This window comes from Phascolarctos cinereus, unplaced genomic scaffold (genome assembly GCF_003287225.1).
Source record: "Phascolarctos cinereus isolate Bilbo 61053 unplaced genomic scaffold, phaCin_HiC Scaffold_1;HRSCAF=81, whole genome shotgun sequence".
NCBI lineage: Eukaryota > Metazoa > Chordata > Mammalia > Diprotodontia > Phascolarctidae > Phascolarctos > Phascolarctos cinereus.
This window is the reverse complement of record NW_027555514.1, coordinates 200,368,677-200,512,855: the sequence shown is the minus strand read 5'-3', so window position 1 is coordinate 200,512,855 and position 144,179 is coordinate 200,368,677. Positions and strand designations below refer to the sequence as shown.

The 144,179-nt window shown below is 36.9% G+C and overlaps 1 protein-coding gene and 2 long non-coding RNA genes across 3 annotated transcripts; 1 reads left to right on the top strand and 2 right to left on the bottom strand.

Annotated features, from left to right (window-relative positions):
• Positions 1-25,584: 25,584 nt before the first annotated feature.
• SLC38A1 (solute carrier family 38 member 1) lies at positions 25,585-110,058 on the bottom strand. The gene is made up of 14 exons (XM_078150127.1): positions 109,918-110,058; positions 81,018-81,133; positions 61,960-62,033; positions 60,425-60,517; positions 59,977-60,051; positions 59,007-59,093; positions 47,080-47,138; positions 46,851-46,967; positions 45,002-45,081; positions 43,325-43,425; positions 37,968-38,083; positions 28,146-28,287; positions 27,951-28,048; positions 25,585-25,773 (listed from the first exon to the last, which is right to left on the bottom strand). The coding sequence occupies exons 1-14, from the start codon at positions 110,056-110,058 to the stop codon at positions 25,675-25,677; spliced, it is 1,398 nt and encodes a 465-aa protein (XP_078006253.1). The 3' UTR covers positions 25,585-25,674.
• Positions 110,059-112,188: 2,130 nt separating this feature from the next.
• Positions 112,189-120,662, bottom strand: LOC144457819 (uncharacterized). The gene is made up of 2 exons (XR_013487343.1): positions 119,899-120,662; positions 112,189-117,914 (listed from the first exon to the last, which is right to left on the bottom strand). It is a non-coding gene; the product is annotated as an uncharacterized LOC144457819 (long non-coding RNA).
• A 124-nt stretch (positions 120,663-120,786) lies between these two features.
• On the top strand, positions 120,787-121,473 carry LOC144457820 (uncharacterized). The gene is made up of 2 exons (XR_013487344.1): positions 120,787-121,153; positions 121,274-121,473. It is a non-coding gene; the product is annotated as an uncharacterized LOC144457820 (long non-coding RNA).
• The last annotated feature ends 22,706 nt before the right edge of the window (positions 121,474-144,179 follow it).

Genomic DNA, 144,179 nt, shown 5'->3' with positions numbered 1-144,179 from the left:
AGCCAAACCCAGGATCTATATGAACACAATTACAAAACATTTTTCACACAAATAAAGTCAGATCTAAATAATTGGGAAAATATCAATTCTCATGGGTAGGCCCAGCTAATATAATTAAAATGATAGTTCTACCCAAATTAATTAACTTATTCAGTGCCATACCAAAAAATCATTTTAGGGGCACCCAGGTGGTACAGTGGATAGAGCACCACCCTAGAGTCAGGAGGACTTGAGTTCAAATCTGGCCTCAGACTCATAACACTCACTACCTGTGTGACTCTGGGCAAGTCACTTAACCCCAACTGCCTCACCAGAAAAAAAAAATTGTTTTATAGACCTAGAAAAAACAATAACAAAGTTCATCTAGAAAAACAAAAGGTCCAGAATAGCAAGTTAATTAATGAAATGAAATGCAAAGGAAGGGGGCCTAACCATACCAGATCTTAAATTGTATTATAAAGCATCAATCGTCAAAACTACTTGGCACTGGCTAAGAAATAGAGCAGTGGATCAGTGAAATAGTTTAGGTACACAAGGCACAATAGTCAATAACTATAGTTATCTACTGTTTGATAAACCCAAAGACTCCAAGTTGTGGTATAAGAACTCATTTAACAAAAACGGCTGGGAAAACTGGAAAATAGTTTGCAGAAACTAGGCATAGAATAGCTTACACCATATACCAAGATAAAGTCAAAATGGGTACACTATTTAGATATAAAGGCTGATACTATAAGCAAACTAGGAGAGCAAGGAATAGTCTACCTGTCAGACTTACGGAGAAGGGAAGAATTTATGACCAAATAAAAGACAGAGAACATTATGAAATGCAAATGGATAATTTTGATCACATTAAATTGAAAATATTTTGCACAAACTAAGCCAATGCAACCAAGATTAGAAAAGAAGCAGAAAGCTGACAAACAATTTTTACAGCCAATATCTCTGATAAAGGTTTAGTTTCTAAAATATATAGAGAATTGAGTCAAATTTATAAGAATACAAGTCATTCTCCAATTGATAAATGGTAAAAGGATATGAACAGTTTTCAGATACAGAAATTAAAGCTGTCTATAGTCATATGAAAAGATGTTCTAAATCACTATTGATTAGAGAAATGTTTATTAAAAACAACTCTGAGTTACCACATCACACATATTAGATTGGTTAACATGAGAAAACAAGAAAATGATAAGTGTTGGAGAAAATGTGGGAAAACTGGAAAACTAATGCATTGTTAGTGAACTTGTGAATTGATCCAACCATTCTGGAGAGCAATTTGGAACTATATCCTAAGGGCTATAAAACTGTGCATACCCTTTCACCCAGCAATGCCACTTCTAGATCTGTATCCCAAAGAGATTATAAAAATGGGGAAATGACCCACGTGTATAAAAATATTTATAGCAGCTCTTTTTGTGGTGGCCAAGAATTGGAAATTGAGGGGATGGATACACATCAACTAAGGAATGGCTGTACAAGTTTTGATATATGAATGTAATGGAATACTATTGTGCTATAAGAAATGATGAACAGGTGGACTTCAGAAAAACCTGGAAAGACTTATATGAACTGGTGTTGACTGAAGTGAGCAGAACCAGGAGAACATTGTACACAGAAACAGCAATATTGTGCAATGACTAACTTTCATAGACTTGGCTGTTCTCAGCAACACAACGATCTTAGAGAACTCCAAAAGACTCATGATGGAAAATGCGATCCACATCCAGAAAAAGAACTATGGAGTCAATGCATATGGAAGCATACTATTTGCTCTCTCTCTCACTCTTTTTTTTTGTTGTTTCATCTTTCTTGTGGTTTCTCCCATTTGTTCTACTTCTTCTTTACAACATGACTAATGTGAAAATATGTTTAATAAGAATGTATATGTATAGCCTATATCAGATTGCACACCGTCTTGGGAAGAGGGAAGGGGAGGAAGAGGGAAAAAGTTAAGAACTCAAAATCTTATGAAAGTGAATGTTGAAAGCTAAAAATAAATAAATAAATTTTAAAAAGAAAAAAAAAAGGGTAGCTACCATGTCTTCCCTTCACGTTCTGTTCTTCAGGCTCAACATCTTCAGCTCTTTTTACTGTTCCTTGTAAGATAGAGTTTCTAAACCATTTCAAGATTCTTGTCGGGAGAGATAACATATTCCCTCTAAGGGAACAAGTACAGGATTCAATTCAATCTAAGGAAGACTAGTATAATAAAAGAACATTGGACCTGATTTTGAGTGCCCACTAAAATCAGCATAGATTAATTAGCACCTAGCAAGACCCAGAAAGAATAGGAAACAGAACAGATTAGTTTTGATAATAGTAGAGGGAAAAGAAAGAGATTAACAAAAGCCTAGAATATAAAACATCCTCTGGAATGGAAGGCCTGGGCATCAGTGAAAGGCCTTAGTCAACTAAGGGACAATGTGAAGACACCTGAAAGAAGGCAGAGGGTAATAATACTAACTTTGCCTTCTTCTTAGTTTTGTTCTGAACTATTTTTAACTGTTATAGAATGTTGTAGAAACTGAGGGAAATGTGGTGATTTATCTGTGCACTATTTTCTGTTCATTTAAACTGTTGACTTTCCTTTAAACCTTTAAGTCGTTGTGCCAAACATAAAAAGAGCTTCATGTACTTTGTAATGATATTTTGTGACCTTTTAGTATTATTAATATTTTATTAGAAATTTATATATTTCCTTAAAAGATGTTAAAAAAAAAAGAGAAAGTGACTTTACTAAAGCACAGTCTGACCATGTCACTCCCTACTTAATAAACTCCAGTGGTTCCCTATTCTCCTCCAAGATCAAACATAAAGATGTTCTCTTTGGTTTTCAAGGTCCTTCATAACCTCTCCCCTTCCTACTTTTCCAGTCTTCTTGCACCTTACTCTCCCACCACATACTCTTTGATCCAGTGACACTGGTCTCCTAGCTGTTGTATGAACAGGATACTCCATCTCTCAGCTCTGGGTATTTTCTATGGCTGTCTCCCATGCCTGGAATGCTCTCCCTCCACATCTTCACCTATTGACTTCCCTGGTTCCCTTTAACTCCCAATTAAAAACCCATCTTTTATAGGAAGTCTTTTCCAGCCACTCTTAATTCTAATGCCTTCCCTCTATTGATTATTTCCAATTTATCATACATATATGTATATATATATATATATATATATATATATATATATATATACACCCACACACACATATACGCACATACATAGACACACACATACCAACAGAGAGAAAGACACAGAGAGAGAGAGAGAGAGAGAGAGAAAGAGTGCTTGCTTTGTATTTGTTTTTGTATGTTGTTTCTCCCATTAGATTATGAGATCCTTGAGGGCAGAAACTTTCTTTTGCTTCTTTTTGTATCCCTAGAATTTAGAACAGAACCTGGCACATATTAGGCACTTAATAAATTTGTATTAGTTAATTGAAGTCAATAAACTATATACATTTGACTCAGAAACACTACTATTAGATACATAATCCCAAAGAGATCAAAGAAAGAAGGAAAGGGCAATCCTGCATAAAACTATTTGTAAATCCCCCCCACACCCAACACACACACACTATGCCACTGATACACACTGCACTGTTAGATTGTGTTCCCAGCAGCTATTGCTGTTAAGTTTCGGAGTTTTAGACATAACCCAATTACATAGACTATGCTTCCAGCAATGGAGCTCATGAGTCTTCAACAGTATGTTTCCCAACAAAAAAAATCAGTATTCTCAGTTAACTTTTAGAAAAGATTATTTGCTAAGAAGGTTTAGCAAGAACAGTCCTTGGAAATATTTTTACCAAAAGTCTAGGGTACATTCTAATGTAAATATTCACATAGCCCATGGGAAGAATGGGTTCAAACTTAGCTACAGTGATAGTGAGACTCCCATCTAGAAAACACTGTGGCAAAAGGGGTAGCTCACAGCATCTGGCACATAATAAAGATTTGAGAGGTCACCTCTACTCCTTTTTTTTTCTTTGTATAAGGAAGTATTTACATTTACTGATGTTTATCTAGTTCATAATAACAAAAACAAAACATTTAAAAAATGAATGTTATGGAGAAAAAAAATTGACAGGTGTCCAGAAGAGAAATTATTTTTCCATTGCACATATCCATCTAAGAGCATGTGTCCATCCTAAGTCCTAATCACATCTCAAAAAGAAATGCCATCATATCTAAATCCATTGAAATCTCTTGATTATTTTTCTAGGCCAAAGCCTAGGTTTTGGATCTACTCCTGGAATGTAGTAATCAATCAGCAATCATTTATTAAACACTGACTGTATGAGGGACAATGTGCTAGGCACTAGTGATAAAGTCTTCTGACTTACATTGTGCAGGGGTTTGGAGGAGAAGAAATCAGCATGGTCATGAATAAGCACATATAAGATATATGCAGGTAACAATACAACCACTCATCCTAAAGGGCTGGTATTCTTACTGTTCTGGACTCATTCAGATTCAGGTTCAGTCCCTGAGAAACCTGGTCCTTAAAGAAAGAAGTCAGGTTCTGACTCTTTTTTCTCTTATATCAAAATCTTAGAGAAAAGAACTTAAAACCTAGGTCTGGCCCTTGTCTAGGGTCTCTCCAAATGGTAATCAGAGAGGTATTCAATGTATGACAATGATCAGATATAGAAAAGCTATTTCCTCCACACAAAAGAAATGCTTGAAATACATTCATAAGTATGAATTGACAAAGATTTGAAACGTAAAATAGCAATCCATATCTCATACTATAATCTTCAAGGAGACTAATACTTAATACATAAAAACAGGGAACACTTAATGGGATTTCTGAAAATATACTGCATCTTTATCTTAGCTTTTTACTATCTAAATAACTACCTCAAGGTCCATATCTCCTAACGAGCCAAAGCATGGTTTGGATTCATCCAGTGAGTGGTAATCTCCAGGAAGGATGCAATTGCAGCACACCCTTCTTATTGCCAATGAACTCTAGTTGAGGGACCCAAGAGCTCCCAATCTCCTGAATTTACCATGTTACTTCAAAGGCTAGAAACATCCACCTTAAGATTACTACTTAATCACCTATACTTAAAAGAAATACAAAACAGCCAACAGCTTCTCAAGTCTGAGCTTAGGTTTGCCAAGGCAACACGTGCTTGCTGCCATAAGTAACTAGCCACCAGCAGTAATAAGGAAAGGAGTGGGAACTAGAAGAGAGACTAGAAGGGTTCCCACATGGGGCTCATGGGACAGTAAGAGAAAGGGAACAAGAGGACAGAATCACTCTTTTCAAAGCATAATAAGAATGGATCATTTTTTCTGGTTTGGTCTAATCCTCTTTGACACAGTACCTTCTCTATGTTGGCCCCAGAAGTTCCAAGGGATTACTACATCATCACAGTTCCTTCAGTGCTGAGCACGTATATCTTAAGAAGTATTCAGGAAAGCTTAACTCTGCTCCACAAATGTTCCATGGGGTGTGATCTAGCCGGAGAAGACAAAGAGGAGAAGTGATTATGCCTATTATGCCTAACATAAAGTGAGGGGGGAGCACTCACAACTAGTGGGATGAAGAAAGGCAGGATTTTAAATGTTGCATACCAGGAAGAGAAGCTAGATTGTGCAGTGAATCGTATGTTGCACCTGGAATAAAAAAGACTTCTTTCAATTTAAAACTTCCGATATTTATTAGTTGTGTAATTCTGGAGAAGTCACTTAATTCCTTTCAGCCTTGGTTTCCTTATCATCTGTAAAATGAGAATAATAGTAATTGCTTCACAAGATTTTTGTAAGGATCAAATGAGATAACATGTGTAAAGTGCTTTGTAAATTGTTTAAGCAGGCCAGGTTAATGGGAGCAAAGTGTATAAGAGGAAGTCGTGTAATCAGCCTGGGGAGGTAAACTAGAGCCAAATTGTAAAGTCTTTAAAGAGGAGTTTGTATTTTATTCCAAGCAAAAGGAGCTAATAAGAGGGGAAATTCTATTGTCAGACCTGTGCTTTAATATCAATTTGACAGTTATGTGGAGGAGGGATTGATGAAGGGAGAATATAAATACAGAGAGACCAATTAGGAGAAACATTATTCTTTACCACCAGTCTCTTACTTTCTGCTGAAAGAGAAAAAATGCCATTTCCTCATTCCAAGTCTCCTCCTTACACACCAGACTGCTGCCTTTGAGATAAGGGGAGAAAAGTCATTCCTTTATCTCCTCAACCACCACTGGTCAACTCACCTGTGATGCTGAAGACCCTAAGAGGCTAAACCTTTAGGGATGTTGTTAGCATACCTGAACTCATACCCCAGTGATTAACAAACTCTCTATCCCAGTGATTCTGAATCTCTGGCTATCATCTTTCAAACCCAGTTCCCTAATCTTCACAGTATGATCTTTTATTCTCATTCCCCTCAACTCCAACCTCTTTAATGTCTTACTCTAAAGCTATTTACCTCTTCCACTGTGCTTTCTAGAATGTCTGCTCCATTATCTTAAGTCTTTTCCTTTTGTACTCCAGGTTCTCATTGAAACCTGGCTTCCTCTTGATGAAGAAGATTCCTTTGGCCTTCCTTTCTAGCACTGATCTATTTTCACTCTTTACCCACACCCTTTCCTTGATTCAGTGGTCAAAGTGGAGGAATTGAATTACCCCTTGTTCACCCTAGCCATTCCAGGCCCTCTCTCTGCCACCATCCTTTGCAATTAAATCAATCAATCAACAAACATTTCTTAAGAGTCTACTATGTGCTAAGCACTGGAGATGCAACAAAACAAAACAAAACATAAAAACAAAAGACAGTCCCTCAAGGAGCTTGCAATCTAAAGGGAAAGGCAATATGCAAAAAATATATGCTACATATAGGATAAATTGGAAATAGTTAACAAAGGGAAGGCAGTGGAATTAAGAGGGATTGGGGAACATTCCATAATGTTTTAGAAGTCTATTGATCTTCTAGTTGGAGATGTCTGAAAGGCAGTTGGAGATAGGAGAAACTCAGCAGAGACTTTGGGGTAGGATAGGTAGATCTGAGAATCATCAACATAGAAATGGTAATTAAATTCATGGGAGCTGGTGGCATCACAAAGTGAAAGAACTTTCTTCCCTCCCCTTTTCCATTGTTGAAATTTAAGAGAAAGCACTCAGAATTACCAAAACGAATTTACTAAGTAAATTACTAGTCCTGCTATTCAAATCACGGCTAGTCATAGTGGTACTTTTACTTCTTCTTACTCTGAAAAAAATTTTTTGCAACAGATACTAGTAAGATCCCTTTACTAATATGGTTACCCTTGTCTATAACATGCTGCTCCTTTTTTCTGCTTATCTAAATTCCACCCATTCTTCGATACTCAACTTAAGCCTTCCCTCTTCTATTCCTTACTGAACTCCTATAGAACATATATTATATACTTTGATAGATGATAGATAGATATACACACATATGTACGTGCACACACACACACACACACACACATATATACTATCTACTACTACACAATTTAGTGATTAATTGTGCACTATAATTTCATTTCACTTCAATAAACATTTATTAAATTCCCTATGATGTACAAGTTGCTAAATTGTTTGTTATTTCATGTGTAAACTCCTTGAAGGCAGCAGAGTTGTAATTAGTGTGAGGTGACAAAAACTTTGTCCCAAGGGGATGAAATCTGATATCACTTGTATTCCTTTTTGCTGTTGGGCGCAGTGGTTCCACCATGTTCCTTTCCCTCTTTATTGGCCTCCTGGCCTTTCTCTCCCCATTGGGACAGTGTCTTTAAGGCTCTCCCCATGAGGTTTTGTGCCCTGAAGTTCAACATTCTACTCCCCTCCATCACTTCAACTTATAGGAATGAGGGGTGTGTGTGTGTGTGTGTGTGTGTGTGTGTGTGTGTGTGACTTATCATAGGCTTGTTTTATGGTGAGCCCTTCAACATACCAGAATTGCTAGTTATTGCTCTTAAAAAAGGTATAGTACATTCTCTGGGCTCCCTTTCCCAACTCTATCAGCACTGGCAAGTCAGGTCCTCAGAGTGCAGCTGTTTACATATCCCCTCAGGATTCTGGGGTAGTCCTGATGGGTTGGAGGTATCTTTCTAATGCTCTTGTTCACAAGCCCCATCTCAATATCAATTGCCAGTAATCAATTTGACTATTTGATCCTTCCTCAGTATAAATGAACCACATTTATATCAATTAGCTTTTACAAAGGTGTATTTAATAAGGAAACATAGCAAGAAAAGAAATACACAAATATTCCCCTAAAATGAGGGAAAGATGTGTTGAGCCATACAGGGAGGGCCACATTTGTAGAATTAGTAAGCCTCCACATGAATTGCTACGAGGCAGAGGATATTGGGAATACCCCTGTTTAAAAAACTGCCATCCCTAGAAAATTATCTGAGGAATACATTGGCCTTATAACCTTAATTCAGAACAGTTTTTTGGGTGGCCAAGGGATTCCTGGGATATGTGGAATGCAACTGGAGGTCTGGATAATATCTGCAGTGTCTTTTGCCATATGAGACAAACCAGACGGGCAGAGCCAAGATCCAGAATAAAGACAGGTACTCACCTGAGCTCTCCCCCAAATCCCTCCAAATACCTTTACATCAGAGGTTCTCAAACTTATTTGGCCTACCATCCCCTTTTAAAAAAAATTATTCAGCGCTCCCTTAGGAATCTACTTTCTTTAACCCTTTAATGTTTTTTTTAATTTGTGTCATTTCAAAAAAAATAAAGTATTTTTTAAAAAATGATGCATCTTAAATTTAATAATTTATTGTAAATTTGTGGAAGTTTTTCCCTGCATTGAAATTTTGATGACACAATATTGCATCATGTAATGTAGTATTGTATTGTAAACAAGTCATTACATGCACATATTCCTGCTGATGCATGCTAAACTTCCCAACAATGCCTGACATGTTCACCAACCAACACTTGCTTGTTAAGACCTGTCAGCAGACTTGATTGGTTATAATTTGCATTTTGTGTATTTATTGAGAAAATAATGTAATCACTATAAATACAATAGAAGAAACATGCACAAATTTTTTTTTAAATTTTCTTTACTTCTCTTCTTTCCTTATGTTTCCACCACACTCTTATTTTTATTCAACACCCCCCCATTTGCACCCTAGGCTACTACTGACCCCTAGGGCATTCCAGCACCCACAGGGGGTGGTATCACCCACTTTGGGAACCTCTACTTTAGACAACTCTACTCTAAACACTAAACAAATTCTACAGTGGCAGAACCCATAAAAAGATGAAGTGAAACTGTTTTCTAGCCCAAGACAACTTAGAAGGTTGGCAGGAAAGATCTATGTACCAGGGTGAGAGAGGAGTGCAGTCTAGTGCAGGCCATTGCAGTGCAGACTGGCCCCCAGTAAACCAGGAGGAAACCTCAGGGTGATTGACTCAGTGGCAGCAGTGGTGGTTTCCAGACTTCTCAGCCCACAGATGCCAAAGACAACTTAGAAGGTCAGCAGGAAAGGTCTAATGCACCTGAGTGAGAGTGGAGCACAGTCCAGTGCAGGTCATACCAGCAAAGCCCCTGCTCCAGCAAACCTGGAGCAGGCCTTGGCAGTGACTGAATCAGGAGCAGCAGCAGCAGTGGCTGCACCTGGAGCTCTCAGCCCACAGACAGTAAGGGGATCAAACAACTGATCAGAAGATTTCAGGGGTCTCTTTGCTAGCACTGAGGCAGGACTCTGTTGCTTTGCCTATATTCACATCTGGGTCACAGTCCTGGCTGGCAGTTCCAGGGCAAGGAGGAGCAATAGCATAGTACAGCTTGTGGCCACAGTGGAGTTGGGACCCTCCTGACAGTTCCAGGGCAGAAAAGAGTACTTGAGGTCACTCACAGACCAGAGCACAGGCCAGGAGAGTAGTAAACACCTCTCCTTAGGTCATACCACATTGGAAGAACTGAACACTTACAATTCCCTAGAAGTAACTGAAAACAGCTGAACAAAACCCCTGAAGCTTGGGACAGTGCATTGCCCCTCTCACCCTGCTACCCTAGAAGCAGAGCCCTACTTTAACAAAGAGTTAAAAGTCAAGTAATATGCTGGGAAAATGGGAAAACAACAAAAACAACAAAAAATTCTGACCGTAGAAAGATACTATAGTGACAAGGAAGATCAAAACACACATTCAGAAGAAGATAACAAAGTAAAGGTCCTATAATCCAAAGCCTCCAAGAAAAATATGAATTAGTCTGAGGCCATGGAAGAACTCAAAAAGGATTCTGAAAATCAAGTAAGAGAGGTAGAGGAAAAATTAGGAAGAGAAATGAGAGTGATACAAAAAAATCATGAAAAAAGAGTCAACAGCTTAATAAAGGAGACATAAAAAATACTGAAGGAAATAACACCTTAAAAAACAAAATAGGCCAAATGGTAAAAGAGATACAAAAAGCCAATGAAGAGAAGAATGCTTTAAAAACCAGAATAGGCCCAATGGAAAAAGATGCACAAAAATTCAATGAAGATAAAAAAAACTCCTTAAGAAGTAGAATTGGTCAAATGGAAAAGGAGATACAAAAGCTCACTGAAGAAAACAATTCCTTACAAATTAGAATGGAGCAAATGGAAGCTAATGACTTTATGAGAAATCAAGAAACAATAAAACGAAACCAAAAGAATGAAAAAAAATAGAAGACAATGTGAAATATCTCATTGGAAAGACAATAGACATGGAAAATAAATCCAGGAAAGGTAGTTTAAAAATGATTGGACTGCCTGAAAGCAATGATCAAAAAAAGAGCCTAGACATCATCTTTCATGAAATTATCAAGGAAAACTGTCTTGATATTCCTACATGGGAACGTGATACTTGTTACTCATAAGAACTTTCTTATTATTAGGGCAGTTAGAAAGAGTATATATAGACAGAGGATACTGTCTAATATGAAAGGATGATACCTAAAAATGAAATTAAAGGGTAAAAAAAAGGAATGTGCTGAGAGAAAGGGAAAGGGAGAGGTAGAATAGGGTAAATTAACTAATTTAAAAGAAGCAAGAAAAAGCTTTAACAGTAGAGGGGAAGAGGGAGGAAGTAAGGAGAAGTGAGTGAACCTTATTCTCAGAAGAATTGGCTCAAAGAGGGAATAGCATACACATTCAACTGGGTATAGAAATCTATCTTACTGTACTGGAAAACAGAAGAGGAAGGGAGAAGAGAAGTAGGGGGGTGTTGATAGAAGGAAGAGAAGATTGTGGGATAGTCAAAAGCAAAGCATTTTTGAAGAGGGACAGGATGAAAAGAGAGAGAGAACAGAATAAATGCGGGAAGTACAGTTAGCAATATTACCTGTAAAAAAATTTCAAGGAAGTTTCTCTGATAAAGGCCTCATTTCTCAAACATATAGAAAACTGAATCAAATTTATAAAAATAAAAGCAATTTCCCAATTGATAAATTATTAAGAGATATGAATAGTTTTTAGATGAAGCAATCAAAACTATAGCCATATGAAAAAATGCTCTAAATCACTATTGATTGGAGAAATGCAAATTAAAACAATTCTATGGTACTACCTCATACCTATTAGATTGGCTAATAGGACAGAAAAGGGAAATCACAAATGTAGGGGATGTGGAAAAAATGAGACATTAATGCAGTGTTAGTGGAGTTGTGAACTCATTCAACCATTCCATAGAGCAATTTGGAACTATGCCTAAAGGACTATAAAACTGTAAAATCCTTTGACTTAGCAATACCACTATTCCAAAAGATTAAAAAAAAAACCCAACAGGAAAAGCACCTATAAGTACAAAAATGTAGCAGCTCTTTTCTGGGGGCAAAGAATAGTAAATTGAGGGGATACCCATCAGTTGGGGAATGGTTGAACAAATGGTGTTATGTGATTATGTTGGAATACTATTGTGCTACAAGAAATGATGAGCAGAATGCTTTCAGAAAAACCTGGAAAGGCTTACATGAGCTGATACAAAGGGAAATGTATTGTGTACAAAGTAACAGCAATACTGGAGGTTGATCAGCTGTGAATGACTTAGCTATTCTCAGCAATACAATGATCCAAGACAACTCTGAAGGACTTATGATGAAAAATGCTAACCATCCCCAGACAAAGAACTGATGATTTCTGAATACAGATTGAAGCATACTTTTTTTACTGTCTTTATTTTTATTGACTTTTTTTCTTGGTCTATGTTTTTTTTTTCACAATATGACTATTATGGAAATATTTTTCATGAGTATACATGTATAACCTGTATCAAATTTCTTGCCTTCTCAATGTGGGGAGTAGGGAAGGATGAAGGGAGAGAATTTAGAACTCAAAATTTTAAAAATGAATGTTAATTTTTTCTTTTACATGTAACTGGGGAAAAACAAAATACTAAGTAAATTTTGAAAAAGAAAAAATAGACATACCAAAATGTTCTGGGTTCCTAAAGGCACCCAAAATTTTCTCCAGGGATCTCTGAAATCTCTCTCTCTCTCTCTCTCTCTCTCTCTGTATGTATATGTATATATATATGTGTATTATATGTGTGTATATATTATATATGTAGGTATATGTGTGTGTATATACATATTTATATATATATATATATTATATATGTATATTATAATCCATATGAAGGAGGGATGGAGCCAAGATAGTGGAGAAAAGGCAAGGGACACACTTGAATTCTCCCAAATTCTCCTTCAAACAACTTTAAATGGCACTTCAAAACAAATTCTGGACCAGCAGAACCTACAAAAGGATGGGTGAAACTATTTTCAAGCCCAAGACAACTTAGAAGGTTGGCAAAAAGAGTCTATCACACTGGGGTAAGAGTGTAGTGCACATTACACCAGCACAGGTGGTGCCCCAGTAAACCAGAAGCAGGTCTTTGGGGTGACTGAATCAGCAGCAGAGGCTGCTTCCAGAGCTCTCAATTCACAGAAGGTAAAGGGGGCTTGGACAACTGGTCAGGAGCTTACAGGGTTCCCTTTGTTGGCACTAGGTGCAGGACTCTGTTACATTGCCCATATCCAATCTGGGTTGTAATCCCAGGGTGAGGAGGAGCACTAGCACAGCAGAGCTTGTGCCTACAGGGGAGTGGAGACTCTGGTCACAGTTCTAAGGCATAAAAGTGTGCTAGTGGTCATTGGAAGACCAAAGCACAGGCCAGGAGAGTGGTAACTCATCTCTCCTTAGATTATACCACCTCAGAAGAACTGAAAGCTCATGGAGCTCCCAGAACTAGCTCTGAAAGCAGCAGCACAAAAAATCCTGAAGCATGGGACAATGCCCCCTCCACCCTGGTTGCAGAGACCATCTTTAACATGAAGTTAAAAGTCAAGATATAGGCTGGAAAAATGAGCAAACAATAAAAAAAGACCCTGATCATAGAAAGTAACTATAGTGACAGGGAAGATCAGAATACAAACTCAGAAGAAGACAACAAAGTAAAAAATTGTACCTTCATAAGCCTCAAAGAAAAATATGGCCCTAGGGCCTGCTCCTGGTTTGCTGGGGCACCACCTTCACTGATGTAGTACGTGCTCCACTCTCAGTGGTAGGCACTGGGGCAGGCAGTAGTCAAAAGCAAAATGCTTTTGAGGATGGACAGGGTAAAAGGAGAGAAACACACACACACACACACACACACAGAGTGAGAGAATAGGATGTAGGAAAATATAGTTACTAATCATATGTGTGAAAAAAATTACAGCAAGTGTCTCAAGGCCTCATTTCTCAAATATATAGAGAACTGAGTCAAATTTGTAAGAATACAAGTCATTCCCCAATGATAAATGGGCAAAAGTTATGAACAGGCAGTTTTCAGACAAAGTAATCAAAGCTATCTATAGCCATATGAAAAAAGCTCTAAATCGCTATTGATTAGAGAAATGCAAATTCAAGTACCAATTCAGGGGTATCATCTCACACCTATCAGATTGGCTAGTATGACAGAAAAAGAAAATGACAAATGTTAGAGAGGATACGGGAAAATTGAGACACTGATGTATTGTTGGTGTAGTTGTAAATTGATTCAACCTTTCTGTAGAATAATTTGGAACTATTTTCAAAGGACTATAAAACTATGCATACCTTTTGACCCAGCAGTACCTGTACTAGGTCTGTATTCCAAAGAGATAAAAAATGAAAAGGAAAAGGACCTATATATACAAAAATATTTGTAGTCTATCTTTTAGTGGTGGCAAAGAACTGGAAATTGAGGGGTTACCCATCAACCAAGGAGTGGCTGAATAAACTGGAGAATATTATTTTATTGTGCTATAAGAAATGATTAGCAGGATTCTCTCAGAAAAACCTGTGAAGTGAGCAGAACCAGGAGAACACAATAACAGTAATCTCATATGAAGATTAACTCAGGAATGCAATGCAATGCAATGATACAAGACAATTCAGAAGGATGTATGATGAAAAATGCTATCCATCTCCAGAGAAAGAACTGATGGAGTTTTAATGCAAATTGGAGCATTTATTTTTTACTTTTTTTGTCTCTATTTTCTTTTATAACGTGACTAATATAAAACTATGTTTTGCATGACTGCACATGTATAACCTATATCAAATTGCTTGCCTTCTCAATGAGGGGGACATGGAGGGAGGGACAGAATTGGGAAATCAGAATTAAAAAAAAACATGTTAAAATTGTTTTTATTTGTAATTGGGAAAAAAATGAAATACTAAAAAAGAAAAAGACTCCAATTGGAGGTCCACACAAAATCAACAGGTACCTGTTTCTACAGAAGGCACAGTTGTCTCAAATTTCTCCAATTGATACCTCTCACTGCAAGGCTAATCAAATAAAGTTTCAAACTCACCTAAAAATATAATAGATTCAGTTAAAGAGGCAAGAAAAGAGGATCAAGTAAGCTCAGAAAACATGTGAATCTCCCAAAAAGGGATTTTGCATGTAGGGTTTATTCAGGGTTTCTAGGCCAGCAAGCAAACTTTATCCTATGGACCTGCAGTCTATAAGGATCTCATAGTTAGGTCAAAAGTCTAAGTATTTTTAAAAGTTTACAAAGGTATGTAAAGGTATGGTAACAGCTAGAAGCAGTCAGCTGATAGAAAGCTTCAACCAAGTTTTTCCTGATTGCTTGGAGAGAACTGATTTCATTGCCTGAGTTCCAACAGTGTCTATTGTACTTCAGGGCTTAAATTGTAGCTTTTCTCTTTGACTTTGGATGTCAATTCTGGATTGAAAAATAAAAGCAAAAGGTTTTGAAACTGCTATGGTTTACTGGTTTCTGGCTTATAGAAAGAACCTGAAATCTGTCCACATATTTCTATGCTTTTACGTAAGGGGTTGAAACTTCTATTCTGATTGATTGGACGGTGTATCTTCTAGGTAAGTGAATAACTGGTTGGACTAGTCTTTATAGCCCAGAGAGAGCCAGTTCAATGACTTTTTGTGGTTCTCTAAGATAAAGACAACTACCATTCACATTAAGAGCTAACAATTTCTGGGGGCAGCTAGATGGCGCAGTGGGTAAAGCTTCAGCCTTGGAGTTAAGAGGACCTAAGTTCAAATGTGACCTCAGACACTTGACACTTACTAGCTGTGTGACCCTGGGCAAGTCACTTAACCCCAATTGCCTCACCAAAAACAAAAACAAAAAAGAGCTAATAATTTCTAATATGCTCTTAAGGATGATAATTAATTGATACTACACAAGATTTTCTCTCCAAAATCCCTAAATTTCTGTCTAAATCCTAACTAAAAGCCGTTTCTTCATACACGTATATATTATACACACACATATATATTAGCAATGTATAATAAAACAAAGTTCTTTTTATGTTTGTATTGGGTATCAAAATGTCTATCCATAACAATGATAACACCCCACATTATTAGAAAATTAATATCAATTTCTTCTACTATACAAAGACACTTTTTCTACCCTTTTCATCATTTACATCAGAAAAAAGGCCTTAAAGAAACAGTATTTTATACCTCTCTGCTTTTAATCATCTTTGGCCTTTCACTCTTAACTGATGTGTTGCATTAATATAAGTTTCCCTTCCTTTGCTTCTGTTGACCACATTGGAGGAGAGGATTCTGGGCCAGTAGAGGTTGATAATTTTTTATCAGGAGGAATTTTTTTTCTATGTTTATATGCTCCAGCAGTAGTTGCTCTATATGCAAAGCAGAGATAATTTTGGGCAGACCAGAGTTGTGCATCATATTTCTTCATAATTACTGTAGCCCAACCAAGTCAGTTTTCTTGGGCCCCGGTACACCTCTATGCTGCAATCTTGGTAAATGAATGCTTACTGCTGTGGAAATTTTTTATTGCAGTAAGACAAGAGATATCTTCAGTCTCTTCAGGTTCTCCCATCTCTTTGCATTCTTCTAGTCTCTAGCTTTGAGAGAAAAGATGGACAGTGTCAACCCTATTTCAGTTTGCTGAAGGGAAAGAGACTCTAGAAAGAAGCTGACACTTGAGGAACTAAAAGTCTCCTTTGTTTCTCTATACCCAACTTACTACACTAGAGACTTCAGAGAATTTCTGCTTTGTTTTCAATCTGAGACTCTCTCTTTCTTAGGTGAGCTGAACAACTTGCTTTCATTGAGAAAGTTCTTTTATTTTATATTGTTTGGTATATGTTCTCCTCTATGTACTTTCTCTGATTTCTATTTTGCTATCTACTTGGCTAAATGGGTTTCCTTGCCATCTGCTATGCGTGCTCATCGTGGAACTGGTATGTGGTGAGAAAGGGGTCAAGTCTTGGATATAATGCCTGGTGCTCTCCTTCTTTACGAAGAAATAGAGATCAGGAGTAGATCTTGAATACGAAAACGACAATCCCATGACTAACATTTAAGTGAGCAGAGAATTTTAGCCTGGTACCATTCCTTCTGAGGAGAGCAGAATGATTGATCAGCTTCTGCCCTCCACTTCCTGCTTCCTCTATGGCAGGAATTAATCTCCCTTGTGAGAGAAGGTGGTGGATGGAGATACTAAAGATATATCTATACTTGCCTCCCTGTGAGCCAAATCAAGACAGCTTTGCTACATGTATCTTCATTATATTAGGAGTTTTCTTCTGTTTACATAAGAGTAAAGAGCCTCACTTCCAGCATTAGAACTTTGTGCCAGGACTAAACTCTTACCTCCTCCCTCTCTCTTGGTCCCATGTCCTACCTGGTCTTATGCCTTTTGTGGTCGGTTTTAGATGGTGTGGCTAGGTCCAGATCCTGCTTTACCTCTCTCTCTCCTGGTAGCCCACTATGGATTCTGGCCGTGGCTCACTCTTTGTATCCTTTACTGTGGGCAATCATTAACTGGAGGTTGGCTTTGTGCCTTGGTGAAGATCTAATGAGGTATCAGAGATAACACTGGTTTCAGGCCTTCTGGAACCCCCCCACTCTTAGAGTTGTTGGGTTTTTTTTATTCCTTTTTTTTTTCTGGCTAGGCAATGGGGTTAAGTTTCTTGCCCAGGGTCACACAGCTAGTAAGTGTTATGTGTCTGAGATCGGATTTGAACTCAGGTCCTCCTGAATTCAGGGCTGGTGCTCTATCCACTGCGCCACCTAGCTGTGCCACTCTTAGAGTTGTACAGACTGCCTGGAAGTGTTAGCTCTTCTTTTCTGGGGGAATTTCCCTTGGGCTTTGTCACCAGTTGCAGAGAGTTTGTTGACATCAGGCATTGACTTCAGGAGGTCCCTGAGATACGCTGCCTCGAGTAAAGCCATCTTTGTCTTCATGGGAAATCCCTTCATATTCTAGCTTTATTCTCTGCTCTGGCTCTAACAGGTCAAAGTTGAGGTCCTTTTGGCTTCAAGTTCCATTTACCAGAGATCATACTAGATTCAGCCTTCCTCCTCAACTCCTCTCACCTTCACCCACACATCTCCTTCCAGAGCAGTAGCAGGAATTTTGTCCATCTTCTTGAGGAACTTACCAGTGTTCCTTTCGGTTTTGTTGATCTTTGCTTCATCTGGCAATTGTGTGGCAAGGGAAGTTCATGTCACTATCTTAATCAGAACTTCCTCACTTGAAATATTGCAGAGCCTCCTAAGAAGTCTCCCTGCTTCAAGTCTTTCACTTTTCTTCTGCTAACATATCAATGTAATAATTCTAAAAAGCAGGACTGGCTATATTACTTCTCTATTCAATAAACTCTAGTGATTCCATTTTACTTCTAGAATCTAAAGCAAATACTGGGAAGGGAATATGACAGTTAGAGAGCTCAGGAGAGTTGAAGATTCAGGAGCTAGCAAGCAGGGTGGAATCTAGTTCTTCATTTCTTGTGGAGTAGGAGGAGCTTTTTCTTTCTTCCATGCCACTGGCTAGGACATCTAAAAATAGAAATCTAAAGGTGGAAATCTCATTTAGCAGTAGAGAGTCGACTCAGTAGAGTTTGAGGTGAAATTGAGGGAACAGAGACATACATTGCAGACACACACAGATACAAAGGCAGAAGCAGCATCAAGGACCATAACCCCTGGCAGAAGAAAAGGGAGCTGGCTGTAGGTTTGAGAGGGCTAGCCTGAACAATTGAGAGTTGAGCTTTGTGAGTATTGCATGAAGAAAGATTTGGGGACTAGAAATACCAGAAGAGTGAGGAGCCTTGACTACATGTGTTTTCTACATGTGTGCCTCACTACCATGGTATTCTAAGTTTGTATCCACTCTTTCCACAGATACTGTGTTTATTTGTAGGAGAGCGGGCCCATGTTTTATGAAGGTAATGTCCTTCAGCTACTATTTTTACAATGCCACCTCAGTAAATGCCTTTGTTAAAAGCTCATTGTGGCTACTGTCTGATTTTTAATGGGAAACACATTGATGGGGGCTTATATGTTAAGATTGAGTATCTGAAAGTACATCTTCCCAGTCCCCAAATCCAGGGTAACAACTTCTTTCTGAGGATACAAGTTGGGAGACACAATACAGAGGCAGTACTATACAAATATCTATGTTAAGTATTTAAAGCTCTTCACAGCTTGACTTCAGTCTACTTTAGTAGCATTATACATTACTGACCTTCATGTACTCAATGTTCCAGCCAAATCAGTACATGGACTGTTCTCCATGACTGGCATATACTCTCTCTTCACTTCTACCCTGAAGAAGTCCTAGTTTCCTTCAAAGCTCAGTCAAGAAGCCACCTCCTACATGAATTCTTTCCTGATCTCCGCAGCCTTTAGTGCTTCTCCCACCTAATTACCTTTTATTGTACTTACACGTATTTAGTGGACATATGCTCCTCCTACAGGATGGAAACTCCTTGAGGGGTGGGATCATTTCCTGTTTGTATTTATATCCCTGGTACCCAGCACAGTACCTGGTATGTTATTAAATGCCGATCATTTGATTTTCTTTCTTTACAGAGTTAATGTATCTTTCCTCTATAATTTCCATTATGCTTTCCAAAGTTGAAAATCAAAAAAGTGCTAATTTTCCTGCTTGAAAAAATGACTTAATGCTTATTTATTTACAGAAATTGTATATGTAAGTACTCATCAAAAATTAACTTCTTTTCATGTTATTTTTTTCTAATCTGATTTTAGTTGTAGTGGTCAGTAGATGGCAGTACATCATTACTTGATTACAACAGAGAAAAATAATTAATCTATTTTGAAATGTAATGTGAACCAGAGCATTTAAAAATGTTCCATGATTGTCTCATTTATATCACAAATGTAATGATTTAGTTCTACCAACTTGTAATCCTAGATTTGATACCTTGAATTACATTGAAAATCTCACCTCACATTCAGATCTGTGAATCATCAGTGTTTACAGTATATACCAACTTAATTGTAGATAGGTCTTGACCAATCTAATCTGATCATCTTTTATAAATTAAAATCCAATTAGGATATTATAGCCTAGGTTGTTTCAGTGTGTATAGCTGGACTTAGCATTGGGTTCAAGTCACCACATATTAGATTTTCAGTTTACTGGCTTTATGGTTTGGGGAAAGTCCTTTATTCTCACTGGACCAGAGTATCCTAATCTTCAAAATGAGGCAGTGGACTAGCCTCGCTTTTAGAAAGAAATGTCAGAAGAATGGACTTCCAGGAGCGAAGATGGCAGAGTAAGCAGGAAATCACCTGAATGCTCTGCTTCCAACTAACTATAAAAAACACCCCAAAATGAATTCTGGAATGGCAGAACCAGCAAAAACAAAAACAAAACCATATCCTTTGTAATCCTATGTATTTTATGTTTTGATTTAAAAATATTATTCTGAGAAGGGGTAAGGCTTCATTAGACTGCTGAGTCCATGACACCAAAAGTTAAGAATCCCTGCCCAATACATCTTTGAAGGTCTCTCAAGAATACTGAAATACTAGCTATTTGGTCCTTGGCAATACTACTGTGTTATGGTAGTAAACAAAGAAAAACTGAGAAATAGAGTTTCCAGCACTATTAGTTTATTAATAAACTGTGAATTTATTAATAAAGAGGGTTAATGGATACCTCAATTACACCAGAGACAAAAATGAGGAGAGGCACCTCTTTTTATTAATACAGAACAAAGAAAAGGATTGGAAGAACAATGTGATTGGTGGTAGGGCTGACATCATCATGGGGGCAGGAATGTTATGATTGGATTTCCTGAAGAATGTGGTCTAGTACCTGTTGGGCTAGTGACCACTTCACTCTGTCATTAACAAATGCTGACTGATTTATGAGATCCATCTGTATCCTATAATTTTTGCTAGTGGATCAAAGTTAGCCAACTCCTTGGCACCAAGAAAGGTTTGTTAGGAAGATACCAGCTTTCCTTAATGTTCAGCAACAACATATTTTTCTTTCTTTGTTTCTTTCTTTTTTTCAAGATTGATGTCAGGTGTTTCATTAAACACGAACATCTTATACAACCTAACAAGACAGGTTGATTAAGAATTTACAATGCAGTAAAAATACACTCATGAAAATTTAGCACTATGGACAGATGCATGCAGAAGGTGAACAAAGGCAAACAAGTTGTATACATTTATTAACTATAGTGCCAAGGTGCAGTAATATTACTTTTCTCCATTACAGTAAATTACTTTCACTAACAGGACAACATATTTCTTAGAGCTAGCTAACAGCATAGAGATAACAATGGATGTCTTGGTACAGAAGATGATAATCCTTTCCTTTTAATTATAATGACTTAGGGTCAGGCTGATGATAATCCTTTCCTTTTAATTATAATGACTTAGGGTCAGGCTGATCTTTAAACTATCTCTGAGGGGAAAGCTAAATTCCTGCACTTAATTAAAGGACATAGAGAGGGGACCTAAGTAGATACAGAAGCAATACAATATGAAGTCAATACAATATAGAATCAATTACAAAGTAGAATCAGTTTGAATTTCTTAGCTGATTAGGTTGTGTGATCAGTTAGTGTGAAGAAACTGCTTCTATGAATCTACAAATTAAATGGGGCAACATAACATCGCTGGCCCTACTCAAAGGTGTTGTGATAGTAAATTGGACCTCAAGACTGGTGAAATAAATAGTTTTTTTTTCATGTTTTGGACCTCCAAGAAGTAATACACATTGAAATCAGAGATGACAAAAACCCCATCTGTATTAAAAACTTTTAATATAAATGGTACTGACTACCAAAGCAGGAAAATTATGAGAATAAAACATTTGAACATTTTTATTATGTGTCAGTAGTGCATCACAATAAAATTGGAAACAGGTCTTACTACTATAGCAAAAATTTGAATAGCTATTCAGGAGGACATACACTAGCTCCCCAGGAAACTTCAAGGACATTAGCATTTGGCTTATCAGAAATGATGAATTTCCTATCTGCCTTCAATAATGTGATGGCTTAGTGCTAAAGGACATGAGTGCTTTCTTTTTTTCCTTTTTCATTAATTAATTGATTGATTGATTGATTAATTTTAAGTTTGCAACATTCACTTTCACAAGATTTTGAGTTCCAAATTTTCTCCCCATCTCATCCCTCCCTCCACCCCAAGATGGCATTCATTCTTCCCCTAATCTCCCCTCCTTTCTATCTCTTCTCCCCTTCTCTTATCCCTTTTCCCTTCAATTTCCCTGTAGGGCAGGATAGATTTCTATACCCATTTCCTATATATATTATTTCCCAGTTGCATGTGAAAATACTTTTTTAAACATTTGGTTTTAAAACTTTGGGTTCCAAATTTTCTCCCTTCTTCCCTCCCCATCCACCCTCATTGAGAAGGCAAGCAACTCGATATAGGTTATACATGTGTAGTCATGCAAAACACTTCAATAGTAGTCATGTTGTGAAAAACTAAGCATATTTCCTTTAATCCTATCCTGCCCCCCATTTATTCTATTCTCTCTTTTGACCCTGTCCCTCCTTAGAAGTGTTTGCTTCTGATTTCCCCCTCCCCCAATCTGCCCTCCCCTCTATCATCCCCCTGTTCTCTTGTCCCTTTCCCCCCCCACTTTCCTGTAGGGTAAGATAGATTGCCATACGCAATTGAGTGTGCATGTTATTCTCTCCTTAAGCCAAATCCAATGAGAATAAGATTCACTCGACATGAATGCTTTCAAATAACAAAGTGACTCCCCACACTGTCCACTCAGCCAGAGAAGCAGATGACTCCATGGATTTTTTTAAAAAGCAGAGTTAGCTTCTGGCTATATTTCCTGTCTTGCTTCAATTTTCTCCCACTCCCACCCCATTTGCAAAAAGTGTATCCTCTGAACTCCCTGTGAGGTGGTGAGGTAGGTAGCTATGCTCCTTCATTCTATTGCACCTCTGTACCAATGGACTCAACTAAGTGATCTTGTGTTTAGGATCCTAGCTGCCTTTTCTGTTTGTGTGGTAATGTCTAGGCTCGGAGGTGACCTCATGAGTTTGAAAGGTTCAGAGATTCTGGGCCCAGTGAGTAGAACAGCCTGGTAGTAAGGGAAGTTTATTTGCATTAGAAAGGAAGCCTGAGGATTGGTCAAGTCTGGCTGTTTTACCAGTAGATATGTACTAGGACTTAATTGGACAAGGAAGAGTAAAGTGACATCTAAAATACCTAATGAGTAATCCCAGAAACTACTCTATGTTTTGCTAAGGTTTAAGTATTAACTTCCCAAGGGATATAACTGTAGTTACAAGATGTTACTGAATCTTGTTTTAAATTTTATTATCAATGAGCACTTATATTTTTTTCTGTTCTTCACTGGTGTGCAGGAAATTAAAAAACAAAACAAAACAAAACACTGTCTCATGCTTGATTCATATTGTACTTTGACAACCTTTTCCTATTCCTTTAGGAAAACCGTAGGGATAAAACTAAATTTAAGCTGTAATCAAATCATCTCCAAGGCACTAAGATAGGGGTTTAATAAACTGGGGGCTATGAAAAAAGGGAGCATACTTTTGTTAGTGGCCAGGCTTCTCAAGACTGAACCTGGTCAGACTGCATACCCAGATCCAGAGCAGAGGGGCCCTTTACAAAAGGCCCAGCATCCTGGCCCCTATGGGCCCAGCAGCACACTTGAAACAGAAAGATATATGCATACAGAGTTAAAATAAAGTGCCGGAGTAGAATCTATTATGCTTCATTGAAAGTAAAAATTGCAAGGACAGCAATCATGATCTCAGACGAAGCAAAAGCAAAAATAGACCTTTAATTAGATTTAATTTAATTAGATTTAATTTTAAGAGATTAATGAGAGAAACTACATTTTGCTAAAAAGTACCATAGACAAAAATGTTTACATCAAATGTCTCCGATAAAGGCCCCATTCCTCACATATTTAGGGAACTGAGTCAAATTTATAAAAATAAGAACCATTCCCCAAGTGATAAATGGTCAAAGAATAGGAACAAGTGGTTTTTAGAAGAACGAATCAAAGCTATCTATAGCCATATGAAAAAAAATGCTCTAAATCACTAATGGTTGTTATTCAGCTGTTTTTGTCATAGCCAACTCTTCATCATTCTATTTGGGTTTCTTGACAAAGATACTAGAGTGGCTTGCCATTTCCTTCCCCAACTCATTTTACAGATGAGGAAATGAGGCAAACAGGGTTAAGTGACTTTTCTAGGGTCATATAGCTAGTAAGGGCCTGAGGCCAGATTTGAACTCAGAAAGATGAGTCTTCCTGACTTGGCCCATCAGTCTATCCACTCTGCCATCTAACTGCCCCCACTAATGATTAGAGAAAGACGAATTGATTAGAGAAAAGCAACTCTGAGAAACCATCTCAAACCTATCAGAAATGACACATTAAGGAGGGATGAGGGAAAATAGGTACACTAATGAACAGGGAACCAGTCCAACCATTTTGGTGAACAATTTGGAACTATGCCCAAAGGGCAATAAAAATGTGCATACCCTTTGACCCAGCAATACTACCAAAGAGATCTGCACTTCAAAGTAATTGAAGAAAAGGGACCTATATGTACAAAAATATTTATAGCAGCCCTTTTTTTTAGTGGCAAATTGAGAGAATGCTTTTCTATTGGAAAATGGCTGAACAAACTGTGGCATATGATTGTGCCCTAAGAAATGACAAAGGGGATGGTTTCAGAAAAATATGGGAAGACCTAATGTGAACTGATGCAAAGTGAAGAAAGCAGAACCAGGAGAGTGCTGTACACAGTAATAACAATATTTTAATGATGGACAACTGTGGGAGACTTAGTAACTTTGATCAAGACAATGATCTAATACAATTCCAAAGGATTGGTGATGAAAAAATATTACCCACCTCCAGAGAAAAAACTGATGAACTCTGAGTACAATTGAAGGATAATTTCCTCACTTTCTTCTTCTCTCCTTTTTGTGATATGGCTATATGTTTTACATAATTCATATATGTAATTAATATATTGCTTGCCTTCTCAGTAAGCTGGATTAGGGGTAAGAAAGAGATAGAATTTGGAACTCAAAAAAAATTTTTTTAAGGTGTTAAAAATAATTTTAAAAAGGAAAATAAAACATATGCTAATATCTTGGATTTTCATGATTTTTTTTTGCATACGTAATGATAAAACTACCACTATGTAGAAAAAAAGAAACTATTCAGGACAGCTGGGTCAAGGCTTTACTATAATCTTTGTGAAACTTAGAACATAGAATTATTATTTATACGGGCTATGTATTTTCTTAGGGAGTCTAAGTGAAAAAGGAAAGGTAGAAGGGAAAGCATAGGAAGAGAAAGCATAGTACACCCATAAAAAAAAATTCTTAGGAAACCTGAGATGTGTGTGTGTGTGTGTGTGTGTGTGTGTGTGTGTGTGTGTGCGCGTGTGTGTGCTTCATAGACCAGAGGACAGGGTCAAAACCGTATTTTGTCCTTATGGAAAAGGAGGGGGAAAAAAGCAGCAGGAAGCCAATTTTGCTTTGAGTCTAAGGAAGAAAAGAAAGGGGATTCACTAGAAAGTCAGCCTGTTATAAGAAATGCCCTTAAGGCATCAAAAGCCCACTGAAGACTATTGCTCTTGCCTTGCACATACAAATACTAGGAACCCCCAGAAATCCTTTCTCTTCTTTTCAATTTCTATAAAATTTTCTATAAAAACTAACGACAAAATCCTTAAAGTGATTCCAAACAACTGAGGGATATAGCTGTATTTTAAATGAGTATTTGATTATACATTTTCAACTGTTTACAATTTCCTTTTCACTGTGTAAACTGGTAAACAAAGCAATGGAGAAGATGATTTGATTGAAGGCAAGTTGGATAAGCAGCAAACAAAAATATACTATTTTTCCAAATGTAGAGTGCTCTCATTATGTTTCAGGTTTATCTTCAGAATTTGCCCGATTATAGATGACCAAAGGAATGCTGACGGTGGAGAATATGACTCCTAATACTAAGAGAGAAATAGCCTGGGAGGAAAATAAAGCACATGTTTTTAGGTGATTTTATTTTTTAAATTAAATTAAATTTATTTTATTTTTTAAATTTTAGGTATTTTCTTAAAATAAATATTTTGGCTAAAGTAAGAATACTTTCCCTGTTCCCTGATCTTGCTTTTTCCTTGTTAAAATGAAAAACTGGAAAAGGATGAGAGCAATTCTGGTCAGGGAAGAAGGAAGGGTGAATAAAGTTAAGAAATACAAGCAGTCAGTTTTTATTGGAAAAGTTGTTTATTGATAAACAAGATTTATGGATAACACACCTACACCATTTAAAAATTTAATCTCCACTCAATTTGATGCTAAATCAATCTATCAATCAGAAAGCATTTATAAATGTGCTGGGTACTGTTCTAGGCACTGGGATACAAATACGAAAAGATGAAACAATTCTTACTCTGAAGAAGCTTACATCCTATAGAGGAGACACCATTTATATAGCTAAATATACACAGAATAAACAAAATAAGTACAAGGGAGATGAGGAGGGAGGTCACTAATAGTTGAAGAAGATCAGTGATGGATTCTATTAGAACTCTTACATTTTCCTCACTAACTACTACTTAGTAAGTCCTAAGTCCTTAGCAGCCAGGGGCAGCTAGATAGCACAGTGGATAGAGCACTGGGTGGGAGTAAGGATGATCTTAATTCAAACTGGGGCTTAGACACTTACTAGTTCTGTGACTTTGTGACTCTGGGCTAGTCACTTAACCCTTATTTGCCCCATCTGTAAAATGGAGACACATTAGAAAAAGAGATGGCAGGGTATACTGGCCCTGAAGTCAGGAGGACCTGAGTTCAAATCCGGCCTCAGACCAAACACTTGATACTTACTAGCTATGTGACCCTGGGCAAGTCATTGAACCACAAATGCCTAAAAAAAAGAAAAAAAAAGGGAAAAAGAAGAGATGGCAAATCACTTCATTATCTTTGCCAAGAAAAATCCCATTATCTATGGGGTCACAAAGAGTGGGACATGACTGAAAGACCCAATGACAAGAAGTAGCTAGGGATCTAGCTACAAGTGTCATATTTTATCAAGTGCAGATAATGTTTCTCAAATACATGTGGAAATGTGTACTATTAATTTATTTTGAATAGCAGTGTAGATTCATTCAAAGAAGCTAGCTCTGCGTTCATTTTGTGATAACTGTCATCTCAGGTAACACATGTAGTCACCATGTTTACACTAGTTGGAAAAGAACCTGAGAAGCCTTTCTCAGGATAACAAAAATGGTGCTCCAAAAGATATTCATTGTAGCAGCCACAGCACACTTGCTTTCTTTACTGTCTAGTATCCAAGTATAAGAAATTAAAGATGCCGTTGAACTTGATCAGATTTGGAAACAAGCTTCCCAAATATAGAAAAGTAGTTTCTGAATCCAGGCCTGTTATACCAAAGCACTTTTGTCAATCTACTTCCTTAAATTTTTAAGGACCTATGGTCTTATCAGTGTGGATATTTCTTCTACCAATGAAGATCATATCTTTGCACTTTAGCAGACAGTTTCTATAAGCTGCCATGGTTAGAATAAAAACCTATTTAATGGTCAATGTTTTGAATTTAGCAAGCTTGTCCTTAGACAGCAATCATTCACTCCTTTCCTTGTCTATATTTATATTCTTTCCAAATTGGCAGCACCTGCCTGTCAGAACTTGGGCTCTCCTAGCAGAGCCTTTTAATAGCCAGTGTCATCTTCATGCCACAATAAGGCATCAAAGAATGGGTTTACTGACAGTTATCTTATTTATTTATTTAACATAGGAAGATTGCTTTAACTAATTCATATATTTTGTTTAAGTCATATAACTTCATGTTCTTTTGGCTATATGAGGTATCCTCATGGAGATGGCTTGTCCTAAAGTTGTTTAGAACTAGGTATTGCCCTATAGATACATAAAGAGGTGTGACTAACGTGGATGATTTCCCTATAATGTAAGTTAAATCTAATAAACATTTTCTTAGGGAACTGAGAAGAATGATGTTCTATTTTAACTTGACTAATCAGTGCTGTGCATCCCATCAAGGCAATAGTAATTTACAACGTATTTTCAGTATGACTATGTATTTTCCAAACTAGTTGTTTGGTAAGTTTTAATGATGCACAAAATGAAAAATATAAATAAATAGCAGCCATAAAACATACCCCAATTCTTTCTTTTTTTTTGGCACTATCCTGGCTTGTGATTTTTAAAAACAGAATTGTAGGAATAATGAAGATCAACATATTGGCAGTTGTTGTCCCTATAAAGTGATCAAAAAAACAGTTTTCTGTTATTATGGAATTTAAACTCCCTAAAAGTTGTTATTGAACAATTGGTATAAAATTGCCATATTGTACCCAGGACTCCAAAAATGTCTTTCATAGTAGGTACACAGATTACCAAAAGGTTGATACAACCTAAGATTATCACAGCAATCACAATACGTTCGCTTAAATTGAAATATGCTTTCTTAAGTAGTTCAGCCAGAGATTCACGAGACTGTAGGAAAAGAAAGCAAAGAATTCTGTCAGTAGATAGCATATAACATTCAAATATTTTCTACAATGAATAAACTGTTACATTTGGGGAATCTCAGAACTATGGAATATCAGAGTTGGAAGGGACCTCAGAAGTCATCTGAGCTTCTGTCTGAACAGATCTCTCCTTTACAGCATCTTTTACAAGTGATCATTTGGCCTTTTTATTTTTTCCTTTTTCATTAATTAATTTTAGTTTTCAGTATTCACTTTTATAAGATTTTGAGTTCTAAATTTTTCCCATCTTTCCAAGACAGCATATATAGCCTATACATGTACAATCATATTAAGCATATTTCCACATTAGTCATGTTGTGAAAGAAGAATCAGGACAGAAGGGAAAAACCACAAGAAAGGAAAAACAAAAAACAAAAAAAGAGAAAATGGTATGTTTCAATCTGCATTTAGACTCCATAGTTCTTTCTCTGGATGTGGACAGCATTTTCTAACATGAGTCTTTTGGAATTGTCTTAGATCATTGCATTGCTCAGAAGAGCTATCTATGAACGTAGGTCATCACACAATATTGCTGTTACTGTGTACAATGTTCTTCTGGTTCTGCTCACTTCACTCAGCATCAGTTCATGCAAGTCTTTCCAGGTTTTTCTGAAGTCCATCTATTCATCATTTCTTATGGAACGATAGTATTCCATTACATTCATATACTACAACTTGTTCAGCCATTCTCCAAGTGATGGGCATCCCCTCAATTTGCAATTCTTTGTCACCACAAAAAGAGCTGCTATAAATATTTTTATACATGTGGGTCCTTTCCCCTTTTTTATTATCTCTTTGGGATATAGATCCAGTAGCAGTATTGCTGCATCAAAGAGTAGTCACAGTTTTACAGCCCTTTAGGCATAGTTTTTTCCTGTTTTCTCATGTTAGCCAATCTAATGAGTGTGATGTAATACCTCAGAGTTGTTTTAATTTGCACTTCTCTAATCAAAAATGATTTGATTTGACTTCATATGACTCTAGATAGCTTTAATGTCTTCAACTGAAAATTGCTTGTTCATATCCTTTGACCATTTATCAATTGAGGAATGACTTATATTCTTACAAATTTGACTCAATTTTCTGTATATTTTAGAAATGAAGCCTTTATCAGAGACACTGGATATAAAAATTGTTTTTCATCTTTCTGCTTCCCTTCTAATCTTGGGTGCATTGGTTCTGTTTGTGCAAAACCTTTTTAAGTTAATGTAATCAACATTATCCATTTTGTATTTCATAATGTTCTCTGTCTCTTGTTTGGTCATAAATTCTTCCCTTATCAATAGATCTGACAGGTAAACTATTCCTTGCTCTCCTTATTTGCTAATAGTATCACCCTTTTTGTGTAAATCATGTACCCTTTTTGATCTTATCTTGCTATATGGTGTGAGATGTTGGGCTGTGTCTACTTTCTGCCATACTATTTTCCATTTTCCCCAGCATTTTCACATAATAGTGAGTTCTTATCCCAGAAGCTGGAGTCTGTGGGTTTATCAAACTGTAGATCACTATAGTCATTGACTACTATATCTTGTGTACCTAACCTATTCCTGACCTGTAACCTGATTACTGCTCTATTTCTTAGCCAGTACCAATTAGTTTTGATGACTGCTGCTTTATAATACAGTTTTAGATCTGGTACATGTAAGCATTTGGCCTTTTCTTGATAACTTCCAGTGATAGAGAAGGGGAGTCCATTTCATTTTGGATTCTACTTGTTAGGAAGTTTTAATAGACATTGAACCAAAATTTATCTCTTTTTCTATCTTTTCCACATGATAATCATTTAAATTCATGAAGAATAGCTGTTATGTTTCCCCTAAGTTTTGTATTCGCTAGGCAACATATCCTTAGATACTTCAATCAGTCCTCACATGGCATAGTGTCTAGTCTTGCCACCCTAGCTGATAGGACAGATTTCACTTTTCAGGATAACACCCTGACTTGTCTGACTTGTCCTCCTAAAACATGGTATTCAAAATTGAACACTAAAATTTAGATTTGGTTTGACTAGATCAGAATATAATAAAACTATCACCTCTTTAGAAATAATATTGCTCTGTAACTTACAATCATTTTCACTTTCTTTTGGCTGCCCTTAATTCTGCTGATTTGCATTGAGTTTGCAGTACACTAAAACACCTATATATCTTATTAACTATGCTATTATTCTTATGAATTTGAGTTTTTGAATCTAAGTCTGGAACTTTGCTTGTATCTCTATTGAATTTCATCTTATTGGTGAATAGGATTCTGCCTATCAGTATAGCCAAAAATATCCTTTTGGGTCCTGATTGCCATTCAATATGTTAATTATCCCTGCATCTTTTTATCACCATTAAATAAATGAACATGGTATCTTTTCTTTCATCCAAACTTTTGGTAAAAATATTGACCAGCATCACACCAGATGACAGATGGACAGACTCACTAGAAGAGTGAAACAGAGAATTTCTCCTCTAGATTTAAAGCAAGCAATTAACCATTTGTTTTGTTAATTTCAATCTAATCTTATTTCATGTTAGTTGTGAAGGTTGCTAAAAATTTCACATTAGTTGTTATGTCTTTTAAGATAATCTTATAAGTTATTTTTTAAGTCCATGGACACTCAAAGAAAGTAGGAAATGTACATTTATTTTCAAGATCTTTCCGTTATTTTGAAGGTCATAGCCTAGTTTTTCTATCTGTGAAATAATAGTGATAACAACCATAATAACAATTTCAACAGATTTTAGAGACCTATAGCAAGTTGAGTCTCTAGAACAAAAGATATCTAATAAACTATGAATCAAACCATTCTTGAGTTGTATATAAAAAAATTTAGTATGTTTTGTTCTAAGTTATTACTATTTTACCATTTATAAAGTTAACAAGTCTACAAGCATTATTAAGCACTTATTAATTATTTCAATTAAGTGATGGGGGTACAAATACAAAAAAGATAGTCCCTCATGCCTTTAAAATATTTTTATTATTTATTTCTTAAATTTAATTTTTTAATCAATGAAGTTCTGTTTTTTCTCCACTCTATCTCCTTCTTTCCTCACCATTGAAAAAAGCAAGAAAAACAAAACACTGATAATAAACATGTATAGTGAAGGAGAACAAATTATTGCATTGGTGATTTCCAAAAGAAAGTATGTCTCATTCTGCACTCTGAGTCCATCATCTCTGTATTTGGAGATGGGTAGCATATTTCATCATGAATCTTCTGGAATAGTAGTTGGTTATCGCATTGATCAGAGACCCTGAGTCTTTCAAGGTTGCTTGTCTTTACAATATTGTTTTTTTTAAATTATTTTTACTTCATTAAATATTTCCTAATTATATGTAATTTTTTTTAAGGAATTTCCAGGAATGGACCTAAGATGGTAGAGTAGACAATGTGCTCAGCTGATCTGAACTCTCTCTACATTCCCCTCCAAACAACTTTAATAATGCCTCAAATTGAATTCTGGAGTGGCCGAGTCAACAAAAGGTCAGAGTGAGACAGTCTTCCAGCCCAAGACAACATAGGAGATTAGAAAGAAAGATCTGTGACATGGAGGAGGAGATTGACCTGGAGTCCAAGTGGATGAAACACCGGTGGTGGGACTAGGTGTTGGCAACAGAAGCAGCAGCATATTCAGGTGTTCTCAAGCCAGAGATGGTAAGGAGACCTGGCAACTGCTCAGAGAGGACAGAGATGTCCCCTGGACGTAGACCAGATGTTGTTTGGCAACTCCATTGTCTATATCCACTTCTAGGTCATTGTTGAAGGATAGAGAGGAGCATTTTCTGTCAAGAGGGAGCAGGAATCCTGAAAGGCAATTGTTTGGCAACTCCATTGCTTATTTCTGAGTCATAACTTGAGGATAGGGATGAGCATTTTTGGTCAAGAAGGAATGGAAGTCCCTAGGGACCCTAAAGAACAGCATCATTTCCAGTCCCAGTGGAGGGGAGATCTGGAGTAGTAGTATTGATTGCAATCCTGACATAATAGGGACCCTTTGTGGGTAAGGTCCACAGTGCATACCAGTTGAGCAGGACTACATTTCTCCCTAGATCACATCACCTTGGAAGCACCAAAAACTTTCAACCTCCCAAAACTAGCTCTGAAAACAGCAGTGCAAAAAAGCCTAGAGCTTGGCGTAGTGCTCCTACTCCCGCCCATATGCAGAGAACTGAGTTAAACTTTAAGATAAAGTTTAAAGTCAAGAAATAGGCTGGAAAAATGCACAAACAACAACAAGAACTTGACTTCACTGTAAAAAACTACCGTGGTGACAGGGAAGATCAAGATACAAATTCAGAAGACAATGAAGTCAAAACAGCTACAAGCTAAGTCTCAAAAAATGTGAATTGGACACAAGCCCAAAAAGAATTCTTTCTTTTTTTTTGGCTTGGCAATGGGGTTAAGTGACTTGCCCAGAGTCACATGGCTAGTGTTATGTGTCTGAGGCCGGATTTGAATGAAGGTCCTTCTTAATCCAGGGCCGGTGCTCTATCCATTGCACCACCTAGCTGCCCCAAAATTCCAAAAAGAATTCTTGGAAGGGCTTAAAAATTTTGATTTTCAAAAGGAAATAAGAGTGGTAGAGGTAAAAAATTAAAGCAAAGGAACAAAATTATGAAAAGATAATTAACAGTTTGATAAAGGGGACACAAAAATACTGAAGAAAATAACACCTTAAAAACAGAACTGGCCAAATAGAAAAAGAAATCCAAAAATTCACTGAAGATGAGACCTCTTTAAAAAGCAGAATTGGTCAAGTGGAAAAAAAAAGATATACAAAAGCTCATAGAAGAAAATAATTAGAATTGGGCAATTGAAAGCTAACGAATCTGTGAGATACCTAGCAAGAATAAAGCAAAGCCAGAAGAATGAAAAAAAAATAGAAGAAAATGTGAAATATCTCATAGGAAAACATCTGAACTATAAAATAGACCAAGGAGAGAGAATTTAAGAATTATTGGATCAACTGAAAGCCATGATCGAAGAAAGATGCTAGACATCATATTTCAAGAAATTGTTAAGGAAAATTGCCCTGATATCCTCAAACTAAGAGGTTAAAAAATCAAGGAATCTGCTGATCACCCCCTGAAAGAGATCCCAAAATGAAAACCCCTGGCAATATTATAGCCAAATTTCAGAGCTCCCAAGTCAAAGAGAAAATACTTCAAGCAGCCAGGAAAATAAAACTTTCTAACATTGTGGAGCCATAGTTAGGCTTACACAAGATTTAGCAGCTACCACATTAAAGAAGTGGAGGGCTTGGAATCTGATGTTCTGGAAGGCAAAAGTGCTGGGATTACAACCAAGAATAATCTACCCAACAAAACCGAGTATAATCCTTCAAGGGAAAAATGAATATTTGATGATGAAAAGACCAGAGCTATATAGAAATTTGACTTTGAAATACAAGACTCAAGAGAAGCATAAAAAGAGAAATATGAAAGAGAAATCATAAAGGACTCAAAAGATTAAACTTTACCTTTATATAAGGGAGTATGAAACTTGTATCTTCTAAGAACTTTACTATTATTAGGGCAATTAGGAGGATTCTACGTAGAAAGATGATGCAAGAATGAGTAAATTATGTTTGGATGATGTAAAAAAATGGATGGGTGAGAAAGAAGGATACCCTGGGAGAAGGAGGAAGGGAGAGAAAAAAATGGGGGAAAAATTACCTCATATACAAGAGGTGCACAAGGAAGAGTTTTTACAGTGGACAGGAAAATAGGATGGGGGAGGGCAACACTCAAACCTCATTTGCATTTAAATTGGTTCAAAAAGGGAAAATATATATATACATTCTCAATTCATAATAGAAATTTATCTTACCCATCAGGGAAATAGAAAGGGAAGGGAAGGAGATGAGAAAAAAGAGGGGAGGGGATTGATAAAAGGGAGGGTAGGTAAAAGAAAGTAGTGGTCAGAATCAAAACAGATTTGAGAGAAGGGAGAAGATAAAAAGAGGAAGATAAACAGAAGAAAACAGGATGGAGGGAAATGCACAACTAGTAATCATAACTGTAGAAGTGAATAGTATGAACTCACCCATAAAATGGAAGCAGAGAGCAGAATGGATTAAGAAACAAGAATCCAACAATATGTTGTTTACAAGAAACACTTGAAAACAGAGAGATATATAAAGAGTTAAAATAAGGGGCTGGTGCAGAATCTATTATCCATCACCTGAAGTTAAAAAAAGTAAGGGAGTAATCATGGTCTCAGATAAAGCAAAAGCAAAAATACACCTAATTAAAAAGAGATAATTGGGGAAACTATATTTTGCTAAAAGGAAACAGGTAAGTTATCAATTCTGAACATATACACACCAACTTAAAAATTAAATGAACTACAGGAGGAAATAAACAATAAAACTGCATCAGTGGGGAACCTCAACCTTCCCCTATCACAGCTAGATAAATCTAAAACCATAAAATAAATAAGAAAAGTCAAATAGATGAGTAGAATTTTATTCTAGGATAGGCCTGTTTTCCAGATCAGTAGTTCTTCTGACGAGATATTTCATATTTTCTTCCTTTTTTGTTCTTTTGACTTTGTTTTATTGTTTCTTGATGTCTCATGGACTCATTAGCTTCCACTTGCCTGATTCTAATTTTTAAGGAATTTTTTTGTTCATTGAGGTTTTTTACCTGTTTTTCTTTGGCCAATTCTACTTCTTATGGAATTATTTTCTTCAGTGAATTTTTGTATTATCTTTTCCATTTTGCCAATTCTGCTTTTTAAGGCATTCTTCTCTTCAGTGGATTTTTGTACGTCTTTTACCATTTAGCAAATTCTGGTTTTTTACTGTGTTATTTTTTTTTAGTTTTTCTTGTGCCTCTTTTTATCAAGCTATTGACTCTCTTTTCATAATTTTGTTGAACCATTCTCATTTCTTTTCCCAATTTTTCCTCTACCTCTTTCATTTGATTTTTAAATCCATTTTGAGCTCTTCTGGGAATTTTTGTTGGGGTTGTATCCAATTTAGATTTTTCTTTGAGGCTTTGCATGTAGCTACTTTGATACAGTTGTTTTCTTTTGGGTTTGTGTCTTGATCTTCACTGTCATCTTTAATAACTTGCTATGGTCAGTTCTTTTTTTGTTGTTTGCTTGCTCATTTCCCCAGACTATTTCTTGACTTTTAACTCTGTGTTCAAGTTAAAGTCTGCTCCCAGGGTAAAGGGGGCATTGTACCAAAGTTCAGATCTTTCTTGCTGCTGTTTTCAGTGTTAACTCAGAGTGTCTATAGCTTTTCAGTGCTTCCAAGATGGTATGATCTAAGGAGAGATGTGGTTAGTTATCTCCTGGCTTGTGCTCTGGACTTTACCCAGGAAGGGATCTTGTTGCCCTATATCCACCGGCACTAGCACTCCTCCTGACCCTAAGTCTGTGACCTGCTTTCCTGCAACCACAATAGCTGGTGCTCCCCTCTATCTTGCATTGAGACCAGAGCTCCTATGCCGCTGTGAGTGACCACAAGCACTCCTCTCTCACCTGGAACTATATCTGGATTCCCTTCTCCCTTATGGTCACAAGTGCTATCACTCCTTTTGGAACTGGGACTAGAATGGGAACTGTGTATGGGCAAATGCAACAAGTCTTGAAACCAGTGCCAGCAAAAAGTCCCCTGCAATTTCCTTCCAATCACTTGTCTAATCCCACCCCCTTCCATGTCCATGGGCTGAGAGCTCCCAAAGCTGCTGTTGCTGTTTAGTATTTCTTATTGTTTCATGGAGTCAATAGCTTGTATTTGGTCCATTATAATCTTTAGGGAGTTTGTTTCTTGGATAAAATTTTTGTGAAGCTATTAATTCTTTTTCCAAATCTTTTTTCCACAAAATTTTCCCTTCTTTTTCAATTTTTTTCCCCCTCTAGCACTCTCATTTTATTTTGAAAATTATTTTTAACACCTATTTTAAACCCTTGTTTCATTTCCTCTGAGAATGCCAGTTAAACTTGTAACAAAGCTATATTTTTATTTGAGGTTTTATTTGCAGATATTTTGGGATCCTTCTCTTCTTCTGGGTTTATGGTTGTCATAATCACTCTTTAGGTTTATGGTTGTCATAATCACTCTTTAAGGTAGAATTCTCCCCCCCCCCCGCCCCCAATTTGGTAATTCTTTCCATCAGTCTGATTTCTGACTTCAGATTTTATGTTAGGGCTAAGTGCTTCAACCAGGGTTGGGGAATCTGTGGCCTTGAGGCCCCATGTGGCCACTTCTGTGAAGTCTGGATTCAGTCAAAGGGCCACATTTGAAGAGCCAGAGAGCCACATGTGGCCTTGATGCTGTAGGTTCCCCACCCCTGCACACAGTTCTGGAGGGAATATCTAGGCTAAGTTTTTATCCTCTCGGATCCTTGCTGCTTTCTTAGAGTATTAAGTGTTACATTATTCTAGGATCTCAAGGACAGCTGGGGACCTACAAGCTTTCAGTCTTCCCAAAGTAGTCTAATCCTGGACATAGTATAATCACCGCTCTCATAGTTGGACCTCTGTAAGCCTCCTACCTAGTTTTGGGTCTGAGGAGCATGATTGTGGGCTTGTCTTTCATTGGATTTCCATTAGACTATTGCTGGAATAAGACAGTATCAGCCAGCTGGAAAATTCTGCTGGTCCTGAGTTGCAGAACTGAAGGCTTTTGTGATTCCTTTCCTGGTTATTCCTTTGGGCTTCAGACTTTACTGGAAGGTGGAACTGAGACCTCTCTCCACTCCTGGGATCAGAGTTAAACAATTGTTGCTTGTTTTTGAACCTCCTTTTTTCTCAGTACTCAACCTAAAGCCTATAACCAATCCTGTTCTTGGAACTACACCCCCTAGGAGTATATCTATTCTTTAATCTGCTCTTCATAAATAACCAAAATGAGTAGCGATCAATCAAGTTGCCAATTGCCGCCCCTTCTTCATCTCACACAGAGCTGTGTCTCTTCGTGTTGATTTGGAACCTCTTTTTGCCCTAGCATTCTGCATGATGTGCTCCTGGTTAGTCCCCTGGCCTCAGTGTCTGCAGCCCTTTCTATCTGTCTCCACGTGCCAGCCTGGGCTGGAAAAATTACAATGATTTTTTTTTCTTTGATTTCCTGGTCAGAACTTAGTCTGGAGTATTTTCTAAATCTTTGTGGAATTGTGTTGAAGTTGACTATACTTTTTCTAGCTACTCCATTGTCTTGGCTCTGCTCCTATTAATTATTGCTATATGTAGCTCAAAATTAGTGATTTGAGAGTGGATTTTCTTAAGACTAAAGACATCTTTGTTTATAAACATGTGTGTGTATGTGTGTGTGTGTGTGTGTGTGTGTGTAAATAGATATTTATTTTCCCTGAATACCAAACTTAGAACTTATTTCTCTTTTATTCTTTCCATTTTTGTCTTATTATTTGTGACATTGGTTCCAATTACTTTATGTAATAAAGTTGCTATTAAATAGAGAATAGACAGAATATTAGAAATATCATCTATTACAGAGCAAACTTATTATCTGCCAATTTTGTTTTCCCAAATAGACTTAAACACCCTTGGGAACCTTTATCTCTTACAACTTCAATAGCCTAGGAATCTTACCCAATGTGGCTTCCTCTTGGCAGTTTCCCAAATATAGATGAAAAGGTAATACCTTTGCTTTTCCCAGATTGCACATGACTTTAACTTACTGTGAGAAATAATACTGGAATTGTGAGGATGACTGCCATCATTACTGACAGTCGTACTATTAGGATGAGAAGATCGTCATCTGGGTATTTATGAAGTAGACTTGAATGTACCTTACCTAAAAAAGGGAAAAAATGAGACAAATATTTTTAAAAGACACAAGTCATTCATATCACTTTACAACTTTTCCTGAACAACTAGTGATTTAGAAGCAAACAACAGGGCAGGGAATTAAACAATTTGAACTTAGAAGACAATTTTTAGCCCTATGTAGACTAATTCTCAATGCAAGAGACTCTACTATTTAACCAAATAAAATTTTAAGAGGTATTTGGAAATTTTCTTCCATTTAAAATAATCTCTGAAAGAAATCACATAGAGGTGGGAATATATGAACTGGGGATTGTAAAGAAAAGTTCTACTAAAAAACAATAAACTGGTATTTTTAAGTGGATACTTCCTCTTGTCCATGGGTTTTTCTTGGAAAAGATACTAGAGTGGTTTGCCATTTCCTTCTCCAGTGTGCCCCTATTTCAGAGTTGAGGAACTGAGGCAAAGAGGGTTAAGTTATTTGCCCAGGGTCACACAGATAGTGAGTGTCTGAGGCTAGATTTGAATTCAGAAAGATGAGTCTTTCTGACTTCAGGCCCAGCATTCTATCTGCTGTGCCACCCAATTGCCCAATGACTACTTCAGTTTAGGACAAAAGACTCCAAGATGGAGTCCCATCTTAGCCCATCTTTGCCCAATTAAAAGTGGTCTTATCTCTTTTCCAGGAGCTAGTAAATCTATTCTCCCTGGTGCACTATCAATAGCTTCAGGAAGCAGTCAAGTCCCATAAATCAATAAAGCATTCCTTTAAGACAGAGAGGGGTGATCTTTTCTTCACGTGTGTGTTTGCCCATTTTCCTTAATATAACCAATCATGTCATCCTTATCTCCTTGATACTGCCAAACCTGTAATCAATTATATTATTTCTTTTCCTATCCTGCTCTGTTCTTTGTTCTATGGGTAGAGATGGTAAGAGTGTTGAACAGCTGGTCAGAAGGAGATTATAGGGGTGTCTTTGCTAGCACTGTGGCAGGACTCTGTTGCTTTGCCCATACTTGAATCTGGGTCACAGTCTTGGGTGGCAGTCCCAGGGTGAGAAGGAGCACTACCATATCAGAGCTTGCAACTGCAATGGAGTGGAGACAATCTTCACAGTTTTAGGTCAAAAAAGAGTGCTTGTGGTCACTTATAGACCAGTGCATAGTATAGGACAGTAGCAAACACACCTGTACCTAGATCACACCACCTTGGAAGAACTGAAAACTTACAAGTCCCTAGGAATATTTCTGAAAATAGCTGCAGAAAAAAACCTAAAGCTTGGGACAGTGTGCTCTCCATCCTGGAAACAGAGCTCTATTTTAACAAAGAGTTAAAAGTCAAGTAATAGCTGGGAAAATAAGAAAACAACAAAAAAAAAACTTCCACAGAAAGTTACTATGGTAGCAAGGAAGATCAAAACACACACTCAGAAGAAGACAACAATGTTAAACCTCCTAGATCCAAAACCTCCAAGAAAAATATAAATTGGTCTTCCAATTGGCCATGGAAGAGCTCAAAAAGAGCTTGAAAATCAAGTAAAAGAAGTAGTGGAAAAATTGGGAAGAGAAATGAGAGTGATGCAAGAAAATCATGAAAAAAGAGTTAATAGCTTGGTAAAGGAGACACAAAAAATACTGAAGAAAATAACACCTTAAAAAAAAACACTAGGCTAAATGGTAAAAAGAGGTACAAAAAGCCAATGAGGAGAATGCCTTGAAAATCAGAATAGGTTAAATGGGAATATAGGCACAAAAATTCACTGAAGAACAAAACCTCCTTAAAAAGTAGAATTAACCAAATGGAAAAGTAGGTCCAAAAGCTCACTGAAGAAAATAATTCCTTAAAAATTAGAATGGAGGAAAGGAAAGCTAACGACTTTATAAGAAATCAAGAAACAATAAAACAAAATCAAAAGAATGGAAAAAATAGAAGACAATGTGAAATATCTAATTGGAAAAGCAACAGACATGGAAAATAAATCCAGGAAAGATAGCTAAAAAAGTATTGGACTGCCTGAAAGCCATGATCAAAAAATGAGCCTAGATAACTTCAAGAAATTATCAAGGAAAGAAACTTCCCAGATATTCTATAACCAGTGGATAAAATAGAAATGGAAAGAATCACTTCCTGATAGAGATCCCAAAAGGACAAGTTCCAGGAATATTATAGCCAAATCCCTGAGCTCCCAGGTCAAAGAGAAAATGTTGTAAGCAGCCAGAAAGAAACAATTCAAGTATGGTGAAGCCACAGTCAGGGTAACATAAGATTTAGCAGCTTCTACATTAAAGGATTAGAGGGTTTGGGATATCATATTCTGGAAGGCAAAGGAGCTAGGATTAAAACCAAGAATCACCTCCCCAGCAAAACTGAGGATAATCCTTCAGGGGAAAAAATGGAATTCAATGAGATAAGGACTTTCAAGCATTCCTGATGAAAAGACCAGAGCTGAATAGAAAATTTGACTTTCAAATACAAGATTCAAGAGAGGTATAAAAAGATAAACAGGAAAGGGAAACCATAAGGAACTTAATAAGGTTAAACTGCTTATGTTTCTACATGGGAAGGCGATACTTGTAACTCATAAGAACTTTCTCATTATTAGGGCAGTTAGAAAGAGTATCTATAGACAGAGGGCACAGGTGTGAGTTGAATATGAAGGGATAATGTCTAAATATTAAAATTAAAGGGTGAGAGAGGAATGTACCAGGAGGAAGGGAAAGGGAGAGGTAGAATAAGGTAAATTATCTCACCTAAAAGAAAAAAAAGCTTTTACAGTGGAGGGGAATTGGAAGGGGGAGGTGGGGGGAAGTGAGTGAACCTTACTCTAAGGAGAATTGGCTCAAAGAAGGAATAATATACATACTCAACCGGGGACAGAAATCTATCCTACAGAAAAGTAGGAGGGGAAAGGGATAAGAGAAGAGGAGGTAGAAGAAGGGAAGGGAGATTGAGGGAGGAGTAGTCAGAAGCAAAATCCTTTTGAAGAGAAACAGGGTGAAAGGAGAGAGAGAATAGAATAAATGGGTGAGGGGAGGAACAGAATAGAGGGAAATACAATTAGCAATAGTAACTCTGAAAAAAATTTTGAAGCAAGTTACTTTGATAAAGACTTCATTTCTCAAACATACAGAGAACTGAGTTAAATTTATAGAAACATAAGAGCCATTCCCCAATTGATAAATGATGAAAAGATATGAACAATTTTCAGATAAGGCAATCAAAGCTATCTATAAGCATGTGAAAACGTGGTCTAACTCACTATTGATTGAAAAAATGCAAATTAAAATGGTTCTGCGGTACTACCTCATACCTCTTATATTGGCTAACAGGACAGAAAAGGAAAATGACAAACGTTGGAGAGGATATGGGAAAAATGAGACATCAGTGCACTATTGGTGGAGTTGTGAACTCATTCAGCCATTCTGTAGAGCAATTTGGAAATATGCCTAAAGGGCTACAAAACCTTATGTAAAACCCTTTGACCTGGCAATACACTAGGTCTGTAACCCAAAAGAAATTTTACAAAAAGGAAAAGCACCTATATGTACAAAAATATTTAAAACACCTCTTTTCTGGTGGCAAAGAATTGGAAATTGAGAGGATGCTCACCAATTGGGGAACTGCTGAACAAATTTTGGTATGTGATTATGATGAAATATTATTGTGCTATAAGAAATGATGTGCAAGATTCAGAAAAACCTGGAAAGACTTACATAAGCTGATGGAAAGTGAATGTACTGTGTACAAAATAACAGCAATACTTGAGGATATCAGCTGTGAATGACTTAGCAATACAACGATCCAAGATAACTCTAAAGGACTTGTGATGAAAAATGCTATCCATCCCCAGAGAAAGAATTGATGGTGTCTGAATACAGATCGAAACATATTTTTTACTTTATTTTTCTTGAAGTTTTTTTTGTTCTATTTTTTTTCACAACTAATATGGAAATATTTTGTATGATTAAATATGTATAAAATATATAGAATTGCTTGCCTTCTTAAGAAGGGGGGAATGGGGAAGGAGGAAGGGAGAGTATTTGGAACTCAAAGTTTCAAAAATGGATGTTAAGAATTGTTTTTGCATGTAACTAGTGAACAATAAAATACTAAATAAAATTGTAAAAACCCAAATTCCTTTTGTGAAAGGAATTGAATTTATAGTAAAACCTTAATGATATTAAATTGGTATTGACCTGTGTTCAGAATTCATCATCACTTAGAAGTTCATGCAGATGTATTAAGGAAATAAATCATGTAAACAAGAATAAATATTTAAACAATTTATAAGCTCTCATACCAAACTTTACAAGCAATTTTGAAGGAACACCACAGTAAAATAAAACAAATGTGTTAATTACCAACCAATCTTGTTATGCTATGTGATTAAAAATAATATGCTTAAAATATAATGTGCTTAAAAGCATTTTTCTTAAAACATTCTAAAATTCAGGCTATTGAGTAGTCCATGCAGGCCTGCTTTCATCTTTATTGATGGAAGCTTTATTCTATAATAGTGAGGAATATTCAAGTTTTACTGAAAAATTATAATCTCTTTGACCTAATAAAAAAAGTAAGTTTTCAACACTAAATAAGCCAAAGAGTAGAAGGCACTAATGATTGCCTGAATAGCTAGAGTAGTGAGAAGAGAAGTAAGACAAGTGGGCCTTGGTTCAATGGAGCCAATAAAAAGAAAATATTTTCTTTTCTTTTCCAAAAAACATTTCTTTTAACTTCCTATTTCCTCATTCAAACCATTGTGATGTTTTAATTTCCAGTGAACAATTAGGAATTTTATTTTTAATTGAAGAATAGTATCTTAAGTATTGTCACTGGTCTTTCTAGCTTTCAACACATATCTCAGCACTGCTTTTCTATTAAGGTGGTTTGTTCTAATTTATAAGTATCAATTAAGGGAGTCTTCCTTTATATTTTTCAATATATTAGCAAGTTTTCTCAGTAAAGACATCTATTAAAAAACCCAATTTGTGTCTATGGAAATTCCTAAGAAAAAATAGTGGAGCATATAAATATTCAGCTTAATGTATATATGAAAATTGTTACCTCTTTTCTTTAAGAAGAAGAAAAATCACAATCATGTGACATTTAATTACTTTCTTTGACTTAAATGGTGCTGATTCTTTTGTTTACTATTCCTTACTAAATTAAATACATAGAAATTTATATAATTTAAATAAAAATGAATGTATTTATTTAAATACATAGGTAATATACATATCTAAATGTTGACAAAAGTTACTTGCTTACCATAGAATGTCAGGTAGCCAAAAAATGCAGTCATGAGATACAGAAAACACATGGACAAAATGGAAACATTGGTAACAATCTTCATATTTTTCAATGAACGTCTGTTAAAAAATTTTTGGAGCATTAAAAAAGTATGTGCATGGTATTTGTTCAATAGTATTAACACTGTAGAATATGTACTTAAGTTCCAGAAAAAGTAATTAATGTTTTTCCATAAAATTAGAGTAAAGATTCACAGATGGAATCACCTAGTTAATTCAGGTAAATGCAAAAACTTATCTCTGACTTGCCATAGTGTATCTATATTGATTAGATATTTTAAAATGTCCAGTGTGGTTATTGTGAGAAAAAGAACCTATGATACCAGCAAGCTCCTGTGTAAACTTTTACTTTTTTTAAAAGGGCTTTATTTGGGGATCTGAAAATACTGTTTTAATATTTATATTTGATAGTAATTTTTTCCATTATCAATTGTGTGTAAGAAACTGGCATAATATATTCAAAATATTCTTCTCTAATTCCCAGAAGAGATCAATGAGGATTGAAACTCCCTTTGTTTTTTTTGAAGATTCTTGTAAAAAGATGTTCCTGGTACTCCAGATAGTCTCCACAACAACGGCTAGAAAGCTTTATAGTTTCCCTAATGATTCAGGGCAGTTTCTACTGCAAATATGACTCTGTTGTTGTTATGTGCCCTAAAATTTACTAGACTGTCCAAATACATATTTCTGTCTTTTGAGAGAATGGCAAACTTAGCAAATTGGTGAGTCACAAATATTTGGAGGACAATTACAAACGATGTGCCAAAATCAAAGTCCACGTTGAAGAAAAACAGAAGAAACTGAGATTTTTAGTTTGAGCATTTTTAAAAAAATTCAAAGACACACTTGAATTTAAATCACAGAAAAAAAGTAGAGTTGTCACATATATATTTCAAAAGTTGAAAGAAAAATTTTCACCAAATTTATGGCAACTTATTTTATTTTCTTGAGAACTTACAGTGAAGAAAATATTTATGTGTAATATTGCTGCCACAACACTGTAATACCTAGGTGCTTTTACATATCAAACTAGAAAAAGAATATATGAGAACTTTTAATTCTCAAATGGAAAGGCAATTGGTGATAGTAGCATGGCAGAATCTGTTATACAGTTCAAGGTTGGAAATATTATTTTTTCTATTGCTGTGCCTTATGGTTATTGTTTGGTTGGTAAAGTACTGGCAAATAGTTCTAATTATATTAGCATGTTTAGACACTAAGTTTAATAAATACCTCTGCAGATTTATGAAACAAACATGAGTAACTTATAGAATCACAATCCCTTAGCATTGGAAGGGACCTTAAAGGCTATTTAATCAGTCTCCTAACCAACTATATCAATGTTTAAAATAACATCCTTGACAATGACCACTTAGTATCTGTTAGAACTCCTTGATGTCTAGCAATACAAGGAGCTTAATGGTCCAAAATCAATATAATTAAAACAAAACCCAAAAAACTATGACCTACACACTTCAAATTTTTCCAATAGCATCAACTCATGGATCCTACAGATTTTTTTATTGTTTTCATTTTCACATTTCACTGAAACAGTAGTAAGGGGAAGTAGCTCTGCAAAGAAATTGTATTTCCTAGGAAAACTATTTAGCCACAAAAATTAAATTGCAAGTCTTACTCTTTAAGATCTTTGTAAACTGGCAGGACTGCTTGATGGCACACGTATGCAAAGGCAATAGTGGGTAAAGCATAAACACTCTGAGAGAAAAGAAGTTAATATATTAGGAAAAGTCATTTTTTTCCCACACAAATTATGTAGCTTTGATTTTTCTGGAGTTCTCATTTTATTTCTTAACCTTTCCAAGGCTCTTAAATTACTATTAGGAAGTATTTGATCTACTTAACAGCAGTATCTCTTTCAAAAAAGTTAATCTATCATGAAATTTTTTTCCCATAGCCTTTGATGTCAAAATAGAGCAAGGTAATTTCTGTGCATGTGTATGTTTGTGTATAAATACATACATAGATTTTACCTTGCACTATTTTAACACTAAAATCTACATGAAAAAAAATATGTACTAACTAAAGGAAATTTTTAGAATAAAGCATTTCAAGATATTATGACATTCTTTCATTCCTTTTATGTCTTATAGCTCTTTTCCTATTCTTATCTTTTTTTCAATTTTTGACCATGTCACATTTCACTGAATAAAAACTCAAGATTTCTCAGTCTACCTTTCTATTTTTTAAAAAAAGGGACATTCAGCATTTAACAAAAGATATTACTAAGAATTCACTTTGGAACCCACTTTCTGATTACATAAAAGGAAATTAAAGCTGTGTCTATACACTAACAAAACTATTTGTAGATTTGGCTAATTCATGGAAGCAACAAATCAATTCAATGAAAAAATTAGTCAAATTGAACTTCATCATGAATTGCTGATTGATTGATGAAATTCAGACACCTCAAATGGTCATATCTTGAATGATAAATAGAACCCAAATCATGGATAATTTAAAATAAGGCTGTAGAGACACCAGCTCTGAGGGTTTAGAAAAACAAAAACGGCACACATAAGAAACAAAAACATGAAGAATTAATTCAGAAAAGTACATGAAGACTCACATGAACTAATGCCAGATGACTCAAATTCAGTATACAAAATAATTACAACAATGCAAATGAAAATAACACAAAAGGAAGGAAAAGAAAGAGAGAGGAAAGAAGAAAGTAAACACTGCACAATTTTAATGGCTGCGGGACATTGCATACACTGTTTGACTCAGTTGATTTGTTGATTACACTTACTGAACTGCCTTTTTTCTCTATCTTTTTTATTCTTTATTGCAAGGGATAGCTAGATTTAGATTAAGAAATGCTGGGTAGGGGAACAGAGAGATATATATGGAAACAAAAGATAAAAAAATTTCTAAATAAAACAATGGCACAGCATAGACGCTGGTCATCTGTCATTCTCGTGGGATTTATCTTCAAAATGTTGCCGCTCAGGTTCCTTACCACACAACACCACAATACTTCATCTCTGTTAGCTCTGATGATTTCATTGAGCACCATCTGAGTGCCACACATACTCATTCAATTCTTCATTCTGATATAATTGAGTTTACAGTTTTTAGGTTGAAAATCCTTTAGTAATAATCACTCATTGTTAGATGGTACTCAAAGTTTGTACAACACTTTCCTTACAGCAGCTCTGTGAGATGGGTAATTCAAATGCTGTTATCCCCATTTTATAGATGATGAAACAACTTCAGAGAGATCAAGCAACTTGCCCATCCACCAACGTCACCATTTAGATTTAAGAATAAATCTTTTTACACTAGGACAATTGTGCTCACCACCACACCCTGCATCTTTCCTTTCTTCTTTCTCCATCAACCTAGGTGCTTGGCATAAAGAGAGGAAAAGGGAATTGCCCACACCTCTACACAATTTTACAAGGAGTTGATTAATAATGTTAATAATAATTAATACAAAATAAATTTTATATTAAAAAACATACCTTAAAGTTGAACACAATGTATCTTGGTGTACACATATCCTTAACTGTTGCATTAGAAAGTGTTGATTTATTTATTTCTGACATGGGGCAACTTAAATGAAATTTCTCGTAGATAATCTTTAATTACATAAAACAAGAAATGTGGTAGATTATATTTTATAAAGCAAGAACAGTTGTTAAATGGAACTGTCATGGAAAGTTCAATCCAATTCTTTCAACAAAAACTTACCACTATGAGAAAGAAAAGCATGCAAGTTAAAGAAAGTCCACTGGTATATCCAAGGATCCCTAAATGAAACAATAATTAAAAAATTACTATTATATCATTTCTCACCTTTCTTCATGCACTTTTTAGTTCAGAATTCCAAAATGTAGCTCAAGTTCTAACATTACACATGTCTGCCAAATAATCACAGGAACTATCAAATATATCATTTCATAATACTACCTTATTTAGCAGAAATTAAGACACTAATCTCAAACATTGAAATATGGGTTTATAATGAATCCAGTTCTTCCTCTACATGGAGGAGCATGGATTTCCAAACCTATAAGAGAAAGAAAATCCTCAAAGATTGGGCCAAAGATCTCAGTTGTTTGTCCTGTAGTTAAAGATCTATGTTCAGATCAATCTGTCTAAAATTTTTTTGTTTAATACTTCTTTGCCAATCCGGGTTACATTCAAAGGGAAAGAACAAATTGTTAGGAACCAACCTGATCCCAGTAGACTACCTGTTTATTTCTAGACATTTTTTATCTTTTGAGAGTACTTTTAGCTATCAAGAAACATTATCAGTTATCATTCAGAAGTCACTCCATTCTCTCAGACTTCAGGAAGAAAAATCCCCTCTGCTGGTCCCCCAACCCCAACACATAAATTCATAAAAAAGAAACCTGAGGATTGGAGACCTAGGCAGCATTAATTTTTATCTTCTTGAAGATATTTTGATGTAATAGATATGGGAAACATTTCTCACTAAAAGAAGTAATAAAAATTTTTAGCAACTTTGGACAGATAGTCAAGAATTAAAAAAAATTAAAAGCTATCTATAGTCATATGAAAAAATGCTCTAAATCACTATTGATTAGAGAAATGCAAATCAAAACAACTCTGAGGTACTACATCACACCTATCAGATTGGCCAATATGACAAAATAGGAAAATGATAAATGTTGGAGAAGATGTGGGAAAATTGAAACACTAATGCATTGTTGGTGGAGTTGTGAAATGATCCATCCGTTTTGGAGAGCAATTTGGAACTATGCCCAACAAGGGCTATAAAAATGTGCCTACCTTTTGATCCAGCAATAGCACTTCTAGGGCTGTATCTCAAAGAGATCATAGAAATGGGAAAAGGACCCACATGTACAAAAATATTTATAACTGCTCTTTTTGTGGTGACAAAGAATTGGAAATTGAGGGAATGTCCATAAATTGCGGAATGGCTGAACAAGTTGTGGTATATGAATACAATGGAATACTATTGTTCTATAATATAAGAAATGATGAGCAGGGAGACTTCAGAAAAACCTGGAAAGACTTGTATGGACTGATGCTGAGTGAAGTGAACAGAACCAGAAGAATGTTGTACACAGTAACAACAACACTGTGCGATGACTAACTTTCATAGACTTGTCTGTTCTCAGCAATACAAGGATCTAAGACATCTACAAAAGTCTCACATTGGAAAATGCTATTCACGTGCAAAGAAAGAACAAAGGAGTTTGAATGCAGACCAAAGCATACTATTTGCTCTTTTCTTTTCTTTCTTTCTTGTTTTGTTTCCTCTTACTTGTGGTTCCTCCTACTGGTTCTAATTCTTCTTTACAACATGACTAATGTGAAAATATGGTTAATAGGAATGTATAAGGGGGCAGCTAGGTGGCACAGTGAGTAGAGCACCAGCCCTGAAGTCAGGAGGACCTGAATTCAAAACCGGTCTCAGACCAAACACTTAACACTAGCTGTATGACTCTGGGCAAGTCACTTAACCCCAATTGCCTAAAAACAAAAACAAAACAAAACAAAAAAAAGGAAGGTATATGTATAGCCTATATCAGATTGTGTGCTGTCTTGCAGATGGAGAGGGGGAGGGAAGGGGAGAAAAATTTAAAACTCAAAAGCTTATGGAAGTGATTGTTGATAACTCAAAATAAATTAATAAAAAATAAAACAAACAAAAAATAATTTGAGAAGATGAATCTTGAATACTATAACTCAGACATCTATTGTACAGCTTTTATGGTATCTGACTTTGCCTGCAAGGCTCTGAGTGATATGTGAAATCAAAATATAATAGAGAGGATTTCTGGGAAGATGGCAGATTAGGTCAGAAAATTGCAAGTGCTCAAGATTTTTCCCCAAAGAAGAGATGAAATGTAGAGTGGTAAAAATAAATAAGAGTAAGGGCAGAACAAAGGTCCTCCTGGGACAATTGGAGAAAAGATCTGAAGAAAAGTCTGAGGATGAGGTTTGGTTCCAGTGAAGAGTGAATACCTCCAGGCTAGGTCATAAATCCACTTAAACAACAAGCAGCAAGCCCTGGGGTTAGCTGGGTTGGAAGGCTATCTCATCCCCAGCCACAGGAACTTTCACCCCTGGGACAGTGAAGGGAGTTGGGCATCTGAGCTGGGGAAGATTGAGGGAATCTTTGCTGACAAGCAACACCAGACTCAGCTGTGCTGTGGAGATGCAGACTGGGGTGAGAAGGAACCAGATCACACCTGGTGAGTGCAGAAGCATTGGGGCAGGGGGCCACTTGCTGTGGGCACTTACAGAAGGCTGGAGGTCTTGATTTGGGTTCAAGGTCAGAGGGGAGAACTGAAGGAGAATCTTAGGCCAGAGGCATCATCCCTCATATCCCAGAACTAGAGGTTATTACAAAAACTAAGCTATTACCAAAAAAAATGTACAGTCAAAAGAGAAAGAATCCAACTACAGAGAGTTACAATGGGAACAGAGAAAATCAGGGTTCATCTTCAGAGGAGGATACTGAAACAAAGAAACCCTCTGATACCCCAAAGAGTACTGTCAAATGGTCATGTGCCCAAAAAGAATTTATAGAACTAAAAAAAGACTTTAAAAATCAAATGACAGAGATTGAGGAAAAACTAAAAAAAAAAATCCAAGAAAAACAAGAAGATGGTGAAAAGAAAGTCAACCAATTAGAAAAGGAGATCTGGGATCTTAAGGAAGAAAATGACTCCTTGAAAATTAGAATTGGGCAAGGGGAAGCCAGTGAAGTTATAAGAGATCAAGAAATAATAAAACAAAACACAAAGAATGAAAATAGAAGAGAATGTGAAACATCTCATAAGGGGACTCAAGAAGGACAGACCATTTACCTTTTACATATGTAAAATATAAAATGTATATCTAAGATTGTTACTGGTAACTGGGTAGTTCATAAGACATATTGGGGTAGACCTGGGCATGATATAACTTCAAAAAGTAAAACTGTTAAGGAAGAGCTAAAAGAGTCACTACCTTATACAAATGAGGTGTGAGAGGAAGACTGGATACAGAGGAATTAGATGGAGGAGGAAGGCTGTTAGTTCTGGAAACCTATTTTCATTGGGAATAGATTCAAGAGGGAGCAATACATATACATCTAGAAGAGTATAAAAGTCTTCTAAATTTAGAAAGAGGATAGGGAGAGGATAAAGGAGGGATCTTTAGAGAAGAGATCGAAGGAATTGGTCAAAGTGCCATATAAAAGGGTGCTTAGATTTATGGGAATGGTTGGATAAGGGAGGGATCCTTGGAGGTGGGGTAAGTTAAGTAATAGGAGGGCAAGGTATGGGTAGAAGTAAAGTAGAGGAGTCAGGAAGGACAGGAAATAAGAGATACACAAAAACATAAAAAATAAAGATTAGGAGTAGAATCTGTCAGGGACAGTATATGTTTATGTATGTATGTATGTATGTATATATATGTATATGTATATATGTATACATTTATATGTATTTCTGTATTTATATATAAACATATCCATGCTTAATGCCTGGGGAGAGGAAGGAGGGAAAAGAACAAAGTAAAAAGTGTACAGCAGAGAACAAAAGAATACCTACAAGGAAACAAAGAAAAGATGAACAGTTCTCAACACAATGTGTAGTATTTATTATATAGGCTTTATTGGAATGGAAATTTATTGCTATATATTTTGAATACTCTCTTATGTTCTACTGTGTACATGATGTTTTTTCTTTTCTTTATTTTATATTTGTTTTAATACTTAAGTTTATAATATGTTTCTTTTTTCTCATTATGTATTTAAGTTTTAATATTTAAATCTAAAATAAAAAAAAGATAAAAAAGAAATCAGAATAGAATTCCGCAGCCCCCCTAAGAGGCCTCAGACCACAACTGCTCATTACCTGGTGCTCTTTTCACTGCCTCTGAGAGCAATGACTAGCACTTAGTCTCTCTTCTGGACAAAGTTCTACCCCTCTGCCAGTTATTCCACTGAGCAATTGTTATCAAACTTAGGATGGGCTTAAGGTCCTTCATTCCATACTCTAATGGAGGCAGCAAGGAGAGGGAGGAAGGTAGAGTGGGGAGAGTGCCAAGTGTCTACCTGTCTTTGTCTTTGTTGAGTTTGGTCAATGACAGTTGATTAATATTGATCACTTTTTTTAAAGAATGCTACTTCTCTCCTCTAAAATCCCTCTCAATAAACAGTGCATTTACAACTGGAAAAAAATGGGGAAAAATAAAATAAATTAACGCTTTAAAGGTAAGTCATAGAAGGAGAATTAATAGAATAGCATAAGAGATACAAAACCTTACCCAAGTAAGAGAGTATTTGAATATTTGAATGGGCCTAAGAGAAGCTCATGATGCCATAATAAAACAAGTCAGTGAGTCAGTCAAGTGAGAAATATTAAAAACAAAGTCAAAAGACTGAAAAAGGAGAATATGAAAGGCATCTCATATAAGAAACATCTGACCTGGAAATAAAAAAAGACTAACTAAAGATAATTTAAGAATCATTGGACTACCTGAAAGTCAGGATCAAAAAGAACTTGGACATCATATTTCAAGAAAACATGAAAGAAAACTGCCAAGAGCTATTAGAACTAGAAGAAAAAGTAAAAACAGAAAAAATACATTGGTCACTTCCTGAAAGAAAATCCAAAATGAAAACTCCCAGAAACTTTGCAGTCACAATCCAGACCTTCCAGGTCAAAGAAGAAACATTATAATCAGATAAAAAGAATCCAAGCTCTGAGGAGATATTGAGTATCACACAAGATTTAATAAAAAAAAGGAGTGAAGAGCTTGGAATATCATATTCCAAAAGGCAAAAGATATGGGTTCACAACAAAGAAAATCTTACCTAGTGAAACTAAATATAATCCTACAAGGGGAAATGGATTTTTAATGAAATAGAAGTCCAAGCATTCCTGATGAAAAGACCATAGCTGAGTAAGAACCTTCAAATACAAACAATTGCAGAAGCAAAGAGAAATACAAAAAGGTAAATACAAGTAAGCAGTTAGAAAAAACTAAACAAGGAATTAGGGATTACATTCTAATAATTACATTACATATTTAGTGCTTACCTTCTAATATAATGAAGTATTTGTCCACTCAGAATCCTAATGCCATCATGAGTCATAGAGAGTTAATTAAGACAGAAGGCCCAAGAATGGTTTTGGTATGTTTCAATGATCTTTAAATAAGAGGAAAGAGGAATACAATAAAGAAGAAATGGGGAGGAAGGGTGGAGAAAAATATCTAAGATGATCAGGTTACTTAAACCTATGCAAGTAAGGATGATCAGCGGAGAAGGAATGGGCAACATCTGAATCTCACTTTCATTTGAACTGGTCAAAGAAAGGTAGAAGAGACACACAGAATTGTGTGGCAGAAAGCTTTTCACTCAACAGGGGACAAGGAGAAAATAGGGAGAGAGTAGAGTAAGGAATAAAAGACAGGATAGTTTTGAGGCAACTGAATCAAAGCAAACTGTCACTGGAAGGGTGGATTGAGCATAGGGATTTAAAAAGAAAGAAATAAAGGTTATGAACCTATTATTAGGTTCTGGTCAAGGGAAAGAGAGGAGGGAAGGAAGCATATTGAGTCTAGCAGAGACCACTGTTACTGAACACACTGTCCTTCACACCACTCTTTTCTTGTGAAGAGATGGCAGAAAATAAAGATAAGGAAAAGTACAAGAGAAAAGGATGGAGGGAAGTACACTGCCTTCATCCCATTTTGTGGGATAAACTCACTCATAAAATAAATCAGAATGAATTAGAAAGTGGAATTCATCATATTATTTACATGAAACATATTCAAACATAAATTCATAAAGAGTAAAAATACGGGGCTGAAACAAAATCTATTATGCTTTAGCTGAACTTAAAATGGTAGGAGAAATGATCCTGATCTTAGACAAAGCTAAAAACAGACTCAGTTAAAAAATAAACAGAGAAACTAAATTTTGCTGAAAGGCAATATCAATGCTAAACATATATGCATCAAATGCTAAAACATCTAAATATTTAATGGAAAAGTTCAATGAGAAATAGACAATAAACTGTAATAGTGGAGGACCTCAATGAATCATTTACATACCTAGAAAATCTAAACAAAAAAGGACAAAGAATTTAAGAATCTGGAGAGAATCTGACAAACTTTTGGTGATTACTGAATGGAAACACAAAGGAGTGCACATATTTCTCAACTATCCATAGAACTTTTACAAAAATTGACTCACAGACTTACGGTGAAAAGCAGAAACATTGCACACATTCTTTATTGACTACAATGAAATAAAATTATATTAAAATAATGGTCATACAGCTAATGCCTTGTCAATTTTATTATTATTATTTTTTTAAAATAAAAACAGCTCTTGGTGTATTAATTATTTAATTAATTGGGTTTCTTGTTTTCAATTTTGTAAATCTGTTGAGTTCCAGAATTTTTGTACAGAAGGCACAGGGTGAGTTGAATATGAAGGGATGATATCTAAAAAATAAAATTAAGGGGTGAGAGAGGATTGTACTGGGAGAAAGAGAAAGGGAGAGGTAGAACGGGGTAAATTATCTCACATAAAAGAGGCAAGAAAAAGCTTTTACAGTGGAGGGAAAGAGGGGGAGAGGTGAGAGGGAATGAGTGAATCTTACTCTTATTTGGGTTTGGAAATCTATTTTACCCTATAGGAAAATAAAGGAGAAGGTGATAAGGGCAGGGAATGATAGAAGGGAGGATAGGTTGGGGGAGGAAGTAATCAGAAGCAAATATTTTGAGGAGGGACAGGGACAAAGGAGAGAATAGAATAATTGGGGACCAGGATAGGATGGAGGGAAATACAATCTTTCACAACACAACTACTATGGAAGTGTTTTGCATGACTATACATGTATAACCTATATTGAATTGCTTGCCTTCTGATTGCGGATGGGTGGGGAGGGAGAAGGGAGAGAATTTGAAATTCAAAATTTTAAAAACAAATGTTAAAAAATTGTTTTTACATGCAACTGGAAAATAAGATATACAGGCAAAGGGGTATAGAAATCTATCCTTCCCTATGGGAAAATAGAAGGGTAAAGGTATAAGAGAAGGGGGAGAATGATAGAAGGGAGGGCGAATTAGGGGAAGGGGTATTCAGAATGCACGCCATCTTGGGGTAGGGGGAGGGGAGAGATGGGGAGAAATTTTGGAACTCAAAATCTTGTGGAATTGCATGTTGAAAACTAAAAATAAATAAATTAATAAAAAGTAGAATTGGGCAAGTGGAAGATAATGACTTTATGAGATATCAAGAAACAATAAAATAAAATCAAAAAGAATGAAAAAAAAATGGAAGAAAATGTGAAGTATCTCATTGGAAAAACAACTGACCTGGAAAATAGATCCAAGAGAAATAATTTAAGAATTATTGGACTACCTGAAAGCCATGATCAAAAAAGGAGCCTAAACATCATCTTTCAAGAAATTATCAAGGAAAACTGCCCTGATACTCCAAAACCAGAGGGTAAAATAGAAATGGAAAGAATCCACTGATCACTTCCTGAAAGAGATCTCAAAATGAAATCTCACAGGAATATTATAGCGAAATTCTAGAGTTCCAAGGTCAAGGAGAAAATATTGTAAGCTGTCAGAAAGAAAAAAATTCAAACATCATGGAGTTACCTTGTCAAGGTATCACAAGATTTAGCAGTTTTTACACTAAAGGATCAGAGGGCTTGGAATATTACATTCTGGAGGGCAAAGGAGGTAAGACTGCAACCAAGAATTACCTACCCATTAACACTGAGTATAATCCTTCAGGGGGAAAAATGAATATTAAATGAAAATGAGGACTTTTAAGCATTCTTGTTGAAAAGACTAGAGCTGAATAGAAAATTTGACTTTCAAATACAAGACTCAAAAGAAGGTAAAGAGGAAAGAGAAATCATAAGGGATTCAACAAGTTTAAACTGTTTTGATATTTGTGAATCTTAAAAACTTTCTCATTATTAGGGCAGTTAGAAGGAGTATACATAGACAGGAGGCATGAGTGTGAGTTGAATACAATGGGATGGTTACCTAAAAAATAAAATTAAGGGTTGAGAAAGAAGAATGCACTGGGAGAAGGAGGAAGGGAGAGATAGAATGGGGTAAATTATCGGGTAAATTATCTGACATTAAAGAGGCATGAAAGAGATTTTACAGTGGATGGGGAAGAATGAGAAAGTGGTGGAGGTGGGGGGAGTACACGAACCTTACTCTCATCAGAATTGGCTCAAAGTGGGAATAACATACACATTCCGAGGGTTATACAAATCTATCTTATCATATAGGACAGTAGGAGGGGATGGGGAGAAGAGAAGGGTGGGGATGATAGAAGAGAGGTCAGATTGGGGGAAGTAAAAGTCGGAAGCAACATACTTTTGAGAATGGATAGGGTGAAAGGACAGAGAGAGTAGGATAAACAGAGGGAAATGGCATGGAGGGAAATACATGGTTAGTAATCATTACTGTGAAAAATATTTTTACAGAAAGTTTTGCAGATAAAGACCTCATTTGTCAAATAGATAGAAAACTGAGTCAATATGTAGAAACAAGAGCCATTTCTCAGTTGATAAATGGTAAAGGATATGAACAAGCAGTTTTCAGAAGAAGAAATCAAAGCTATCTATAGTCATATGAACAATTCCTCTAAATTTATTGATTAGAGAAAAGCAAATTAAAACAATTCTGAGCTACTACCACATACTTATCAGATTATAAAAATTTTCTGTGTTTTCTTTCACAGCATGACTTACATGGAAATATGGTTTGCATGACTAACATGTATAATGTATGTCAAATTGTTTGCTTTATCAATGGGTGAAGGAGAGGGAGGGAGAGAATTTTGAACTCAAAATATGAAAAAGATTGTTAAAATTGTTTTTACTTGTAATTGGGGAAAAATAAATTATTACATTTTTTAAAAAAATGAAATGGGCAATTTAATTACACAAAAATTAAAATTTTACACAAGCAAAATCAATGAAGTTAAAATTAGGAGGGAAGCAGGTAACTGGGAAAAAGCATTGCAGTGAGTGTCCTGATAAGGAGTTCATTTCCAACCTTGTAAGAATAGGAACCATTCCCAAGTTAATAAATGATCAAGGATGCATATGAACAGTATTCTAAGGAAGAAATCCAATTTTCCAAGAGCCATAAATGAAAACACTACAAACTACTAAGAATTAGAAAAATATAAATTAAATCAACTCTAGGTTTCCACTTCACATCCATGGGGATTGCCAACTTTTTTTAAAAAAGGGGGCACATTTCAAATGCTAGAGGGTCTGTGGGAAAACAGGCATATTAATGCACTACTGGTAGACTTGTGAATTGGCTCAGTTATTCTAAGAAGTAATTTGCAGCTACAACCAAAAAGTTATTAAATTGTATGCAACTACTATGTCAACATACCAGAGATCAAAGAAAGAAGGAAATACATACAAAATAATAACTATTTGGGGGTAGCAAAGAACTAGAAATTAAGGGGATATCTATCAATTGATGAATGTATGAAAAATTATGGTGTATGAATATATGGAATAATGTGCTGTAAGAAATTATGAAAAGGGCAGTTTCAGAAAAATCTGAGAAGATTTGTATGAAATGACACAGTGAAGTGAGTAGAACCTGGAAAACCATAATAACAACATTGTACAGACAAAGAACTTTGAAAGATTTAAGAACTTTGTTCCACGTAATGACCAATCACAATATTTTTTTAACATGACCAATGTGGGAATTTGTTTTGCTTAACTATGCACATTTGTTATGTTTTGTTTTGTTTTGTTTTGTTTTTCCAATGGTGGGAGGGAGATAGAAGGCAGACAAAGTAGGTTTTTGTTATTTGAAAAAATAAAATTATATAAAAAAAGAAACTAAGAGGCCCAATTGAGGGAGGAGAGCATTCTAAGCATGGGTGACAACTAGTTCAAGGGCACAGAGATAGGAAATGGAGTGACCTGTTAGAGGAAATGCAAGTAGACCAGTGTGACTGGATCATAAGTGTGCATGAGGAATATAGTAATATATAGATTGAAAAGATAGGAAAAGTCCAGGTCAGGTAGTGCTTTAGATGCCAAATAGAGGAGTTTATATTTGATCCTAAAGTTCCTTGAAGTGGGGCAGAGCAGCAATATGGTCTAGGCCTACATTTTAGGGAGAAAAAAAACACCTTGGAGGCTTACTGGAGAATGGACTGGAATGGGGAGAGACCTGAGGCAGAAAACCTTTAGAAGGTTATTGTAGTTATATCAGAGGGAAGTGACCAAGGTGTGACCTAGGGGTTTGATTGTTTCATCAGAAAAGAAGAGCTGCATATGACAGATGTTGTGAAGGTAGAAATAAGATTTTTCTGTGAATTAGATATTTGGGGTGACAGTGAGGAGTCAACAATGAACTGAATTTGTGAGCCTAGGTAACTGGGAGGATGATGGTTCCCTCCAAAGTAAAAGGAAAGTTCAGAAGAGGGAAAAGTATAGGGTGCAGGAAGATAATAAGTTTTGTTTTAGACATGTTGATTTTGAGGTATTCAAGAAGCAGCTGGAGATTAGTGACCATAGCTTAGCAGAAAGACTAGGGATGGATGCATAGATCTGGAAATCATCTGCACAGAGATGATAATTGAACCTATGGGAGCCAATAAGAACTCCAAGTGAGATATTATATATCATAACATGAAGAGGGGCCAGGACAGAACCTTCGGAGAAACTCACTGTTAGTGGGTATGGCATGGATGAAGAAACAGCAAAGACTAAAGCATAGTCAGAAAGAAAACCAGAAGAGAGCACTGTCATGAAAATCTGGAGAGGAGAGAATATCTAGAAGGAGGTGTTCAACAGTACCATGAGTGATCAGGATAAAATAAAAAAAGCTATTAGATATGACAATTAAGACAAGACTATAACTCTAAAGAAGACATTTTCAGTTGTGAAGAACAGAAGCCAGATTGCAGAGGGAATAGAATAGAGCGAGAGGAAAGGAAATGAGGCACCAAATGTAAGCAGTTTTCTCGAGGAATTTAACTATGAAGGCAAGGACAAATGTGGGAGGGTAATTATCGTGAATGATCAGATCAGGTGAGGGTTTTTTAGGGATGAAGAAAATAAGGCATGTTTTTATTTAGCAGAGAAGGAGACAGTACATATGAAGGTACTGAAAGTAAGGGAGAGGAGAAATGATAGTGAGAACAACTTGCTAGAGAAGTCACGAAAGGATGAGATCAAGGGTGCATGCAGAGGCATTTCTTTGTCAAGCAGAGGGCTACTTCTTCATCTAAGAGGAGATAGTGGAGGGAGATGTCTTAGTAATGAAAAATAAAGGGGCAGCTGGGTGGTGCAGTGGATAGAGCTCCAGCCTTGGAGTCAGGAGGACTCAAATCTGGCCTCAGACACATGACACTTACTACCTGTGTGACCCGAGTCAAGTCACTTAACTCCATTGCCTCACCAAAAAAAAAAAGTAATGAAAAATGAGGAAGAGCAGGCATAAAAGATGTATTATAGCAGAGGGCACAACTTTCACGATTGAATCTGACATGCATGTTTCCTCTTTATACTAGTAACAGCAGACATGAAAGTAGCTGCATTTTTCTAGATCTTTAATTCACTTAGGCACAATTAAAAGTAGTATAATACAGAATCTTTCCTTACCTAAGTGCTTCATGAGACAGAGAGGAAAAATAATAGCAATGGTAATTAATATAAGTATTCGACCATCCAAATACCATATTCTGTAAGATATTTTAAATAAAAAAAAACATTTTGTTAGAAACTTATTTTCACTCAAACAACAATTTTATAGTATATTTCCTATTCCTTTGCCATGATTTAAGATTTTATGTAATTTTACCTTTCTAATATTCTTTTTTTCTTACCTACTGTTTGAAATATGGTATCCATTTTGAATTATTGAAATGACTTCAAAATTGAATGCACACATCAAATTCAGTCAGATTATAAGACATGCATACTGCTACCAATTATTAAAGGAAAATGATTCTTTTGTGTGTGTTTCGTAAAGTTAATGTCAGCAAGTAAAAATTCATGAGAGGTAGGTATTTTTTTCCCACTGCTTCCCTATGTTACTATAAGAATGAATGGTTTGGAACTATAGGCTTCTATAATTTTCCCTTGAAGGGAAATAGGAAAAAATAACAATGAAAGGGAATTGCTAAACAAAATGGAATCAAAGTATGACTTGTAGGTCAGATGTGTCCAAGACTATTTGAATCTTTTGTGGGAAGGTCCAGATCACATAAAACACTCATTCCTAGAATGTCCTTTCTTCAACAATGTGGTTATACCTTCTATTTTTGCAAGCTATGTGTCTGTTGAAAATACTTCAATAAATTTCATTTCATGTAAACTAGATACAGGCTTCAGTTTAGGGTCCTAGGAAATTCCAACAGCATTTCTTTGTTGCATGTTGAATGAGTTTTCATCTACCAAATCTTTAAAGTTTTCTACCTTTGTGTCTCTTTTTCCCTTTATTTTTGTGATCCCAAATCAGTCTACCAAAAGTTCAGTCAACTAGAATTTTATTAAGATCAAAACTCTGATCAGTTTACATATAAATTTAAAGTTAGAACATAAAAAAATAGCCTTTTAACTTATGGAAATTCTTCTTCCTTTCCTAGAAGAACTTTTAGGACACAGGGCAGTTCATTTTTTACTATAAAAAGGTAGCTCAGAATGACTAAGGAGGAAAATAAGAATATATTTTTTGGAAAGGAGACACTGTAGTTCATATTGCAAGCCATACAAAAGGTTACAAAGCCTTGTCCTCAGGTTAAGGCATTAAGATAGAAAACCAGCATTGCCAAATCCTAGCAACTTAATTGGCTATAAGTAAAAGATGAGACTAATTTATTCTACACATCACACACCATTTTTGCTATAAGGGCAGGTAATGTCCATGGTTTTGTCACGTTAAATCAATGAGGTCACGGAAACACAACTACTAAAAAGGAAAAATGTTTTTAGTCACACTATTTTATAGTGTGTACAGAGACATGCTTGGGAGTGGGTTAGGGCAGGGAGACAACAGGGGAAGATTGTGCTGCATTTACCTCCCATGTTCTGGAGAAAGGTGGTTCCAAATATGATATACTTCCCTTTGAGGCCATAAATTTTCTCACCCATCTTTTCAAAACTCAAACATCCTGAATGAATTTAAGAGAACATAAAAAGTGACAAAAGTCATAAAACCAAAACAACCAAGACCCAGTGATCATTCTTCAATCCTGTTACTTCTATCCTGCCAAAATCAGGCCGTGTTATAAGCTGTCATTAGAATGAAGGAAATATTACTTCAAAACTTATTAAAAATATTTAAGTGTCAAGAGTGATCACTATTTCCCCTTTTTGATTTGGCTGTAAAAGCATAAAAAGTGATCTAATGGCTTATTTTTAATTGTTTCAAATGAGCAGAACTCTATTTTGCACATTGTCACTGCTTCAATCTTATTCCTAGGCCCAGTCTACCTAGTAAAAATGAAACAGAGGACTGATGCAATTACACTGATGCCCTTCCCCTCCCCCCACCACAAAAAAGTATTTTGCTTTAGATTGCTCAAATTGTCAAGCTTAGACTAAGTTTTTTGCCTTGACTGAAGTAATTGAAGTTGTATGGAATTGGGTCTTTTTCCTATTATTTTTGGGTTGATTTGTTTTTCTTATTTTTATTCTATCAAGAACCATGCTTGATACATACAAAAATTTATTTGGGGGTGTTCAGGGAACTCATGACACTAGGAATCAGGCAGTTTTGATAATGGTCTCAATTAAAATCAAGCTATCAAAATACTGAGGAAGATGAAATGAGAATGACAGATAATGTCTGCCAGAGCACAATGCAGACAAACTGAAATTCAAAGCATTTAAGGTGCTGATCTAAATGGTGATGGGAAGACAAATTTGTTCTTTTTTTTAAAATCTTGTTTACATTTCTTTATGACTTATGCTCAAAATGTTTATGTTTTCCAAACCTAGTACTCAAAGAAAAAAACAGCTAGATCCTCAATTTAGAACCAAATGCTCCAGGTTTTTGTAATGCAATGCTCTGGCTGACATAGGAAATATATTGCAAATATAATTCAGTATGAAACAAAACTAGAAAATAAACCTAAAGGAATTACACTCTTAAGGTAAATTAATAGTAGATACTTCGAGGTTAGCTCAGAAGTAATGTTTTCTCTTTAGAACTTACCCAAAAAAGAATGAATAAATATATTTCCTTTTAAAACCTGGAAATCACAACTTGAAGACATAGGACACTTGTTCTTCAATATAGTATGGACTGAGGGAAAAGTAGAACTCTTAAGAGTAAGATAATCAACTGAGAAAAATAAGCCTAATTGACAGTTCTCTTTAAATTGCACTTCTCACTTGCTTTATGTACACTGAAAAAATGCAGTTGATAATTGCATTTCGCCTTGGTCCCAGGTGAGCACCAAAGACATTCCTTGACTGTGGTTCCAACTGCTGTTTCTATATAATCAGGCTGCTGAAAGAGCAAAAGGAAATTCAGCTAATAAAATCATTACGAAAATCTTTCCCTCTTACCTTCTTCCACTTAGCTAAATTGGATCTTGTCTCAACTTACCTGTTGCCTCAGAACATGCCAACATAAGATTGATTGAATAGCTAGCCAAGGTTGACACTAAAATAAAAAGGAACCTAAAACAAGGGAAACAATCTTTTGTTATAATTAGCTAAGAAGAAAAATGTCTTTGGAATTGGACTTTTAGACAGGTAAAGGTTTATTTAAAAGGGCAAAATCATTCTGCTAAGAGAACCCAAAGTTTACAGTCTATTACTCTTTCCCTCTTTAAAAATCTGCATTAAGAATATACTAAAAAAAAATGCTAATCAGAACCCACCTAACTATAAAAACCTTTGCTGGTTCAAAGCCTCAATGTTTTCCTTGGATCTGTACAGGTAATTCTTAAATAGCATTATGAATTTTTTTTTTGCATTTTAAATATACATTTGTGGATAATCTTTTAAACAGGATGTGGGAGCAAAGGGGATTGAGAACTCTTAAAACCAGTCATATGTTGGGTTAACTGGGAGCAAAAATAAACAAACAAGCAAACCAAAAACCAACAACAGACTACTATTCTGAGCCTCGGTTTCCACAATTTGTAAAATGATGGACTTAGATTTGATCATTTAATGCTACTTTCTTCTGGCTATAAAATTCTGTAACTCCTTTTTGAATATGTATACTTGAAACATAGGGATGCTTGTTGTTTTTAAACTTCTGGCTCCTTTATAATAATGATTAGTCATCTCCTAACTGGTGTTAGAATCCTAATATTCATGCAAAATAAAAAGGATAATCTGAACAGTTACATTAATGTTTTTGTAATGTTCATATTAATGTTTTTCATTATCCTCTTTTAAAAAAAGGTCTTTACTTGCAATGCTTAGTAATCAAGTCAAAGTTGAGATAAGAAAAAGATCAACAAAACGTGTGTGTATGTGAGAGAGACAGAGACAGAGAGAGACACAGAGAGAGAGACAGAGAGATTCTTCTGTTTCTGATTTTTTTTTTTCCAAAATAGACATGCTCAGCTCAGGAAAATCTACTTCTTCGAGAGAGTAAAAGAAACTTTGACAAAGCGTTGTTTCAGAGTCCACCCATTTCTTGATTAAATAGAAACAAATACTCAAAGTACAACTTATCACTGTCTCCAATTTTCGTAAGAGTTTGTGAAGTACTTGACATCATCACTGTATATGCTCACCTTGCTTCTTAGCTTTGAGTTTTATAGCAATAAGGGACAGGGCTTCTACCCCCAAAGACTGTTCAGGTTGCTGATGCATAAGTTTTCTAGTAGAATGGGAAAGACACAAAAGGTGTCTTTGCTGTCTGTTTCTCCTCATAATTTGGTTAGTTTTCCTTTATGTATTTAGATGCCATTTGGTTTATATACATTAGGTACTGATATTAATTCATTGCCTATAGTACCTTTCAGCATAAGGTAAGTTTCCTTGTATTTTTCTTTTAATCGAATCTATTTTTGCTGTTGCCTTTTGTCTGACATCATTAATCATGTGTCACCACCTGCTTCGCCACCCCCCCCCGCCCCGTCCAACTTTGCTCCCGACCATTCAGAGTTCAGCTAATGCTCTTTATTACTTAAGTTCTTTCTTTCTGGCTGTCTGTAGCATTTTTTTTCTTTGACCTAGAAGTTCTGGATTTTGGCTATAATATTTTTGAGAGTTTTCATTTTGGGGCTTCTTTTTGAGGGTGACCAGTGAATTCTTTCCATTTTTACTTTCCCTTCTGGTTCTAATAACTCTAGGTAGTTTCCAAAATATGATATCCATACTTTCTTTTGGTCTTGAGTTTCAGGACCAATTCAGGACCAATGGTTCTTTTTTTTTAATTTTTTAAAAATTTGTTTATGTGTGTGTGTATGAGTGTATTTTTTTTAAGGCAATTGGGGTTAAGTGACTTGCCCAGGGTCACACAGCTAGTAAGTGTCAAGTGTTTGGTCTGAGGCCAGATTTGAACTCAGCTCCTCCTAGACTTCAGGGCCAGTGCTCTATCTACTGCACCACCTAGCTGCCCTCCCATTGATTCTCAAATTGTCTCTAGTTGATTTTTTTTTTCCAGGTGAATTGTTTTTGAAATATCTTACATTTTCTCCTATTTCTTTAGTCTTCTTACTTTTAAAAAATATTTCTTGCTGTTTAATGTAGTCATTAACTTGGTCCATTCAAATTTTCTAGTATTCTTTTACTCAGATAAGGTTTTATACTGTTTGTACTATACTATTTTTTTTTCACATTACACACCTTGCCTTCAAAGCTTTAATTTCTTTTCTAGTTCTTTCCTCCAGAAATCTCATTTTGGTTTTAAAATCATGAACATATTTGCAGGCAATAGGGAAGTAGTCAGTAGAAAGAGAAGCACAGTTGGCTTCCTGCATATCACCAGACTCATCCCTGCTAGATCCAGGATCTCTTCTTTCCTTGGTAAACAACCATAGACTCAAATTCAGACCTTGTACTCAGTGTCCTTAGGCAACTGTCTGTATCCCTCTGCTGATCTGGGATGGAAAAAATGATCAACCCTGATTTTCCTTAAATTTCCCTGGTCTGGTGCTCTTCTTTGGAGTAGTTGTGGGACAGACCTGGGTTATAATGCTTCCTCCTACTCCACCATCTTTGCTTGTCTGTTGTCAAAAACTATCTTGCCTTCATGCCTACTCACTTAGTGATGACAGAACTGGGATTAGGTTATGTTTGCCACTCTCTCCTATAGTCATATGTGTAGGTCACTTATCTTCATGATTAAACTAGCACTATCATATTTTAAGAGTGAAGCTTTCTTCTAAGAGAAAAAGATAGAAACATAATTCATTTTCATCAACTAGCACTTCAAATTAACCTTTGTCAGTTTATTCAACCTTAAGACTTTCTTTGTCCCTCTGAGACTGTGACAGTTTTTTTGAAACTAAACATTACTCAAATCACCGCCATCACAAAATGAAAGGTTGGACTCCCAAAATTAGTCATCAGTGGTTCAAAATCAACTTAGAAATAGGTCTCCAGTTGAGCGACTTCATAATAACTCTGTGAATAGGTGTTATTGTTTTTCCTATTTTAAAGATGAAGAAACTAAGGTAAGAGAGTTTAAGTGACTTGCCCAGAATCACACAGCTAAGTGTCTGAGGCAGGATTTGAACACAGGTCTTTCTGCTTCTAAGTCCATCTCTATATCCACTGTGCCACGTAGCTGAATAGGTAATGAAAAAATATGCATAGAAGCTCTTTTTGTGATGGCAAGGAATAAGAAAATAAAGAGGTGACCCTCAATTGTGGAATGGCTGAACAAATTATGGTATATGAATGTAATGAAATATTGTTGTGCCATAAGAAATTATGAAAAAAGAGGGTTTCAGAGAAACTGGAGCAGACCTGTACATGAAACGAATACAGCCAGGAGAAAAATTTATGTAATGACATTATTGTAGAAAAAAAAACAATTTCAAAAGACTTAAGAACTCTGATCAATGCAATGACCAATCACAATTCTAGATGCTACACATCTCTTAGCAGACAGGTAGTAGATTCAAAATGCAGAGTAAGACACATTCTCAGACGTGGTCAGTGTGGGAATTTCCTTCACTTGTCTAGCATATCTGTTACAAAGCTTTTGTTTTTAGTGGGTGAGGGTGGGGAGAAGGGAGCTAGGGATAGGTTAGCAAAATAAAAAGAAAACAATAGAAAGAAAACTGAGTCATTGAATTCTTTAATGCAAAGAAGAAAAGAGAAAGGAAAAAATCATAAACAAGCAGGACAGCTTTGAAAGATACATATTGAAAAGACCAGCCAAGACAGTAGAGTAGGAAGTAGTAGGCCCAGCTTTGTCTCACAATTACTCTTCTAAGATCTAAAAAACTTCCCAACTGGGAAACCCAAGGAAAAATCCCAGTGAATGATTTTTTTTTTGGCCTAGGTTCATATAAAAAGACAGAGAGGTCTGTGGATAACGGACAGGATTTAGCAAGGAGGGCACTATGTGAAACTTTCCAAGGCAGAGACTGAACTGGGGGTTGTAATTATGCATTAGGGCAAGAAGAGGTCCTGGTAGACTTAAAATTATCTAGGGAGAAAGAATAGGTGTCAAGTGGCATCTCTGTCCCTGGTATGCCAGAGCGGGGTTGCAAATCTGGTGCAGAAGGCTAGGGGTTGGGTCTAGCAGCAACCTATTGGAACCCCAAGCAGAGGCAAAACCCGCAGGTATGTTGTTCAGACCCAAATCCAGGTGAGGACTTTTCAGAATTCATGGCAAGAAAGCAATTTTCTTGCTTTAACCTGAATCAAACCACTTTGGGAACAAACAAACAAAAAAACTTGCAGGAACCCACCCTGAGCTGTGCCTGAGATCCCTGAAAAACCCAGCATCAATACAAGAAGAAAATAGCAGCAGGACCATTCTGTTTGGGGGAGAACAGGTGACGTGTGAACTTCACTTTCACATGAATTGAGCAAATGAAGGAAGAATATTGTTGTGAGTAAAATCTGTGATAAAGAGAAACTGAGTCAATAAAGTTTTGAGCACAATTCAATTTATTAGTAAGGATAGCAAGTGTCAGTAAAAATGATACAAGTTTCCTCAGTAGCCAAGGATGCATCTGGCAATCAGGACAGCTTGTTTACAGTCATACAAATAAACCTTAAAGATAGACAGGGACACCAATCTGACATAACAAAGGTACCACAAGTTACATCAGTTTATCACCAGACGAATATCCTCTGGAAAGTGTCATGGTTGGTAATTTCTGAGGGAGAGCAAAGAGCTTGTGGTTTACATATTACTGATTTCTGATAAATTAGTATATAGATTAGAATTCTGTGGCTGGAGAGTACTGAGGAAGGGAACTTAATGGATGGAGGGTGACGCAGGTGTTCAGAGGGAGGTCGAGTTCACATATTAAGGGAGATTAACTAATACAGAGGGGACACCTAGATGGTGCTGCACCAGGAGTCAGAAGGACGTGAGTTTAACTCAGGCCTCGGATACTTACTAGCTGTGGGACCCTGGGCAAATCATTTAACCCTCTTTGTCTCAGTATCCTTATCTGTAAAATCAGCTAGAGAAGGAAATGGCAAGCCACAACACTATCGTTGCCAAGAAAACTCTAAATGGGGTCATGAAGAGTCAGACGTGACTGAAACAACTGAACAATAACAACCCATAGCAAGTTGATCGTTAATAAAGAGTAATTTAAAGCTCAATAAAATAATATAAGACGAAGTGAGATATGAATTTTTAATTCCACAATACATATACATACAGAGTTTAGTGCAAAATACACTTTACTCAACAGGGAAACAGGGAGGGATTTAGCCATAACCAAAATAAACTGTCCTTGGAGGGTAGATTGAAAAGAGATGTTTAAAAGCAAAAAAAAAGAAAAGGTAGAAACTATGACTGGGTTCTGGGCAAGAGAAGTAGGAGAGGATTGCATCAAGCATAAAACACTGATCCTAAGCCTACACTTTCTTTCTCATCACTTTCTTTGTTGTAAAGAGGAGGCAGGAAACAAAGAAAGGAAAAATTATAAGAGAATGGAATGGAGAGAAATTAATATACTTAACCATCATAACTGTAAATGTGAATAGGTTGACTCATCCACAAAACATAAGAGGATAAAGAATGGATTAGAATAATTGGAATAAAATAATTGGAAAAACATTAGTTGCTCATGGGTAGGCTGAGCTAATACAACAAAAATGACAATTCTACCTAACCTAATTTACTTATTCAGTGCCATACCCATCAAACTACCAAAAAATTATTTTATAGAGCTAGAAAAAATAATAACAAGATTCATCTGAAATAACAAAAGGTCCAGAATATCAAGGGAACTAATGAAAAGATGTGCTAGGGAAGGTGGCCTAGCCATTCCAGATCTTAAACTGTATTATAAAGCAGCAATCATCAAAACTATTTGGTACTGGCTAAGAAATAGAGTGGTGGATCAGTGAAATAGGTTAGGTATGCAAGAAAGAGTAGTCAATGACTATTGTAATCTACTATTTGATAAACCCAAAGACCCCAGCTTCTAGGATAAGAACTCACTATTTGACGAAAACTGCTGGGAAAACTGGAAAAGAGTATGGCAGAAACTAGGCATAATCCAAAATCTCACACCACATACCAAAATAAAGTCAAAATGGGTTCATGATTTAGATATAAAGGCTGATACTATAACCAAACTGGGAGAGCAAGGAATAGTTTACCTATCAGATTTATAGAGAACAGAAGAATTCATGACCAAACAAGAGATAGAGAACATTACAAAATGCAAAGTGGATAATTTTGATTATATTAAATTGCAAAGTTTTTGCACAAACAAAGCCAATGCAACCAAGATTAGAAAGAAGATAGAAAATTGGGAAAGAAGTTTTACAACCAGTCTCTCTGATAAGGGTCTCATTTCTAATATACATAGAGAATTAAATCAAATTTATAAGAATACAAGTCATTCCTCAATTGGTAAATGGTCAAAGGATATGAACAGGCAGTTCTCAGATGAAGAAATTAAAGCCACCCATAGTCATATGAAAAAATGCTCTAAATCACTATTGATTACAGAAATGCAAATCAAAACAACTCTGAGGTACCACATCACACCTATCAGATTGGTTAACATGACAAAACAGGAAAATGATAAATGTTGGAGAAGACGTGGGAAAATTGGAACACTAATGCATTGTTGGTGGATTTGTGAAATGATCCAACCATTTTGGAGAGCAATTTGGAAATACACCCAACGGGCTATAAAAATGTGCCTACTCTTTGAGCCAGCAATAGCATTTCTAGGTCTGTATCCCAAAGAGATCATACAAACGGGAAAAGGACCCACATGTACAAAAATATTTATAGCAGCTCTTTTTGTGTTGGCAAAGGATTGGAAACTGAGAGAACGTCCATCAATTGGGGAATGGCTGAACAAATTGTGGTATATGAATATAATGGAATACTGTTGTGCTATAAGAAATGATGAGCAGGAAGACTTCAGAAAAACCTAGAAAGACTTATATGGTTTGATGCTGAGTGAAGTGAGCAGAATCAGGAGAATGTTGTGCACAGTAACAGCCACATTGTGCGATGACTAACATCGATAGACTTAGTCCTCCTCAGCAATGCAAAGATCTAAGACATCTCCAAAAGTCTCATGATGGAAAATGCTATCCACATCTAAAGAAAGAACGATGGAGTTTGAATGCAAATTGAAGCATACAATTTGCTATTTTTTTTCTTGTGTTTTGTTTTGTTTCCTCTTTCTGGTAGTTCCTCCTATTGGTTCTAATTCTTCCTTACAACATGACTAATGTGAAAATATGTTTAATAGGAATGTATATATATAGCCTATATTAGATTGGTGCTGTCTTGGGGAGGGAGAGCGGCAGGGAGGGGGAGAAAACTTTTAAACTCAAAAGCTTATGAAAGTGATTGTTGATAATTCAAAATAAATTAATAAAAAAAATAATGGATTAGAAAACAAAATCCAATAAAACTTATTTACAAGAAACACTTAAACATTAACTGAAACTTATATGAGACTAAGATAATCTAATATACTTCAACTAAAGAGCAGCAACCATTATCTCAGACAAAACAAAAGCAAAACTAGACTTGATCAAAAAAAGATAAACAGGGAAACTACATTATACTGAAAGATGATGGAGGCAATAAATCAATAGCAATACTAAACACACATATACATGTATATGTATTATTTAAATACGTGTGTGTGTGTGTGTGTGTGTGTGTGTGTGTGTGTGTGTACTATAGCACCTAAATACTGAATGGAAAAGCTAAATGAGTTATAGAGAGAAATAGACACTAGAGATATAATAATGATAGTCCTCAATGTATTCCTGTCAGTGCTAGACAAATCTAACAAAAAAATTAAACAAGAAAGTAAGCGAGGACTTGAATAGACTTTTAGAAAAGTTAGAGATGATAGACTTCTAGTTATTACCAAATTGGAATAGAAAGGAGGATAGGTTTTCAACTGTACATGACACCTTTATATAAATTGACCACATACTAAGGCATTAAAGGTCACAAAAATGCAAAAAAAAAAAAAGCAGAACTATGAAACATGGAACAAAGTGCAAGAAACATTATAATGAATTTTAAAACCCACAAAATTAAGTGGAAACTAACAATCTAAAGAATGTGTAATCCTAATGTATAAATTATAGAAACAATAGCTCATTTCACTGAAGATTATGACAATGAAAAAAACATACAAAAATTTATGGAACATGGACGGAGCAATACTTGGGGGAAATTTTATATAATTAAACACTGATAAACAAAAGAGAGAAGGAACATCAATGACTTGGGAATGCAACTAGAAAAACAAGAAAAAACTTTAAAAACTAAAGACAAACATTTTAAATGTCAATTAAACACAAAAACGAAAATCAAAGAACATTTTAAAAGAAAACAATGATGGAAAATTGAGAGAAAAAAAACCCCACTGCATTTATTAAATAAAACTAGGTGCTGGTTTCTTGAAGGGAAAAAACATTAAAATAGATAGAGCATCAGCTAAGTGATTTTTTAAATGAAAGAAAAAATCAAATCAAAAAGTGGAAAAAAGATAAATTGTAACAAATGAAGAAGAAACAGGAAATTATTAGAACCTAAATGACATGGATGAATATAGAGATACAGGGCTTAAATAACCCAATATACAAAAAAAGAAATTGGGTAAGCCATGAGCTCCCAGGACCAGAAGAATTTGGAAATGAATTCAATCAAACATTTGAAGAATAATTAGTTCCAATATAACATAAGCTGTTTGAAACAATAGGAAAAAAAGAGGTCCTATCAAATTACTTCTCCGATGCAAATAAGGTCTTGATACCTATACTTGGGAGAGTCAAAACAGAGAGAAAACTACACACCAATATCTTTAATGAATATTGATGCCAAATTTTTATATTTTGTTTGAATGCTATATTTTTAATGCATAAACACTTTTTAGTTTTTTTCATTTCCAAATTTATTTCTATGCCCCTACCCTTCCCCACCCATTGAGAAGGCAAGAAAAACAAAACTCTTACACATATGTATAGACTTTCAAAACACATTTCCACATCAGCTATGACATTTTATTTTTAAAATATGCTTCGTTCTGCACTCTGAGTCCATTAGTTCTTTTTTTGGTGTGGGATAGAATGTTTTATCATGAGTCTTTTGGAACTGTGGTTGGTCATTGTGTAGATCAGAGAGAATAAGTCTTTGAAAATTGATTATTTTTATAATATTAGTTACTGTTTAAATTGTCCTGGTTCTGCTCCCTTCGCTTTGAATAAGCCCATAGAGATGTTCCCAGGATTTTCTAAAACAATCCCCTTCTATTTTTTCAGTACAATAATATTACATCACATTCATATGCCATAACTTGTTTAGCCGTTCCACAAATGATAGGCATCCCCCCAGTTTCCAATTCTTTTTTTTGTTTGTTTTATTTTTTTGCTAGGCAATGGGGTTAAGTGACTTGCCCAGGGTCACACAGCTAATAAGTGTCGAGTGTCTGAGGTCGGATTTGAACTCAGTTCCTCTTAACTCCAAGTCTGGGGCTGTATGCACTGCGCCACCTAGCTGCCCCAGTTTCCAATTCTTGATCTCCACAAAAAGAGTTGCTATAAATATTTTTATACATATGGGTCATTTCCCTCTTTTGAAACTCTCTTTGGGATATAGATTTACTAGCACTATTGCTGAGTCAAAAGGGTGGGCATAGTTTAATAACTTTTTGGGCATAGTTCCAAATTGTTGTCCCTATGATTAGACCAGTTCACAGCTCCACCAGCAGTACATTAGTGTACTGACTTTCCCACAACTTCTTCAGCTTTGGTCACTTTTTTTTTCTGTCATTTTAGCTAATCTGATGGGTTTGAGGCAATGCTTTGGAGCTGTATTAATTTGCATAATTATCAGTGATTTAAAGCATTTTCCCCTGAAAACTGATTATTCATAATCTTTGACCATTTATCAATAGGGGATTGGCTTTTCTTGTTATTTGACTTAGCTCCCTATATATTTAAGAAGTGAGACCTTTATCAGAGAAATGTGCTGCTAGGGTTTCTCTTCCCTCTCCTCCCTCAGTTTCTTGCTTTTCTTCTAATTTTAGCTTCATTGTTTTTGTGAAAAAGCATTTTAATTTTATGTTATCAAAATTATTCATTTTACTTCATATGAAGCTATCTCTTGTTTAGTTATAAACTCTTCTTTACATAGATATAAAAAGCAATTTTTTCTATGCTCCAAAGATTTGTTTAAGTTATAATCTTGTAGAGCTTAATGTGAGATGTTAGTCTATGCCATTTTCAGCCAGATCACTTTTTAGTTTTCCCCAGTTTGGGATGTGAATTCATATCCCAATAGCTGATATCGTTTGTTTTGACAAACATTAGGTTACTATACTCATTTTTCAATTGTGTGTCTAATTGGTTCCATGGATCAAACTCTCAATATCTTACTCAGTTCCAAATTGTTTTGACAATTTTAGTTTTATAGTAAAGCTTGCGATTTCATAACCGTTTTCTTCTCATTTTTTCATTCATTTCCTTGATATTCTGGACATTTTTTCCTCCAGATAAATATTTTAATTAAATTTCCTAGCTCTACAAAGTAATTCTTTTGTATTTTGATTAGTAAGGCAATTAACAAATTAATTTAGGTAGTATTATCATTTTAAATTATACTGAGTGAATATTTGTCAAGGTATTTAAACATGTCTTTGAGAAATGTTTTGTAATTTTGTTCATTAGCTCATTAGTTCGTGTGTGTGTCTTGCCAAGTAAACTCCTGAGTGTTTTATACCATCCAACTTTCCCCTCTAAGAACTAGATAAATCTAACCATAAAATAAACAAGGAGAAATTAAAGACATGACTAGAAATGTAGAAAAGTTAGATATGATAGACCTCTGGGGAAAATTGAATAGAGATAGAAAGGAATATATCTTTTTCTCAGTGACAGATGGCAGTTACACAAAAATTGAGTATGTATTAGGGCATAAAAATCTCATAAGCAAATGAAGAAAGGCAGAAATATTAAATGCACCCTTTTCAGACCATAATGCAATAAAATTATTTTCAATAAAGGGCCATGGAAAGATAGATGAAGTTGAGGTCCCCTACCAGTATAGTTTACTGTCTATTTCCTCTTATAACTTGTTTAACTTCTCCTTTAAAAATTTGGATACTAGGGGTAGCTAGATGGTACAGTGGATAGAGCACCAACCCTGAAGTCAGGAGTAACTGAGTTCAAATCAGGCCTTAGATGAAACACTTGACACTTACTAGCTGTGTGACCCTGGGCAAGTCACTTAACCCCAATCGCCTAACCAAAAAAAAAAATTTGGATGCTATGCCATTGAGTGAATATATGTTTTGTACTGATATGTTACTTCATTGTCTATGGTACCTTTTAGCAAGATGTTTTTTCCTTCCTTAACTCTTATAGGTCTATTTTTACTTTTGCTTGTCTGAGACTATTATTGCTACCCCTGCTTTGTTTTCATTTCAGCTGAAATAGATTCTATTCCAGCCCCTTTCCTTTACTCTGTGTCTCTCTGCTTCAAGTGTGTTTCTTGTAAATATATTGTAGGATTCTGGCTTTTAATCCATTCTGATATCTACTTCCATTTTATCAGTAAGTTACTCACATTCACAGTTATGATGACTGCGTATTTGTGTATTTCCCTCATCTTATTTGCCTCATTTCTCTATGTCTCTCTGTCTCTCTCTGTCTCTGTCTCTGTCTCTCTGTCTGTCTCTCTCTCTTTCTCCCTCACTCTCTCTTCCTCTTCCTCTCTCTCTCCTCTCCTTTCACTCTGTCCCTAGCATTTTTCTTTTGACCACCACCTCCCCCAATCTGTCCTCCCTTCTGTCAGTTTCTACTGTCTCCTTACATCTCTCACTTGTAGATTTCTATACCCAAATGAGTGTGTATGTTATTCCCTCTTTGAGCCAATTCCAATGAGAATAAAGTTCAAGGAATGCCCACACACCCCCATTTCCCCTCCACTGTAATAGGTCTTTTGCACTTCATATGTAAGATAATTTATACTATTTTACTTCTCTCTTCCCTCCTCTCCCAGTGAAATCCTCTTTCTCATATCTTAAGTTTTGTTTTTTGGATATCATCCCATCAAAGTCAGTTTATACCCACACCTGTCTATGTATACCCCTTCTGACTGCCCTAGTAGTAATACAATTCTTAAGAGTTACAAGTATCATTTCCCTATATAGAGTTTATGTAGAGTTCCTATAAAGAGTTTAACCTTATTGTATCCCTTATATATTTTTCCTCTTTATCTTTTTATGCTTTTCTTGAGTGTTGTATTTGAAAATAAAATTTTCTGTTCAGCTCTGGTCTTTTCATCAGGAATGCTCGAAAGTACTCTATTTCACTGAATATCCATTTTCTTCCTGAATGATTATGCTCAGTTTCACTGGGTAGGTAATTCTTGGTTGTGATGATAGCTCCTTCGCCTTCTTGAATATCATATTTTAAGCCCTCTGATCCTTTAATGGAGAAGCTTCTAAATCCTGTGTTATACTGACTATGACTCCACGATATTTGAATTATTTCTTTCTGGCTGCTTGCAGTATTTTCTTCCTGACTTAGGAGTTCTAATATTCCTAGAAGTTTTCTTCTAGGAGGTAATCAGTTTCAGGTGACCAATGTCTATTTTACTCTCTAGTTCTAGGCTATCAGAGAAGTTTTCCTTGGTAATTTCTTGAAAGATGATATGTAGGGTCTTTTTTTTTTCATGGCTTTCAGGCAGGTAGTCCAGTAATTCTTTTTATTTGTTTATTTACTTACTTATTTATGTATTTATTTATTAAATTTTATTAATTTGTTCTGATTTATCAACAATCACTTCCATATGCTTTTGAGTAGAAAATTTTTCTCCCCCTTCCTCCCCCTCCCCCTCCCCAAGACGGCACACAATCTGATGTAGGCTTTACATTTACATACCCATTAAACATATTTTCACATTAGTGAAGTTGTAAGTAAAAATTAAAACCAATAGGAGGAACCATCAGAAAGACGAAACAAAACTCAACAGAAGGTAAAAATAAGTGATAGCTATTCGACTTCCATAGTTCTTTCTTTGGATATGGACACCATTTTCCATCTCGAGGCCTCTGGAGATGTCTTAGATCCTTGTAATGCTGAGAAGGGTTCAGTTTAACAATCTTAGTCACTGTGTAACTTGGCTGTTATTGTGTACAAAGTCCTCTTGGTTCTGCTCACTTCACTCAGCATCAAACCATATAAGTCTTTCCAGGTTTTTCTGAAGTCAGCCTGTTCATCATTTCTTACAGCACAATAGTATTCCATTACATTCATATACCACAACTTGCTCAGCCATTCCACAATTGATGGGGCATCCTCTCAATTTCCAATTCTTTGCCACCACAAAAGGAGCTGCTATGAATATTTTTGTACATGTGGGTCCTTTTCCCATTTGTTTGATCTCTTTGGGATATAGCCCTAGAAGTGCTATTGCTGGATCAAAGGGTATGCACATTTTTGTAGCCCTTTGGGCATAGTTCCAAATTGTTCTCCAAAATGGTTGGATCATTTCACAACTTCACCAACAATGCATTTGTGTTCCAATTTTCCCACATCTTCTCCAACATTTACCATTTTCCTGTTTTGTCATGTTAGCCAATGTGATAGGTGTGATGTGGTACCTCAGAGTTGTTTTGATTTGCATTTCTCTAATCAATAACGATTTAGAGCATTTTTTCATATCGTAGTCCAGTAATTCTTAAATGATCTATCCTGGATCTATTTTCCAGGTTAGCTGTTTTTTCCAATGAGATATTTCACATTTTCTTCTACTTTTTCATTCTTTTGATTTTACTGTTTCTTGGTGTCTTACAGAGTCATTAGCTTCCCCTTGCCCAATTCTAATTTTTAAGGAATATTTTCTTCAGCAAGGTTTTGTACTTCCTTTTCCATTTGGCCTGTTTTGCTTTTTATTTATTTATTTTGCTGTTGTTCATTCATGCCTGACTCTTAGTGACTCCAGGGACTTGTCTATGAGGTTTTCTTGGCAAAGATACTAGAATGGTTTGCTATTTCCTTCTTTAGTGTGTCCTCATTTTACAGTTGAGAAACTGAGGCAAATAGGTATTTAGTGTCTTGTCCAGCATCACACAGTTACTAAATGTCTGAGTTCAGATTTGAATTTAGGTCTTCCTGATTCCAAACCAAGTGCTCTATCCACTACACTATCCAGCCTTTTTTCCAAGGAGTTCTTTCTTCAGTGAGTTTTTGTGCCTCTTTTACCTTTTGGCCAATTCTGGTTTTTTAAGGTCTTATTTTCTTTAGTACTTTTGTTCCTCTTTTACTATATGATTAATTCTCTTTTCAGAGTTTTCTTGCATCACTCTTCTTTCTCTAACTTTTTCTTTAACTCTTCTAGGAATTATTGTTTGACTTGGGCATAATTTGCATTTTTCTTTGAGGATTTGCTTGTAGTTGTTTCCATTTTGTTGTCTTCTTCTGAGTTTATGTTTTGGTCTTCTCCACCACTGCAGCAGCTTTTTATGGTCAAGTTTTTTTTTGTTATTGTTGTTTGCTCATTTTTTCAACCTATTTCTTGACTTTGGACTTTATGTTAGAGTTGGGCTGTGTTCCCCTGGGGAGGTGAAGGAATAGCACTGTCCCAAACTTCATGTTTTTTCATGCTGTTATTTTCAGAGCTAGTTCTGGGGGTCTGTAAGTTTTAGGTGCTTCCAAGATGAAGTGATCTGGGGAGAGGTGTGGTCTTTGCTCCCCTGGTTTGCTCTCTGGTTTTTACCCAGAAAGGGCCTTTGCTCCCCTGCCACCTCTCTTCTTAACTCTGAAACTGTACCCAGGCCCTCTATTCCCCTGAAGCTGCAAGTTCAAGTACTCCTCTGTGTCTTGGAACTGTGATCACATCCATTTTTCCCTTGTGATTGACCACAAATTCTCCTCTGTGTACTGGAAATGTGACTCAGAACTGCATATGGGCAATAGAGGTGCCCCACAGAACCAGGTCTTGCACCCAGTGACAGGAAAGGGTCCCCCATGATCTGCTTCAGATCTTCTTATCCTCTCTGGGATGTAAACTCTGAGTACTTCCACTACCACCATTGGAGGCACTGCCAAGGCCTGCAGCTGGCGTTCTCCAGGCCTAGCCTCCAACTCAGCATTATATACCTCTCCTGTTGATCTCCTAAATTCCATTAGTGCAGAAAAATGTCTCACTCTGAACTTTTGTTGGCTCTGCCACTCCATAATTTGATTTGAGGCACTATTTTAAAGTTGTTTGGAGGGAAATTTTGAGAGAGTTCATCTGGGTTGCTGCCTCTACTCCATCATCTTGGCTCCTGACACAAATATTTTAAATGAAATGGTAGCAAGGAGGCTATAGCAACATATCACGCTCAGGGCTGTTTTTAGCAGAATGGAAATAGGGAGGTGAAGAAATATGCTGTAGAGTACATGCAAAAAGGAAGGTTAGGGAAAATTAACTCATATAGTTAGCCTTGTGGACACCAATGGCTAGAGGGTAGAGGGTATGATCTAGATGGGGATCTAGTAAAGAAGAGTCAGAAGGAGTGGTTTGATAAGTAGGAGGAAAACCAGAAATGGTGTTCCAAAAACCTTGAGAGAAGAGAATACCAAGGAAAAAATGGTAATTAACAATATCAAAGATTACAGAGAGGTCAAGAAGAATGAGGATTGACTACTAGATTTGATAATTCAGAGATCACTGGTAAATTTAGAGAGAGCAGTTTTGGTGTAATGATGAGATCAGAAGCCAGATTGTAAGAGGTTAAGAAGAGAGTATGAGGAGAGAAAACAGAGGCTCCTATTGTAGATGGCCTTCTCAAGGAATTTAGTCACAAATGGCAGAATATAGCATAGCAGCAGGGATGACAGGATCAAGTGAGAGTTTTTTGAGAATGGGGGCTTATTTGTAGGCTGTAGAGAAGGAGCCAATAGACAGGGAAAGATTGAAGATCAGTGAGATAATGGGAAAGGCAGAGGGGAAAATCTATTGGAGGAGATTATATGAAATAAAATCTCTTGAGTAGGGAGAGGGGTAAACCTTGGTAAGGAATAAGGCCCCCTCATCATGTGAGCTGGGGAGAGGTAGAATCATATGAGATGGGAGTGAAGGAGAAGAGAGTGGCAGAAGGCATCTAAGTGATGATACATGAGGAAGAGGGGAGAAGAGGGAGTTCATAGCAGATAGCCTCATTTTTTCTGTGAAATATTTTGTGAGGTTCTCAGCTGAGAAAGTGAGGGAGGAGGAGCATTTAAGATGGGATGAGGAGGTTTGGAAGATCTGGTGTGAAGAGTAGGGGAGTGAATTGATGAGATGTGAAGGTTTACCTAGAAGCAATGAGGAATCAGTTGATATGTAACATAAATTTGTAGTGAACTCAGAACAATCGCATGACTTTTTCATCTTTGTTCAGCAGCATGTATGTAGGCATCAGATAGTGGGAATAATCCAAGGCTGTGGCTTGGCAGGGAGCAGTGAGTGATATGATAAGTGGACCGGGGACTCAGGAGAAGATGGTACAGCTCTGAGGTGGTTCACCAATGGGTCAAGATCAGGAAAATAGGAGATAGTAGCTAGTATAGGAGTGATGGCCTGGGACATCCCTGATGGATAGAGGTATTGGATGTCACAGTGTAGATGAAGAGTAAGGTTTGGTAAGAGAAGGTAGAGGGAGATATGGAAAGTCAATAGATTATACTCAGATAAGAGGATTTCAGATTTCTTGAAAATGGAGGGAGATGGCAAGATCAAGGGTATGACCATTTTTGTTGTGACTGAGGTGGGATGGAGGAGTAGATCATGTGAAATGAGCAGGTTTTTGGTTTTTCAGTCAATATGTATGCTTAAGTCCCCTAGTATCAGGGCAGGAATGAGAGGATTGAGGGGGATGCAAATAAGGAATTGGGTGATGGGACATGGGGAATGGAGTCTGGATGATGACCTACGGGAGTTCAGAATCACTGAAATGTTTAAGGTATGACTAAGTGTGAGAATGTTCATCACTGACTATTAGGTGCTACTATACTTCCCAGAAGATGCTGGAGATCATTTATGAGACAAGTATAGCAAAAGATGAAAGGCATGAGGTCAGATGGAAGCCCCTGTTTCACTCCAACTACCCTAATACTGACAAAGATCTCATGAGTTATAAATATCATCTTTCCGTGCAGGAATATAAATAGTTCAACCTTAATAAGTCTCTTATGATTTCTATTTCCTATTTACCTCTTCATGTTTCTCTTGAGGCTTTCAGATAGTCCAATAATTTTTAAATTTTCTCTCTCCTGGATCTATTTTCCAGGTCAGTTGTTTTTCTAATGAGATATTTCACATTGTCTTCTATTTTTTCATTCTTTTGAATTTGTTTTATGGTGTCTTGATTTCTCATAAAGTCACAACTTCCAATTGCTCCATTCTAATTTTTAAGGAAGTATTTTCTTCAGTAAACTTTTAGACTTCCTTTTCCATTTGGCCGATTTTTCTTTTTAGGGCATTCTTCTCCTCATTGGCTTTTTGGACCTTTTTTGCCGTTTGGGTTAGACTGTTTTTAAGCTGCTATTTTCTTCAGTATTTTTTTGGGTCTCCTTTAGCAAGCTGTTGACTTGTTTTTTATGATTTCTTGCATCACTCTCGTTTCTCTTCCCTATTTTTCCTCTACTTCTCTTACTTGCTTCTCAAAATCCTTTTTGAGTCCTGGGACCAATTCATATTTTTCTTGGAGGCTTTGGATGTAGGAGCTTTGACTTTGTTGTCTTCTTCTGGTTTTATGTTTTGATCTTCTTTGTCACCAAAGTAAGATAATATAGTCTGACTCTTTTTGCGCTGCTTGCTCATGATCCCAGCTAATTACTTGAGTTGTAAACTCTTTGTTAAGGTAGAGGTCTGCTTCCAGTGTGGAGAATGTACTGTCCCAAGCTTCAGGGGTTTTGTGCAGCTGTTTTCAGAGATACTTGTAGGGACCTGTAAATTTTCAGTTCTTCCAAGGTGTTATGATAAAAGGTGAGGTGTTTACTCTTTTCCTGGCCTGTGCTCTGGTCTGTGAGTGACCACGAGGACTCTTTTCTATCTTGGAACTGTGAGGAGGATTCGCTCTGTACAGTCACTACAAGCTCCACCAGGTCAGTGCTCCTTCTCGCCCCAGTACTGCCACCCAGAACTGTGACCCAGATCCAAGCACAGGCAAAGCAAAAGAATCCTATGCCAATAAAAAGATCTCTGCAGTTCTTCTCTGATCAGCCACTCAATTCCCTCTCAGTCTGTGGGCTAGAAGCTCAGGAAGCAGCTACCGCCCCAGGGCTACACTTCGGGGACTATGTCTGGGACCCCTGACTGTACTTCTCTCTCACAGCAGACACAGACTTTTCCCACTGACCTTTTAAGTTGTCTTTGGTGTTCATGGGTTGAGAGGTCTGGAAACCACCACAGGTGTCTGCGATTAGGTCCTCTAAGGCCTGCTCCAGTTCTGCTGAGGCCTGCGCATCCTTGCCGAACTGTGATACACCTTTCTGATCAACCATTCAGGTGGTCTTGGGCTAGAAATTTGTTTCACTCTGCCTTTTGTGGGTTCTGCTGCTTTAGAATTTGCTTAGAGCCATTTTTAAAGGTATTTGGAGGGGTTTGGGGGACAGCTTGAGTAAGTCACTGCTTTTACTCCACCATGTTGGCTCCACCAGAAAATATGAATTTTGACACTTACTAGTTCTATAACCTTGGGTAAGTCAACCTCTCTAGCTGAGTTTCCACATTCACAAAATGAGGATAATTATACTTTTACTGCCGACACCTCACAGGTCATTTTGAGGATCAAATGAAATAATATAGATATAAATGTACGTCTACATATGTATACACGTCTATACACACACACACACAATATATATATATATATATAATGTTTAAATATAGAATGCTACCTGAATGTCTGCTAGTAATAGCAAGAAAATCAGAAAATTCTCAACTACCTAAAAACATTTTCCAAATCTTATTCTAAAAATGCCAACACTTTGGAATGGATGTCAAAGCCAAATTACTTCATTGTCGATACTTACAAAAATAGTATTATTCCTGTGTTGGCTAGAGCATAGGCAAGTCCTAAAATTCCACTGCCCACAATGGAGTTGGACAGGTTAAAAATAGATAAACTCAATGAGGCTGTTCCTTGGACCTGCATAAAGGAAAAAAAGTAATAAAAATAAATAAATAAAATCTAAATTACATTTTAGAATACAATACGGAGACAGAAGATCATTTTGGGGGGAGTTTATTTTGCGTTATATTTAAGCGACATCAGGCTGAGAAATAGATAAAATAACACTTGTGACATAAAACATAGGTTTGGGCAGTGGTATAAATAATATGTAATATATAATAAATACAGCGCAGTGTAAAATAGTGGATGTGAAGGCAGAAAGGCCTAGTCTGAATACTGTCTCAGATTCTGAGCAAGTTACTTCATTTCTTTGAGCTGCTTCTTCATACGTAAAATGTGGATAATAATAGCACCTACTCCTTAGTAGGATCCAATGAGATAGTAAAGCGCTTTACAAACCTCAAACTACTGTATAAGTATTAGCTGTTATTATTATTCAGAGTATTGTTATGAAAGTCAAATGAGACAATGTATACAAATTGCTTTACGTACCTAAACATACTATACAAATATGAGCTATTATTTATGAAAGACCTTGGGATTGAAAGTAGAATGGGGGGAACTTGAGGAAATGTGGAAGCAAAATAGAGGAAATTAAGTCTATTACTTTATATTTATTATTTTTAGATGGTGAAATATCACTAGTATGGTAAATTGCTAATTAATTTATGGAATTATCAAGTGTGGCAGATGCCCAATTCCTTGGTCACTTGCCAGGAAAGAACACAATGGCAGTGAAAAATGAGTCTTCAACCACATTTTAATAAAGCACAGAGGGTGCAGGGGTAAACAGCACAGAAAGCACAAGTAGTGGGAAGTGGGGAGGAGTATAGAAGCCAACAACATGGGGATGGGGATGGGATGGTGAAGGCAGGCAGGCAGTGTGGGGAAGAGAGTAGGGAGGGAAGAGGCACAGAGTAACCCATGGATTAGGGTTGGAAGCACTTGGTAGCATGGACCCAGATGAAGACGGAAGAGTGCTGAGGGCAGGGAAAGAGTTTGGGGTTTCATTTTTACAGTTTTTGGCAGGGGATTAACTCTTATCTATACCACTTTGAAGCTAGCTCATTAATATATCTAAATCATCTCAAAGTTGTCAGTAAAACAGTAAAGTTAACATATCCACATCATCTCAGAATTATCAGCATCATTTGGCATTCTGCTGTTTTTACTGTGGATGTCTAGACTAGAGCTTATCTGAGGTTCATATATCATAGGACAAAAAGGCCCTGACAACCAAGACTAGACGGCTTCCCATGATTTAGCCCATAGTCTCAGGATGTGATTTTTGGTTTATATATTTTTTTTTTTAGGCAATTGGGGTTAAGTGACTTGCCCAGAGGCACACAGCTAGTATTAAATATTTGGTCTGAGGTCAGATTTGAACTCAGGTCCTCCTGACTTCAGGGCCGGTGCTCTATCCACTGTGCCACCTAGCTGCCCCTTGGTTTATACATTACAAGTTACGCTCCTTTAATCTTTGAGCAGGCCTGTATGTGACTTCTAGGTTTCCTAGAACAACACTATGGTGTTGAAATTTGACTATGGGGGTCACGTATCCTTATCTGAAGATTTTGTGGGGGAAGTACCTGAACAATTTGTGACACCCACTGTGTTGTCAGGAATGCTACACAGAGCCCTGCTCTGTTGGGCTGAAGTAGTCCATGGACAGTGGACGGCTGAAAGGTGTTTTTCCCTCATCTGGTTGCAAAGCTTTAGTGAGGCTAAGGGTGCAGGAGTTAGCTGTGTTGGTGAGTCATCCTCCCCCAAATTCTGGTGGGTTGTAGCATGCTCTCAGCATTGAGTAACGTTCTATGTGGAGGCAGCAACTTTGGCCATTGCCATATGGAGATTGCTCTTTGATAGGGAGCCTCTTTACTGGGCCAGCCAGATAAGGGGCAGTCCAGCCTTTTTAGCAAATTGTTGTAAGACAGGTCAGCAAATTTCAAGAGATTTACACAGTTTGGAGTTTCACATACTCTGGTTTGTGCTGTGGGGTGCTTGTGAAATTCTCTTAGATAAGGGAGTTCTAAGAATTGTGTGAACCAAACTGACTCCACATTGGGAAACTGACTCCATTCTGAGACCTAAGTTTCATTTTCTTGTAAATTCTACCTGCTTGTCAATTGTGGGAATTGAGTGACATCCTATTTCACATCCAGAAAAGTCCACCTGTTCACTCTCCTCCCTCCCAACTCTTGAAACTCACTCATTCCCCTCCCAACTCAGAAAGTCCTTAATCTTTCCTCCTAATTTTGTGTCCTGGTTTATATCCTGTTGTTTTCTTTTAATGCATAAAAGGGCAGGCTAGGTGATACAGTGGATAGAGCACTGGGCTTGGAGTCAAGAAGATCTGAGTTCAATCCCAGGCTAAGACACTTATTAGCTGTGTGACCCTGGGCAAGTCACTTAACCCCTATTTGCCTCAGTTCCTCATAGGTAAAATGGGGACACACTGGAGAAGAAAATGGCAAACCACTCCAGTGTCATTGTCAAGAAAAGTGTCACAAAGAGTTGGACACAACTGAACAGCAATGTATATATCTCTCCTTGTATTTGGGTCCAGTGCCAAGCTAAGGACATATGGTCCCAATTTGTTATGCAATTGGTATGCATTGCTTAATAAATCGATATGCCCAGAAGCTCAAACCTTTGTTTCCTCAGTTATTTCAGATTTCACCAATCACAATTTTTGGTGAAGCCAGCCAGGTTGAAACAGGGTACAGACCCCCAGAACAGGCTTTTAGAAACTTCACAGACTTCCTGCAGAGGTCAGACTACCTTCCTCAATCTCAAATTTTTCCAAACTAAGGTAAGCCCACAAAGTGTTGGGGCAGGTGTTTCCTGGGACAGTTCACCCCCATCATGTTGGGGAAGAGATACTCCCTTTAAGGGAATGATGGATTCCAATAATAGTAAAATACCGAAGGATTCCCCCTTGGAAAAAATTTCATTTGGCATGAGACCACAAGAAGTGTCAGCTGCTAAATTGACACCCCCTTAAGGGAAATTCTTATTGGCTTGGAACTTCCCATACAGAAGTGCAGGAGGCAACTAAAAGATAGAACTCTCACATTATACTAAAATACATAAAAATACAAATGTGTCCCAAAATTGGCCTGAGGATGAGACTTTCAATTATGGTAAAACTTTGAGATTAGACTTTCAGTAGGAGATAAGGAGGGAAATGTCTTACTATTTTGTTTGTGTTTTTTAAAATTTTTTTAATTTAATTTTTTTAGGCAATTGGAGTTAAGTGACTTTCCCAGGGTCACACAGCTAGTGTCAAGTGTTTGGTCTGAGGCTGGATTTGAACTCAAGTCCTCCTGACTTCAGGGCTGATGCTCTTTCCACTGTGCCACCTAGCTGCCCCTTTGTTTGTGTTTTTGTTTCTTTGTAAAATGCTCAGAAAATCTTTCTCTTGTGTTATAGTGTTGTTTGTAGATTCTGTTACCTTGAAAGATTTCTAAGGGGAAAAGCTTTAAAGCTTTAAAGACCGCTGTAAAAAGATGAAGCCAAAGAGGTAATACATATGCCGGGAAAGATTAATGCTGTTTCATAATTTCCCACTTGAAAAAGTGACGCCAAATTCTCTGTTCCAGTAAAAGGGACTAACCTCCATTTTAGGCTTTCAGCAGGAGATTAGGTTAAAGAGGTGAAAAAAAAAAAACAACCCCTGAAGATACTTACTCTCTGTCATTTCAGCCCTGGCTGTGTTGGGATTATAGAGATAAAGTCAGATAATCAAAGAAAGGAAAACTTTTTCCTGCTTTGTAGGAATTTGTGGCATTGTAAATGAATTAGAGATTCCAAATTATGATAATTGCTAAAAACATCTAAGCAGATTTTGGAGGTTTGGAGATTAAGGAGATTGAAGATTAATCATTTAAAAATTACAGGGGAGAACTCTTAGGACCCTGGGTAATTCTAGGAATTCACCCTCTTCTTTGTCCTATCTGATAAGGCACTTAGCAGAAGCTTATCACACATTGAAATATCTTAGTAAATTTTGGGGTACCACTTTGTCGAATTTGCTTTAAGGAAAAATAAGAATTAAATTCTGTGAAAGTTTCAAGAGTAAAAAGCATATAGATCACTTTTCTCTGAAGACTGATAGAGCTATTGTTTTAGTGTAATGAAGGAAAGCAGGTAGTTTGAAAATAATTCCAGAGAGAGAAAAAAAATAGTGTGTGGTTTCCTTTTTTAAATTTATCTGGAATTTAATAGCTACCCTTTGAGGGCAGCTAGATGGCGCAGTGGATAGAGTGTCGGCCTTGGATTCAGGAAGACCTGAGTTCAAATGTGAACTCAGACGCTTAACTAGCTGTGTGACCCTGGGCAAGTCATTTCACTCCATTGCCTCTCAAAGAAAAAAAAAGTGAAAAAAATTTAATAGCTGCCTTTTGTTAATCTTTTCTTGACCATGAAAAGAGAAAAACTTGTTTAAATCAGGGAGAAACTTTAAAGTGAGTAAAATTTAATTAAAGAGTAGAAAGCGATTTAAACTGAAGAGGGGTCTATGAGGAGGGATTGGCAGCCCCACCCCCACTGTCACCATTGAGTGCTAGACCCCGGATAGATACTTACAATGCTGGGAAGGTGGGAGGTGATCAGGAACTTTTGGGAAGTCTAAAATAGAACTTTCAAAGCTTTATATAACAATTAATTGTTTAAATAAACTAGAAGCAACATCACCAAAGAAAATAGAAAGAAACCATACACTTGCAAGCTCCTAGGAACCCAAAAAGGTAATAATATTTCAATTAATTGGGGTTATATAAAATTTTGTGCTAAATTGCAAAGGGTAAATTCAATGGAATAAAGATTATTTAGATAATTTGGGATACGATTAGAGAATTCAGTGGAAAGACCATTTCAAGGATGTATTCCCCAGTGCAAGCTCCAAAGCCAGGGGATGGGAATTTGAGGCTGTGTCACTTGGAATTTCTCCTTATCTTTCACTTGTGGTTAAAACCGAAAAACCTTGGGGAAAGAGAGGGTGGGGCTAGGTTATGAACATGAAAGGAATTCATTTGGCTATTTGAGTGACGTTTGAAAGAAAATACATAAAAAGTTTATGGAAAGGTAAAAGTGCTACCAGGAACCTTTGAAAATGAGCTACTTGTTAACTCTGGGCACTAATTTTTAAAGCATAGGCGCCTAATAGCCCTGGAAAATTGAGATTTTGATTTTGTGATTGTAAATCCAGATTTGATTTGGTTGATATTTGTCCTACAACTAAATTACGATGTGGTGAAATGTATTCTCCTATTAATTGTAGCAGGCAGCTGGTGAGTCAATGGATAGAACAGCGGGCCTGGAGTCAGGTAGAGCTGAGTTTGAATGCAACCTCAGATGCTTCCTGGCTTCCTGAGCAAGTCATTTAACCTCTGTTTATCTCACCAAAAAAAAAAAAAAAAGATACATTGGAGCCACTGGAGAAGGAAATGCAAACCACTCCAGTATCTTTGCCAAGAAAGCCCCATGACCATTCTAGTCATGACCACAACAACAATTGATTGTGGCATCTACTGCAAAAAAATGCTAGAAAACTACATGGATCAGGGAAACCTGAATTACGCTCCAGTCTCAGAAATTTACTAGCTCTGTGCGCTTAAGCAAGTTATCTTATCACAGTTTACCTCAGTTTCCTGAGCTATAAAGAGGAAAATAATACAACCTCCCAGGGTTGTTGTGAGGATGAGAATTATATAGGGGTTATGAAATATTTGATAGATGGTAAGCATTGTCTAAATGTTGACTGTTGTTATTATTGGTTATTTCTTTAATTGGATCACTTTATACAAGGTTTTATATGTGATTAGTATAAAATGTCAAATGATATTTTTTAAACAAGATAATACAGAAAGTTGAATTAATGTCATCAGAGTGGTAATAAATTTTGTCTTGTGTTTTAAATACATGATATTGTGCATGTTATTGTATTTCTTAAGTTTTTTCTTATATTGTGAAATTTGAAAAACCATTGTATCAGCACAATTGTTAGACAAAATAAGATCTCTTTTTATATCTGGATGCTATTAGAATATGAATTGAGTTGTTAAAAGAATATGATATAACTAGATACTTGAAAATTGTTCAATATTTAATGGGGTATATTTTGTTTTAAAATAGATAATAATGCTTTACTGTTTGGGTGTTACACAGACACTTCAAGATATCTTTGTCTGGGGGAGGTGGAGTCAAGATGCCCAAATAAAGGCATGGACTTGCCTAAGCCCTCCTCCAGACCCTTACAAATCACTTTAAAAATGACTTCAACAAATTCTAGAGCAGCAGAACTTGCAAAAAGATGGAGTGAAACAAATTTCCAAATGGAAAAGAAGGTCCAAAAGCTCACTGAAGAAAATAATTTCTTAGAAGTTAGAATGGAGCAAATGAAAACTAATGAGTTCATGAGAAATCAAGAAACAATAAAACAAAACTAAAATTTTTTTAAGAGGTGAGGCAATTGGGGTTAAGTGACTTGCCCAGAGTCACACAGCTAGTAAGTGTTATGTGTCTGCAGCCCAGTTTGAACTCAAGTCCTCCTGACCCAGGGCCAGTGCTCTATCCACTGTGCCATGGAGCTGCCCCTAATTTTTTTTCTCTTTTTCTTAGGTAATTGGGATTAAGTAACTTGCCCAGGGTCCTATAGGTAGTGTCAAGTGTTTGATCTGAGGCCAGATTCGAACTCAGGTCCTCCTGACTTCAGGGCTGGTGCACTATCCACTGCACCTCTTAGCTGCCCCCTTCCCAAATAACTTGGAAGCTCAACAGGACAGGTGTAATGCACCTGAGTGAGAGTGGAGTACAGTCCAGCATAGGCCATGCCAACATAGCCCCAGCCCCAGCAAACCAGGATCAGGCCTTGGGAGCAACTGAATCAGCAGCAGCAGTGGCAGTAGCTGCTCTCAGCTCACATTGAACAACTGGTAGGAAGGAAATTACAGGAGTCTTCTTGCTAGCATTGAGGCAGGACTCTGTTGCTTTGCCCATACCAAGATCTGGGTCCTGGATGGCAGTCGCAGTGCAGGGAGGAGCTCTAGCATAGCAGAGCTTGGGGCAGCTATGGGAGGGGGGGACCTCTCCTCACATAGCAGAAAAGAGTGCTTGTGGTCACTCACAAACCAGAGCACAGGCCAGGAGAGTAGCAAACACCTTTCCTTAGGTCATACCACCTTAGAAGAACTGAAAACTTAAAGGTCCCTTAAAGTATCTCTGAAAACAGCTGCACAAAACCTCTGAAGTTTGGGACAATGCACCCTCCACCCTGGAAGCAGAGCCCTATTTTAACAAAGAGTTAAAAGTCAACTAATAGGCTGGGAAAATTAGCAAACAACAAAAAAAAAGTTAAGATGGTGACAAGGAAGATTAAAACATACAACCAGAAGAAGGCAGCAAAGTCAAAATCCTACGTCCAAAGCCTCCAGGAAAAACATGAATTGGTCTCAGGCCATGGAAGAGTTCAAAAAGGATTTTGAAAATCAAGTAAGAGAGGTAGAGGAAAAATTGGGAAGAGAAATGAGAGTGATGCAAGAAAATCATGAAAAACAAGTCAACAGCTTGCTAAAGGAGACCCCCCAAAAAACTGAAGTAAGTAACACCTTAAAAGACTAGGCCAAATGGTAAAAGAGGTCCAAAAAGCCAATGAGGAGAAAAATACTGAACTGGCCAAATGGAAATGAAGGTCCAAAAGCTCACTGAAGAAAATAATTTCTTAAAAGTTAGAATGGAGCAAATGAAAACTAATGACTTCATGAGAAATCAAAAAAACAATAAAACAAAACCAAAAGAATGAAAAAATAGAAGACAATGTGAAAGATCAATGGAAAAAAATGGACCTGGAAAATAGATTCAGGAGCACCTTTTAAAAATTATTAAACTTCTTTGAAAGTCATGATCAAAAAAGAGCCTATATATCATCTTTCAAGAAATTATCAAGGAAAACTGCTCTGATATTCTAGAACCAGAGAGTAAAATAGACATTGAAAGAATCCACTGATCACCTCCTGGAAGAGATCCCAAAATGAAAACTGCCAGGAATATTATAGCCAAATTCCAGAGTTCCCAGGTCAAGGAAAAAATATTGCAAACAGCCAGAAAGAAACAATTCAAGTATCGTGGGGCCACAATCAGGATAACACAAGATGTAACAGCTTCTGTATTAAAGGATCAGAGGACTTGCAATATAATCTGGAGGGCAAAGGAGCTAGGATTAAAATCAAGAACCACCTCCCCAGCAAAACTGAGTGTAATTCTTCACGGGGGAAAAAAATGGACATTCAATGAGATAGAGAGCTTTCAAGCATTCCTGATGAAAAGAGCAGAGCTGAATAGAAAATTTGACTTTCAAATACAAGACACAAGAGAACCATAAAAAGGTAAACAGGAAAAGGAAATCATAAAGGACTTAATAAGCTTAATTTAAACTGCTTACATTCCTACATGGGAAGATGATATTTGTAACTCACAAGACCTTTCTCATTATTAGGATAGTTAGAAGGAGTATGTATAGACAAAGAGCACAGTGTGAGTTGAAATATGAAGGGGTGATATCTAAAAAATAAAATTAAGGGGTGAGAGAGGAATGTATTGGGAGAAAGAGAAAATGAGAGGTAGAATTGGGTAAATTATCTCACATAAAAGAGGCAAGAAAAAGCTTTTACAGTGGAGGGGAAAAGGGGGAGGTGAAGGGGAGTGAGTGAACCTTACTCTCATCAGAATTGTCTCAAAGAGGGAATAACATACACATTCAATTGGGGATAGAAATCTATCTTACCCTACAGGAAAGTAGGCAGGGAAAGAGATAAGAGTGTGTGTGTGTGTGTGTGTGTGTGTGTGTGTGTGTGTGTGTGTGTGTTGGATAGGGCAGGGCAGATTGATGGAAGGGGTAGTCAGATGCAAAACACTTTTGAGGAAGGACAGAGTGAAAGGAGAGAGAGAATAGAATAAAGAGAATAGAATAAACAGGTAGGGGAAATAAGATGAAGGGAAATACAGTTAGCGATAGTAACTGAAAAAAATTTTGAACCAGATTTCTCTATAAAGGCCTCATTTCTCAAACATATACAGAACTGAGTCAAATTTATAAAAATAAGAGCTATTCCTCAACTGATAATTGCTCAAAAATATGATCAGGTTTCAGATGAAAGTAATCAAAGCTATCTATAGCCACATGAAAAAAACAGTCTAACTCACTATTGATTGGAAAAATGCAAATTAGAACAATTCTGAGGAACTACCTCACACCTATTAGATTGGCTAATAGGACAGAAAAGGTAAATGACAAATGTTGGAGGGGATGTGGAAAAATGAGACTTTAATGCACTGCTGGTGGAGTTGTGAACTGACTTGACCCTTCTGTAGAACAATTTGTAACTATGCCAAAAGGTCTATAAAACCATGCATACCCTTTGACCTAGCAATACCACTACTATGTCTGTATCCCAAAAGAGATGAAAATAAAACAAAAAGGAAAAGGAACGATATGTACAAAAATTTTTATAGCTGCTCTTTTCTGGGGGTAAAGAATTAGAAGTTGAGGGGAAACCCATCAATTGGGGAATGGCTGAACAAAATGTGGTATATGATTATGATGGAATACTATTGTACTGTAAGAAATGATGAGCAGGATACTTTCAGAAAAAACCTGAAAAGATTTGCATGGGCTAATGCAAAGTGAAATGTACTGTGTACAAAGTAACAGCATATTGTAATATGATCAGCCATAAATGACTTTGCTATTCTCAGCAATACAATGATTCAAGACAACTCTGAAGATTTATGATGAAAAATGCTATCCGTCCTCAGAGAAAGAACTAATGGTGTTTGAATACAGACTGAAGCATACTTTTTAAGCTTTATTGCTTCTTGAATTTTTTTTTGTCTGTGTTTTCTTTCACAACATGACTATTATGGATGTTTTGCATGACCACGCATGTATAACCTATGTCGAATTGCTTACCTTCTCAATAAGGAGGGGGCAGTGAGGAGGGAGGAAAGGAGAACATTGGCAACTCAAAGTTTTAAAAACAAATGTTAAAAATTGTTTTTACATGGAACTGGGAAAATAAAATACTAAATAAAAGCTAAAAAAGAGATATCTTTTTCGGCGAGGTCCTTGAGACTTTGTATTCAATCAGAGTCATAAGATCTTAACCCCCTACTGACCACATGTTGCAAAATCTAAAGTACTGAAGTTTGAGAATTTGAAAAAATAGGATCCCCTCTTCCACTCCTCGTCAAAAGGCAGGAAATTTATAAATTTACTGTAATAAAGAGTGAGTTTTTATTTGAAAAATTTTGGCTATCACTTATAAAATTATGAAAATATATGGGTTGGTTTAAAGATACAGCTTCATTACATTGAGTCAACCTTTATGTATTCCATGTATATCTGAAATCTCAGAATGTGGTTAGTTTTAATTTACAAGTAAAAGATAAATGACATGTAACAGTTGGGGAAACATGAGAAAATTAATATTTAAACCCAACATCATGTTTGTGAAATTTTTCTATTCGAGTTAAAAGCACTTGGGACTGTCATTTCATTTTTATTATAGGAATGATTGTCTGAATTGTCATGAAACTAATAGTAGAAAATGGCATGTACTGCAGTCTGAGAACTGCTATGGGTCAATGTCCGTCCCTAGGAAAAGTTGAGGGACAAGCTTGAAGTGGCCTTAGGTAGATACTCAGTTTCCCCATTGTGCTATTTCCTTTCTGGATAGGAGATTTTCCCATTTGGTTAGTCCTGAGTGTGGCTTTTGATACGCTGTGAATAATGTAGAGCTTTACTACATGATTAGCTGTCAGATACGATGTGCCTGGAATCAAACAGAGCAAAGGAAGTTTTTCATCTGTTATGGCTTGTATCAGGTCAGTCTGTGCCCTTGAGAGAAAAAGTCTTGACATTGTTATAGCTATTTCCCTTCTTTTCCTTTCATAGCAAATTTCTATAATCAGGACAGGTGAGCAGTAGAAGTTTTGTAAGTGCATAAACTAAATATATTAATTAACAGGTTGATGCTGAAACATCTATGAGTTCCTATAATAGGATGTAAGTATGAAAAATCTTATAATTTTAATCTGTATTTGTGGTCAAATAATGTAGGAATAAATCCTCCTATTGTTATTGTTGTCCTTTGTACTTGAAGAAGACCAAAATGACATCATGATGTTGAGATTATCATACAATGTGACTGCGCCTGATCAGGCCAGTATGAACTTGGAAGGCTCTATCATAGGTCAGGCACAAAGAACAGTTGGAGTGGAGGTCTCTAAATTTGCATATCTCATGTTTCTTTTTAGCTATTGCATTTCTGCTTTGCTCATAGAACACAAGCTCCTTCTTTGATGCAGGTGTGCCATGCTGGATGGTGCTGGGCCAGTGTCTCTGATGTCTCACAATCAATATTAAAGTTTTTAAGAAAGACCTTGAGAATGTCTCTGTACTGTTTCTTCTGACTATGCGTTCTCTGTAAAATAGTCTTTTAGGCAAATGTATGTTTGGCTTCAGAGCAATGTGGGCAGTCCATTGGAGTTGCCCATACATGGAACCATCAGTTACAGCAAATGGAGAAATTTTGAATGCTATGGATAAATTCTCTTGTCTTGGCAGTATACTTTCCAGAGATGTACACATAGATGATGAGGTTGATGCAAGCATTGCCAGAGCTAGCTCAGTGATTGGGAGGCTCCGAAAGAAAGTATTAGAAAGAGGAGGTATTAGGGCTGCCTACCAAACTGAAGATCTACAGAGCCATTGTGATGACCTCATTATAGTATAGCTGTGAAACTTAGACAGTCTACCAGTGCCATGCCAGAAGATTAAATTGCTTCCATTTGAATTGTCTTAGGAAAATTCTGAAGATCACCTGGAAAGATAAAGTGCTGGAGGTCCTTTCTTGAGCTGAACTGCTAAGAATTCAAACTCTACTGCAGAGAGCACAACTCCAGTGGGCTGGCCATGTTGTTCAAATGACAAATATATATTTGTCTAAAAGATATCATTCTAAGTGGAGGAATTAGACAAAGTAATAAGATGAAAATGTAATATAAAAGTTTTCCAACCAAATGGAATAATAAATTTTGAGAAAGCAACAGGGTTAGACTGTTTTGTCTGAGAACTATATCCATATGTATATGATTGACTTCCAAATGTAGTTAGTATGGAAATTCAGGCTCTGAGCATGTTTTAATAAAAAGTTTTCAAAATTAGATTAACGATTTCACATATAAAATTGCACTCGTAGTTTTAAAAAAGGAAATTATCTTCCCATTTTAAAGTATGTGGTAATTTTAAAAAACAGAAGGGTTCAATTTACAAGTCAGATCCTCTTAAATTTTCTTTTTTTGAGATTCTTATATCAAGTATAGGGGTTAGGCAAAGAAACCAACAGTAAGCAGTATATAAAAACTGAAATTCTTTGAAGTTTCAGATTTAAAGAATCAAATTTAAGAGATTATACTTAATTGTATTATTTTTCTGTTTGCTAATTTTAGTAGAATTATCTAGGAATCTTTACAAGTGACTCTGAATCAAAGGAGCAGAGCTCCCTTCAGAGCTGTCCTAAGGATGAAGCCTATTCCAGAATGTCCAGAAGATATTTCCAGGGACCAGATTTCCCAGACATGGGACATCTGAGACTCAAAATATGATGATTAAATAGACATTGGGAGTGGTTTACTAGGATACAAGAGGACTTGATGTTATTAATATTGATGATCATCATTTTATTTCATTGGCCTTTTATTTCATGTTGTTTGTGTTTGCTGAGTTTTCTTGGTCACCATAATGACATATAAATCTCTCTCAAAATTAGTCCATTATGAGTACTCTAAGTAGTTTGATCTGTAGCCTGACTTAGTTTACCTCTAAAGTCTATTTAACAAGGTTTGTTTATCATTATCATTATCATTATCATAATGACTCTGTGGCCATTGTAGTAAGCTATTTGAGAGGATGCTTCCCAGTGGTCTTTTCTTGGTGCATAATGTTGATGGTGAGCATATGAAAAATCTTATAGATAATTGATCTATAGGGTGAGTGAGCTGACCATTCCCTTATGAATCAAAGTGGGGAACTGAAGGAATTACAGGAACTAAACTGGCTCTATTTTGTAAAACTGACTCCATTTTTAGGCCTAAGTTTCATTTTTCTGTAAATTCCCCTTGCATTTTGGGTTCAGTGACAAATTTAAGAGGACTGGTTCTGATTTGTTATGCAATTGGCATGCAGTGCTTCATAAATTGATCTGCTTGGAACCTTGACCCTTTTTTCCCCTCAGTTATTTCAGATTTCATCTGTCACATAGACACATGAAGATGGCCAGGATGTGGGAGCAGGCGCATGGGTCCCAATGGTCCCCACTTGCACCTGGATAGAATGTTGAGCTAACTGTTTAAGACAGGTCAGTTCAGATAGAATAGACCCAATGGCTGTCACTGAATGTGTTCATGCTCCCAAAATGGAGATGATTAGAGGAATGGACACAGTGTGAAGGCTGTGTTTGTCAACGTTTTGGGTTCTGGAAAGATAGCACGTAGGCCAGCAGTCTTGGAGGCTGGTCCCATATAGACTAGTGGGGCTTGGGACGTGACTCTGGGTTCTAGTTGTCCCTTGGCCCTGTAGCTAGGGGACTTCTGGGTTGGTCAAAGCTTCTGGAGTTTCTGGGGGGTCCTCCTGAGGAATTTCCTATTTAATCACCCAGGGAGCCCCACTGCTGTACACCAAGTTGCTGTACCTTTAGTTGATCCCTCTCCTCCTGCTGCACCTCCTGCCCCTAATGGAAAAGGAAAAAGAAAGTCAGTGGGCTCCTCTCCAGCTGGTGCTGATGGCGAGTAGATTGTTAAAGAGGGGATGCATGGGGATTCTGCAGAGGGCAGAGGGGGCCTGGGGGCACCTTATCTTCCGTAGCCAGTGGTGTGGCAAGTGCATTACCAGGAGTCCTTGCCCCTTGAGTCGTGAGCCTGTCAGTTTTGAGTGCACGAGTTTCCTGCACCATCAGTGTAGTAATTTCATTGGCACTCTCTGTGCTGCTTACTGCCTCCTTGAGGGTTGGGATACCTGCTCTAATTTCCTTCTGATACAGTCTCAGTGCCCCTTGTTGGAGCTGAGACTAGCACCTTGGTGTTGTTGGGTGAAGGGATTTCCTGATCTTATGGTTTATTCATTCTGCTCCCCCCTCACCCCTGCCACTGCCACCATGGTTTGGCAGTTACATGGAAGAGATGGGGAACATGGGGGTGGGGAGGAGAAATCATGCCATCAGCACTCAGGGGTGCCCTCAACATCCCATGTGCTATGAACTTGGTGGCCTGAGTTGGCCTGGTCAATGGTACCATAGGCATGGCTTTGGGAGGGTCAAAAGGTACAAGAATTTCCTTTGACAGTCTAGTTGTAACATTATTGGCTATGGGGTTCCTACATGAGTGATACAGCAAAAGTTCCATATAAGTGTCTACTATTTTTGTTTTTCAGTCATGTTAACCATGTCCAACTCTTTGTGACCTTATTTTTGGGTTTTCTTGGCAAGGACACTGGAGTGATTTGCCATTTCCTTCTCCAGCTCATTTTTAACAGATGAGGAACTGAGGGAAACAGGGCTATATGATTTGCCCAGGGTGACACAGCTAGTGAGTGTCTGAGGCCAGATTTGAACTTAGGAAGATGGGCCTTCCTGAATTCAGGCCCAGTGCTCTATCCACTGCACCACCTTCCCTCTGCCCACAAGTGTCTACTATGATGAGGGCATATTTAATAGCTCCAGCTTAAAAGGGCAAAGATCCTATAAAGTCCAATTGATGTCCTAGGACATCCAAGCCAATTATGGGCAAAGGGGTGCAATGCTCAGGGACTTTAACTACTGGCAGTGACATACTCTGATTTCTCCCACAATGAGATCCACAGTGGTCTGGGTGCCTTGGATAATGGCATCTATCATTGCCTGTCTGGGGTTAGTGGGGCCTCGTTGTTTATGAGTTGCCTGGGACTAGGATGACCTGAAATCCAGTGTTTAGCAGCATACTATAATACTGCCGGTTTCCAGGGTCCCACAGCACTGGGAGTGTCATGAACAGGTGATTGTCCCAAGGTGGCCCAGTGTCAGAGCTGGCAGGCTCCTATGGGGTCCTTCAAAGACTTTGCCAAGCACACATGCCTCTGCCATGTGCTGGAACTTCCTTGTCTTTTTCCATGTACTATATCTATAAGGGTCCTGAATTTTTTTTTTTGTGAGACAATTGGAGTTAAGTGACTTGTCCAGGGTCACATAGCTAGGTAAGTATCAAGTGCCTGGTCTGAGACCATATTTGAACTCAGTTCTTCCTGATTCCACACCTGGTGCTCTATTCACTATGCCACCTAGCTGCCCGAGGGCCTGAATTTCTTTGGAGGCTATGGCACAACACTGCCAAGTCAGAGAAGTCCAAATCCCTTGCTCTCCAGTACAGGGTACCTTGCACTGTCAGATGTCAACCTTTTTCTCCTCTGTCTCAAGGACGCTTGACATGTCTTTTGCTATGCTCAGTTTGGTACTTAAGGCCCTGATCAGCATCCTCTATTATTACTCCCCTTGTCTGTGATCCCCATTCCCTTGGATGGCAAAGCCCTGAGACTCAGGCTTACTTTAGTGTCTCTCTATAAGCTCCAGTATGTCTAACAGGGACTGCATGGTCTCAGTGCCTGCCATCACGAGAAAGGATGGCACAGAGGTTCTCTGGGGCTCCTTTCAGGAACACAGCCTTGGCTTCCTCAGTACTGTGATAAACCCACAACATAGGGCCTGCCCATGATCTGAGCCAAAGCCTGGCCTTCCTCTAAAGTAGTCAGTTGGGTCTGTGCCTTAGGTGTGATGGACAACAGGGAGGGATGCATAGCTCTCCAGGCCCAGAAAACCTTCCTGTAGGTATTGGTGTAATTATTTTCATAAGTTCCCCAGAGTTTTTTAGGTTTGCACTCAGTCACTCTGCACACCTATACATAGAGGCTAATTGTATCATTTCTCTGGCCTTCAGGGTCAAATCCTCACTGATCTGTATCAAGCTAACTTCATCATGCAGTTCAAATCTGTCATCAGCTTTCTTTCCTAGCTGTCTTTCTAGTGGTGAGAGGGAAAGCTTGGTCCAAGGACTGAGGGTTGGGTGCCTTACCTCTTAGATCTTCTTCTGCTGCTTCCTCAACTCTGTCTGTCTAAAAGGGAAAGGGGGTTAGGGCAGTTAGGTGGTGCACCGGCCCTGGAGTCAGGAGGACCTGAGTTCAAATCCGGCCTCAGACACATAATACATCCTAGCTGTGTGACTCTGGGCAAGTCACTTAATCCCAATTGCCTCGCTTAAAAAAAATAATAATAATAAAGGGAAAAAAAAATAAAAGGGGAAGCAGGAAGGGTGGGTGGAGAAAAGGTGGATATTCAGCCTACCTGCCCAGAAGACATTCTCCTGATATCCTTTATCATTATGACAAACAGTGGTTAGGAAATGCAAAAACACTTCTCTAGCATCCCAACAGTTATCCAAAATTGGTGATTTCTTAAGGGTCCCTAGTGAATGAGGGAATGAGGGATTCCTCAAACAAAACTTGTCCAATTTTCAGAACAAGACTCAGACTGGGACCTTTTAAGAATTACGCAGAGGCCAGAATCCCTATCGGACTAAGGAAAGTAACTCCAGTAACAACAATAACAAATACAGGACAATGACACCTCAAGCCATCTTCTTTGCCTCTGTATCACATCATTAACTGTTTTGGTTACCAGGATAACCAGTAACCAGGGAGGAGATACACAGTCCTTAGAACAGCTCAAGACTCTGGAATGAGAGGAGGTGGGACTTCTGTTGGCAGTTTTCTCATCCCCTGAAGTCCACTGCAGACATGTGGCTTGTACTTACATTTTCCCCAAAACTACCTCATGCAGGCTTATTCTTGCACATGTGTAGGTTATTCCCACTGTTGCCAGCATTGGACAGGTGCTAAGCAGTCCACCTGTGACCATGCTTCTTTGGGGAAGAAGTAATGTCTTCCCTCCACCAACTAGTCAAAAATCAGCTTAGCACTCAAGACATACGTTGTTGTTCACTTGTGTCTGACTTTGTGATTCCATTTGAGGTTTTCTTGGCAAAGATACTGAAATGGTTTGGCATTTCCTTCTCTAGCTCATTTTACAGATAAGGAAACTGAGACAAACAGGGTTAAGTGATTTGCCCAGGGTTACACAGCTAGTACGTATCTAAGGCCAGATTGGAACTTAGGAAGATGAGTTTTCCTGACTGTAAGCCTGTCCTGTCCCTTTTTCAGGGACTTCTCTATGAGTACAAAAATGGTGCCCTTTTCCTAGACTAAAAGGCCCTATCCTTTAACCAATTTCCATGTATTAAGGGGAGGTGAGAGAACACAGCCAGGGGACAGTTATGGAGTTTCTTCAGCTTGCTGCAGATTGGGACGGTAGAGAAAGGGGAAAGGACCATCCCTGGTGTGAAGTGGGGGGGGGGGAGCGGGGTTTGGGGTGATTTTGAAGATGAGGGCTACAGCTTGTGAAGGCAGGTAAGAATTTACCGTGGACAAAAAGGGAGCAGTTGGGGGTGAAGACGAGGGAGAGGAGAGGTGGAGTACAAAGACACCAGGTACGCAGAATAGAAAGAAAAAACCCTTGCCCTTTTAAAGTTCCTTGAAACAGCTTTAACCCTTTATACACACTTCAATTGAGTGGGGGCATACATTCCTCTGGCAGGCTGGGGAATGTGAATGACCTCTGCTTCCTCCAGAAGCAGACAGTACAACAGGCAGGCAATAACTATAAAATAAAGAATGTGATTGCTGGCCCTCCACACCTTTTGGCTAAAATTCCAAATAGTTGGATCCACTTGGCTAACTAGCTGGCCAATACTGTTTCCCTTAAAGCACATTTGCTGTGCCACTTTGACTGAATTGTTAATTAATCTAAAATTTTTAAATAAGGTGGGCAGTCCAGTACTTCGAGTACTCCTGGGAAAGATCATGATGGCAGCGGGAAGCTAGGTGGCAATTACACTTCAGTAAGACAGAGAGTGTAGGGGAAAAAACAACACAGAAAGTATAAAAAAGGGATACAGAGGCAGATGGTGTGGGGATTGAGTTAGGGTGGTGAAGGAAGGAAGACAGCCTTAGGGTTAGCTCATTAACACACCACTTCATCTCAAAGTCGTCAGTAAAATTTTAAATTTAACGTAACCATGTCATCTCAAAGTTATCAGTGCCACTTGGTGTTGGCTTGTCTATGTCTGGAGCTTATCTGAGATGTGCATATCATAGGACCAAAAATCTCTGATAGTAAAGCCTAGATGGCTTTTCCTGATTTAGCCCATAGTCTAAGGATGTGATTTCTAGCTGATACATGATACACTTTCCAAATTATGTTCCTTTGATCTTTGGAAAGTTTATACATAATTTCTAGGTTCCCATTCTCAATCTTACTTCCTGCTACTGACACTTTATACTATACTAACTAGAAAGGGGGCGGGGGAGATCAGGGGAACCAGAACAAGATAAAATTTTAACACACGTGGAAATCCTACTAAAAGTCCTATATACATTTTATGGAGCACCAGGACTGTGCAGAACAGTTTGAGAAATGCAACTTTATATATAGTGTATTATTTTATGCATCTTGTGTTCTGGTAATTAAAACTATCCATTCCAGTTTGTATATAAAATTGTTTTTAAAAATAAGCTAGAAGCAGTGCATATGATAAAACTTACATATTCAATGGCATTTCTTTGTTTCCAATTACTATTTTTAAAACATTTTGCTTTCACAATCTGAAGTAAATTTGCTAATAAAACAATGTATTTTAGCTACTTAAGAACATATCAATATTGTGCTAACAAAAACATATTGTTCATGAAAAGGTGCATAGGCAAATATCTGTGATAGATGAAATATTATATGTAAGATCATCAGCAATTCCATAAAAGCTGTCTGTAGCAGCCTGTTGTGGGAAAAATACTACCTACAATATAGGATGAGCCATTTTTCCCCCTAATTGGAAGAGTACTTTTTGGATGTTTTTCAGAATTGTGTACAACAGTAGCTATACACAGGTCTGATGAAGGCCTTAATGCAATTTTTTCATCTGAGCTCCCATTTCTGAGATTTAAAAAAAACCAACAACTTAAAAAAGAATTTTTTTCAAAAGAACTAAGTAAATTAATTTTGAAAAATTATTGAGCATCTCCTGTGTAAGATATTGTGCTGGATGTTGTGAGAGATACAAAGAATTACAAAACATATTCCCTACTCAATGATAAAAGCAAAGATGACAAAGAAACAAATGGCAAATGAATGATATAGAAATGGTATGGGCTACATGAGAGCAGCTGGGTGACTCAGTGGATAGAGCACTGGACCTGGAATCAGACAAATTCATCTCCTTGAATTCAAATCTGGCCTCAGATGCTTACTCTGTGTGACCCTGAGCAAGTCACTTAACGCTGTTTGCCTCAATTTCCTCATCTGCAAAATGAGCTGGAGAAGGAAATGGCAAACATTCTAGTATCTTTGCCAAGAAAATCCCAAAAAGGGACATGAAGAGTCAGGTACAACTCAACAACATAGTTAGAAAAATTATTACTTTTCTCATATTAATTAGCAATTATTAAATTAAGATTAAAGTTTTCCCTTCCTCTTCTCTCATTTAGAAACTAGACCCTATAGGTTATTCAGCCAGTCTCTGAAGGACATTGCTGATAGATGAGATTGCCCAAATCCTCAGGGTACATGCTTTTAGATCTTGGTGGAACCCTACCCAATTAGAAGACCTTACAAATGGAAACAAGTCTGGGTGAGATCTTGTCCTTAGGAAATAAGCTCTTGCCCTTGGAACTTTCCATTAGAATTTAGGGTGACCCAGTTATGAAGGGGAAAACTTGTCAGAGTGGTCTAGGTAGAGATGGGTTCTTTAGGCTGGATTGCTGGAAGCAGCTGAGTCTCATGATTAAGTGACATTCTCAGCAGGAGCTGAAGACTTCATTAATATGTCCATACCCTCATTGATTGTTAACCAATCAGAGGTGTATTCTATCTTCAGGTACTACCCCCTGTTTCCAAAGGCATTCAATGTTCTCCAGGGGGCATCGTTAGTTTATGATAGAAAGCCACTGACCTCATTCTGTTATGTATTTGTTAGCCATAATTAATAAATTTATTATAAAATTATCCAGAAACTACATCTCTCAGACTTTTCATTCATCACAATATGGAGAAAGTGAACCTTGAGTTGGACCCTGAAGGATAAATCAGGAGGGTTCAAAAAGTCAGAAAGAAGAGATGAAACAAGGTAGGGTGGGGGAACAATATGTGCAAATTTGTAGAAATGAGAATGCATTAAAATCTTTAAACTATAAATAAAGTTAATTCAGTATTGCCAGACACCTGGGTTTTACCTTTGTTTTAAATAGTTAATTAATTAATTTTTAGCTTTAAACATTCACTTCCATAAGATTTTGAATTTTAAATTTTCTCCACCTCCCTCCTCCTCTCCCTCTCCAACATGGCACGCAATCTAATAAAGGCTCTGCTTATACGTTCAGATTAAACATATTTTCACATTACTCATGACGTATAGAAGAATTAGAACTAGTGGGAGGAGCCATGAGAAAGAAGAAATAAAACAAAACAACAAAAGAAAAGGAGAGGAAATAGTATGTTTCCATCTGCATTCAGACTCCATAGTTCTTTCTCTGAATATGGATAGCATTTTCCATCGTGAATCTTTTGGAGTTGTCTTAAATCCTTGCAATGTTGGGAAGAGCTAAGTCTTTCAAAGTCAGTCATGACACAATGTGGCTGTTACTGTGTACTATGATCTCCTGGTTCTGCTCATTTCACTCAGCTTCAGTTCACATAAGTCTTTCCATGATTTTCTGAAGTCTACCTGCTCATCATTTTTTATTGCATGATAGTATTCCATTATATTCATATACCACAACTTGTTCAGCCATCCCCCAATTGATGAGCAGCCCCTCAATTTCCAATTCTTGGCCACCACAGAAAGAGCTGCTTTAAATATTTTTGTACATGGGGGTCCTTTTCCCATTTTTGTGATCTCTTTGGGATACAGACCTAGAAGTGGTATTGTTGGGTCAAAAGGTCACAATTTTGTGGTTCTTTGGGTATAGTCCCAAATTACTCTCCAGAATAGCTGGATCACTTCACAACTCCACCAACAATACATTAGTGTTCCAATTTTCCCACATCTTCTCCAACATTTATCATTTTCCTGTTTTGTCATGTTAGCCAATCTGATAGGTGTAATTGGGTACCTCAGAGTTGTTTTGATTTGCATTTATCTAATCAATAGTGATTTAGAGCATTTTTTCATACAGATAACTTTAATTTCTTACTCTGAAAACTGCCTGTTCAAATCCTTTGACCATTTATCAATTGGGAAATGACTTGTATTCTCATAAATTTGACTCAGTTCTCTATATGTTTTAGGAATGAGGACTTAATCAAAGATGCTGGATGTAAAAATTGTTTCCCAGCTTTCTGCTTTTCTTCTGATCTTGGTTGCATTGGCTTTGTTTGTACAAAAACTTTTCAATTTAATGTAATCAAAATCATTCATTTTGCGTTTCATAATGTTCTCTATCTCTTGTTTGGTCATAAATTCTTCCCTTCTCCACAGATCTGATATGTAAACTATTCCTTGCTCTTCTAGTTCTCTTATAGGATCAGTCTTTATATCTAAATCATGTGCCCATTTTAACTTTATCTTAGTATAGGATGTAAGATGCTGGTCTATGCCTAGTTTCCGCCACACTATTTTCCAGTTTTCCCAACAACTATTTTGTTAAATAGTGAGTTCTTATTCCAGCAGCTAGAGTCTTTGATTTATCAAATAGTAAATTACTATAGTCATTGACTGTTGTGTCTTGCATACCTAACCTGTTCCAATGATCCACCACTCTATTTCTTAGTCAGTACCAAGTAGTTTTGATGATTGCTGCTTTATATAACAATTTAAAATTTGGTACAGCTAGGCCACTTTCCCTTGCATTTCTTTTTCTGGACTTTTTGTTCTTCCAGATGAATTTTGTTATTATTTTTTCTAGCTCTATAAAATATTTTTTTTTGGTAATTTGATTGGTATGGCACATAATAACTAATTTATTTTAGGTAGAATTGTCATTTTATTGTAGTAGCTTGTCCTACCCATGAGCAACTGATATATTTCCAATTATTTAGATTTCCCTTTATTTGTGTAAAAAGTGTTTTGTAATTGTGTTCATATAGTTCCTGAGTTTGTTTTGGCAGGCAAACGTCCAAGTATTTTATAATGTTTACAGTAAATTTAAATGGAATTTCTCTTTCTCTCTCTTGTTATTGGGCTTTGTTGGCAATATATAGAAATGCTGGTGATTTATGTCAGTTTATTTTATATCCTGCAACTTTGCTAACGTTGTTTATTATTTCAAGTAGTTTTTTTACTTGATTCTCTAGGATTCTCTAAGCATACCATCATATCATCTGCAAAGAGTTGTAGCTTTGTTTCTTCTTTGCCTATTCTAATTCCTTCCATTTCTTTTTCTTTTCTTGCTGCTAAAGCTAACATTTCTAATACAATATTGAATAACAGTGGTGATAATGGGCATCTTTGTTTCACCTCTAGTCTTACTGGAAGTGCTTCTGGCTTATCCGCATTACATATGATGCTTGCTGAAGGTTATAGGTAGATGCTACCTATCATTTTAAGGAATTCTCCATTTATTCCTGTGCTCTCTAGTGTTTTTAATAGAATTGGGTGCTGTATTTTGTCAAATGGTTTTTCTGCATCTATTGAGATAATCATATAATTTTCATTAATTTTGTTGCTGATATGGTCAATTATGTAGATAGTTTTCTTAATATTAAACAGCCCTGAATTCCTGGTATAAATCCTACCGGGTCATAGTATATTATCCTTGAGATTAGTTGCTGTAATCTTTGTTAATATTTTATTTAAATTTTTAAAATTTTATTTAAAATTTTAAAAATTCATTAGGGAAATTGGTCTATAATTTTTTTCTCTGTTTTGACTCCTCTTGCATTAGGTATCTGCACCATATTCGCATCATAAAAAGAATTTGGTAGGACTCCTTCTTTGCCTATTTTCCCAAATACTTTATGTAGTATTGGAATTAATTTTTCTTTAAATGTTTGATAGAATTCACTGGTAAATCCATCTGGCCCTGGAGATTTTTTCTTAGGGAGTTCATTGATGGCTTGTTCAATTTCTTTTTCTGAAATGGGGTTATTTAAGTATTTTATTTGCTTTTCTGTTAATCTGGGCACTTTATATTTTTGTAAATATTCATACATTTCACTAAGACTGTTAAATTTATAGGCATACAGTTGGGCAAAATAGTTCCTAATTACTGTTTTGATTTGCTCTTCATTGGTGGTGAGTTCACCCTTTTCATTTTTGAGGTGGTAATTTAGTTTTCTTCTTTCTTTTTTTTAAAAACAAATTAACAAAAAGTTTATTATCTATTTTATTGTTTTTTTTCATAAAACCAACTCTTAGTTTTATTTATTAGTTCAATAATTTTCTTAATTTCAATTTTATCAATCTCTCCTTAGTTTTCAGAATTTCTAATTTGGTATTTAATTTGGAGATTTTTAATTTGTTCTTTTTCAACTTTTTTAGCTGTATGCCCAATTCATTGATCTCTTCTGTCTCTATTTTATTCATGTAAGCAGTGAGAGATAGAAAACTTCCCTTTAGAACCACTTTCACTGCATCCCGTAAGTTTTGGTATGTTGTCTCATTATTGTTATTCTCTGAGATGAAGTCATTGATTGTTTCTATGATTTGTTGTTTGATCCACTCATTCTTTAGGATTAGATTATTTAGTTTCCAATTAATTTTAGTCTATCTTTCCATGGCTCTTCTTGCATCATGATCCTAAAAGGATGCATTTAATATTTCTGCCTTTCTACATTGGATTGTGAGGTTTTTATGTCCTAATACATGGCCAGTTTTCATGTAGGTGCCATGTACTGCTGAGGAAAAGCTATATTCCTTTCTATCCCCATTCAATTTTCTTCAGAGGTCAACCATATCTAACTTTTCTAAAATTCTACTCATCTTCTTAACTTCTTTCTTGTTTATTTTGTGGTTAGATTTATCTACTTCAAAGAGGGGGAGGTTGAGGTTCCCCAGTAGTCTTGCTGTCTATGCCTTCCTGTAACTCCCTTAACTTCTCTAAGAATTTGTATGCTATACCACTTGGTGCATATATGTTTAGTAATGATATTACTTCATTGTCTATGATGCCTTTTGGCAGTATGTAGCTTCCTTCCTTATCTCTTTTAATAAGATCTATTTTTGCTTTTCCTTTGTCTGAGACCAGGATTGTTAACCATGCTTTTTTTACTTCAGCTAAAGCATAATATATTCTCCTCCAGCCTTTTACTTTTCTTTTAATCTTTTACCTCTGTGTGTATCCCTCTGCTTCAAATGTGTTTCTTATAAACAACATATAGTAGGACTATGGTTCTTAATCCACTCTGCTATCCACCTCCATTTTATGGGAGAGTTTATCACATTCATATTCACAGTTATGATTATTATCCGTTTCTTCCTCTCCATCCTATTTTCCCCCATTTATACTTTTCTCCCTCCTTTCTCCCTTTCCCTATCCACTAGAGTTTTGCTTTCAACCACTGCCTCCCTTAGTCTGCCCTTCCTTCTATTAGCCCCCTCCCTTTTCTTCCCCTTTACCCTTACTACTTCTCTCCTTCTATTCACCCCTCCCCTTTTTTTCCCTTTCCTCTCATACTTCCTGTAGGGTAGGTTAGATTTTTATACCTAACTGATTATGTTATTTCCTCTTTAAACCAAATGTGACGATATTAAGGTTCAAACAATGCTCATCTTCCTCCTTCTTTCCCTCTACTGTAATAGGTTTTATGTCTCTTCATATGATGTCATTTACCCTTGTCTACCTCCTCCTTACCTCTTCTCCCAGTCAATTCATTTTCATCACCTAATTAGATTTTTTATCATTATGTAAAAGTCAACTTATACCCTTTTGCATATGTATACCTCTTTTAAATGGTGCAATAACAATACAGTTTTCAAGATTTACAAGTGTCATTTTCACTTGTAGGCATGTAAACAGTTTGCCTTTATTAATAATCTGGTTTTCACTGGTTTCCCTGCCTGTACTGAGGCACTCAGAGGTTCTGGTGTTGGTGCTTGCCTGCTCTATCACCTGGGGCTCAGGATCTCCCTTGGTATGCTGAGGTGGGGCTTTCCAATAGCTTGCTGGGATGTCTCCCATTCTGTACTGCTGCTCCTCTTCCAGAGTAAGAGGGGCCTTTCTTGTTAAACTCCCAAGCTTCGTAGGCTATCAGACTGCTGCAACTGTCATCGTTCTGCTGGTTCAGATGTTCCAGAGTTTCCTGGGCAATATGTTCTGAGCTTTCAGATGTTATTTAGGCAGGGTGAGGGTGACTTACGTCTTACTCTGCCATCTGGGCTCCCAGAAGCAGAACTCCTTGCACTCCTTTCTTTGGCTCCTGCTCACCCAGGCCTTTTACTCCTTTGTTTGGATGCTGAAGGATGTCTGTCAGCCTGGAGCTCTGTGTCCTGGAGTTGTGCTGAGGCACTGGGACATTTGGCTGCTGGAGAATGCTGTTGGAAGTGATGATTTTCTGAGCTGGTGTCTACCAGTTCCCCTACCTCTACTGAGACTCTGGGGTGGGGGAGCTAGTGTTGGCACTTGCCTGCTCCACTACCCTGGGGCTCACAATCTCCCCCTGGTATGCTGAGGTGGGGCTTGCCACTGGCTTGCTGGGACACCTTCTGTTCTCTACTGCTCCCCTTCTCACAGAGCAAGAAGGGCCTTTCCCATTAATCTCCCAAGCTTCCTGGGCTACAAGACTGCTGCACCCTGTCTTTCTCCTGGCTCAGCTGTTCCAAGATTTCTCCTGGGTGATATTTTCTGGACTGTCAGAGGTCAATAAGGGAGGGTGAGAGCAACTTACTTTTTACTCTGCCACGTTGGCTCCCGGAAGTGGAAGTTGGTTTCATTTTTTTCTTAGACACAATGGCACTAAATTATCTAACATTAATGCTTGGTCAATTTGAAACAGAAAATGCTAAGTTATCACATGCCAATCATATAATACCTTTTGACATATAATTATCACATGTCTGGGAAGCATGCAATTTCCATTGAGAAAAGAAATATGTAAAACAAGTAAGAAGCCTAAAAGTTATATTGTTTCTAGTTGTTTTTTTGCCACCACAATAAAATCTGCTAAAGATTGTAAAAGCTGGCTTGAAGCTTAACATAAAAACAAACAAACTAAGATCTTGGCAACTGGCCCCATCACTTCCCAGCCAACAGAGAGAGAAGAAATGGAAGCAGCATCAGATGTAACATTTTTGGGCTCAGAGATCACTGCAGATTGTGACTGCAGCTAGGAAATTAAAAGATACTTTCTCCTTGGAATGAAAGCTATAGCAAATCCATACAACATACTAAAAAGCAAAGAAATTATATTGCTGACAAAGGTCCATATAGTCAAAAATATCATTTTTCCGGTAGCCATGTATGGCTGTGAGAGTTGGACTAAAAGGAAAGCTGAGCATTACAGAATCAACACTTTTGAATTATAGTGCTAGAGAAGACTTTTTAGCATTCCTTGGACAGCAAGAAGGTCAAATCAGTCAATACTTAAAGAAATTAATTCAGGCTACTCACTAGAAGGTCAGACACTGAATCTGAAGCTTAACTACTTTGGCTACATAACGAGGAGACAGGACTCATTGGAAAAGACCTTGATTTAGGGAAAGATAGAAGACAAAAATAAAAGAGGATGGCAGGGATGAGATGGATTGATAGTGTCATGCAAGCAATGAACATGAACTTGGACAGACTTTGAGAAATAGTGGAGAACAGAAGGGCCTGGGGTACTAAGAGATGGAGTCACAAAGAGTTGGACACGACTGAGCAAATAAGCAAAAAGAAGATAGATTTCTAGAGTGTATGTTATTCCCTCTTTGAGCTGATTCCAATGAGATTAAGGTTATAGCACCCCCCTCTACATCACCTATCTTCCTCTTGACTTTAAAAGCTCTTTCTTGCCTTTTTTATGTGAGAAGATTTATCCCATTATACTTCTCTCTCCCCTTCTCCCAGTGCATTTATCTTTCTCACCCTTTAATTTTACTTTTTTAGATATCATCCCACCATATTCAACTCACACCTGTGCCCTCTGTCTATATATGCTCCTTTTAACTACCCTAATAAACAGAGAGTTCTTAGAAGTTACAAGTATCATCTTCCTATGCAGGAATGTAAACAGTCTAACCTTATTGAATCCCTTATGAGTTCTCTTTCTTGTTTCTCTTTTTATGCTTCCCTTGAGCCTTGTATTTGAAAGTCAGATTTTCTATTCAGCTCTGGTATTTTCATCAAGAATACTTGAAAGTCCTCTATCTCATTTCCCCTGGGAGGTGATTCTTGGTTGTAATTCTAGCTTCTTTGCTCTCTGGAATATCATATTCCATGCTCTCTGATCCTTTAATGTAGAAGCTGCTATATCTTGTGTTATCCTGACTGTGGCTACATGATATCTGAGTTTTTTTCTTTTTGGCTGCTTACAATATTTTCTCCTTGACCTCGGAACTCTGAAATTTGACTACAATAGCCATGGCAGTTTTCATTTTTTGATCTCTTTCAGCAGGTGATCAGTGGATTCTTTTTATTTTTATTTTTTTATTTTTAGGCAATTGGGGTTAAGTGACTTGCCCAGGGTCACACAGCTAGTGACGTGTTTGGTCTGAGGCCAGATTTGAATGCAGGTTCTCTTGACTTCAGGACCAGTGCTCTATCCACTGCACCACCTATCTGCCCCTTTAGGCACGTTTTTTGATCATGGCTTTCAGGTAGTCCAATAATTTTTAAACGATCTCTCCTGCATCTATTTTCCCCATCCATTTTTTTTCCATTGAGATATTTCACATTGTCTTCTGTTTTTCATTCTTTTGATTTTGTTTCATTAAGTCATTAGTTTCTATTTGCTCCATTCTAATTTTCGAGGAATTATTTTCTTCAGTGAGCTTTTGGACTTCCTTTTCCATTTGGCCAGTTCTGCTTTTTAAGGTATTCTTCTCCTCATTAGTTTTTTGGATCATTTCTCTTCCCAGCTTTTCCTCTACTTCTCTTATTTGCTTCTCAAAATCTTTTTTGAAGTCTTCCATGGCCCGAGACCAATTCACATTTTTCTTGGAGGCTTTGGACATAGGAGCTTTGACTTTGTGGTCTTCTTCTGAGTGTGTGTTTTGACCTTTCTTGTCACTATAGTAACTTTCTATAATAAGAGGGTTTTTTTTTTCTATTGTTTGCTCGTTTCCCCAGCCTATTAGTTGATTTTTAAGTCTTTGTTAAAGTAGGGCTCTGCTTCCAGGGTGGAGGGCGCAGTCCTTCAAGCTTCAGAGGTTTTGTGTGGCTGTTTTCAGAGATACTGTTAAGGACCTGTAAGTTTTCAGTTCTTCCAAGATGCTATGTTCTAACGAGAGGTGTTTACAACTCTCCTAGCCTAAGCTCTGGTCTGTGACTACAAGCACTCTTTTCTGTCCTGGGACTGTGAGGAGGGTGCCTGCTTCACTGTGGCTGTAAGCTCTTGTGTGCTAGTGCTCACCCTGAGCCTGCCACCCAGGACTGCAACTCAGATCTGAGAATGAGCAAAGCAATAGGATCCTGCCTCAGTGCTAGCAAAAAGACCCCTGCAATCTCCTTCTGACCAGTTGTTCAAACCCTTTACTGGGCTGAGAGCTCCAGAAGCAGCCACTGTTGCTGCTGCTCCTGATCCAGTCACTCCCAAGGTCTGCACCTGGTTTGCTGGGTCATGGGCTTTGATGGCACAGTCTGTACTGTACTGCACTCCACTCTCACCCAGGTGCATGAGATTTTTCCTGTCAACCTTCTAAGTTGTCTTTGACATCTGTGGGCTGAGAGGTCTGGAAACTGCCACTGCTGACACTGATTTAGTCACCCCAAAACTTGCTCTGGGTTTACTGGGGCCTGGTCCACATTGGAACAGCCTGAACCGGACTGTGCCCCTCTCTCATCCTGATGCAACAGACCTCTCCTGACAATCTTCCAAATCCTGTCTTTGGCTGGAAATTTGTTTCACTTCATCTTTTTGTGAGTTCTGCTGGTCTAGAATTTGTTGAGCGTCATTTTTAAAGGTATTTGGAGGGGTTTGGGAGAGAGCTCAGGTGAATCCCTGCTTTTACTCTGTCATCCTTGCTCTATCTCCCTGCTCCAGAATTTACTTAGAGGCATTATTTAAAGTTGTTTGCAAGGAAATTTGGGAAAGCTCAGGTAAGTCTTTGTCCTTTCTCCCCCATCTTGGCTCTGACACTCTGATGGTCTTTCTTTTTGCTTATATTTGTGTTTCCAGAGCTTAACACAGTGCCTGACACTTTGTAAGGGTTTAATAAATGTTCATGGACCTGACTATTGGCATGAGCTAATGTGGAGTAATTTGGATGGTGATCCTTACAAAATGAACTAAGTATTGTTTCAGGTTTCTCTAAAAAACTTTTGAAATGTTATATTATGGTCCTACTTTACTTAAATGCTAAATTGGCACATAAAACGATATAATCCATTGTCCTTAAGGTAGCAAATTTAGAGACAGTTTGGGATCTTCTGTACTAGACCAGTGACTTCATTTTTACCAGTGAGAAACATTTCTCTACCAGAGCAAATCAGTGACTCATCTGCAACTTATTGTTCTAGAGAGCTACATTGGACACTGAGAAGTTAAGTGACTTCTTTAGGGTTATAGGCAAGACTTGAACCCAGGACTTCCAGATTTGGTGGTTCTCTACCTACTATATCTCACTGACTTTCTACAAGGGTGGTACAATTTAAAAAGAGAAATAGAGCTAAGACGCTTTTAGGAAAAGTATGAATGACAAACTCATAGATTATTAAGGGAAGCTTAATGTTTTGGGAGGACATCTTCAACTTTCTGAGGTTGACATCATAAAGGATACTTAAATAATTTTCTTTGCTAGGAGTATGCAACAAGGAGATAATTGATAAGAAACGTCTTCCCATACACTAAAATATTATTAGCAGCACTTTTTCATATAGCAAAGAATTAGAAGCAAAGCAGATGCCTATCAATTGAGGAATGGCTAAAGAAAATGTGATACACAAATATAATGGAATATTACTATGCCATAATAATAGGTAATATTTATATAAAGCTTACTAGGTTCCAGGCACTGTGCTATGTGCTTTGTAATTATCATCTCATTGGATTCTCACAACAAACCTGAGAGGTTGGTGCTATTATCTTCATTTTTGTTCAATTGTTTCAATCATGTTTGACTCTTTGTGACCCCATTTGCGATTTTCTTTGCAAAGATATCAGAGTAGCATGCCATTTCTTTCTCCAGCTCATTTTGAAGATGAGGAAAATTGCGGCATATACGGTTAAGTGACTTGCCCAGGGTCACACAGTTAGTAAGTGTCTGAGGGCAGATTTGAAATCAGGAAGAAGAGTCTTCTTGACTCCAGGTCTGGTGCTTTATCCACTGCATCATCTGTTAAAAAACAAACAAAAACAAAACCAAAACCACCTCAATTTAAAGATGAGGAAACTGAGGCAAATAGGTTAAATTACTCAACTAGCATCTTACAATCAGTGCCTGAAGTTGTATTTGAACTCAGGACTTCCTGATTTCAGGCCCACCTTGTACTGCCTTGTTGCCCCTATAAGAAATATTAATGAATGAATGAATAATTAAGATCTCTCTATATGCAAAGATTGTGCTAAGTGCTGGGGATACTAATAGAAAAGTAAGATAATCCCTACTCTCAAAAAACTAACATTCTAATGGGAAAGACAAACACATATGGATGATTTCAACTGAAAGCCAGATGGAAAGGATCCATAGTCCTAAAGGTACAATGACAAAGCAGATGGCAAGTATTCTTCTTTAATGTCATTTCTACTGATAAGATCCTATTGATCCCTGATACTGAACCAAGTGCTTTGTAACAATGGGGATGGATATTGACAACAATAAAAACACTAAAATTTATTTTTAAAAATATCCACATTTACCTTATTACCAGGCTATAGACTGTTTTCTGAAGAATTTTTTCTTACATTGAAATATAACGAAAAGCTTAAAACTTAAAAGCAAACAGGTACCAAACTATTTAACTATGTTTGACAACAGTTTGGTCAGAACGCATCTGTAATAATTGTACTTGGCAGGACAAGAAGATGAGACAGAGAGAAGGAGAGTGGCAGGTGGACAGTGCGTGTATCTGAGAAGCTGCACAACATTAGCAATGATGCCAAAATTCTGATGTACCTCAAAAGCAAAGTGAAAATATCCTACAAAGATGTTATGAATCAATCCGTGGTGGAGGCTATGAAAGGGTTTATTTAGCCCCCACAATATTTTCTGCTCCAGGTTCCCATTCTGGATTTCACTTTCTGTCTTGCTCTTGCTCATATACTGTATCCAGAAGAGGAAGCTCTGATGTATGAGGGGACTGAACATACTCATTCTTAATTATTTAGCATTAGTTCTATTGGATGTTAGTAATTAATTGGTAGTGATTCTAAGATTTTGTCTTTATATGAACTTACACTTTTATTAAATAAAATTTAAAAGTGAAAATATGTTAATGGGGGGTGATATAGTTCACTTTTAGAGTAATGGTCTACCAGAAAAGAAAGTCATGCTTGAAATCAAATAGCAAAGCTTTTTCTGTCTGTTAATCTTATCAGCTCAGCTCAAAAAGTTTAGTTTCTTTTGTTTACCATTTGGAGTTTTAAGTAATTCTTTCAGAGAATTATTTCTGCTCTGGTCAGAAACTCTGAGGGTCTTCCCATCCCAGACTGATTCTTTTGTGAAGGCAAAATGAACCATCTTTTGCCTCAATTCCTACCAAGCTTGTAACTACTGAATGGGCTTTGCCCCAGACACATTGAGACCTGGTTAAAAGGCTTTAAAAGGCCAAGGTCTTCCACTGCATTCTATTTGTTTTGTTTTGTTTGGAGACAAAATATATTCATGTTTAAACACTAAAATTTAAATACAAAATAAGAAAAGAATTGCCATGCAAACAATAGAATGTAAGAGAGGATTCGGAATATACAGCAATAAATTTACATTTCAAGAAAGCATATATAATAAATACTACACATTGTGTTCAGAGTTGTCCATCTTTTCTTTGCTATCTTATAAGTTTTCCTTTGTTCTCTGCTATGTGCTTTTACTTTGTTCTTTTTTCCCCCTTCCTCCCCCACTCCCCCAAGAACAATTAAACATATATATATGTGTGTGTGTGTGTGTATATATACAGACACACACATACATATGTATGTATACATGTATATGTATATATACATGTATATATATGCACACATTACATACACATATACACACAAATATATTTACACACATATATACATATATATACACACACTTAGGTATCTATAATCATACTCATATGTAGACATATACATTTGTATGTATCTATGTAAGACTGTACGATAGTTATTTGTCCTCTGTTTCTCTGAGGGTGGATTACCTTTTCTTTCATAAGTCTGAATCCATATTTTTAAAATCTACCAACTTATCTCCTACACCACAACAATATTCCAACATGATGAACATGGCTGACATATAATGTAATTTCCCTATTTTCTCTTTTGATTAAATCTATTTTAGCTTTAACTTTGTCTGAGCTTTTAATTACTACCCCTGCTTTATTTTTCCCTAAAAATTCTATTCCTGATCTTGATTTTGTATTTGTGCATATCTCTTATTTTGTATCCCTCCTAACTCCTCTACCACTATCCATTTCTATCCACTACCTTGCTGTCCTATTACTTAATCTGTCTCCTCCCTCCAAGGATCCCTCCCTTATCCTCCCATTCTTGTTAAACTAAACACTCCTCTATACCCACTTCCCTATTCTATTCCCTCATCCTCCCCTCTAAAAATCTCTCCAATATCCTCTCCCCCTCCCTATCCCCTTAACCTTTTATTTCTTTCTAAATTTAGACTTTTATAACCTCCTAAATATATATGTACTATTCCCTCTTTTTTAAATAATTAATTCATTTTTAGTTTTCAACATTCACTTCCATAAGATTTTGAGCTTTGAGTTTTCTCCTCCATGCTCTCTTCTCCCCTCCCAAAGGTAGCATGCAATCTGATATAGGCCCTACTTACACATTCATATTAAACATATTTTCACATTAGTCATGATGTAAAGAAGAATTAGAACTAATGGAAGGAACCATAAGAAAGAAGAAACAAAACAAAACAACAAAAGAAAAGGAGAGCAAATAGTATGCTTCCATCTGCATTCAGACTCCAAAGATCTTTCTCTGGATGTGGTTAGCATTTTCCATTGTGAGTCTTTTCGAGTTGTCTTACATCCTTGCATTGCTGAGAAGAGCTAAGTCTATCAGTCAATGATCGCACAATGTGGCTGTTACTGCATACAATGTTCTCCTGGTTCTGCTTATTTCACTCAACATCAGTTCATATAAGTCTTTCCAGGCTTTTCTGAAGTCCACTTGTTCATTGTTTCTTATGACATAATAGTATTTCATTACATTCATATACCACAACTTGTTCAGCCATTCCCCAATTAATGGATGTCCCCTCAATTTCTAATTTTTTGTCACCAGAAAAGGAGCAGCTATAAGTAGTTTTGTACATGTGGGACCATTTCCCATTTTTATGAACTTTTTGGGATACAGACCTAGAAGTGGTATTCCTGGGTCAAAGAGCATGCACAGTTTTATAGCATAGTTTTAAATTGGTCTCCAGAATAGTTGGATCAGTTCACAACTCCACCAATAACGCATTAGTGTTCCAGTTTTCCCACATCTTCTCTAACATTTATCAGTGTCTTGTTTTGTTATGTTAGCCAATCTGATAAGTGTGATGTACAAATCATCAGAGTTGTTTTGATTTGCATTTCTCTAATCAATAATTATTTAGAACATTTTTTCATATGACTATAGATAGTTTTAGTTTCTTCCTCTGAAAACTGCCCATTCATATCTTTTGACCATTTATCAATTGGGGAATGACTTGTATTCTTACAAATTTAACTCAGCTCTCGACACATTTTAGAAATGAGGCCTTTATCAGATATGCTGGTTATAAAAATTCTTTCCCAGTTTTCTGCTTTTCTCCTGATCTTGGATGTATTGGCTTTGTTTGTGCAAAAACTTTTCAATTTAATGTAATTAAAATTATCCATTTTGCATTTCATAATGTTCTTCTCTTCTCCATAGATCTGACAGAGAAACTATTCCTTGCTCTCCTAATTTACTTACAGTATCATCCTTTATATTTAAATCATGCACCCATTTTGACTTAATCTTGGTACATGGTGTAAGTTGTTGGTCTATGGCTGGTTTCTGCCATACTATTTTCCAGTTTTCCCAGCAGTTTTTTGGTCAAAAAGTGAGTTCTTATCTCAGAAGCTGGGTTCTTTGGGTTTATCAAACGACAGATTACTGTAGTCATTGACTACTTTGTCTTGTGTACCTAACCTATTCCACTGATGCACCACTGTATTTCTTAGCCAATACCAAATAGTTTTGATTATTGCTGCTTTATAATACAATTTAAAATCTGGTGTGGCTAGGCCACCTTCCCTTGCATTTCTTTTCATTAAATCTCTTGATATTCTGGACCTTTTGTTCTTCCAGATGAATTTTGTTATTATTTTTTCTAGCTCTATAAAACAAGTTTTGGTAATTTGATTGGTATGGCACTAAGTAAATTAATTTAGGTAGAATTGTCATTTTTATTATATTAGCTTGATATTTATTATAATATTTATAATATTATATAATATTTATTATATTTCCCATGAGCAACTAGTATTTTTCCAATTATTTAGATCTGACTTTATTTGTATGAAAAGTGTTTTGTAATTGTGTTCATATAGTTCTTGGATTTGGCTTGGCAGGTAGACTCCCAAATATTTTATATTGTTGATAGTTATTTTGAATGGAATTTCTCCATCTCTTGCTGTTGGGCTTTGTCAGTAATATATGGAAATGCTGGTTATTTATGTGAGTTTATTTTATATCCTACAACTTTGATAAAGTTGTTTGTTATTTCAAGTAGTTTTTTTTTACTTGATTCTCTAGGATTCTCTAAGTATATTATTATATCATCTGCAAAGCAATAGCTTTGTTTCTTCTTTGCCTTTTCTAATTTCTTCAATTTTCTTTTTCTTCTCTTATAGCTAAAGCTAATATTTCTAGTACAGCATTGAATAATAGTGGTGATAACGGACATCCTTGTTTTACACCTGATCTTATTGGAAATGCTTCTAGCTTGTCTTCATTACATATAATGCTTGTGTGTGGTTTTGGATAGATGCTGCTTATCATTTTAAGGAAGACTCCACTGATTCCTATGCTCTGTAGTGTTTTTAATAGGAATGGATGTTGTATTTTGTCAAATGGTTTTTCTGCATCTATTGAGAAAATCATATGATTTCTGTTAATTTTGTTGCTGATATGGTCAATTGCGCTGATAGATTTCCTAATATTGAACCAACAACTGCATTCCTGGTATAAATCCTACCTAGTCAGAGTGTGTTATCCTCAAGATAAGTTGCTATAATCTCTTTGCTAATATTTTATTTAAAATTTTTGCATCTATATTCATTAGTGAAATTGGTCAGTACTTTTCTTTCTCTGTTTTTGGCTCTTCTGGGTTTACATATCAGCATCATATTTGTATTATAAAAGGAATTTGGTAGGACTCCACCTATTTTCCCAAGTAGTTGGAATTAATCGTTCTTTAAATGTTTGATATAATTTATGTGTTGGGGCAGCTAGGTGGCGCAGTGGATAGAGCACAGGCCCTGAAGTCAGGAGGATCTGAATTCAAATCCGGCCTCAGACCAAACATTTGACACTTACTAGCTGTGTGACCCTGGGCAAGTCACTTAACTCCAAAAAATTTTTTTAAAAAAAATACAATATAATTTATATGTAAATCCATCTGGCCCTGGAAATTTTTTTCTTAGGGAGTTCATTGATGGCTTGTTCAATTTCTTTTTCTGAAATGGGGCTATTTAAGTATTTTATTTCCTCTTCTGTTAACCTAAGCAATTTATAGTTTTGTAAATATTCTTCCATTTCACTTAGATTGTCAGATTTATTGGCAGTTGGGCAAAATAGTTCCTAATTATTTTTTTAATTTCCTTTTCATTGGTGGTGAATTCAACCTTATAATTTTTGATACTGGTAATCTGATTTTCTTCGTTCTTTTTTTAAATCAAATTAATCAAGGGTTTATTTATTTTATTGGCTTTTTTCATAAAACCAGCCCCTTTTTTTTATTTTTCAAAGTCTTCATATAGAAGATGGTGCTTGAAGGAAGAACTGGACATAAAGAAGGAATGCATTCCAGGAGAGGGGGATGACTAGTGCAAAAAAAGAGGAAGAAGGGAGATGGAATGTCTAATGTGAATAACAGGAAAAAAGGCCTATTTGGCTGCAGCAGAAGAGTAATATGACTTGAAGCAGGAAAAATTGGTTGGTGCCAACTTTCAATTTCATTTCCCCTCAGATACAAGTACATGTCCTTTCCAGTCTCTGGGCAACTCGTTAAACCTCACAGTGCCCCCAGGCAAGGCTATCAGTTGCAGAGCATGTTTCTTTCTGGTTGAAGATATCCAATAGGCTTGTTGGTGAGTTAGAGGGATGTTTACCTCAAGTATATGAAGTTTTGCCTGGAAGAATAGGAGGATAAGAGAACAATTTGTTATCACATCCATGAAGGCGGCTGAAACAGACATTATAGATTGCTTAGGGCTTGGTCAGATATTGAAGATGCCATGGTCATCCACTACATCCTGGGTCAACCTCTTGTCCTAACTTCTGTCCTGCCACTGGATTTCAGTGACTCTGGAAGAGAGAGTGAGACTGACAAATTCACCACATACAAGACATCACCCTTGATGTCACTGGTCCTCTTTGAAAACAAAGGACAAAAGACAGCCAGAGCTATCTCAGTGGAGAAAGTTTCCTCGAGGAAAAAAAAAATCTGTTACCAGGATACACTCGCAAGTTGTTAGTGGCATATATTTTGACGTGAATATGATGTAAAAAACAAAAGGTATCAAAAATATTTCATTTTTAAAAATGCCTAAAGTGTATTTGCCCATATCTATCTGCAAGATTATGCAGTTCTAAAAATAAACTATATAAAACATAGGAGCACACAGAAGAATGAAAGAACTCAATTTTGGCACCTCCTTCAACCAATGAGGTGAATCTTTGAAAATGAACATTATCCACAGAAAGTCAGAGCTGAGAGGGGCCCTAAAAAAACCCAACTCCTTACAATGTCTAACTTCCTAAAGAAATTAAGTCCCAAAGAGAGGAAGTCAATGCTTGGCTAATGGAAAAACCAGAACTAGAACAAAACTAAGTCTGCTGATTTGTAGTTTCTATTGGTCTGACTCCCGCACCTTTCATTTAGAGGACTATAATTCTCCTGTTTTAGTAGAGAATAGTGAACCTAAAAAAAAAATTCCAAACATTAATGTAGTGCCAAAGAACCTGGTAATTTTTTTTTATCTTCATAATCATTTCCTACCTTTTCTAATCATCACTTAAGAAGGATAATTAATAAAGCAACGAGATTATGCATGAAAGCTAATGCAACCCGAAGTTATGGGTAGGCGTAGTGGCTGGGAAGAATGGTAAAAACAAAAGCAAACCAAACGTCCAATTTAGAAGGGGCTCGTGCCTTCGCAGCAGGAAAGTGAGTGTTAGATATCTTCGGTGGTTCACAGAGCAAGGAAATAAACGACAAACTGTGAAAAGAGGGAATCTTTAGCTCTGGCCCAAGGCGTGGATTTTTTAAAAAAAGTGATTTGTAGGGATAGTTCAAACTCAGGCAGAGACACACCGTTCCCTGAGAAAGGAAGGAACTTGTTTCTTTCCCTACTCCTCCCCATATTGAGAGGAATTCTGAGCAGGAAATGGACAGGGAATCACGGTCCATACGTAATCCTGCTCCTAATTAATCATACAGAAAAGGGATAGACAGCGAGGAAGAGGAAAAAGAAATGTGCCCCTCTAGACTCGAGGTGAGCGGATCTATGTGTTCTGAGTCCCTTCTGCAGCCAGCAGCCAAGGCACCCAGCAACCAACGGCAGCAGGTGGGCTGGAGGTGGGGAAGAGGAACAGTGAGCTTCTTCCTTCCTCCCAAACACGCGAGAATCCACCAGCAAGGGAGCCTCCCAGTTCACCTCTTCCATTGTTGACCAGCATTATGGCTGGTCACAGTCACATGCGCACCCGTTATAAGATAAGGGAAAGAGGGAAGAGGGAGGGAGGGAAAGAAAGAACGAAGGAGGGTGGGAAGGAGGAAGGAAAGCAAGGGGCTCTTATACTCTGGTGCAACTCTTTGCTGAGATGCTTGCGAAAAAAAAGGAGAAAAAAAAAAGCCCAAACCCAAACTCAAGAACAACGAGAGAATACAAGTTTGTTTGATAGACTTTGCTAAGTCTCAGGGAAAAGTATTTTCCCCCCTTTAACAAACAGACAAACAAAAAGGCAGGGGCGCTATTTATTAATCTTCCTGACTCCGTTCTCATCACACAGCACAAATGCGACTTCCTACATTTCTTCTTCTACTATACTTCTAAATAACGTCATTCCCTCCAACATCCTGCGGAAAAAATTCTCAATGAAAAAATTGTTTACCTTAATGACGTAAGAGGTCATTATATCCCTTATGGAAAGGTCTGGTTATCCTGATAGGTAGCAGGAAAGCAGCAAAGGTCCTGCTATAGAAAAGTGGGGAGGAGGGATGCTCTATTAATATTGCTCAGCTTTGAAGCATATGGGTAGAAGGTGAACGTAGAAACAGCGACCTTCCGAGCGGGAGCAGAGCAAGGCATACGGCTGGCTCTGAAGAGCTCTAAGCTTATCTTCCTCGAAGGGGCAGATTGCACAAGAAATCTCCCCCTAGTAACGAAGCCAGCCCATCAGGCCAGCACCCGCACTCCTCTCACTGGTCCGGCATTTAACATTAACTGACATGGGTGTTAGTCTTCTTGATCTTTTAGATATTCTCTCGCAAGATCAATTGCTGACCTTTCACATGTATGGCTTAGTAGGGCTTGAACAAGAAAATTCAGTCCGTTCTTTCTCTTCCTGGTTTTCATGCACCATTCTTCCGGGCTTAAAATAGCCAAAGCACAGAGTCACTGAATCACACTCATCACATGATGGCACTGCTGCTGAAGCCCCCATTTCCTTCTCTTCCCAGAAAGGTGCTGCTGCTGCTGCCAGAGATTGAGCATCTGGGGTTGTTGTTGTTTTTTTTTTTTTGCTTTGTATATTTTCAGTCTAACAACGTAGCAAAGGAGGATGCCCTGTTTTCCACCAATGATTCTCAGGAAGCCCTGGCAACGTTTTAAGAGAAGCTACTGCAACCAGGCTTGGCCACTGCTGGAACTTGGGAGTTTGATCAAGGGAGGGTGGGGAGTGGAGTGGTGAGATTGTGGGCCAAAGAAGGAAATGGGAGGAGAAGGAAATTGTACGTTAGAGTGCGGAAGGCTCTTGCTACATGAAGGGAGCTGAACAGAAAGGCTTGCTAGCTAGTCTGGAAATTGCATTGTGGGATGAGAGAATGGTCAGAGAGGAACTAAAGGCAGCTGGACCACCAAGAAGTAGGTATTTGGTGCACCAGCTACAATGGGACTGCCCAGTGATAATCCTGTCCAATCGCATTTGTCTGCTTAACTGAGATGGCTCACTGTCCTTGGTCACCCTTCTTCCAAATGAAAGAGTTAGAGACCTCTCTGCCCGCCAAGAAAATGCCACGGGAAATCCGCGCCTTGGGATTCAGTTGTTTCACTCGTCTTCGTGGCAGGACGAATTGACAGACTCTGGTCAGCGCTCGGCCTGACACCTCCATCACTGCCCCACCCTTGATCCCTCCGGAGTCTGCGTGGTCAGTGACATTCCTTATTCCTTCATAGAAGACCCGACAGGAAGTTCGTTCACCTGAGTAAACAGCCTGTGTAAATTAGTCAGTTACTTCCTGCCCTCTTATTGCTCTCTTATTTTTCAGGGACCACCCTTTGGAACCAACAAAGCTCACTTACAAGAACCGGAGAAGATGGAGAGAGGAAATTCCATCTGGGTATTATAGACAGCATTTGGAAGAAACCTCTCCGTTTCAGAACGACCATCTGATTCAGATCTAGTGTTCCGCAAAAATAGGAAGGAAGGAATGTATACAAAGAATAACCTACCTGTTATTTCAAGGAAGCAAGTTGTATTTTTTTAATAATGTAATGCCTATGTCCTGACTGATAGCAAAATGAAAAACTGAAACTGAAATCTCAAATACTCCAGCTAAAATTTGAATTTTATAGGACCATAAATTTAGAGGAGACCTTAGTCCAACTTCTTCATTTTACAAATGAGGAAATACGGGCCAAGACTTGCCCAACCTCACACAGATAAGTAAATCGACCTAGCCCCTTTGACTCTATATCTATTCCTTAAAAAACTACCAGTGTTTCTGATAGAATGGGAAAAGCCTGGACTTTGAGTCCACTTGGAACTAGAAGACCTAGATTGAAGTCCTGGTTCTACCACTTTCCAGTTCCGTGAATTCCACTTTATTAGCCTCAGTTTCCTTATCTACAAAATAAGGGGATTGGACCAAGTGATTTCTAAGATCCCTTACAAAGTTCTAACAGCCTATGGGACCATTCTCCACTTTTCAAAGCACTTTCAAGTATGTTATTTAATACTGTACCAATCAAACTACCAAGGGGATACTTTATGAGGTTAAATAAAATAATAGCAAAATTCATTTTGGAAGAACAAAAGATCTAGCATATCAAAGGAATGAAGAGTACCTCCTGTTCTCCAATCATATTATAAAACAATAATCATCAAAAGTACTTGGTGCTGGTTTAAAAAATAGAAAAGTAGATCAGTGAAGCAGATTAGAAAAGGAAAAATTAGAAATAACAGAACTCTGCTACCCAGTGTTCTACAAAGTAGAAAACATAATTTACAGAGGAAAGAACTCCTTATTTGACAAAAAACAAACAAACAAGGAAAACTGGAAAGCTTGTTGGTCGAAATTAGATTTAGAGTAACATTAAAATATAAACAAAAATAGACTTATAATGAATATATGACTTGAACGTTAAAGGTTACATTATAAAAAATTAGAAGAGAACCAAATCAGCTTCCTTTTACAGCTGTGGCTGAGGGTGAATTCCTAACCAAACAAGGGAGAGAGATCATTACAAAATGTAAAATAAATTATTTCAGTTACATGATATTGAAAAGCTTTTTCAAAGACAAAATGCAACTAAGATAAGAGAAGGGGGGGGGGAAATCTATGCATCAAGTATTCAGATAAAAGTATGTACACAACTAACATATTTACAAAACCAAAAGCCATTCCTTGATAAATGAGTAGTCGAAGAATACGAACAGAGTTCTTAAAAGAATTGTAAGTTCTTGTCTTTCCTAAGTTGGGGTTAAGTGACTTGCCCAAAGTCACACAGCTAGTAAGCGTCAAGTGATGGAGGCTGGATTTGAATCTCCTTGCCCCTCTTGATTGTCTTTTGCAAAACAAACAGACCAGAAGTTTTGTAAGCTCTTAATAACCATAGAAAAGGATGCCCTAAACCATTAACAGTAAGAGAAATGCAAATCAAACCAACTCTGAGATTTCACCTCTTACCCAGCAAATTAGGAAAAATAACAAAGTATGGAAATAGTAAATGTTGAAAGGGTAGCGGAAAGATAGGCATGTAATGCACTATTAGTGAAGCTATAAATTGGTCCACTCATTCTGGAAAGAAATTTGGAATTATGTTAAGAAAGTGACTAAAATGACCATATTCTTTATCCCAAAGATCTCAGTGATATATATCTCAATGATAAAAAGAAAAACCCAACATACACCAAAATATTTTAACAACTCTTCATAGTAGAAAAGAACTAGAAACAAAGTAGATGCTTACACATCAACAGGTACAAGTTATGGTACATTAATGTAATAAAATATTACTGTGTTGTAAGAAGTAATGAGTACAACAAAAACAAGTATAGGAAGACATGAAATAGAATCAAGGAAACTACATATGTATATATGCATGTAGGCATGTGTGGGTGTAGACTACAACAATGTAGCACAATTGTACAACAACGTACAACAAAACAATCAAAGCTAAATACTGTGAAATTATAGTGACCAAGTGTAGCCCCAAAGAAGAGGGAGATAAGAGAAGGCACATCCCCCCTCTTTGCAGAGGTGGGGAATATGAGTATAGAATAGTACATAAAAAAATCAGACTTTTTCATGTGTTATTATTGTTCAGTCATGTCTGACTCTTTGTGACCCCATCTGGGGTTTTCTTGGCAAAGATATTGGAGTGGTTTGCCATATCCGTCTCCAGTTCATTTTACAGATGAGGAAACTGAGGCAAGTAGGGTTAAGTGACTTGCCCAGGGTCACACAGCTAATAATTGTCTGAGGCCAGACTTGAATTTAGGAAGGTGAGTCTTACTGACGGCAGGCCTGGCACTCTATCCACTGCACCACCTAGCTGCCCTTTTAATGTGTTGCTCAATTATATTTCTTCTTTTAAAACAAAAAAATTGTCTTAAAAAATAGCTAGCTCTCCAGGAGTGGGAAGAGAAAAATATATTGGGAAATCAAGATGTTGTAAGAACAAAAGACATGAACTAGAGTTACAGAATGAGGGACATTTTCAGAAAAGGTTAATTTGTATATTTGCTTTTCTTGACTATATACTTGTTACATGGAAGGGCTTCCACTGGGGGTGGGCTGAAGTGGCAGCTGGGGGGGGTAGTGATAATGATACTGCCCCCAAAACCACAAAAAGAACATCAATGAAAGATTTTTAAAATTCTCAGAAAAGAACATGAGGAAGGTCAGAAGAAGACAATCTGGGTAATTACTTTCTTGTTACATTTAATTTGCCTTTTAAAAAAATAAGCTACTTAGTTCAAATGCAGTTTCATATTCTTTCATTGTTGAACATATTGAAACATTCATGTTGATGTTTCTTATGTTCATAATTAAATTTTTTCTGGAGGCCACTTTATTTTTTAAAATTAATTTATTTTTAGTTTTCAACATTCACTTCCATAAGCTTTTGAGTTTTAAATTTTCTCCCCCTCCCTCCTCACCTCCCTACCCAAGATGGTGTGCAATCTGATTTAGGCTCTACATATACATTCCTATTAAGCATATTTTCAAATTAGTCATATTGTAAAGAAGAGTTAGAACCAATAAGAGGAACCACAACATAATTAAATTTTAAAAGATATCAATAAACTTTAATGTTAAATTTTAATAATTAAATTTAATAATTAAAATATGGTTACATATATAATACTTATAATAATATGTATTATCATTAAATATTTAAAAACACTTCCATATTACCTCATTTAATTTCCTTTCATTTATGTCACCTTGAAGTAACTCTGTTTTTGTTTCGTTTTCAGCCAGGGTGGGGTCAAGAAAGACGCAAGGAAGAAGGCCCGTGATCTGAGCCTCAATAAGTGGTGCTCCCTAGAAACTAGCTGGTCAGTAGGGCACCCTCCCTAGAGCTTCTCATGATGGACCTATCTATGTCTCAGAATCAGACATTTAGATCAAAGCATTGATCGAATATACAGAACAATTAAAAAGACCATCTCAATTTTGAGGGTCTGTGGATGGGCTCTTCTTCCCCTGACAACTCACCACAGCCCTGGTCTCCTCAAGCCTCTGGGGAGTGAGGAGCCTGGGCAGCTATTTTTTTTTTTTGGCTAGGCAATGGGGTTAAGTGACTTGCCCAGGGTCACACAGCTAGTAAGTTACATGTCTGAGGCCGGATTTGAACTCAGGTCCTCCTGAATCCAGGGCCACTGCTCTATCCACTGTGCCACATAGCTGCCTGGGCAGCTATTTCTGACCTGGCTCCAACTCTGCTTTCAAAGAGCTCACCTAGTGGGTCTCTCCCTAAGTGTCCTACTGGGGCAGAGGAAAGAGATTCTGTTCTGCCTCCCTTCAAGCCACACATTGTTTTCCCAGTCTTCTTACACCTTACTTCTGTCCTTGCACTGTCATTCAGCAACACTGACCTCCTTGCTGTTCCTCATACATAACATTCCATCTCCAAGCTGAATACTTTCATCAGCTGTCTCCCATGTCAGGAATTCTTTCCCTGTTTATTCCTGCCTCCTGCCTTCTATGGCTTCCTTGAAGTCCCAACTAAAGTCCTACCTTCTGTGAGAAGTCTTTCCCAGGTACAGTGGATAGTGTTCTGGGCCTGGATCAAATCAAGTCTCAGACACTTAATAGCTGTGTGATCCTGGGCCTTTGTTTCTTCATCTGTAAAACAGGGATAATAATAATACCTCCCTCTCAGGTTTGTTGTGAGGATCTAATGAAATAATAATTATAAATCACTTAGCATAGTACCTGGAACATAGTAAGCACTATGTAAATGTAATGTAATGTAAATTCATTCATTCTAAGATTATCTGTAATTTGTCCTATATGTAGCTTTTTAACATATACTTGTTCACATATTGTCTCCCCATTAGACTGTGAGCTCCTTGAGAGCAAGAACTGTTGTTGGGGTTTCGTTGTTGTTTTGTTTTGCTTTGCTTTGTTTCTCTAGTGCTTAGTGGAATGCCTGGCAAATAAATGCTAGTTGACTTGACAAGAATAGACTAAGACAAATGAAAAGCCTGAGAGACACAGTTTCTGAGTAATTAATAATCAATTTATTAATTAGAGTAGCTGATAATCAGTAAATTGATGGTCAGTGGTTTCTCTCAGTAACCAAAGACAAAACTATAGAGATCACCAAATGAGTAAATACCTTTGAAAAAACAGGTGCCCTTGGATAAATGGAAATCAAACCTGATGGATGACAAATTAATGAGGGGGTAGACTTTCAAATGGGGAGGTGGGCTGAAAGCCGTCAGCAATTCCTGCTGAGAACCTGGCTTGAGCATGAGGCTTAGCTGCCTTCAGCAACTGAACAAAGGAATCTCTACCCAGACCACCTTGATCGGTTTTCTTCTTCCTAAGCTGGGTCACCCTAAACCTTAATGGAGGGGTGCAATGATATGGGCTTGTTACCTAAGGGCAAGAATTCACGCAGATTAGATTCTGTTTACACTCTAAACAGAAGTAGGGTCTTCTAGTTGAGTGGGGTCCCACCCAAGATCACAGAGCATGTACCCAGAGGACTTGGGCAATCTTATCTATCAGCACTGTCCTGAAACTGACTGGCCTACAGGGGCTGGTCCCTGAACTGAGGAAATAAAAGGAAAAAGCTTTAACCCTAATTTAATGATTGGTTATTAATATAAAGAAAAATAATTACTTCTCTCAAAAAACAAACATAATTAAATGACTCAATGAAAGGGCAAGTAATATTCCAACATTATCAAAAGACTGAAAAATTGAAAAAAAAATGTAAGCTGATAGTTGGTTTTTATTTTTTTTAAACTCATGTGGAAAACACGTCAAGGAGAAATCATTTAACTTCCTGAAAATCATGATTAAAAAATTCTGAACACTACATTTAGAGAAATAATAAACTGCTCACATCTATTAGGGCAGTTAGGTGGCACAGTGAAGTGCTAGGTCTGGAGTCAGGAAAATTCCTCTTCCTGAGTTCACACTCAGCCTCAGACATTTACTAGCTTTGTGACGTTGAGCATGAAAAAACCAGAGCTGAATAAGAACTTTGAAATGCAAACACAAGCCTGAAGAGAAATCTAGAAAGGTAAATGTATTTTAGTAATTGAGAGGGGATATAAAATGATGAAGACCTAACATTCTAATAAAGGAAAAGACTTAACTGTGTTTGCTTCAGTTTCCTTATCTCTAAAATGAGAAGGAAATGGCAAACCACTCCAATATCTTTGCCAAGATATTGGACTCAACAAGGGGTCAAAAAGAGTTGGACATGACTGAAAAAACGACTGAACAACAACAAAAACTATTGGAACGACAGGGCAATGAAAAGATAGAAAGAATCCCCTGATCACATCCTTCAAGAAGCCCTAAAAAGAAAATCCCAAGATTATCAGAGGCAATATCCAGAGCTCCCATATCAAAGATAAAATACTGCAAGTGCCCAGAAAGAAAAACAATTCAATTATAGTACAAAGGGACTACAGTCATGATCACACAAGAGTTGGCAACTTCTACTTAATAAAAAGGAATTCTTAGAATACGGTAACCCACAATAATATAACACATTATACAACCAGGAATAACCCTGCAAAGTTGAAAACCATGTTATTATCCTGTTGAAGTGTAGGGGACGGGTAGGGGGAAGTGAGTTTGAGGATATGAACCTTCACTGGAATAGAAGACTTTCAAGAATTTCTGATAAAAAAAAAAACAAATAGCTGAATAAGAACTTTGAAACGCAAACACAAGCCTGAAGAGAAATCTAGGAAGGTAAATGTATTTTAGTAATTGAGAGGGGATATAAAATGATGAAGAACTAACATTCTAATAAAGGAAAAGAAAACAAGTGTCCTTTCAGACCCTTAATATATTCAAAGGGTATTGAGAGAGTTAAAAAAAAAATCTGTGGATGGATTGTTTCTGTCCTGAGGATTTCAAGAAAGGAAGGTCAATGGAATGTAGTAATGTAGAAAGAAGGAAGAAAGGGTCAGAATTTGTTATATCTCTGGTTTAAAGGGATAAGCAACTAAGGAAAGGCAAATTTGATGTGAATGCTCCTTCGCTGTAATAAAATGCAGAATCCTATTTACTAATGAGGTGAGCTTGTTTGTATTGCCCAGAGCAGTGGTGTCAAACTGAAATGAAGATGAATCTCTTCAGAGGAGTTTGACCCCTCTGGCTCAGAAAGTTACCTGAGTTTTCTTTTCTGAGCTCTTTTTGTCTTTTTTTGCTGGAGCCAGATGTTATGACCTGAATGGAAGTTGCAGAATCCAGTTGAGTAAAGAGTTGACTGGACTTGTCTTTATTGCCCAAAGTTATCGTTAACTTTTTAGTTCTCGGACTTAAGAGAATTGCTTATCATTCTAATAACTAAGATTTTTTTCAGAGTGTGTGTGACTTTAAAAGAGCTGACCATTTTCACCAAGCAGAGGGCAGAGGAGCAGATTTTCCCATGCAGGAGAGTAGTAAGGACTAGAAGCAGGGAAGTTAGCAGAGAAGCAGCTTCCTGTGGAGAAGGTAGCTCCTAAATAGACCGAGTACATCAAGGCCTGAGGTCAAGGTTGCAAGTTACTGTGGGTACATGGCTTTTTCCTCATTCATGCCTCCCTACTAGGTTTCGCATTTTTCTACTTTTCCCCCACAGATACTGCATGTATTGGTGAGAGAGGATGACTTAGTGTTATGGGTGCATTGTTGTATATTGATTATTCCTGCATGTACTTTATATTGAATAACTGTAATATAATGATTTATTGTTGCTTTTGCTGTATTGTTAAATAAATGTACCTTCAAGAGTAAATGGTGTCGGGGCGGGCAGGTAGGTGGTGCAGTGGAGAGAGCACCGGCCCTGGAGTCAGGAGGACCTGAGTTCAAATGCGACCTTAGACACATAAAACTTACTAGCTGTGTGACCCTGGGCAAGTCACTTAACCCCAATTGCCTCACAAAAAACAAACAAACAAACAAACAAAAAATAGAGAATGGTGTTGTATCCTGATAATAGAAAGGAGGAAGTTATAGCTGGCCACAGAAGAGAGTTCTGCAGTTTAGTCCCAACAACGTGATATTTTGTCAGCTTGATGAATTCAGCATCATTGAAAACTTTACATGTTTATTGTCTTTTTATAATAATTTGTATTAAAAAAGAAAGAAAAGAAAGAAGGAAAAGAAAAAGAAAAAAAACTTCAGTAAACTTGGTCTTTGTCCAGACCCCTGTGGTACTCTACTATTCCCTGTTCTTAATCTCTCTTCATATCCCTTACTCCCTACCTTCTCCCCTTCTCCCCCAGTAGTGCTCTTACTCCCTCGGTATTTAAAGTTCTAAAATAATTGTTGGTGTCGGAGCCAAGGTGGCAGAGCCACGATGGTGGAGTAAAGGCAGGAACTCACCTGAGCTATTCCCCAAACACCTTTAAAAATGATTCTAACCAAATTCTAGAGCAGCAGAACCCACAAAAAGATGGAGTGAAACAAATTTCCAGCCCAAGACAACTAAGAAGATCAGCAGGAAAAGTCTGTTACACCAGGGTGAGAGAGGAGGTCAGTCTAGCACAGATCACACCAGCATAGGCCTGGGCCCAGCAAAATCAGAAACAGGCCTTGGGGTGACTGAATCATCATCAGCAGCAGCAGCAGCAATGGCTGTTTTCTGGAGCTCTCAGCCCACAGATGATAAGGGGGTCAAATAACTGGTCAGAAAGAGATTACAGGGGTCTTTTTGCTTGCACTGAGGCAGGATGCTGTTGCTTTGCCCATACTCAAATCTGGGTCCTGGGTGGCAATCCCAGGGTGAGGAAGCACTAGCATACCAGAACTTGCAGCAGCAATAAAACTGGGACTCTCCTCACAGTGCCAGGGCAGAAAAGAGTGCTTGTGGTCTCTCCCAGACCAGAACATAGGCAAGGAGTGCACTAAACACCTCTTCTTAGGTTGTACCACCTTGGAAGAACTGAAAACTTATAGTTTCCTAGAAGTATCTCTGAAAACATCTGAACAAAACCCTGAAACTTGGGACAATGCATCCTCCACCCTGGAAGCAGACCCCCTACTTTAACAAAGACTTAAAGACAGCTAATCAGCTGGGAAAATGAGCAAACAATGGAAAAAAACTCTGACTATTGAGTGTTACTATGGTGACAAGGAAGATCAAAACACACACTCAGAAGAAGACAGCAAAGTCAGACCTCCTACATTCAAAGCTTCCAAGAAAAATATAAATTGGTCTCAGGCCATGGAAGAGCTCAAAAAGGATTTTGAGAAGCAAGTAAGAGAAGCATACAAAAAAATTGGGAAGAGAAACGAGAGTGATGCAAGAAAATCATGAAAAACTAGTCAATAGCTTGGTAAAGGATACAATAAAAATACTGAAGAAAATAACACCTTAAAAAATCAACTAGACCAAAAGGCAAAAGAAATCCAAAAAGCCAATGAGGAGAAGAATACTTCAAAAAGCAGAATTGGCTAAATGGAAAAAAGGTAGAAAGGTAGAAAAGCTCACTGAAGAAAATAATTCCTTGAAAACTAGAATGGAGCAAATGGAAACTAATGTCTTTATGAGAAATCATGAAACAATAAAACAAAACCAAAAGAATAAAAAATAGAAGAAGATATGAAATATCTCCTTGGAAAAACAACTGACCTGAAAATAGATGCAGGAGAAATAATTTTAAAATTATTGGACTACCTGAAAGCCATAATTTAAAAAAAGAGCCTAGACAGCATCTTTAAGAAATTATCAAGGAAAATTGCCATGATGTTCTAGAATCAGAGGGTAAAATAGGCATTGGAAGAATCCACTGATCACCTCCTGAAAGATCCCCAAAGGAAAACTCCTAGGAATATTATAGTCAAATTCCAGAGTTCTCAGGTCAAGGAGGAAAATATTACAAGCAGCCAGAAAGAAACAATTCAAGTATCATGGAGCCACAGTCAGGATAATGCAAGATTTAGCAGTTTTTACACTAAAGGATCAGAGGGCTTGGAATATGATATTCCTGAGGGCAGGGAAGCTAGAATTGCAACCGAGAATTACCTCCCCAGCAAAACTGAGTATAATTCTTCAGGTGAAAAAATGGATATTGAATGAGATAGAGGACTCTTAAGCATTGTTTATGAAAAAAGACCAGAGCTGAATAGAAAATTTGACTTTCAAATATAAGACTCAAGAGAAGCATAAAAAGGTAAACAGGAAAGGGAAATCATAAGGGACTTAATAAGTTTAAATTGTTTACATTCCTACATGGGATGATGATGTTTATAACTCATAAGACCTTTCTCACTATTAGGGTAGTTGGAGCATATATGGACAGAGGGCACAGGTGTGAGTTGAATATGAAGGAATGATATCTAAAAAATAAAGTTAAGGAGAGAAGAGAGGAATATATGGGGAGAAAGTGAAAGGGAGAGGTAGAATGGGGTAAATTATCTCACATAAAAGAGGCAAGAAAAGTTTTTGTAGTGGAAGGGAAGAGGGAGGAAGTGAAGGGAAGTGAGTGAACCTTATTCTCATCAGAATTGGCTCAAAAAGGGAATAACACAAACTCAGTTGGGTATAGGAACCTATGTTCTCTACAGCAGAGTAGAGGGGGAAGGGGATAAGAGAAGGGCAGAGGGTGGGGAGTGTGTGATAGAAGGGAGGGCAGATTGGGGGAGGGGTAGTCAGAAGCAAAACACTTTTGAGGAGGGACAGAGCAAAAGGAGAGAGAGAATAGAATAAATGGGTTGGGGGAATAGGATGGAGGGAAATACAGTTAGCAATAGTAACAGTAAAAAAAATTTTGAAGCAAGTTTGTCTGATAAAGGCTTCATTTCTCTAACATATAGAGAACTGAGTCGAATTTATAAAAATAAGAGCCATTTCTCAATTGATAAATGATTAAAAGATATCAGTTTTCAGATGAAGTAATCAAAGCTATCTATAGCCATATGAAAAAATACTCTCACTATTGATTGAGGAAATGCAAATTAGAAAAATTCTGAGGGACTACCTCATACCTATTAGATTGGCTAATAGGACAGAAACGGTAAATGACAAATGTTAGAGGGAACATGGGAAAAACGAGACTTTAATGCACTGTTGGTGGAGCTGTGAATTGATTCAGCCATTCTGTAGAGCAATTTGGAAGTATGCCCAAAGGGCTATAAAAACATGCATACCCTTTGACCTAGCAATACCACTTCTAGGTCTGTATCCCAAAAGACATTAAAAAAAAAAAAGGAAAAAGACCTATATGTATACAAATATTTATAGTAGCTCTTTTCTAGGGGTAAAGAATTAGAATTTGAGGGGATGCCTATCAATTGGGGAATGGCCAAACAAATTTTGGTATGTGATTATGATGGAATTTCAATGGAATACTATTGATACTATAAGAAATGATTAACAGGATACTCTCAGAAAAACCTGGAAAGATTTGCATTAGCTGATGCAAAGTGAAATGTACTGTGTACAAAGTAACAGCAATATTGTAAGATGATCAGCCGTGAATGGCTTAGTTATTCTCAGCAATACAATGATCCAAAACAACTGTGAAGGACTTATGATGAAAAATGCTATCCATACCCAGAGAAAGAATTGTTGGTGTCTGAATACAAATTGAAGCATACTTTTTAAAAACTTTCTTTATTTTTCTTGAATTTTTTTCTAGTTTATGCTTTCTTTCACAACATGACTATTATGAATATGTTTTGCATGACTACACACATATAATAACCTATGTGGAATTGCTTGCCTTCTCAATAGAAATGCGAGTGGGGAAGGAAGAAGGGAGAGAATTTGGAACACAAGGTTTTAAAAACTAATGTTAAAACTTGTTTTTACATGTAACTGGGGGGGGAATACTAAATAAAAGCTTAAAAATTTTGTTGTAGAACTCTTCAAAGACTTTTTAATGCTCAATTTTTTACTCATTTTAAAAAAAATAAAACATGAGGCAGCCAGGTGGTGCAGTGGATAGAGCACCAATCCTGGAGTCAGGATGACCTGAGTTCAAATATGGCCTCAGACACATAACACTCATCAACTGTGTGACTCTGGGCAAATCACTTAACCCCAATCGCCTCACCAAAAATAAATAAACAAACAAACAAACAAACAAATGAATAGCGAGATGGGTGGATAGATAGATAAATAAACAGATAAATAAATAGATAAATAGATGAATAAACAAACAAACAAATAAATAAATAAAACATGCTGAATTTCTTTGAGGCAGGGAAAAAGTGAATGTTATCATGGTGATTTACTTTATATAAAATGAGAATAACTTATGAGTGTTCAGGAATTACAATGGCAAGCTTTATAGGATAGTATCTCTCCCACATCCTTACCTCAACAGCGTTGCCTTAGGAACCTGGGAAAGCTGAATACTAACTGCAAAGTGGTAGATAATCTCTGGGAAACTCAGACCTGCCAATATTGAAAGTTTAGGGTAAACAAGTCAGCCTAGGGAAAAGTGGGGGGCTGGAGCATGTTCCAGAGGCTACACTTAAAACATAAAACATGCAACATTTTTGGTACTTCTAAGTCATAATTTCACATTTCATCTCATTTCTGCACTGTCTGAACAACTCCCCTAAACCCATTTGTTTTGGAAAGCCATGGCAAGGGTGGAACTCCTCCTCACTTGAGGAATTCAGAAGCTCCAATCTTTCACACTTACAAGGCTGCCTCTCAGTGTCACAGATCAGTCACCCATGCTGAGGAAAGAAACACAAAGAAGAGGAGGCTGCCAGAGACTGCCCTTCTCCCACAGCCCCACAGAAGTCTAACAAGGGAGAGCTCCCTCCCACATAGAAAAGTCAAAAGAACAGAGAGTGAGTTACATAAGCTCTCTCTCCTTTTTATCTAATGCATCACCCCTCCTGACTATTACTACTATTATGGAGCAGAGGAGAGGCCTGACCACCTCGAGGGTATTCCTAAAGCCTTGTCGGAGTGGAACCAAATGCTTCCCCAGAAGAGGTCAGAGAACAGATTCAGCACTCCATAAGATTATGTTCTACCCAAAGTAAACCAAAGGGGCCTACTGTTTACCCTTTCCCTCCATCATGTTGGGAAGAAATATAAGAAGAGTTTTTTAGAAAAGTATTTAATTAGTATCCCAAAAGGAGTAAATTGTGGGTATGAGAACTGAGAAACCAGTAATGATAGTGAAAGTTAGAAATTATTTTGGCTACAATCTTTCTCATATATGATATATTATAAATAATTGGAATGTTTTTCTTTTATTGTTTTCTATACTGTTAATAAATACTATACCCACCAAGTTTGGTGTTTAAGCCTAGGAGATTAGGAGATTTAATGTGGTTACAAAGCTGAACAAATACTTATGGAAAATGAAGTTTCTCCACTTGATTAAAAGAATAATATTTAATTATTGAGAAAAATGACCCAATTTTAGTTAATGTGGAAATAACAGAAAACATTCTCTCCCCACACCCCCCTGTCAACAAATAGCTTTACAACCCAGAATAAGTAAAGAAAATGGGAGAGAGAGGGGGTGGAGCCAAGATGGCAGAGTAAAAGCAGTGACCTGCTTGAGCTTTCCCACAAACCCCTCCAAATATTTGTTAAAAAATGGCTCTAAACAAATTCTGCAGCAGCAGAACTCACAAAAAGACAGAGTGAAACAAATTTCCAGCCCAAGACAACTTGGATGGTTGATTGGAAAGGTCTGTTGCACCTGGCTAGAAGAGGAACAAAGTTCAGCATGGGCCACACAGGCAAAGAACAGGCCTGGGCAAACCTGGAACAGTCCTCAGGGGACTGAATTCAAGGGGAGTTGTGGTGTTTTTCAGACTTCTCAACCCATAAACACCAAAGACAACTTAGAAGGTCAGTAGGAAAGGTCTGTCTGACCATGGTGAGAGAGGAGCTAGGTCTTGCCCCAGTCCCAGCACAGCCCCAGGGCAGTGGCTGCTTCCGGAACTCTTGGCCCACAGACAGAGGAGGAATCGAGTGGCTAATCAGAGGGGGATTGCAGGGTTCTCTTTGCTGGGTGGCAGTTCTAGAGTGAGAAGGAGCGCTAGCATGGTGAAGCTTGTGGTGACAGTAAAGAGAGAATCCTCCTCACAATTCCAAGTCAGAAAAGAGTGCTTGTGGTCACTCACAGTCCAGAGCCCAGGCCAGAAAAAGAGTAAACACTTTGCCCTTGATCATACCACCTTGGAAGAATGAGTGAATCTTATTCTCATTGGAATTGGCTTTAGGAGGGAATAACACACACTCATTTGAGTATGGAAATCTATCTTACCCTATAGGAAAATAGAGGGGAAGGGGATAAAAGAGCAAGGGCATGACAGAAGAGAGGGCAGATTTGGGGACGGGGTAATCAGAAGCAAACACTTCTGAGGAGGGACAGGGTCAAAAGAGAGAATAGAAATGTTTTATATGACTACACATGTATAATATGTATCAAGTTGTTTGCCTCCTCAAGGTGAGGAGGGAGGAAGGGAGAAAATTTGGAACCCAAAATTTTAAAAACAAATGTTAAAAATTATTTTCACATGCAAATGTGGTATAGAAATGGGGTATAGAAATCTATCCTGCACTACAGGAAAATAGAAGGGGAAGGGGATAAGAGAAGGGGGGTGGTGATAGAAGGGAGGGCTGATTAGGGGAAGGGGTATTCAGAATTCAAGCCATCTTAGGGTAGAGAGAAGGGAGAAACGGGGAGAAAATTTAAAACTCAAAATCTTATGGAAGTGAATGTAGAAAACTAAAAATAAATATTTTTTTTAAAAAAGAAAAAAAGGAACAACAGAGAGAAAAGGAGAGAATAAAAGCAGAAACTAAGACTTGGAGCCAGATGGGGGGGGAAGGAATTGAGAGCACACACAGAACCTTCAAGACTTAGAAGTCCACTGTCAGAAGGAAGGCTGTAAGAGCCACTCAGAGGCATTTAGTTCTCACTGTGAGATGCTGGATGTGTTAATTAGACACAACACCTGAACACCTGAACTCCAACAGCTGAGTAAAAGCAGAAACAGGAAGCCTGGGCCAGAAGGAGGAAAAGATGCTTGGGGCAAGCTGTTTGTGAACTAAAGAAAATCACCCAATGTTTAGAGAAGGAGCTAATGACAGTCATTAATGTGGTATATCATTTGTACTTAAATGTGTCTTATTTCTTTCAATGGTGGCTCCATAGGGAATCTTTGTGCATGCATATGTGTGTGTGTGTGTGTGTGTGTGTGTGTGTTTTGTTAGTCAGAGCAGACATGAACAACTTATCATTATTATCTAAATAAAAATTATGTTTTAAAATAAATTACTAAAGGCAAAAAAGTGAAAATGGACTAGTAGTAGATGGATAGGGGAAATAACATGCATAAGGGGCATTGAGTCCCAAAACACTGGTACGTAAGTAAAGATCCTTGGAAAACTTAAAGTGCTACATAAATATTATCATTGCTTTGGTGCAGGGTGGTAAGGATGGGTGTTAGGAGCACCACATACTAAGGTCACTGCCATGTCATCTGGGCTAGTTTTGCCCTAAAAGATTTGGTTACTCCAGGAGATGATTGGCTTGGGCCATTAAAATGACTTTCTTCTCATCTAGGACAAAGGTGTCAAACACACTCCCCCAACACTCCTAGAGCTTGAACCAGATTAAATTGAAGTGAGAAATATTTAATGAATTAAAGTACAATAGAACATAGATAATGTTAATATGTGGTTTTCTAAATCAATATGTGTTGGGGTAGGGAGAGGAATCTTTATGTGAGGTTTGGTTGCTCTGCTTCTGTTTAAGTTTGACACAACTGATCTAGGGCATAAAAAGATAAGCCTGAGAGGAATCAGTGCCCTGAACTCTTGACAGATGTTCAACTATTGTGAAAGACAACACATCCTTCTTGCCAGACGTGCCAAAGACAAGGGGACTGGGATTCTCTGAAACAAATACTGGATAATTAGTGAGCATCCTTTCTATAGTATTGCTAAGTAAACTTCTTTTTTAAATTAAGTGTTCAGTAACCTAAGATCATTGAATCATTTCGTTCCCATCCTGAGACTGCTCTGTCCAGAACATTTGGCATTAGTCACCATAACTAGATTGGGATGACCTTGTAGAAAATTTCATGTCTAAAGTTAGGGGAAGGATTAAAAAGAAATCAGGGAATGGTGGAAAAATCAAGAAATAGGGTGGCAATATATGACAGCCTGGAGCCACAACCCTTCTAGTTACATGTGGAAAGAGGGCCCCAGTGGATCCAATTGGATTAGCCCAGTATGTGTAAAAGACAGTTAAGTTAAGGATAAAGATAACACTAGAGTGAACATTCCCAGCTATTGTTAATGGTCTTAGAAAATCTTGATATTCAGCATGAGGAACATTATAGTAAATTGTCCATTCAGCAACTAGATATGGAGCTCTTAGTTTTTAAGGACCATTCTCTGTAGGGAAAGGGGCAGCCCCTGGAATTAGTAACATCATAAGTAAAAGGGTTGATATGAATAGAGGCAGGGACCAATAGGCTACTGATGGTAAATATGGTCTCTAACCTAGAGGTCTTACTGGAAAATGTGTTGAATCCTTCTGAGATCAGAGCTACAAGAATAGGTGTGGGATAAGGTTGAGAATTGGGAACCATCCCATGGTAATTGAGCCTCAAGCTTATGCTATTAATAGTCTCAAAGAACTTATAAGGCTGCAGAAGTTAAAACAACCTAATGAGTCATTGGAATGATGGTATACAAGGACTTTGTCCAATTGTGCCAATGCAGAGCTCTTAGCCTCAGAGTTCTATCTGCATTGGAAACTCACAGAAGACTTATTTTTGCACAGCCAGTTAAATCAGTTAAAGGTCTTAAGTGGGGATGGTTATTTATTCCTTTTTAGGTGACTAATATGTAGAGTTATGCGTATTTGTCCCTATGATGGGGGGTTATGACGAATTACCTCAGTAATGGATTCCTTGATTGCTGTAAAAAATCAGGGGGTGAAATTTCTAAAAGAAACCTATGTCACTCCATCTCAGCCATCAACCTCTTATGGCCACCCAGTATTTAAAGCCATTGGATCCCTATCTTTTGGGTACATTCCTACCCAGTGGCATCAGACTTTAATTATAGCTTCGTTTTAATATTTCTTACTGTTTCATTGCATTGTTGTTTTCTGTTTGCCTATTATAATTTTTTGTGCATTTAGTTCTGGAACATGGGAAAGATAAGGAGACAATCAAGATACTATGTTGTAGGCTAGGCCTGATTCAGGCTGCTCTGGTGCTTCAGCTCTGGAACTGGAGCAAAATGAGGCACTCGAAGACCATAAACCAGTTAATAAAAGGAGGCGTACTTTGCTGTAATGGGAAAGGATAATCAGCAAGGAAATAGCACCTCTTTTGTGGAGCACAGGTGTGCTCTGTGTTGGCCATGCTGACATGCAAGTGAAGCCTAAGAAAGAGCAACTCCTGCCATGTCGTGGGCTGCCTTTTGCACTTAAGTCAGAGGGAAGCTCTGTCAACAGCACAAACCTTAGTTTCCCAAGACAAACGCCTCAAGGACAATTTCAATATTTTTATTTTTAATGTTTTTGTTGATACCTTTTGTTTTTTACATCACCAGTTTCCTCCAGCAACCCCCAGAGAGATATTCCATAAGTACAAAAAAATGAAAACAAAGAAAAAATTAGTGTAACTGCTCAATACATTTTAAAAGTCAAAAATAGGGGTGGGGCCAAGATGGTAGAGTAAAAGCAGTGACTTGCTTGAGCTCTCCCCCATACCCTTCCAAATACCTGTAAAAAATGACCCCAAACAAATTCTAGAGCAACAGAACCCACAAAAAGATAGAGTGAAACAAATTTCCAGCCCAAGACAACCTGGATGGTTGATAGGAAAGGTTGTTGTGCAGGGCTGGGGGAGGAGTGCAGTTCAGCATGGGCCGCACAGGCAAAGACGGAGCAGGCCTCAGGAGACTGGATCATGGGCAGTTGTGGTGGTTTCCAGACTTTTCAACCCACAAACGCCAAAGACAATTTAAGAGGTCAGTGGGAAAGGTCTGTTGGACCTAGGTCAGAGAGGAGCACAGTCCAGTCGTGACCCTGGCGCAGCCTGGAGGTGGCAGTCACAGCAACAGCAGCTGCTTCTGGAGCTCTCGGCCCACAGATGATGGGATGATTGAGCGGCTGATCAGAGGGGGATTGCAGAAATCTCTTTGCTGACGCTGAGGCAGAATTTTGTCGCTTTGCACGTGCTTGGATGTGGGTCACATTCTGGGTGCTGGTCCTCGGGTAAGGAGCGCTGGCGAGGTGGAGCTTGTGGCGTGATGGGAAGAGAATCCTCCTCACACCTCCAAGGTAGAAAAGAACGCTTGTTGTCTCTCTTAGACGAGCAAAGGCCAGGAAGGAAGGGAAAAAATTTGGAACTCAAAGTTTTTAAAAAATGTTAAAAATTGTTTTTACATGCAACTGGGAAATAAGATATATAGGCAAAGGGGTATAGACATCTATGCTGCCCTACAGGAAAATAATTTTATAATTTCCTCTATCCCTTGTTTGGTTAAGTATACACATCTTATCCAAAATTATGAGAAGTATATGATCTGCTTTTCTTCTAAATTTTCATAGTATAATCTTTAATATCAGTATTAAAATTGGTCACATATTCAGTTAGACTATATTCAGGAATATGATGTAAAAGGTTGGTCTAAGCTAAATTTCTGCCAGACACTTTCCAGCTTTCCTAGCACTTTTTAAATCAAATAGGGAGGGTTTTTTCCTATGTGATTTATGTCTTCCACTTTATCACACAATGGGTTATAAAATTCCATTGTTTGTTATTCTGCATTTGTCCAGTGCATTCCATTGACCTACCTTGTTATTTTTTAACCAATACCAAATGATTTTGATGGCGGCTACTTTATAATAGAATTAGATATCTCTAAGTGCTATTTCTTCTTTGTCCCTACACCTTTTCATCATTTCCTTTGATATTCTAGATTTTTTGTTCTTCCAAATTAATATTATTATTATTTTTATCGAGTCTTATAAAATATGTGATAATTTGGTATAGCCTTAAAAGTGTATGTTAACTTTGTCTTGGATTTTTATTATATTTGTACAGCTTAGTCATAAGCAATTTCTCCAGTTTTTAAATTGTTCTTTATGTCTTTAAAGTGCACTTTATAATTGAATCTAAACAAGTCATTTGGGTGCTTTGGTGGATTGATACCTAGATACTTTATGCATCTTGTTTTTTCTTTTCTATTATTCTTCCTTGGATTTTGTTATAGAGAAATGCAATTGATTTTTGAAGGTTTAATGTATAGTCTACTAAAGCTATTGTGTTGATTAGTGTCTTAGCTAATTCCCTAGGATTTTCCAAGTATACCATCATATCATTAGCCAATAAAGGTATTTTTATTTCCTCTTCACCTATTTTTATGGTTTTAATTTCTTTCTCTTGTCTTATTACCATTGCTAGCATATTTAGAATTAAATCAGATAATAGTGGGGAGATTATCTTTGTTTTATTCCTGTTATTTGTGGGGATAAAGTTCTAGTCAGTATATTCCCACTGTAGATGATGCTTGCTTTTGATTTTAGAGATATATTTTTTGTGATATTAAAAATGGGCCCTCTTATGAAGGAGGGGACAGGAGAGTTAAGCATAAATGAGTGTTATGTTTGGTTTGGGATTTTTTTATTTTAAAACGATTGCTTACATTGACTATTTGACTAATATTGAACCATCCTTGCATCTTTGGTATAAATCTGGCTTGGTCATAAGGAATGATTTCTTGGATGAATCATTGTGGTCTGTTTGGCAGGATTTTATTTAAAATTTTTGAGTCAATATTCATTAATTATACACATATACATGTGTGTGTGTATAGATATAGATATAGATATAGATATAGATATAGATATAGATATAGATATAGATATAGATATAGATATAGATATAGATATAGATATAGATATAGATATAGATATAGATATAGATAAATATATATATTAGTTCTGTGGTCTTCCTGTGTTTTATCCTTCCCTGGTTTAGGCAGTAGGACTATATTTATCTCATAAAAGGATTCTTGTAGGGAACTTTCTAAATTTTTGAGAATAATTCGTGAAATATGGAAATAAATTGTTCTTTAAAAGTTTGGCAGAATTCTCCTGTGCATCTATAAGGAGCAGGAGATATTTTTCTTTGGTAGTACTTTTATACCTACTTCTATTTCCTTTTCTGATATTAGGTTATTTAAGAACTGTATTTGGTCTTTTGTCAGCTTGGGTATTTTATATTTGTGAAGATATTTCTCTGTCTTTTGTGTCTCAGTTTTGTTAGCACATAACTGTATAATAGATTCCAATTATGTTTTTTATTTCTTCTGGTTTTATTGTGATTTTTGCCTTGCTCCTTTGCTGTTTGTTGATTTAATTTTCTGCCCTCTTGTTTTTTAATCAGATTAGCTAACTTTTACTAGTCTTACAAAGAACAAACTTTTTATTTTATCATTTCTATAGTTTTTTTGTTTCCTGTTTGTGTATTTCTCCTCCAAATTTTAACATCTCTTCTGTTTTAGATTTGTTTATTTGTTGGCTTTCTGATTTTTGAAAAATGTATATGCAGTTTTCCTCCTTTTCTATTTTGTTAAATTACACTTTTTACAGTTATATTTTTACCCTAAGGACTGCTGTTACTGCATCCCAGAAACTTTGGTATGTGGTTTCATCATTTTGTTTTTCTTATGATTTGTTTTTTGACCCAGTCATTATTTAAGATTTCATTTTATGTCTCTGGTTGAGTCTGTGTTTTTTGTTTGTGATCTCTGAACCAATTGGTTTTTTTTTTTTTTGCATTATGGTCTATAGAAGATGCATTTATTTCTGCCTCTTATATTTGTTTGCAACATCACTGTACCCTAATAATACATGGAAATTTGTGTTAAAGCTTCACACGATATGGAGAAATATGTATATTCTTTGCAGTCCTATTTAGAAGATACACCAAGCCTTTTAGCTCTAGTTTTTGAAGCAATTTGCTCAGTGCTCTATTTTCCTTTTCATTTATTTTTCCCTTGGATTTATCCAAACTTGAGAAAGAAATCTTGAAATCCCCTGTCACTATTGTGTTACCCTCTATGTATTCTTATAGCCCAGTTATTGTTTCCTTTATGAATTTAGATGCTAAAGTACACAAGCTTAATATTGGTATTGGTTTGTTGTCTATGGTTCCCTTCAACACAATGTAGGTTCATTGTTTACCCTTTTAATTTTGTGAATGTTTGTTTTTCCACTATCTGATTACATAGTTGCCACTGCTGCTTTTTTGGATATACTTGACGCATTGTAAAATTTTTTTACACCCTCTCTTTTGTTATTATATGTATTCTTTGTTTTTTCAATGTGTTTCTTGTAAGCAACAGCTTGTAGCATTTTTTTAAAAATTCCTTATCTAATATCATACTTTTTCTTTTATAGGATTGCTAATTCATTCACATTTAAAGTTATGACAGTTAAGTTTATGTGTCTTCATTTGTCTTTAATATTGTTTTTTCCACAAAAAAATTAGGATCCCCCCCCACTTTTGATGTAAACATAATACAATGTCCCTTCAGTTATGTTAACTTAATCTACTTGAAGGCAGCCCTATTCCTACCAACTCTCTTCCCCTCACCATTGAGTCATTATCCTCCTCTCATTTGTTTCCCCTATCTCTCGTTCTGGAGTTTACTTATCACTTCTTTTTTTCTTGCCTTTACCTAGTTAGTCAATTTCCCCCTCTATTTTCCTCTCAATTAATTAGTCAAGTAGAACCTCCTTCTCCTTTCAACTTGTTTCATTCACTAGTTTTAAAATTTTTATTTTCTGAACTTTTTTTCATTTGGAGGTAGCATATTTTTCTATCTTTATTAAATTTTATCTCCTGCAACTAATAGAAATCCAATTTCGCTCACTTTTAGCCCAACCCATGGGGGTGGGGTAGGGGGGCAGCGGGCAGGAAGGAAAACAAAACCTTTGTAACAAATTATTTAGAGTCAATAAAAAGTCTCATTCTTGGTGAATTATTTTAATAGTTTTAATGTTTTTTAATCAAAACATTAGCCATGTCCAAAAAAATTTTGCTTCATTCTTCATCTGAGTCTTTCATTTCTCTTTCAGGTGGGTAACATGTTTCATCAGTTGTCCTCTGGAATCCTGTTTGTGTTTAGCGTAATATTATTCCATCACATTTATGTCATAACCTCTTCATCTATTCTCCAATTTATAGGCACTCCTTCAGATTCCTCAAAAAGAGATATAAATATTTTTGTACATTATTAGAGTTGGTTTGCTTAGGATTGACTATGCCCTCCCTTAATCTACCCTCTCTCTAATTCCCTGCTCCCTTTCTCTCCTTACCCTCCTATTTTGCAGTTGAGTGAAATGTATTTCTGCACCCAATTATGTATAGATGTATATATTCTTTCTTTTGACTTGTTCAGGTGAGTGTGAGGTACACGTATCACTAGCTCCCCCCCCCCACTCCAACTCCCTCTCCCTTGCTAGTATAGATATCTACTTATGTACTTATGTGAGGCAATTTCCTCACATAAGTATTCCTCATTTTCCTTTCCCTATTCCCCTGATCCACAAGTGTATTTCTTTCCCCTCTCTGTTCTTTTCTCAAGATCTTTAAGAAAAAACAGAATCCTTCCTAGGCTTTGTATAATTGGACTTCCTCTATGAACTATGATGATGATAGAGATCAGAGGGGATAAACGTATCATCTCTCCGTCATTGAAGGTAAGCAGTTTATTTTTGTCTGTTCCTTTGTCATTGTTCATTCATGTTTACCTTTCTGTGTTTTTCTTCTGTGTTTGAATTTCAAAATTTCTCTTAGCTCTGGTCTTTTCATTAGTAATGCTTGGAAGTCATCTATTTCATTAAATATACATTCTTTCCCTCTGTAGTATTATACTCAGTTTTGTTGGGTAAATTATTCTTAGCTGCATACCTATAGCCTTTGCCATCTGGAATATTTTATTCCAAGATCTTTGGTGCTTTAAAGTGATGGCTGTTAATTGATGTATGAACCTGGCTATGGCTCTTTGGTACTTAAATTCTATTTTAAAAAAAATTTTTATTGATGCTTTTTGTTATATCACATTAATTTCTTTCAAAAATACATAGTACATTTATTTATTTTTGCATTCATTTTTAAAAATATTGAGTTCCAAATTCTCCCTCAAGCTCCAACCCCATCCCACCCAATGAGAAGGCAAACAATATATCAATCATACAAATGAAATTATGCAAATCATATTTCTATTATTAGCCATGTTGCAAAA

Bases quoted from the DNA above. Each gene is read 5' to 3' on its own strand.
- SLC38A1 (XM_078150127.1), bottom strand. From the start codon at position 110,058: ATGCACCTGGGTGAGAGTGGAGTGCAGTACAGTACAGACTGTGCCATC. The intron at 47,139-59,006 runs GTAAGGAAAGAT...TGTTTCATTTAG, and splicing joins CTGTCTCATGAAGCACTTAG to GGATCCTTGGATATACCAGT. The intron at 46,968-47,079 runs GTAAGTTTTTGT...ATGTAATTAAAG, and splicing joins TGCTTTTCTTTCTCATAGTG to ATTATCTACGAGAAATTTCA.